Source organism: Rhea pennata, chromosome 2, assembly GCF_028389875.1.
Source record: "Rhea pennata isolate bPtePen1 chromosome 2, bPtePen1.pri, whole genome shotgun sequence".
Taxonomy (NCBI): domain Eukaryota; kingdom Metazoa; phylum Chordata; class Aves; order Rheiformes; family Rheidae; genus Rhea; species Rhea pennata.
The window spans coordinates 27,333,928-27,441,860 of NC_084664.1; the positions used below are offsets into that span (position 1 = coordinate 27,333,928).

The 107,933-nt window shown below is 37.1% G+C and overlaps 2 protein-coding genes across 8 annotated transcripts; one reads left to right on the plus strand and one right to left on the minus strand.

The window, feature by feature from the left end:
• The first annotated feature begins 14,001 nt into the window (after window positions 1-14,001).
• On the plus strand, window positions 14,002-52,691 carry CASD1 (CAS1 domain containing 1). 4 transcript variants are annotated; one of them, XR_009957573.1, is made up of 19 exons: window positions 14,002-14,230; window positions 27,898-27,994; window positions 28,719-28,839; window positions 30,473-30,517; window positions 32,840-32,902; window positions 34,251-34,295; window positions 36,460-36,583; window positions 38,292-38,506; window positions 39,510-39,935; window positions 40,340-40,429; window positions 41,041-41,160; window positions 42,750-42,906; window positions 44,548-44,627; window positions 45,443-45,544; window positions 47,081-47,221; window positions 47,748-47,825; window positions 49,092-49,184; window positions 49,790-49,928; window positions 50,252-50,333. XR_009957573.1 is itself a non-coding variant. In XM_062569136.1 (19 exons), the coding sequence occupies exons 1-18, from the start codon at window positions 14,098-14,100 to the stop codon at window positions 49,904-49,906; spliced, it is 2,139 nt and encodes a 712-aa protein (XP_062425120.1). In that variant the 5' UTR covers window positions 14,002-14,097; the 3' UTR covers window positions 49,907-49,928; window positions 50,252-50,333. The 4 variants fall into 4 exon arrangements, 3 of the variants coding, with proteins under 3 accessions (XP_062425120.1, XP_062425119.1, XP_062425121.1); XM_062569136.1 differs by having other exon boundaries at window positions 49,898-49,928; XM_062569135.1 differs by lacking the exon at window positions 49,790-49,928 and having other exon boundaries at window positions 50,252-52,691.
• A 695-nt stretch (window positions 52,692-53,386) lies between these two features.
• SGCE (sarcoglycan epsilon) lies at window positions 53,387-94,498 on the minus strand. 4 transcript variants are annotated; one of them, XM_062569141.1, is made up of 12 exons: window positions 94,352-94,498; window positions 84,757-84,861; window positions 80,295-80,417; window positions 77,594-77,751; window positions 74,801-74,873; window positions 71,339-71,537; window positions 69,461-69,623; window positions 65,891-66,102; window positions 65,149-65,175; window positions 64,241-64,429; window positions 59,442-59,485; window positions 53,387-56,242 (listed from the first exon to the last, which is right to left on the minus strand). In XM_062569141.1, exons 1-12 carry the CDS (start codon window positions 94,464-94,466, stop codon window positions 56,226-56,228), a joined length of 1,425 nt encoding a protein of 474 aa, XP_062425125.1. In that variant the 5' UTR covers window positions 94,467-94,498; the 3' UTR covers window positions 53,387-56,225. The 4 variants fall into 4 exon arrangements, with proteins under 4 accessions (XP_062425125.1, XP_062425122.1, XP_062425123.1 ...); XM_062569138.1 differs by lacking the exon at window positions 84,757-84,861; XM_062569139.1 differs by lacking the exon at window positions 80,295-80,417 and having other exon boundaries at window positions 94,352-94,490.
• Window positions 94,499-107,933: the final 13,435 nt, after the last annotated feature.

A 107,933-nucleotide genomic window follows, 5' to 3' on the forward strand; every position in this document is an offset into this window, starting at 1 on the left:
ATAATTCCTTCCTTGATTTCCAGATATATTCATAATCATGATTTATGGCCAAAACAGGGCTCGTCTCACTTAAAGGCCGCAGGGAAATGAGACTGCAATAAAGAACTTAAAGGCAGAAGGCACAAGTTTCTCTGTGTTACAAAAGGTGTGCCACTAATGCTCAGATTGCAATCAGCAGGACTGTGCATTTGAGGTTGCATGCAAAAGTCAGTGCAAGGAATCCCTAAATTCAGTTGTCCTGTCAGGAAGATCCCACTTTGTTAGGCCCTTATACTTCATTCAGTTCTATATGAGACACAAAACTATCTGCTCTTTCTAGCCTTTGAAAACAATCAAAAAAAGCACCATGAGAACCAAGGACTATCTGAGGCCTTTCAAGACACTTTCAAGTGCTTTTCTGAAAGCCTTAAAATGAATTGCTGTTCCAACCGTAGTGTTTCTGGAATGGGGAAGGAATTTGGGAGGCAGTGGGGGAACATACTAGGGAACATGAGAACAACAGCTAGTGGAGGTAAGAGGAGAAGTAAGACAGGCTTATCAAGGAACCCACAGAAGGAATCATGAAGACATCCAGAAGAAGGTTCCTGTAACCTGAAGAAAGTGCTACCCCAAAGGTTGGAGTGATATCTCCCAGCTGCTGGGAGTCCAAAGGGAGCTAGGAACAGTACAAGGAAGAATAAGCGCTAAAAACTTTCGAAAGAAAGTTTCTAAAGAAGATATTTCATTCTTGCTTGTAACGAGTTGATTAATGAAAAAAGGGCAAATACCAATACATTGCCTTATACGTGGTTGCTATGTGCCCACAGCTGTGATTGTATTAGTTAAACAGGAATTGGCATAATGAAATGCAACCCATTCTTTCTTAAATGAGAACAGTTTCATGTAAATACCTGCCTCTATTCATTGGCCATTGATGATTTTTTTAAAAAAATGTTACTATTTCAATTGGTTTCATATTTCAACATATTGGTGGTTGTTGTAAAAATGTTATTTTTATGTTTAAAATGCTTTTAAATGTTATGAGCTTTTTTGTTGACTCAGATTGTCTAGAAGCCATGAAGTCTGTACAAGAACGGAAAAGAGAGAAGGACTTTGTCCTTGTAATTTGCTAGAAAGCAGGCAAGGACTACTGCTAGGACTAAGAGCTGGACTGTTGCTGACTGCTGTTGAGGGAAGGAGTAAAAAAATTAGTTAAAAAGTTGGAGTTTTGAAAGGAAACTACAATGCTTTCTCTTTTGTCACCATCTCATTTCACCTTTACTCTCTGTGATCTATCACACAGCACTCCCTGCTAGGCAGAGAACACTTTCATTTTTCCAATCCTTTACTGATCATCACATTAAAACCTTATTCTATGATTTTGCACCTTAGTTACAAAAGTGGAGTCACTTGGAAATCAAATCAGGAAAGAATACAAATGACCCACCTCACAAACCACATTAGCATCTAGAAGATAGTTTGGTCTAAAGGTTTTGTATTCAGGAAATCTTATTGCACAATGAAGTATTTTATTTATTTTATGTACAATATTGAAGAAATTGTCTTTCCTCTTGAGGATCCTAGCTGAAAATAAGTAAGACAAACAGCTGACAGCTCAGGGAGCCTTTATAGTGTCCAAAATCAGATCTGTAAAAGGTTGAACAGACTTCTGAGCAAGTAAACTTAATCATCTTTAGAAGTTGCCTGTCTCCCAGTAAGGTTTATCTCCAGTGAATGTAACTGTTAGCAGGTATGCATCAGCAGCAACACAACTAGACACACCTCTGCTAGCATAAATTAGCCGAAACAACGGGGATCAAACAGGTGAAGCATGCTTTCAGAACAACGAAGAAACCTGGGAGGAAAGGAAAGCACCTTGTAGGAACTAACTGGCGGATAAAGGCTGCAACAATACCTGGTTGTACTGCATGTGAACGAACTGCAGGAGAGGCCAGGCAAGACTGGGAAAAGAGGCTACGGAGCTAGGGACATACAGAGTGCTCAGCTGCGATGTGACTGCATAAACGAAGATACCGAAGGATTCAGACCAATCTTTTTCCTTCCTTCTGTGTTGTGGGCTTGATCACCCACTCATGTGCTCTGTAAACATGTCCTGTTTATCAGCTCATCATACATCACAAAATGACCAGAGAGAATTCATGGCTCCTTTCTTTAGGTAATTGTATCTAAAGCAGAAGCCTGAAGTCTCCCATGCGAATAATCCTTATTGCATCTGTGACTGTTACTAAAAAGTCTTCAGAACTGTTTAAATCACCTCTGTGTGAATGAATGGGGCCTACTGCTTATTCCTCTGTCACCTGAATTTTGCTAGTTGTGGTGGACAACAGAACTTGTGACTTATTCGCACATTTATACGCACATATTTCCATAAGCTTTCTTAGCACAACCACATTTCCCACAGCCTGTGGTCCCAGTGTACAGATGAATCCTCTGGTTAGACTGGAATCAAAACAGCAGATACCAAGGAGGGCTGAATTCAGTGTCCCCTTCCCTTGCTCCCCCTGAACAGAACTCACTCGCTCGGGTCCAGTGCCAGGCCGGTGCATGTTGTTTCCCGTTTCAGCAGGCTCAGCAGGCTGGGGCTCTCTGAAGAATGTGCCTTTGCATGAACACAGCATAGAGAGGTGAAAAATAGAGGTGATGATGCAAGTTCAGCCAATGCAAAGGAAGAAGAAATTTCAAAACCTAAAAAAGGACAGTAGAAAGAAAGGTTGTCACTGTTCATTCATACAGGTTCTGTATTACATGAGCAAAATCTCCTCAACATGATTCCAGGTCTAAGTATACTCTCCAACTACTCATAAAATGACAGTTCTCATTAACTCATAGCATCAAAATGAAGAAGTACAATACCTTTGGATTGCAAGAATTTGAAATATAATTAAATAATTATTTCAGTGTTAACACCACTTTAGAAACACATGCAAATATGATGCTCTCGTTCAGCTTTCAAGCTACAGAAATTGTTTATTTGGGTGAAAAGAAACAAGTTTTTATCAAATGCAGATTTTTTAGATCATTAGTGAAACAGAAACAGTAGTTCTACACCATTTCCCCAAGCGTAGTGCACCACCTATTGACACAGACAGCAATTGACAGTCTATGAAGAATATTTCTGCAGCTTTTCCTTATTCAAAGAGCTGTCTTTCAAGTGACTGCTATCTAGATAAACATGTTCAAATCTTCAGAGCTGCCTCCAACCAAGAATGTCCCAAGTACTACTTCTGCAAAATATCAGCACCACAGCTCTTTCTAAAAAAGTTCTGGCTTATCAGAAGAACACTCATCCAAACCAGGAAAGCTGCAAACTGCAGCTGCACTCAGGGTTGAAAAGGCTCATGACAGTAATAACTTAATCTTCTAGTTGTCATCTACTACAGGTCACAATGTATCAAATGCTTGTTAACGTATTTCCTGTAACTCATCTCTCAGTTTCCTGCTATCACCTCTGTGGAAAGAATTCGCAAGATATTGCTGCTAAACAGCCTTCTGTTACTTTAGGTATGCAGTATATTTAGAGTAACCTGGAACAGGTAAGAGCAAAAGAATTCAAGATACATCTCTGTCCATCAGCTTAGAGCTATAAGAAAATGTTAAACTGTCACAGGCAAACCACTTTGGATTTGATTCTGCCAACTTTGAAATGTGAAATTCCCACTGACTCTCATGGCATTTCCAAAATGTGTTACCAAGGAATTGCAGAACTGGGTTCTTTGTTTTTATGCAGATCCACAATACTGCCATGAGGTTTATAAGGACCCAGGGGACAGAAAATCCAACATGAAGTCTCATAGGCTTCTCCTCCTTCCTCTCTGACTTTTTGACATATTGCTAGGTGCTCACCCAACTCCCATGGTCAGGCCCTTGGTCTCTGAGCATATCCGATGTTTTCAGGAGAGAATCTGTGTTGATCCTGATGATGTGATGATATAACATGTCTTTCTAGGCAATCCATTTACACTGGAATCATCATGGTTCATTATTCTGATTTATTCAACAAGAAGTTTCAAGCTTTTCCTCCTGTAGTCTGCCGTCACTCCTGAAAAGGCTAAATATTGCTTTTCAAGGCAAGGACAGTCTTGTTGTGTGGTGTAAATGGAGCCCAATCACCCATGCTGCTACTCACAAATCACTAAATTAGTCTCCAAAACCTCATGGTGGAACTTGAGCCCTGACAATTACGCTTTTGACAACCTATATGTAGGTTGTGAGGTTCATAATTAGGAAAAAGGTAGCAAATCAGTCTGAGTTAAAAATTAATTTAGATGCCTCTCATGGCTGGTGGATAACCTTCCTCCACAAATTGTCACAGCAAGTTAGCTAACCAGGTTATTTCAGAAATGCCAATATTCCAACCCTTCTATCACGATAACACATCTGCTGTAGCGTTCACTGGGTGTTTGATATGCACAACCTCTGCACCAAGCCCCTGCGGCACTGCGTTGCACGGTACGAGCTCAGAATGTGTTTCCTCTGCGCTGTGAAATCCGAGTAGGGGAGAACTGCGCCCTGACAAAGTTATGCAAAACCAAAAACTTTTATTTCTATCATGATGCATCCTTCTTTTCAAAGGAAAAGTACTTTTCACTTCTGAAAGCAAGAAAGAGATCTTTGATCCCAATTGCAGTCCTGTAAAAATACCAGTGTCAAGCACCAATACACGGTTTAACCATATTGTTAACATTCAGACTGTCCAGGGCAGCAGCATTTCCTCAGCCTACTCAAGGCCTTTTCAAAAAGCCTCTCTAAGATTACATTAATAAACATCATTTTTTATTAACAATTGACAGGAATAATAGTATGTCTGATATAAATAATGTAATAGCAATAACTAGATATTATAATTATCTTAAATAGTAATGCTATTAATAAATTAATCATTTGATTTAATATAGTTGAATGTAGTTATAGCATTATTGATTAATAGTTGTATTATCTTAAATAGTAATAATTAGATAATGTGATAGTTAAATAAAAAACAGATTTTTTTGTTGTTGTTTGTTTGTTTGTTTGTTTGTTTGTTTTTTTTGTCCAAGCAGTTCTACCATGGTCTTCACTGTTAAGGGAGTATTTGTCCTCTCTTCTTCCACATCTGCTTCTATCCTTAATACTAGTATAGCAAACTGTCTAACTCTGCCAGCAGTAACTCTACACTTGCATATTTTCAAGTAGATCCTTCTATTACTCCATTACCACACCCAGATCCTTACTGTATTCTACCCAGAAATACTGCCAGCTTCTCAGGCCTGGAAAAGTGCAGCCCTGTCAATGCTTAATAGCGTAACTGCTGAAATGATCTTCTCTTCTTATTGGTCTAAAGGGCAGGATTTTGTCCTCATGAAGTCCTCTCTCCAAGATGATTATAGGGCTCTAGGGGAAATCTTTTCCAACAGGGTTTGCCAATCCCTTTTGGCTAAGATACGTAGCATCTGGAGTTGCTTGTCTCTGCTTCTGATTCCCAGATTTTCCACATGATGCCACATACTCAGCAATAAAAGTTACCTGCACAGAGTGTTCTTTAATTCAGGTCGAATGCTTTCCGTGTTTACAATTGTCTCTGGCCGATAGTCTTTGTGACTTTTGTCTTAATTTTTATTTTTCAGCATTTAACAGAGAATAAGGCTAACACTAATTCCTCAGTTCAAAAGAACATTCACAGCTACTCTTGCTGCACCTGCCTCTAGACCATGTTTTGTTTACCACTGTCATTATGAAATTTTAATTCCTACAGAAGCTGTACATATGAAATGATCAGTTCCTCCTCATATTCAATGCTATTTTCCCAAGACTCTCTGATGAGATCACAGCACCTCTGCTCATTCTTCTGAAAAGGAGCTCAAATGGGGCAAACCGCATAGATACAGGGCATCTAGATACAGTAGACAAAGAGTAGAGTTACAGTATATGTCATCTTCCTCTCTCTAAGCCGCATTCATTTGCAAATAGATACAAGAGTTCCTTTGAACCTTTTCTGCTCTACATTTGGTTTGGGATGATAGGGTACAGACTTCAGATACTTTATTTCACATAGTTTCTCTGGCTTCTTAAACTATTGTTTTACTTAATAGTTTCCAATTAGTTCAACAGATTAAGAGTTAGGCTTAAGAATTCCTCCCCTGCTCTAAGACAGACTGGGTGACTTGTGTCTGCAGGTGATGACCACCTTCAGTTGGGTTGGCTCCTTTCCCCACACCTGCTCTCCCTGCCCAGCCTCTGCCAGTGTGAGCAAAACCAACCGCTCAGCTTCCTCCTCTGGAGCCGGGATGCTCTCAGCTCCTTCGGGTGTATGAGCTATTCCCTTCTCCTGGTGTTTTCTGAATAATCCTCTTAACTCTCCCCCCAGCCTCGCAGCTTAACTATTAACCATGCATTTTGACAAGCCCATTCAACAGTAAACAATACCTATGTTTCTAAGACACCTTGCTCATGCTTAAGTCAGTGTTTTCTCTGGCTCCATACACTATGATATTACCACCTCCATAGCCTTTACTGTTCTTTGTAGATCAGGATCTTGTAGATCACTTTTTGGTAATACATTTGTGTATCCATTCCACATGTGACTGGTCTGTTAATTACAACTAACTGAGATTCTTGCCCACCTTCTTTCCACATCCATATCAACATCCTTATTTTCTCTTTATCCTCTGCTCCAGAAGCACAGGTTTGCTAATCCTACAAAAATACTCCAGAGATTTCATATGCAAGAACTCCATGGCTATTTTCTGAGGGCTTTGTCTAAACATCTCCTTTACCTCTTTGACCCAAACATGATAGTGAATTGTTCAAAAACAACATGAAGAAACATAACATAAAGAAAAATTGCATTGTTTCATATTGATCTCTTAATCTGTTTCTTAGCATGGTTGCAAAGTTTAATAGGTATTTCAGTAAAACTCATAACTTTCTGCCTTCCAAAGCTTTGAGATTTCTAACAGGACATTTCCAGAACTAATTATGAAACATAGTGATTTAAGGTGATTACTTGGTGTAATCTGGATCTAGTGTGCTGAAAAACAACTGGAATTTCTTTTCAGTTTTGAAGTGGTCTTCAAAACTGTGAGGGCAGAGAGCAATCTTCTGAAAAGCAATAGGTGTTTTTAAGACTTGTGCCTTATTTGTAGAGTGGAAGCATTCTGTCAAAGTCAGTAGACAAAATCAAAGGTCTCCTCTGGTTTTATTATTTGCTCTTTTTCATCAAGATCAAGATCAGCATTTTTTGTTAGCTCTTGCCTGTGCCTCTTTACTAGCTAAATGCCTGTTTCCAGCTTTCAAGCTTACAATATTCTAGAGTTTTGTCTTCTGTTTTGACAACAGCATTTTGGTTGCTTCTTCCCTAACTTTTAGATCTTTCTGCTAAAACACCATAGAATAGCAGATGTCTCAAAAAGATTAAATTCTTGTATGTACCATGAAAATAGGCATATGGACAGCAGAGAGAGAGACCCTATCCATTTTCTCTATGACAGAAAGGCTGACAATCATAAAATCATACAGGAGAGAGCTGCTGAACTGTATAGGCTTCAGTGCATATGAATTCATTCTGTTTACACTTTAGGGAAAGTCATATTCCGTCAGTGAAGATTCTTAATACAAGTGTTTTTAAAGCATAAGCAAAACCATCAACTCAAGGAGTTAAATGCGTACACCCCTCATTAAAGCAGATATTGAAGTGTATAAGGCATAGGATATTGAAAGCCAGAAGCAAACAACAGCAGCTGTCCCAGATTCCATCTCACCAGCCTTTTACACAAAATTCATGCAAAAGGCATAGCTATTCAGCTCTCTGTTATTTCCTAAATGACAAACCTGTGCTAAGTCTGAAGTGCAGAGGAGCCCAATGTGTTGATACTTCGTGTGTGTGTATTCACGTTTCAACACCATAAAATTACAGAAATCCATTAGAGTTCACAGCAACCCAGTGGGACACCATATAAACAAAGTGACAGACCACTGTGAACCCTGAGGACCATCTGGCAATATTCTGCTTAAATTAACTGATTTCTATGCAATTTAATCTTTAAATAATGACTTATGGTAATATTTAATCTATTAATCCATTGCTGGTACTTGAGCAAATTAGTGTTTTAATGAGCCTGAGGTTAACATAGTGAAAAATTGTTCCAAAGCTACAATTATCTTCTTAATGAAAAAGGTTCACACTAGATCAGCTTATCTGGGAATAACATCACCTACAGAAGTTTTTTATTAAACATTGACTCCAGTATTATAGATGCCCTGCACTAAACCCTATCTGGTTTTCTATTACTAATTAAAAGCATTACATTCTGTTAGTGAGTGTGCTAGAGAGCTCTGTGGGGAAGAAAATGTAAATATAACATGAAGTTCCACCAATAAATTATAGAATCTTTCAAGTTGAGAAAAACTTTACAATAGGCTGTTTTATTGTACTAGATTATTTCAGATACCAGGTCAGCCATTCAGGGTTTAAAGGCAAAACACATTCAGAAGCACTCTGCAACTCCCACTAAGAAATTTGAAAGCAAAAAAGACAAAGTCATTCTTCTTAGGGGAAAATTAGATTGCCTGGCAAGGTCCCTGTATTAATAATGAGAAAAGACTTCTTCTCCAAAGGCCTGATCTCACACTACTAAATTCAATAGATATGGATATTATCCTGCCTGCCTCAGGCAAGTATGCCCAGTTCCACCAAATTTCAAACTCCTTTAAAGAAATTTAAAGAAAGTTATAGTTATTTCCTCATATTTCTTTATAGGAGTTTGAAATTTGGTGAAACAATCATAACTCTGAAATTACATCAAGTTCAATGAGAAATGATGTTCTGGGGATATATGTAAAAATTGGCTTCTTCCATTTTTAATATGTTTTACTCTGTTACAACAAAATTAGAAAAAAAAGTGTATAAACTTACAAAATATGTAATTTAAATAAAGTATATTTTTGCATTGGTATCCATATCATTCAACTACAATATTTCATTTAAAAATAAGACTTCTTACAATTTTTTTTCCTGTCCTAGCTTTTGTACCATAAACTAGTCAAACCCTCTCATCTTGCTGTTTATTTTTATATTTTAAGTACCATAGTTTGTTTATGGTTTGTTCCATAGTGAAATAGAAGTCAGTTTTACAATCATTGAGTTGAATAACTAGTATCAGCTGAGTCCAAGAAGAGGAAAAAGTGTTGAATGAGGACAGCTAAAAAGCTGCTCTGCAGAACTGGGGTATTCTCAAAGACCAGCTAAAGGAACTCTATATGACATCTCTCCAGCAGTATTAAATACTCTGATAAAGTATTTACTGATCAATATAAGCATATTTAATATTTTATTTTTCATTTAGGAGAGGTTCTGAAACAGGCAACACCACAAAAATAGTGCCAATCGTACTTCAGTGTAAACCTGTCAGTTGGCTTTGGGTTGTGAAATCAAGTAGGACACTCTTCCAGTTTCTCATAGGCAGTAGGAAATCACTTCATCCATCATGAATATTTATTGTCCTTAATTTTTCTTTAACCAAACGTCTTTTGTGACATTGAAGTTCACCTTTGTCTGGTCTCAAGCATCACAGTATTCATCAAATATTTTTCTTAGCTGTCCCAATGTCCCAGGCATGATTGCTGTCAATAATAACTGCTTTACTGCTTGTCTTCTAATAAAAAAGCTTTGCCTTCTTTTTCCACCTTTTTACTCATCTTCAACTCTTCAAATGTCACTTCTTCCTTCCAGAAAACCAGCTCTCCTCTTTATCTGAGCCTCTTGCAATATCCATTTGATCATTTTGTAGGTTCTGTCTGGTTTCGTGTCAGTCATACTCTCTCCCTTGCTGCGTTTTGCACTGCACTGATTGCTGACCTCATTACACATGAAAGGACTTCAAACAAAAATTGGACTGGTGTAGGTAGCACAAAATATAGAAATTAGACTGTATCTAGTCTGTCAGATACTGGATTTAGTCAGCTTAGAGACAGGATGAAAAGTTACATATATTTTCCTGTCACATCTGTGATAATGTAGTTTTATACCTGTGATTAGACAATAATCTCTAGGAAAGATGTACACTCAGGCATTGCTCCTCTGGGATGAAACCCATGTTTGTTCAGATATTTGAACCCAAAGACATAAGAAGCTTTTCATCTCCTTGTAATTTGTCATCTGAAACTTGGACAAGACTTATCCTTAACATTTGGACCATCTACCAGTTTTTCTTTAACATTTCCTTAACAAGTGTTCTTTAACATTTTTAAATGTAGAAACAATCAGTATTAAGATATTTTTCCTTCTGTTCATAAAAACAGAATTTACAAAAGTTTTATAAAAAACATTTTGCCTATATATTTCTTTCATGCAATCTTTCATCATATTATTTCAGTTCATTTGCTATATTCCATAATTAATATCTCCTGCAAAGTTCTTCCTGGAACACTCTTGCCTCTCAGCCTCATGTTAGGGTCATCAGTAAAAAAAAAATCAACTCTCACAGATAACTGCGCTTTTTATCAGACTACACCTATTTAAATTGTGTGGCAAAGGTGGCCATTGAAACACAGCGTCTACACTGTGGCTGCACACTAAGCATAAGCTGCCTAGGATGTTGACACAGGGTTTTTAAACTCAAGGCTAAGTATTTTTTAATGGACCAGTATCAGATGGTCCATAATGTACCACACAGAATGTTAATGAAGATTAGAGATAATGATTTTTACTAGCGCTCAGACTGATTGAAGTGGAAGTGACTCCACTTTCTTCCTTTGTATTTTAAAGTGAACATATTAATTATAGAAGGGCATTCATATTGCTGGCAACCAGAACAGAAATCTTCTAATTCTCCACAAACAAGACACTGTTTGGACAGCAGCTGCTTAGGCTTGCAAAGACTGCCACAGAAATACAAAGAATTCTGGATGTTAAATAGACATTTCTGGGAGCATAAGGAGGAAGTAGGAAGAAAAAGGATGAGGAAAGGAAAGACTGGGTCTGCAGCTGATTTAAATAAAGTGTATTTTTGCATTGGTATCCATATCATTCAACTACAATATTTCATTTAAAAATAAGACTTCTTACAATTTTTTTCCTGTCCTAGCTTTTGTACCATAAACTAGTCAAACCCTCTCATCTTGCTGTTTATTTTTATATTTTAAGTTGCGTAGTTTGTTTATGGTTTGTTCTATAGTGAAATAGAAGTCAGTTTTACAATCATTGAGTTGAATAACTAGCATCAGCTGAGTACAAGATGATGAAAAAGAATCATCTAGCTTGACAAGGAACTAACAGTCACTGCCATTTTCTCTGAACCAGGAGTCAAGAGATGGGAAAAACAGAAGAAAATACCACCCACGCACCAAGAAGCTTTTAAAATAGAAATTTTTTGACCCATTATGTTGATGGGTCAAACATATTCTCATATTCTTTGAGGATAGGAATCTAAGCAGCTGAAGAAAAAATGGATTTGCACTAGTGGCCACAAAGAGAACCAATCTGAGCTGAAGATTGCATAGGTGCACAGGGATGCACAGAAGTGCATCTTCTTAACTGTGGCTAACATAAGAGAAGGACATTTGCAATCTGCCCATTTCCCTTCCTCTTCTCCATCCCTCCATCACACATCTAATTTAGATCATTAAATTACAGACAACTGAAATGAGAACATAACTAAGCCTCATCGAACTGCGGATGTATTTATCTCTTATTGATAAAGTGAAATACAGTCTTTATGGATCTGATTTTAAAACCACTTAACTTAATAGCAGGTTGTTTTTCGTGCAGACTATTGAGGAATCATTTTTACAATTGTTATAAAATTAGAGATCCATAAAAACAGTAATTGACAGAACTTCCAAGATCTTACAAGTCTGATAGTATATCAGTTTCAGTAGTTGTCTGAGACAGTGTTCAGAAGTACGCTGTTTGTTTGAACAAATCCACAGAGAAAAATCTTCTTACTGCCTTTTATTCCCTCTTCATTAATCAAATATTTGCTGGCTACCATGCATGCACAAGCCTCACAGAAGCCTGATGCTTATGGGAAGATTGATTGCCATTATGAGACTGAAAACTCAGCAATTAATAATTTGATGTCGTCTTTTGGCAAGTACACAAAAGCTATTGAAGCAAAAGCTGCACTACTGAAAATGCTACTCTCCCCAGGAATATGTTGGAGATAGAGCTTTATTTTAGGAATTACAACATGAGCAGAGCAAGCTGACAATATTGGACAAATTAAATTATAATGTGATAATTGGATATTGTAGATCCTATTTACTATTCAGCACTTAGCCTGTAAGGTAACGAAGGGAACCTTCCAGTTAATACATAACAACCAGTATGTTCATAGAATTATATATGAAACCTACAGATTAGATGTAAATTGTAATTTTTCTTCCAGCTCTAATATTTATATTATACTGAAATACATACTTTTGATATATATACTTTTACAAAAATCATTCCACTTCTATAAGCATAAAAAAAATCTGAAGGAAAACTATCACATGGGAACTCCTTGTTATTCCTCTGAAAGCGTTTACATATCAGCTCTCATAACACAGTCACCTGCTTTTAGATACATTAACACCGTTACAGAAAAGCTACCTTTGTAGAAAGCAGAAATGAAAAGTCATTCCTGTGGGTGTTCATTCTTAGTTTTCTCATTCATTACCCAAAGCATGAAATAGTGGCAAACCTCCTTCTGCCTCTCCAAGTAATTGCTTTTCAGTTTGCTGAGCCTTCTCTTCCTGACTGCTGCCCTCGACAGCTTCTGACACTTGCATCACAACAAGTCGAAAGAACACGCTAAACTGCACCGTTTGCAATCCAAAAGCTACGGTGTGGCCGACTAGAAGAGCTAGCATACTTCTGGTATTGCTGAGATTATCAGCAGATAGGAAAAAGAAGTACTTCTTTAACAGAAAGCAGAAAAATTCCCCTGTACTTTTTTTCTGGAGAAAAAAAAAAAAAAAAAAAAAAAAAAAAAAAAAAAGAGAGACTAACCTCAAATTTGTATACTTGGACTTTTACATAGCATCTGTTTTCTCTGAGAAAATAAATCTAAGCATTTTAAAATAGAAAAGGTTTTTATTATTTTAAAAATGGACAGAAACTGACTGAATTGATAGAATGAATAGAAAAAATACAGATTGAACATCAGGAGACAGTAAAGACACTTACTGGGTGGATGGTAATGGCATATATCCTTTCCTTTGGTTGAAAGTGAAATACATGGAATATATTCTAACAGTACATGTCAAAAGAATACTTAGAAGTCAAACTTTGTATGCATGTTATGCTTCTTTAAAGCTTGAGCTTCTTGGGTTTTGTAAGATTTGAAAATAATGTTGCCTGCAGTCTAAACTTGCTGCCTTTGCTTCAAGTGTTTCATTTTTTTAAAATTATTTTTTCATATATGATCAATCATGAATGATTAGTTAGTTGTGAGTGTTCAGGATCTGCCACACACACCTTTCGTTTTTTGTCCCTTTTGTAACTTCCAAAAGAGGGTTGTTCGGATGGCAGGAAAATGGGAGGATGGTAAAATGAAAACTAGACTTTTCAGTTCAAACTCCGCATTTCTTCATGGTAAGTATTTAGATATTCAATTATGGGGGGGGGAGTTATCCTTTTTTTTTAGCAGTGCTGGCACAGGAAGGCTCGTACCGGCTCTCGGGGAAGACACAAGCATTTCACAGCCCCCCAAGCCGCTGCTTTACCCTGGGCCTGAGGCTCGACCACGGGCTCCTCGCTTCCCTCGGCGCACACGCGCGCTGCCACCCTGCGCAACCTCCGCGGCCCTCCCCCGAGCGCCCGCCCGCGCCCGGGCCCCGCAGCCGGCGGCGGCAGGGACGGCGGGGCCGCCGGCTCCGAGGCGCCGCGCCGCCCCCCGGCCCGCGCGGCGCGGCGCGGCAGGCGGGGGCGGGCGCCGGGGCCGCCCGCTGGCGGCGGCGGGCAAGCGGCGACGCCCGGAGCGGGGCGGCGTCTCCTCGCCGGCCGCGGCGGTGTCGGGCCCCGCTCCGCGGCGCTGGCGGCAGCGGCGGCAGCGGCTCCCCTCGCCGCCCGCGGGGACCCAGTGCTGCCCCGCCGCGCCCGCCCGCTCCATCGCACGCTGTTGTCATGGAGGAGCCAAGATGGCGGCGCAGGCCTACACCCTGGGCAAGCGGGAGATCAACCACTACTTCAGCGTGAGGAGCGCCAAGGCGCTGGCGCTGGCCGCCGTCCTGCTCCTCGCCGCCTGCCACGCCGCCTCCCGCCGCTACCGAGGTGAGGGGGCGGCCGCGGGCGGCCCGCGGGGGGCCGCGGCTGGCGGGAGCGGGAGGCGGAGCCGGAGCCGCGGCGGAGCGGGAGCCGCGGGCGGCGGCGGCCCGGGGGCCCGCGGAGCCGGGGGGGGGCCGCGGCCCGGGCCGCCCTGCGGAGCCCCCGCGGCCGCCCGCAGCCTCTCCTGGGCCAGGCGGAGCTCTGGGCTGCCCCTGGACCCGCGGTGGTGCGATTTATTTAATTAATCATTTATGTGCCTTTAGGGCAATCAGAATAGTAAGGCCTTTCCCGCGCGTGTGTACAGCAGTTGTGCAGCCTTGCTGTACGGGTGCAGGCGAAGCGGCACGGATAGAGAGCGACTTTGACCGACATATGTTTGCACGTGGGAAGGGTAATAACCTTTCCCTAATAATGATAATCATTAAAATCTTAATTAATGCAAGGTTTGGTTGGATACACTCCTTTTCTGTTTGAACTGTTGTCGCAAGCATAACAAAATGCTGTCTCTGTTGCGCCTTTGGTGTAGGAAATTAAACAGCTGCTTGCTTGTGTTATGTGTTTTTTGGTAGTTGGAGGCAAGCCTGTAACTGGTCTAAAAGCCTCGGCTGGAGCACTGGAGCGTGTGAGCAGGCTCCTCACCGATGCGCATCGGTTAAGGGGCCTCTGGGGGACTTTGCTGGTTCCAGTTCTTTGGGTATATGGGATGTTCAGGATCCAGAGCTCTGAATCTCGCGTGCTCTGTAAATAATAATGAAAACAGTGAAAAGGAAATCCCTTTTTATTTGTGATTTACTTTTATAAATGTAGTATATTTTTAGGGATAAACCAGAAAGTTTATCCAAAGATAGATCACTGGAGCTTTGTTTATCGTAGGACTACCAGTGTCATTCCGTACTAACGCTTCGCTGCCAACATTCAAGGCAGATCAGGCTGTAGCAGAAGATAAAAATGTACTCCCTGCAGTACTGTTCATTGTGGAAAGGCATAGGGAGCCTTTCTTCACAGATAGAGTTCCCTAGATTCATCCTCCAGCTGATGTGCCAGAAAAAGAAAAAACTAATAAAATGAGCAATACCAAGTTGCAAGACATGGAAGTATTTACTTAATTCTAAAGGGGTTCAAATATAAAGTGCTGAACTTACTGTCCTATGTGATAAGGTTTAAATCAAGTGGAAGGAGGGTAGCAAATGTGATACTTTCCCTTAAAGAGGGATTCCAGGACTGTGCTATGGAAATAGAGATTTCCTTGTCAAGCAAACTAGTCTGAAACTGGACTATGGATAAATATGATGTATGATGGCGGAGTTAATGTGGGTGTCAAGTCATTTATCACAAAACTTTAAGAGTTCTCTGAACTGGTTGGTATAGTTTGGATTTTCAAGAGCTTTCAACAAGGTCCATTGCACAAAGCTTTTACTTTCCTTAAACTGTTAGAGGATAAGAGAGCTGTTTTCTCATTGATAACTGCTTAAAAGTTTAGGAATAGAGTGTGAATGAATGCAGAGTTACCAGCTGAGTCTTCTAAGAACAAATAAAATTCAAAACACTCGTAAATGGTTTAGAAAAGGAGAGTGGGAAAGTGAGGTGAAAGCATTTATGGAAGATACACATTTTTTCAGGCTGCATGAAAGGAGATGTGTTTGAGAGATCATTCTGCAGCTTTTCAGTGATTTAAAAACAGCTGAAATTCAGCAAATAAAATGTTAGAATATTTTGGGATTTTTTTTTTTTAAATCACTGTGCTATTGCACAACCAAAGCTAACCTGTATCTTGAATATCTTCAGTGGTGCTGGTCACTCCCTCTTAGCAAGGGTATAACAGCAATGTGGAAAACTTACACAAAAGAACAACACAAATAATCAAAAGAATGAAGCAGCTTCCGTATAAGAAGTGATGAAATTAAGATTTTTTTTTTTTTTTTTTTTTTTTAGGCTGCAAAGAAAATGAGTAACCTAGTAATGGTCTCTAATATTATGAATTACATGAGGAAGATGAATGATTATGGTTGTCTCATAACACAAGAAGTACCAACAGCTAGACAAATTAGCAGGTAGTAGATTTAAAACAATCAGAATTAAGTATTTTTTTCACGCAAGTCAAAATTACAATTTTAACCCGTTGCCAAGATTTTATACCAAAAAGATCCAAAAAAGGGGTCCGCTAACCCCTTATACAAAGAGTGTGGATCAGGTGAAGAAGGCAAACACAAATGGCCTCATTAGAACCTCTGAATCCAGGCTGCTGGGCCATGACGGGGAAGGAATCACTCTGTACTTGTCTTAGTTTTTATACTACATCTTGCAGCATCTGTCATTAGTGGCTGTTGGGAAAAGGACAGTAGGCAAGGTAAAGTTTCACAGGAATATATATTCTGCCATAATAGGGTCCCCCCCAAAAAATTTTAACAGTGGGTTAGCCATCCATCTGGATGCTATCTCTCTTTCATAGGTGTCTAGGAATATGAAGGAAATGAAGGAGAACTGCATATGAATAAAAAGTATTGAAATTCATTTTGTGACTTTTTTTCCAAGAAGTTTTAACTTCAATACCTGAAGAAAGTGATATTCCAAAGTTTATATTAGTTGAAATAGCAACTACCTGATTAATGGAGAAAATTAGATTGAAATAAGACATTCATTGAAATTAGACATGTCATTCATAAAGTTAAAAGTTTCTGATGATCTTGGCCAGATATTGGTGTCATATAAGGCGTATAAAAAGTGACCAAGGCCACAGCTAGCTTTAGATAGAAATTATGCGTTAAGTCAAAATAGTTGTTATTCCACTGTCATCTATAATTTACAGAACAAAACTTACACCATAGATGCATGTTGACACTAGGAGTTTCTGTTGTTCAGTTGTCGCTGTTTTCAAGGGAAGAGTTTGTATGTGTGCATGGATGTTAAGGCTTCTAGTTTGTTGTACAGTGATTTTTGCCTCAACAATTCAAATGAGGAAGGTTGGTCAGAGATTCTTCTTTCTGTGGGACGAGCATGGAAGTGCTAAGAATTTCCAAGAGAATGTAGGGTTTTTTTTTTTAGTGTTTTTCAGGGGAGCTAAAGTGGTAAGGTGGTTAAAAAAGAACAGTAAAGTAGTTTAAAAAAAAAAGGCTAGAAGCACAAAAGGCACATAAAGACTGCTTTCATACAATTCCCTGCTTCTCATTAACCCTAAGTAGGAGTGAAAATACTAGTAATTAGATTTTGTTTGCTGTGTGTCTGTATTTTTAAGATTTTGTATGATTGGTAATTGGATAACTTTTTTGGTAGTTAGCCTAGTTTATCTCTTTCGATTTAGGAATCATGTTTTGTCGATTGCTGTCTATTTTTTTTTCTCATGGCAATCCTGAAAAATTCATGAGACGTTGATTAAAGTCAAGAATGTGTGTGCATTTTGTGAAGTTGTTTTAGGGTAAGGCTTTAGTTAATGCTCCATTTTTTTAAATCTGATTGACTTCAGTTAATTGTGGCTTCAGTCTTGCAAATATATGTTTTAGATTGCACTTCCCAGTAGAATTTGCCTGTATAAAAGTTATTTGTAGGAAAAAAATGCTGTGCTGGATTGTGATAGCCCAAAATCATGTTCAGTGGTGCAATGGAAGCTATCATATTTAAAGGCCATTTAAAACTTTTGCAAAAGTTTTAAAGTTAATTTGCATGCAGCTTCAAAGCGTTAATTTGACTGAATGTTTGTGTAATAGCCAGTGGAGTTAGATAGCACTGTGTATTTTGAGTTACTATTGTATTTCAAAGGTATAGTCTTGAACCTTGTTGGAAAGGTTCTCCTGCACCTAGGGGGAAATAACTCTATACACCTCTAAAGTCTAGGGATTGACATGCTGGAAGGCACCTCTGCAGAGAAGGACTTGGGAGTTTTGATGGACAGCAAGCTGACCATGAGCCAGCAATGTGCTTTTGTAGCCAAGAAAGCCAATGGTCTCCTGGGGTGTATTAGGAAGACTGTTGCCAGCAGGTTGAGGGAGGTGATCCTGTCCCTCTACTCAGCCCTTGGGAGGCCTCATCTCGAGTACTGTGTCCAGTTCTGGGCTCCCCAGTCCAAGAGAGACATGGAGCTACTGGAGAGAGTCCAGTGTAGGGCTACAAAGATGCTTAGGGGACTGAAGTATCTGCCCTACGAGGAATGGCTGCGAGAGCTGGGCCTCCTCAGCCTGGGGAAGAGAAGACTGAGGGGGGATCTTACCAATGTGTACAAGTACCTGAAGGGAGGGTGTCAAGGGGATGGGGCTGCACTCTTTTCAGTGGTGTCAAGCGACAGGACAAGAGGCAGTGGGCATAAATTGAACAACAGGAAGTTCCACCTGAATATGAGGAAAAATTTCTTCCCTGTGAGAGTGATGGAGCACTGGAACAGGTTGCCCAGAGAGGTTGTGGAGTCGTCTTCTCTGGAGATACTCAAACCGCATCTGGATGTGATCCTGTCTAACATGCTCTAGGTGATGATGCTTGAGCAAGGGGGTTGGACTAGATGATCTCCAGAGGTCCCTTCCAATCTCAACCATTCTGTGATTCTGTGAAATAACTCTTTGTTTAAAATTTTGCATTCTTAGAATAGTCACTGATTACCATGTTTATTTCAAATAATTGTGAACAGTTGGAATTCTGCCTCTTTGAAATAGAGGTATACTTTCTCACAGTAGACAATCTACTATGAAATGTAATGTGTTCAGGCACTAAATGAAGACGTTGAAATTCCACAAATTCAATAGAAAAAACATAATACTGAGGAATTATAAACTAAATGAGCATAATAAAATTCAGAGAAATCATACTCTTTGTATAATTATACCTTAGTATATATGAGTGCAACATAATAAAATGTAATTTTTTGGACAGATATTGTAAAGCATGGAGGAACTTCACAAAATGATCCGTTTTGTCTACAGAATGACATTTGAGTTTCTTTTCGCAGTCTTTTTTAAAGATGAAGTTCTTATTAATGGTTAAGAGGCATGTATAGTGTATTAAAAAGAAAGTGATTCTTTAGCTGCTGTTTTATTCAAGTAGTTCATCTCTTATGTAACACTGGCATTTCTGGATGCTCTCTTTTGCCTGTAATCTCTGATCTACCATCTCAGCTGCTGTTTCACTCTTTTTTCATTCTCCACCCTCATCTTCCCTTAACAACTTCTAGTTGTGTTTTTAAAGAAAGACATCAGACATTAGTAATGCTCCTAATGACTTTCAGAAACTTTCTGGCAGATGAAATAGTAAGATATTCAGTAAGATACTCAGTATTGGGAGTTAGGAAGGAGTTAGGAAAGAAAGTCTAATTCTGTGACCTAAAATATTATCTGTATATGTGCGTATGTTAAAATCATTTTTATACTGTGCATCATGTTTGGAATGTGATTTCAGTAAGCATACTGTAGGATGGAGGTTGATTTTTTTTTTTGTGGGTGATTTTGATGATGTGGCATATTGGCTGCGGTTATGATTTGTTGTCGCTCATTGCTTATACTTGAAAAATTGGCTCTTCTGAGTGCTCTGAAGTCTGCACGCTGACCTGTATTGCCAGCTCTTAGTATTTGCGCTCTACATTGCCTTCACTTGCTATATTACTAGAGAAATGTGTAGTAGTTTTTGCAACTGTAAAATAGAGGAGTGAAACAGCAGGGTGGATAATATAGCTTCAGTTTCTCCTGGAAATAGTCATAAATGTCTTGAAACAGTTTGTCTCTAAGATGATGCACTTTTAAATAAGACTATGAGGAAATAACTGTATGTTCATGTAGACTTTGTGTAGTGTATACACAGCTTTCTCATTCTTCTCTATTGAATGAGAAATGGGAATTGTAGAAGAGTAGAATATGTTCATGTAATTAGACTGTAATGTAATGTATAAATGCAAAGAGACCTACAGTGTATAATTTCTAGTATTGCTTAATTTTTGATGATCAAAATCCTTTTTGGCACAGTTTGAATGTTCATACTATATATAAATCTAATAGTTCATCTGTATAAGATCTTGGGAGACTTGGAGGAAGAGGCTTTTTGTACCTTAAGTATACAGCTACTCAGCTTATGTCTTGAACTCAAGATAAGAAACATTTTCTGCTATGAAGAATTAGTAAACTGAGATTCTTCAGTCTTGAAAAGAAATGACTGAGGAAGGATTTGTCAGTGGTCTTTAAATCATGATAGACCTGAGTGTGGGCTATCTCTTCCAGTACAAAAACTAGGGAATATCAAAACTGGGGGAAACCATATTTAAAACAAAGAAACGGAGGGGGTGATTCTTCAAGCAGCAGCTGTTGAGTATGGCATCCTCCTACGTAAGAATGCTGTGGATGCTAAAAATTCAAGAGCAGACTAGATGACTTTGTGGGAAAGATATCTGCTGAAGATTAGAAGATATTTAGAAACTGTGTCCAGCTCAGGAAGTCCCTGCACTGAACATAGTTGGAAGAATATTAGACAGGAATATCATATATGATTGCCCTCTTCTTACTCTTCCCAAACCATCGACTTATGGCCAGTGTTGAAGACAAGATATCAGGCTAATCTGACCATTGATCTGCCACAAATAGCCCTCTGTATTTTCTTATGTGTCTTCTTCAGCAAGAAGGAAGCATACATAATTAGTGGTGTTTTTATAACATATTTTTGATATGTCTCCTTCTAGTTTTCATCCTCTGTAAAATTGAGTTTTTGTAGTCATTTCTGTAATAAATCTAATTCATCTGTTCTCATAATCTAATTGCAAGCAACATGAGTTTGTTGATTTTGAAAATATTTATGAAAATTTCTTTTTGAACAACTTACAAATTATTTTGTTTGAAAGCCGAGGAAGGGAAAAATTACTTTATTTTAAATGATTAAGAAAAACTAAAAATTTGGTCATTTTGAACTTATGGTTTCTACTAAGAAGATGTCTGCCCAACAAATCTGGGATATGCCAACATAATCTATGTAAAAAGTATATGAAGGTTCAGCTTTGCAAGTCATCTGCTGTTTTCTGAGCTCCTTTTACAGGAGTTCTGGCAGCAGGATCAGCAGCTGTCTTGTAGGCAGTAGCAGTTGGAAGAGGAGAAGAAAGGCGTTGATAAACTGCTTCTGAAAAAATCCTGTCCTAGATGTGCCCAGAAAAGGCACTGTACTAATGAAGCAAGCATTGACTAGAAGGAAATATTGTATTGCTGACCTGCAGTGATCTGTACTGGTTGAAAAGTAGGAGAATGACAGAAACTACCTTTTTGGAAATTCCTGAGTTGAGCCTACACCTGCAGTGCCAGCATACTTTCATGGGAACTCGTGTAAACTAATTTCTAACTCCTGTTAGAAGCATGTGGCCTCCCATGGCAGGGAAATTATCACATCCTATAACTGCTGTGAAGTAATAAATCGGTTTGAAACATAGTGCATGTGCTTTGTGATTAGGAAGGAAATGTCAGTTCGGTTTGTGGTATCCCAAGCATTTGCTTGGGAGGTTATGGGTGAATTTGTCGCTGAACTACCCAGAAGAGACTAATGGAGTCCCATTGATGATAAAAAATGAGATCACTATGTATGTATTTTATATACATTTTAAGCATACATTTCTCTTCTGTGTTTCAAAATCTGCCTAACCAAGAGCTCCTACAACTGAGATGGAGGTCAAAGGATGATCATTTTATTAAATCCCAATTATTATAAGTGTGTGTCATGTGTGGGTGTTCGTGGAGAATGAGACCAAACTCAGAAATATGGCTCTGAGAAGTTTGTCCAGACTTCTTTAAAGCCTTCATATTATTCCAGCCTTTTTAGTAGTCATAGAATCACAGAATCAGCAAGGTTGGAAGGGACCTCTGGAGATCATCTGGAGATCAACCTCCCTGCTCTGCAGGGTCACCTAGAGCACGTTAGACAGGGTTGCATCCAGGCGGGCCTTGAAGATCTCCGGAGAAGGAGACTCCACAACCTCTCTGGGCAACCTGTGCCAGTGCTCCGTCACTCTAACAGGGAAGAAATTCACCCTCACGCTCAGGCGGAACTTCCTGTGCTTCAATTTCTGCCCATTGCCTCTTGTCCTGTCACATGGGACAACTGAAAAGAGTTTGTCCCCATCCCCTTGACACCCTCCCTTCAGGTACTTGTACACATGGATAAGATCCCCCCTCAGTCTTCTCTTCCCCAGGCTGAGGAGGCCCAGCTCTCACAGCTGTTCCTCGTAGGGCAGGTGCTCCAGCCCTCTGATCATCTTTGTAGCCCTACACTGGACTCTCTCCAGTAGCTCCATGTCTCTCTTGGACTGGGGAGCCCAGAACTGGACACAGCGCTCGAGATGAGGCCTCCCCAGGGATGAGTAGAGGGGCAGGATCACCTCCCTCCACCTGCTGGCAACAATCTTCCTAATGCACCCCAGGAGACCATTTGCTTTCTTGGCCACAAGGGCACATTGCTGGCTCATGGTCAATTTGTCATGCCCTTCTCTGCAGAGCTGCTCTCCAGCAGGTCAGCCCCCAGCTTGTACTGGTGCCTAAGGTTATTTCTCCCTAGGTGCAGGACCCTGCACTTGCCCTTGTTGAACCTCAGGAGGTTCCCCTCCACCCAGCTCTCCAGCCTGTCCAGATCTCTCCAGCCTGTCCAGGTCTCTCTGAATGGCAGCACAGCCCTCATGATTCAATAGTAGTGGTAATGAAATGAAGTTCAAGGAAAAGAAGAGAAGTCTGCTTCTAACAGTTGTGTTTTGAAATAAAAAAAAATGAAGAGCTTATGATCAAGTGTTATTATTTACAATGTTTTATAACTGTTGCTGAAATTGTAGGATAAATAAGCCAAGAAGTAACATTTGCAATACAGTCTTTTCTCCATGCCCTTTCCTGACTCTCATGAAAACAGGAAGGAGGAGTTTTGAGAGGGAAGGAAAGGACAGAGGATGTCTTTAGCTGCCAGTTCTTCCTTCCCCCATACTAATTTTATGTTCTGCTCCAAGAAGCAACATTCAAGTGCTGCGTTATTGGTAGTTCTATGTCTGAGATGTGCTTTTTTGTGTCCTAAATAACAGAGAATTAGTTTTGGGTGTCACCTATACTTTAAACATGTATTTTGTTTTATCCTTTTTGTAATATTTTTCCAACTTCATTGATGGGAGTCTTACCTTTTGTTTTTTTGAGGTGGATTGTGGAAAAGCAGGCAGATAAGTATCAGTTCACAAATTAGAGTATCAATAACTTTGCCAGTGTGTGGTGCAGATAATCTGCAAGATAATCTGGAAAGATCTATGGTCATACAGGTTTCTGAAGATCCTAGTCCTTTATTTATTGGAAGAATAGAGTTGTTCCTGTCATCCGTTTAGGCATTAAAGCAGGTTTACTCTGTCGTTTTGAGAGATTCATATCTCCTGGCTTTTCAAGTTTCTTGATGGACATTTGAATTATGAAAGCTACTATACTAAATAATTGTGGGATAATGGAAAATGATGTGGTTTATAGTCTTACTTTGAGGCAAAGATCTAATATGTCCATGTTTGTTTATTTTTTAACATATATTTTACTAAACATTTTCTTGAGGAAAGAGAGATTTTATACCTTATTTAATGTTTCATGCCTACTTTAGGAAATACTTGGTCCAGAAGTTTTTACTTATTTCAAATAATTTCATGGATATTTAAAGGGAGTTCACTTTTATTTGGGGGGAAATACGCATTTATGGGACACACTGAAACATTCAAATAATCATAGTTAGTTAAGGCCAATTTTTTTTAGTGTATATAATGAGTGTTCGAACTATCGCAGATCGAAGTGCTAACTTTTGAACTGTCAAGCTCACACTTTGTTATTGCTGAAGCAGTGAAATTTTAAATTTTATAGTTTAAACTTTGTGGTTAGAGTGTATTTTTAAAACATTTCAGCGCATAGTGTGAAGTATTTGCATAGGTCTTAAGTGGCCAAGTGTGACTGATGAGAACCTGCAATGATTTCTTTAGTCCGCCTAAATACACGTTGCCCCCAAAGGGGCTGTTGTGCTGAGGCATCTGCTCCTGACCTTTCCCTGGGCGGTGGAGACTCTGGGGCAGTGGCGGAATGATTCGGCCTGGTTACGTGGCCCGGCTCAGGCTGAGCCACTGCCCGTGCTGCCACGAGGGAGAAGGCACTCTCGGCAGCCACTTGCACTTAGATTGACTTAAAACAATTAAAACATTTTGGCCTTACTTGCAATTTTAGCGGAGGGAGGTGTTGAAGGAATCCTTCGGCAGTGTGTTTTTGAGCAAAATATTCCGTCTCCGTGATTGTCAAAAGCACTTGCTGTGCTCATTGACCAATGACTGTATTGATTTGTGCAGGACTGAGTGACACCTCTTAACATTAACTTCCCATGCTTTCCAATACCTCACTTCTGCGGGGTTGCTAGTACTGCTCCAAACGTGCATGCATACATATATTTTCTTTCCTTTGTGCTTCTAGGCATTAAATAATTTTTGTTTGTGAGGGATCACGTTGGTTAAGTTGCAAGGTAGTTGAAAACTAACAAGTGATTGTGCTTTCTGAGTTTTTTCCCCCAGATTTAAAATGTTTATAGAAAAATAATTTCAGTAATGATGCTGTCTTCACAGTTTCTTCCCAGTGTTGGGAAATTACAGATATAAGACATCATTTTCCAAATTTTTTATGCCTTATTTATAAAAAATAAAAAAATAAAGCAAAAAGAGAGAGAGAGAACATACGAGAATTAGTGCAGAATGGCACCTGGAAGGAGAAAAGCCCTTGTTTACACTAGATTAAAACATAGTTTGTGTTGTGTACTATTGAAGAGGAATGTTAAATAGGCATTATTTGTCTACAGAATTTATTTAAGTAGTAGTCTTCAGAGGATTCAACTAATTCCCATGCAGGTTAAGCTTAGTACAGACTTTCCATAAAGATAAGCTATTGTGGTTTCCTATCCTAGAAGTCTTAACGTTTTGCCAGTATTTTTGTATGATTTACTTATAAATATTATATATTATAAATATATAATATCATATATTTGATAATAAATGACTTAAAACATTCATAGTAATGCTTTGAAGTACAAATAAGTAATCATTGCTAAGGAGGACTGATGCTTTCAGTAAAAAATTAAATGTGTCCCCAGCATTGTTAAGCACTTCTGTACATGCTTAACTTTGAGCCTGAGAAATCCACTTTCTTTCTCCTCAAGATCTCTTCTGGTTTTTCAAGGTTGTTCTAGTTTGAAAATTATATGAATTTAAACGCAGATAATTCCTAGAGTTCAAAAAGTTTTCTTATCCCATTGTTTTTTATTTTTATGTCCTGTGGTCTTGTTTCTGTTTTTTATGACTGGACACTAATTTATATTAAATAAATAAATCAAACCTTTTTTTAAACACAAGACTTAAAGTGTGCATTTAATCTCCTCAGTGTCCAAAATGCATTTCAACTAATTCTTTCAGTAATTTCCAAATGTACACACTGCTAGTTGTTTGCAGATACTCTGTGGAACATGTTGCCTTTGAGAGCCTAATGAAGAGTGGGGTGCCACTCCGCTATGCAGCGGAGAAAGAAGATGGTAAATTAGACCTGTGGACTACCACTGAGTAAACCATTCCAGGTCACTGCTTTAATCTTGGTATTTACAGCTCACGAAATTTTTAGCTGAAATAAAATAAATTTTACTCTTATAAAATTAGTGCTCTATTTAAATGAAAAATACAATATATAGAAGACATTAAGAGGGCATGAGATTCTTATTTCTTTTATTTATTTATGTTTACCAAAATAGGTCTTTGTCCGTAAATTTTAGCTTTTAGCTTTTGTACAGTTTTCTGCTAAGCAGACTTTCTACGGAAACTGTTATCTAATATCATTGTATTTACAATGGCTTGTCTCCAGATTTGAATTATTTTGTATTAAAAATGTAAATGAAAGGAGCTAAGTAATTAACCAGTGCAAATATGATTCAAAGTATTTGTTTTCTCTCCAGTGGAGCTCTCTGGATATTACAACAGCTGCAAATATGAGCACTCAGATATTTTCTTCCTGTAAAGAAGAATGAGAAGTAAAGATCATGCAGCTTTGAATACCTGTTGAACAAAAATATCCTCAAATTAAAAAAAAAAAAAAAAGGAATTTAGAGGCATGGCCTCTTTAGCAGAGTACCTTTGCAATTAGTTTTTTTCCCACCTTTTTTTTCTTGCATTTTTTTCAAATAATTTGATTCCTTTTATCACAAAATAGTCATTTTTTTGCATTCTGTGCGGAAGTACTAATGCATCTGCAGAACTGCTTCCCTCAGAATTCCAACATTGCTTTATTTAAAAAAAAATAATAAAAAAAAACAACTCTTATGCTGTTTGTCAGGCTACCTTAGCTCTGACTATGGTCAACACTTAGGTTTTCATATCAGAATGTTGCATAAAAAGCCTTACCGGGGTATCTTTTTCTCCTCTATCCTCTTCGTTGGGTTTTGGACATGTAGAAGGCTTTGTTTAAGCTCATGGTGTGTGCTATCATGGTTCTGTCTCTTTTTTTTCCTAAAAATTTTACTGTAACATTGATCTTTTAGGATGTCAGCTTGGGTCTCATTCGATGTCAGCAGTGCCTTTTAAATTCCTGTTCCCTCAGACCTCACACTACCTCCATCACTCCCTGTTCACCTGAATTAATTGACAGTTCTACATAAAGCTTCAGATTTTGTCTTAATAGTTGGAATAGTCAGCAAGTGTCTCTTTCTTCTTATTTGTGGTTTACAGTAGCCCTGAAGAGTGGGTGGAAAAAGCCGCATTCTTTAGAATTAACACAGATTTCACTGAATTAAAGGGAAATTCGCCATTGAGTGTAATCAAGTTAAGACTTCGCAGAAAATACTAAGTAGGGGTTTTGTGGTACATTGTTTCTGCACAAGCCACCGTAGGTAATTGCCGTTTCGTTTACCACAGTTTTCCTGTTTGTCATGGTCTGAAATGCCAAGTATGACAGAAATGCTGGAGGGCAGTTCCTCTCGGGGCAAGCAGCTTTGCCTGCCTTGAGTTTATATCACAGTGGAATCTGGTGCGGAGTCTATTGAAAGCTGATAGCTGCTGATTTCATAGCTGAGGTTAATGAGCTTAAAATGACCTGAAAAATTACCACCTGCAAGGTGATCAATCGTATTTAACGTGCAACTTCTAGACTAGAAAAGGTAGCTGCAATTCAGAGTTCTTGTGTAAAACTATTTTTGTGTAGTAATGTAGCATTTAATTTCAGCTTCTCTAAGGTGGTATATATGCTTTAAAAAAAGGAGATATAATAGACCTTCTTGCAAACCTCATTTTAGGATTCATATCTATACAAGACACAGCGTATGCTAATTCTTTGTAGAAGATTATTATTTTTAAGAGTTAATTATTTTATACTAGTATACTCTTGAATAATAGATAGCACAGTGGATTGGCATGTTTTATTCTGCAGTCACAAATGCTATTCCAGCATCTTTCCAACAGCAGAAATTTGACCCTATCATTTTGTGGGTTAGAGGAATGTTTTGGAGAGATGTGGTATAAGCAACAGGACTATTCGCAGAAAACTTGTGCGAAGTGTTCTTACAGTAAGTTAAATCTGGTTACTATTGCTGGGATTCTTGTGTGTTTCAGATATTGGCAGGGTGTTTTTAAAATGCAGCAGAATGCTGTTTTAACTTTTTTCTTTTTTTTGTGGGGGGTACCTGAATTCTAATCTTAATGTAACACTTTAAAGGTGATGACACATGCGAGTATCTTATGTCCAGTGGAAGATTTCTTGGAGAAAAAGTATGGCAGCCCCACAGCTGTATGATGCACAAGTACAAAAATAGGTAAGGAAATTCTTAGTTTTGGATTTTCATTTGCCTGGAAAGACAAATGGTTGTTAGACTGCGGTTTTAGTTATTACAGTCTCGTGTTTTTCACATTATAGCTGATTCTCTAGAATTACTCCAAAATGTACCATTTATCAGAAGAAGGCTTTTTCATTGTAGTTAATATATTTGTCTACAATGCTCACCATAATTGAGTTTATTTGCTAAAGTACAAATAAATGCTAGTGGCAATAGTACTAATAATTGTTTTGGAGAACCACAAGATCATGCAAGAGACTGCAAAACTTTGTATGTCGCTTTCATATTGTTGAGGGAAAATACTGTAATTATTTTTAGAATCCCAAGTAGCTAAATATATAGTAAAAGTAATTATCTCCTGAAGAATTCTGTCAAACAACTATCAATAAAATTACTAGTCACCTTGTTTTTTAATTAACACTAGTAAGAGAACTTTATTTTTCAAAATTAGAGTGTGTATTACCATTTTGAAACTCCTTTGTTTCTAGCACCATGTAATGGGAAAGCCTGTCTAATCACATTAGCAGGAGAGTTCATTTTCATTTGTATGCAAATTATTTTTCATTTTTAATTAATTTGGCATGTTTTAAAATGGATTTACTGTTCCTTATATTTCTATATTGCTCTATAGATTTCTTCCAAGACTTTTCCATAAAATAGTACAAATTTCTCTGAAATACATGTTGTTGTTTTGTTTTTACAGTGAAGCAAAAAATTGCCTTATAGACAAACATATTGCATTTATAGGAGATTCTAGAATTCGACAGCTGTTTTATTCGTTTATAAAACTCATAAATCCTCAAGTCAAAGAAGAAGGAAATAAGGTAAGAGGGCTGTTTTTGTTGTTATTTTTGTTTATTTCCTCCCAATTTGCCTCTTAACTCTTCTCCAGACTTCAAAAAAGCAAGAAATTACACTGTTTGCAGGCTAGGAATCAGGAAGAAGAACGACAAAAAGGTGTTTTGGAGAAGAACAAGACTAGGCCAAGATAATTGTTTGGGTATTAATGAAATGATTGGCAGTCTGAGAAGTGGACAAGAAAGCTTTAGAGAAAGCTTGCAGCAGTCTGGGAATGAATTAATGAAGTTGAGTTGTCTCATAGCAGCTTGTCCTTCATATTTGGCTTCTTGATGAGAAGTGATTATTCACTCTGTGTTTTTAGCCAGTAGTAATTCATAGCTTATAATTTGTCATTTTATATGTCAGTTAAATTGCTGACCTAATCTGACCATAAAAATCCTTGGGGCATTGAGTGATTTCCAGGTCTAACTTGAGGCTGAAACTAAAAACAGCTTCCAGTTTTACCTGTCTGTTTTACAGCTGCTGAAAAGCAGTTTGAATTTCACAAAATGCAATAGGAACTACAGCTTGGTGGGTGGAAACAGTAAGAAAGTATTTAGGTATGTACTTTTTTTGAACAAAATGTTAATTTCTTTTGATGTATCATACTTAGGTTTTTCCTTTGTGGATTTATGTACATAGGCAAGGGAAAAGACACGTTTCACTTTCAACTTTAGATTAGATCTGTCAATTAGTACTTCTGTGGTTTAGAAGCACAAGCTGGCAGTATATCTAATAGGCAGTGTGCAGGCATGTTTCACTTGTCAAAAAAAGATGTTAGTTTGAGTTAACTGTTCTGATCTGTTGGTTAAAGTCACTACCCAAAAGTGGGAGCGAGTTAAGCATCTTTGAGGTGTTAGAGTGGTATAACTGATTTCAAGCTGAGAGGTATCTTTTGTAAAATATTTAAGAAATGAAGATCTCAATTTCTGTGAGAGAAATATACTTGTCCTTTTGGACCAGCATTGAAAGTAATATTGTATATAGTCATAATATATACATAAATTGTATATAGTCTTAATATAGTCAAAACTTACCTACCATTAAGATCTGTAGGTATCTTAACTACAGATACCTTAATCTGTAGTGAAGGGTATCTGACTACTTCTATTATAATTTCTTATAATCTTTTCATTCAACAAACTGAATGATACATTGCAGGCTTTATTTCTACCTGAACTGATTTTTTTTTTTTTTTTTTATTCTTTAATTACAACTGTTTCAACTGTTGTTTACAAAGAATGTAGGTATATGAAAAGAAATGCTAGGACAAGGAAGTGTACAAAAGGTAAGAAAAAAAGAAAAGGTCCCAGTTTTTCTCTTTTGGGGCAGAAAATGTGGGAAAATTTGTAATGATACCTTTGTAACAAAGTGAATAGAAAACATTTCAGACTTTGGATGTAATTCTACCAGAAAAAATACCATCTCTGAGAGTAGCATGTTTTATCAAGAAAATAACATCAACGTTTTGCATGGGTATACTGACAAGTCTGTACAAGAAAAATTCTTTCTAGCAAAGGTAAATCTTCTTGTAATGTCAAGTTGACATATGAATATAATTTTCTTTTCTTCTGAAAGGTTGTTTCTTGGTTTTTAATGTTTTGCATTTTTTGACAGCATGGAAACATTCCTTTTGAAGATAAATCTGCTTCAATTAAAGTGGTAAGCTTTTATCTGGCATTAAATTGCAAGCCATAATAATGGATATATAGTTGTATACAATGTAATCCAAATTGCAGTCAGAGCTGGAGTTTTTCACATTTCTGCAGGTGTTGTAGTGGTCAAAAGAAGTGTGAGAAGAATCAACATCCTTTAGAAATCTTCAGCAAAATATATCAAACTATATCTTAATGTGTTACATTTTGAACAGGATTCTTTGAGAGACTATTAGCTTTGAGTATTCTATGGTAGCTTTCAACTGGAGCTCTGGAAGTACTGGGTATAACTTCTTTTTTTCCTAAATCTTATAATTTGACCTTCCCAAGAATAACTTTCAATGGAAAGTTTACTCTTTTACAGCTCTAAGAATATATATCTGGGGTTATCTTACTCAGAGTGGTAATTGCTGTAATTGCCATTGAGCTCCCTGTATCACCCCAGCAGGTATTCCTTCCTTAGAAAGAATGTTTTGTTACTGCATAACAAAATAACCACAGTGTTGATACAATGTGGATATTTTTTAAAAAAGAAAACAAACAAAATGCGTGGGGAGCTCCATTCTGCTCTGCCCCAGCAATTGCAAAGGTGTCCTCAGTAGCTTTCTTTGCTTCCCGTACTGGCTGTCAGCAATGCTAGGACTCTGCTAGTTGTATATTTGTTTATCCCCTGAAGACAACTCATTCTCTGTTCATGAAAACCAGATAAGCAGTGTACTTGCTCAGCTGTCTGTGAGTGAGTTTTGAGTACCTGTTTGGGCACATAGAGAAGATTTAGGCTACTCAATAAAATTTAGGGTGTGATCCCATGGTAGTTTAAGCCTACTGAGCTTTTGTCTCACTCTTCTGCCCTGAACAGTATGTTCCTGTGTTGCACTGTAGTCCTGTAGCTATAGAGTGGACTGATTTAGGAGTTGATCCAGCTGAAAATTTATCTTGTCAGGTTCATTTTCAGTCAGATCTGATGGGATTCATCATGTGGACATCTGAGTGCTGAAAAGGAAAGGACATAATACAAGGCAGGAGGAAGAGGATGAAGAAGTCCAGATTTATATTGGCTTAGCCTGACTCAGCTCTGTATCTTTTTAAACTCTTTAATCCTGGATAGGTGTCTAACCAGCAAGATTTGAGATGGCAGATTTGGGCGTCTGGGAGATGTCAGGGTAATTAAGAATTATATTCCTACTTTCCTGCTCCAAGAACAAAACTCTGCTTCCTCGTATTTGATACCATATTACTGTCGATACTATTCGTGTGGTAGCTGAATATTCACATTCAGAAAGGCTCCAAACTAGTAATCTGAGAGTGGAAAATATTTGACTGACAAAGGAGAAGGTCACTGGGGACCAAGTTGCCAGTTCAATTTTGTCCTTTGTGTTCATAATACTGACCTTCTGTCCTCCAGACCATGCAGATGGCTGCTGGATCTCACACAGATTCCTATCAAGTAACAAATTAAGAGCGTGTCTCAAGTGAACTACTAAAATCTTTAGGTCTGTGTAGATGGAATATAGAGATGTTTCCTTTCTGCTAGTAGGGTTCCTGCATTCTGCTATGAAGTTTCCTTGCAATTATTTTTTCAAAGGGAATCCTTTCCATTTCACTTTGATGTGATCTTGTAATCCTTTTGGTACTTCAGTGTTTAAGGTAGTAGCTAGATGCTATGTAATCCTCTGGCTTTACCTGGGAGACATAATAGCACTGGCCAAAGTATAGATTATCTTTCTAGATGAAAGCTGTGGATTAATCACAACATCTGAAAAAAGGAGTCAGTAGGTAACGCATTAAATGTCCATGACACTATAAGATTTAAATGGCTAACTATTTATGAAGTGGTAGTGTTAAATGTTAGGATTTCTTATAGTTTGAAAATCCTAATCTCAAATTTACAGTCTCATTATTTTTCTGTAAAATTCTGGGAAAAGATCTGTTGGTAAAAGCTGTGGGAAATAGAACAAAAAGCAGGTTGGAATAAATAAGTTACAGATGCAAACTTGATTTTAGCCCTGATAGTATTGGAGAACAGAACATCACACTTGGCAGAAGCTAGAGTCACCTTCTCAGTGAAATCCTGGCTCCTGAACTACAAATTGAAATATCTTCTTTTTTTTTCAAGAGAACAAAGTTTTGTTTTATTTTTTAATTCCCCCCCCCCCCCCCCCCCCCCCGAGATGTCAGGCTTTTCATGCTAATTAAAAAGGAAATTTCTCTGGGCCATGCAGTTTTCCTTCACAGTTGAATTACTTAGTTAATTCAGTTTTCTGAATTTTTGTTATTAATCTATTGCTTATGTTAATGCTTACAAAGTATATCTGCATTTGTTTTACAGGATTTTCTGTGGTATCCAGAAGTTAATGGCTCTATGAGACAGCGTATCAAATCTTGGACTGAGGTTTGTTATGAAAATATATTTACTTTAGGAAAATACAGCAACTAACTGAAGAATGTTACCTCTTTCATTTTCATGTGCACCACTGTAACTGAACAAAGGATTGAACTCTTAGCAGTAACTGCAGCAAGTCATAAATATTCACTCAGTTATGTACCAGAGATCTAAAAAATGACAGAAAAATAAAGAAAGGGGAGTGTTTACTGGCATATTTTTTTCTGATATCTCCAGGTCTCTAAAGGGTGACTGTTTGGATGAAAAAAAAAAAACAAAAACAAAAACAAATCCTATTTCCTAGCGGGAGTTGACCCATCCTGTTAGGAGCTGAAAGGATTTTACTACGATTTGCCACACTTCTTGTTCTGTTTCAGTTATGGCTCTGCTTTTAGTTCAGGTGAAATTTTTATATTCCTATTGAGTGATCTAAGCTGAAGAACTTGAGCAATTTGGAAAATGTGTAGAGTGCTTTGATTTTTCAATAATACTCTGAAATCATATACTAGTTATTTCATACAACCATTTCACTTATAAATGGTCATGCTGCTCAGTATACATTTACTGATGAACTGTTTAAGTTACTGTATAATGAGTAAAATATTTACAGAATGGCAACTAATTTTCAATGAGGGTTTCTTCCTTTGCTGGCTTGTGAATGGTCTGGAATTATCTAGTAACAGCCTGTGGTGATCCTTTTGTTATCCTATTCTTCATTCCTGCAAGACTCCTTCTATCAAGATAGACAAATTTAACCTTCGGTTTTGATTTTCTGTGATTAATACAAATGTTTGAGAACTGTTAAATCCTTGCTGATTGAAGACAAAACTTACTATTGAAATTTTCTGTTTCCTTGTGCTCTTCTGTTTGTGTGCATGTTCTGTTCCTTATCTTAGACTTAACTTTTAAACTTCTCGGGCAATGACAGTCCATTGTCTTTGTTCTGTTTTCACAATGGCCTCACTTTGATCTTTAAAACAACTCATATAGAGATGTTTGAGAACGCGAGAGATGTGTAGAGAAAATGTACTTCAGTAGTGTAATTTAAAGTTGACTTGATCTTAGGAGGAGGTGTACTCTTTTAAAGAGAACTTATATTACCAAGTTGATAATGATTGTGAGTGCTTATTCCTGCTTTCTATCTCTGTGGATTCTATCATGTGAAAATTTCAGTGCTTCACAAGTTGATGTTCTTTGTAATGTATCTGTGATCTATTCATTTGTACCTGTTAACTGATGGACAAGTTGAGTCACAGTTAATTAAGATATGAGTCTTAATTAACCTACGCAGTATACTTAATAATGAGTGTAATTTGTGAATACTTTTAAACTAATTTCTTTCTACCTTATGACGTAGGCTGCCACGGCAAAACCTCATATAATTGTAGCAGGAGCGGCCACGGTAAGCTATACATTTGCTAGACATTTTTGTAAGCAAGGAAGTTCTAGCAGGATAACTTCTAGGCCGTCAACCTGATGACAAGATGAAGTTTTTGTCCCAATTTACAATAAAAAATGCTCTGAGTTTTTTTGTTTATTAAAAATAATTCTAAAATATCAAATGTACTTTACTATAGCTGTGTGGTGTACAATACTTACTCAATGTTTGATGCTTTGATTAGCTTGAAACACAGATAATTCTGTGTTTTGGATAATAAGATTCCCTGTGAAAACCAGATTATTCATAAAAAGCACTAAATAAAAGAACTTGCATATTAACTGAGATACATGTTTAATTAACTATGTTTTCAGTCACAAAATACTGCTTTTGAGGATGGCCCAATCTGGGAATGCTCTTCAGAGGCTCCCACACTTCTCTTAGATTTACATATCGGCAAAAAGTTTCACAGGAAAATCTAGAATAAGCTATTGCAAATCCTGAATCTTTTCCCACCGGAAGGTTCCAGCGCTGCTTTAGGCTTCAGCATCACAGAAAAAAAAAGACTGACAAAGACCTGAAGAGGTCCTCTAACCCATCAGTTTGGCACAAGGCAAGATCGTCATACTTGACAAGAGTTTATCTAACCAGTTCTTTAAAACTCCCAGTGATGATAATTCAACAGCCTCTTCCAACTAGTCTGTTCTGGTAGCCAGTTGGTACTGGGAGTGAGAGTTGATAATGACTGCTGCTCATTAACTTTCACATTTAGTAACCTCTACTTCCAGATTTTTTTGAAGTGAAATTTGAAAGGAATTAGCCATTATAATTTCTTATCAATTGGAGGGGGGTGCAGGGAAAGGGAAATATAGCATTTTAAACAAAATCTTTTGAAAGCAGTTTGGTTTAGAGACAAGTTAGGTGTTCTACCTATCTGGAAATTCCTGGATGGGCTAATATTTTACGTGAAGGTTAAATATTTTTCTGTGCACATCTCTGCATGCTTTTCCTGATGTAGTCAAAAATTCTCTGGAGAGTTCAGTTTCTGTACAGGTGAAACCTGCAAATGCTCTTCCTCTGTAGGATCCACATAAATGTATTGGGCTTTAAGAAGCTTAGTAAGCTGAGAATATCTCTGCTTACTTCCCGAATCTAGCATGTTTTATGAACATGAGTCATTATCTTATTTTATAGACAAGATGCAGATTGTGTTCTGGGACACAGAAACCCAGGTTGCAAAACTATGGGACTCTCTCAAATAATTTATTTATTTATCATCATATATATATATATAAAAGTAAAATGAATTATTTAGCAGATATTTTGTATGTGTATATATATGTATATATATATAAGCCACAGCATGTTGTCCCCTGTGGATAGCAGAAGAGATATGAACCAAAAACATGCATATGATGCTTAGCTTTGTTACACACAAATATATATGCATAAAACATAAAGAGTGACATCTACAGTTCACCAAAGATAAACACCTCTTATTTTAAGATCTTGCAGAAAAATAAAGTACTTGAAAAATCTGCTGCATCAGCTGTATTACCACTACTTTGGCTAAATCAGTATAGATATAATAATATTTAAAAATGCTACAAATATATTGCTTACAGAAATTATTTTTAAAAGCTGGGAGAGATTCTTGGATGGTTATAGGATTCTTGTAATCCTTTCATATAGAAGGTGAAATCAGAAATCTTAGGAGCCTTTTTTTTTTTTTAATAGATATCTGTAAAATGTTACTTCTCTAGAAATGCTAGAACTTGATACCACCTTCAAGTTTTGCTGGCATGCGTCTCTTGCTGAAGTCAGAATTTTGTTAGAGTGAAATCTACCGAATTTGGCCCTGTTTCTTATGTATTGTGACTGTTACTGCTACTTCAGTATCGTTTAAGTCAGGAGACTTGTGATTAAAACACCTTGCGTCATAATTCATGAAAATCAAATATACAGTAAGCTAAATAACATAGACTGTGTTTAATTGGCCTGTTTGAATTTATTTGGTTAAACAGTTACTTCTAGAATGAAATTTTTGAATGGTTTAGTAATGAACACTAAAAGAACAAGCTGGCATTATAAAAATAGTGAAAAATTGCTACTAAAAGAGAAACAGAATCGTTTAATGTAGGATCCTCAGACTTGCACGTTCTGAATCTTTTTTTATTTAATTTTCCAGTGGTCTATCAAGATTCACAATGGCAGCAATGAAGCCCTCACACAGTATAAAATCAATATCACTTCGATTGCACCTCTTTTGGAAAAATTAGCAAAAAGTAGTGATGTTTACTGGGTCTTACAAGGTAAAGTAATGAACAGTAGGTAATGACAATTTATACTGTCACTGTTGCATCAATATCTTGTGGGATATGGAAAATTTAGTCCATATTGCTTGCTTCCAGAGAAAAAGGATGTCGGTTGGATTCCTATTTGGCCCTTTTTGCAGCCTTATCTAGCTAGTACCTAGCTAGCTGTTACTAGTGATGGAGATTTTAAAGCCCTCTCTGCAAAGTCTTTTGCCTTCTGAACTCTTTTTATCTCAGTCTCAAGATGCCAGGACATTCTGTCTGTGCTGTGCTCTGTATGCGCCTCCTGAGGATCAAGAGCACAAGTGCATAAAACATCTGTATGACTGTTCAGTTCATTTTTCAGATGATATAAGTAATAGAGAGGTTCAGCAAGTGCATCCTGTGTGAGTGTCCAAAATGAATAAATACATTCTAAAGAATGCAGAGAATTTAATTCTCTAGAATGAAACTTGCTTCTGTACACTGAGCATTGATGAGTTAAGCTCAGGAGTCGCAGAACATGATTCAAAATCAGTCTGTGAGATTTTTGTTATGGCACCAAACTTGAATGCATTCTTTTGCTTTTCTTGAATGAAACTAAGACATGTCTCTGCCACCAAAAATGAGCTTACAGATAGAATGTGCTTTTATCTTCCACCGACTGTAACATTTTAGGTGGTTATCACCTCAGTTTGAAAGGCAGGCATATTTTGAGCCCTGGCAGGAACATACCCTGATATACCCTTACAGTCACATCTTAAGTTCTTTCAAAGATAGCTTTAGAGGTTTACCTGAACCATCAGATTTGTCTTTTTGCATTCCTTTCAAACTCACCTTTATTTAGAACAAAAGCAATTAGTTGTCAGGTATGTCCCAATGTGTTGTTGATAAAGATACAGACTGTTTAAGTCACCTGTGATGTCTTTATGCCCGTAATGGAACAAATAAAGGGAAAAACACATAGGAATAGACTAGACTAGACTAGACATACTTAGACTTTTATTGTCCAAAAGTAGGCATGAGGTAGCTGCAGTAAACCAACATAAAGCTCTTAAAAATGTTTAAAGAGAGTTTATGAAGCTTTTCATTGCAACCTGTTGATAACCAACTAGGCTTTTGACCTAGAACTCAGTACAGCTTTGTGTTATGCTTGAAATAATCTCTGAAGCCTATAAGCAATTAAATGGTGGTCTCTTCTTCTGAAAAACTGAGATTCTGCTGTTAGTTAGATTGGAATCACCAGGAACAAGTTGAATATGCTTATGGCTTAAAAAATGAGAAACTATGTTCTTCTGCAGTAACTGAGTTCTTTGAGATTTTTTTCCGTATGTATATTCTGCTACCCGTCTTCTATCCTCTTGGCTTGGAATCCTTGCAGTGGAGATTCCATTACTTAGAGGAGGCAGGAAGAGCTGTACGCTCCCGCACATATTCCCTCATCATGGAGCATAAAGTCTTGGGGAAACCACGCAAGCATTCGTATGTGTCCAGAACTTTCTAACCTCTAGAAATGCTTGCATAATTAGCAGAATGGCAGTAAAAACATTTCATCTTAAAAAACTCTAGTTACTGTAACAGTCAGTCATTGCTCATTGTGCTTGCTTTCTGTAGCATTAAATGATTGTAGCTACCAAAATGAATTTAAGACTGTGCAGTTTGAGCAAACAAATGTATTTATTAGGTTGAAGATTAATGTGCCCGTTCTTTGTGCTTTCATATTCAGATCCTGTTTATGAAGATATGCTGAGTGAAAGTCGGAAGATGATCACTAATGAGAAAATAGATGCTTATAATGAAGCAGCTGTTCGTATTCTGAACAGCAGCTCCCGAAATTCCAAAGCTAAGGTTAAAGTGTTCAGTGTATCGAAGTTGATAGCACAAGAAACTATCATGAAATCTTCAGATGGCCTGCATCTCCTTGAATCAAGCAGAGAAACAGTGAGTATTTTTAGCTCTGGTCAGCATTAAAAAGCAGTGATCACGAAACAAGATTTTAATGAATGTTCTGAAATGGCTGACAGCATAAATTTAATAAGGACCTGTACATTCTTCTGGAAATCTTGTTCAAAAGATCCCAGCAGGTGGAAGGGCTGTCAGCTGTACAAGATTTTTAAAAACATAATAGTTCCATATATTAATACATAGCTATTTTAAACTAGATTTTAATTCTATGAGTAAAAGAAAAATACACAATTTTTAGATCTTTTGAATCCTGAGTAGTCCAAGGTGCCAGTTTTGTGCCTTCATTTGCATGAATGAGTTAGGGTGATAAGGATTTGTAAAGCCAAACTTGTTCCTAAGTCTTTAATTTTTTGCCACGTTTGCATGTAATTCCATTTAGCGAGGAGTACGAAAAGGACGATAAAACAAACGATAGATACCTTTCTGGTTGCATGGCATGCCACTGCTGTTTTTCCTTATTTCATCTTTAACCTGCTGACACATATGCATGCATTCAACCTCTCTGAACTTTGTTAGAGTCTGCCAACACTGTGTCACTTTTAGTTTCACTTCTTGGGGGAGGGGGGTTAGTTCCTTTCAAATGTTGGATGAAATAAATATCATCTCAGCGCAGATTTGGGTCTCATTGTCCTATGTGATAATGAAAGCCAATAAAACACCCTTAGGCCCCTAAGCTTGCCAGTTATTTTTCATTTATAGTCTCTTTAGCTTCTTTTAGTCTCTTTAGCTCGTTTTATAAGGATTAGATCTTTTTGCTCATCTTGAGAATTACACAGCTTCCTGTTTGAGAGACGTGTTCTGATTCTGCTGCTACAGAAAGCAGCTACGTATATGTGGGTACTGTGAAGTTTTTAACTTGATAATGATACAGGAGAAATGCATGTGTTTTTTGTTATTGCATAATCTACTTTAAGAAAACTTCTGCTGAAGTTTTTATTTTATTTTAAAGTAATTGTCAAAATACCTGTTTCTTTGACAGAATGCAATGATTCTCATGAATGTCTACTGCAATAAGATTTTGAAGCCCATTGATGGCTCTTGCTGCCAACCTCAGCCTCCTCTCACGCTGATACAGAAGTTAGCTTTCTGTTTTTTTAGTTTATCCGTTATTGGATATTTAATTATCAATTTAATTCATCGGAATAATTATCGGAAGAACAAATCATGCCCTGACTTGGAAAATGGAGAGGAAAAGAAACCTGCCATCAGTACTCCTACTGTTTCTACTCTAGAGATGCTGTTACACTCCTTCTGCAAACTTGGTCTAATCATGACCTATTTTTATCTGTGCGACAGAGCAAATCTTTTCATGAAGGAAAATAAATTTTATACACATTCATCTTTCTTCATACCAATCATCTATATCTTGGTTTTGGGGGTATTTTATACTGAAAATACCAAAGAGGTAATGATCATCCTGACATCCTACTTAAAGTGTTTCCAGTTTGACTGTAAATTTCTAACTGCTAAATTTTGAAAGTTAAATTCTCAAACTGTGTATAACTCATCTGCAAAAAGTGGTCTCACTATAATATTAGCGTGCAATTAGATGTAAAGCTTTTCAAAATATATCGGTGAGTGTTTTTAGCTGTTGTCACACAGTCAAGTTTTAAGTGAGTATAGCTTGGTTATAAGAGGGCATAGACCACATTAACATCTAATACACCAGTGTCCATTACACAGAAGGCTTTTACAGTTTTGACCTATCCGCCCATAAAGAGATTTATTGTTTTGAACTTTTTCTCCTCATTTTATAGATGTTCGTTGTACTTGTTGGAATAGCAACACTCTTGTTTTGTTTTGCATTAGACTAAAGTGTTAAATAGAGAACAGACTGATGAATGGAAAGGCTGGATGCAGCTTGTTATTTTGATTTATCATATCTCTGGAGCAAGTACGGTAATTGATTTGAATTTCATATTTTTAAGTGGGGATGGAATTTGGGTACGTTAATTTGAAAGAAAAGTGAAGCTTTATTCATTTTTAAGACACAAAATGTGCAAATACTTACCCAGACTTTATTAGAATAAATAGCTAATATTATTGTTCCTTTTTTTTTAAAAATGGCATTTGCAGAGTTAGGTTTTTTTTCTCTCCCTTTAAGTGTGGATGTCATTGATAACATTTTATGCATTACTTACTAGTGAAAAGATATACCTCTATTTGCTTTTTATAGAAAATGGCAATTTATTTTTAATTGCTAGCAACACTTTTTATATTTAGAACTTGAAAGTGCTGAAGGGTCAGCTTTCACAGATCCCTTCTTAACTGTTTCTTAAATGGTTACAGAGTATGGAAATGTAGAATAAGAGATAGAACAGAAGAGATAGATTCAGATTTTAATATCTGAAAAGTCAACAAAAGAGCTTAGTAAAAAAAACAGGAAATGCAGCATAATGTTTCTTTTTGTAGCATAACCTGATTTAGTGCAATGTAGAAAAAGCAAAAAATAGGAAAACCCAAAGCATTTAAATGTCCATTTATAAAAGGCACCTAATTTTTCCCAACAGTTTTTGCCTGTGTACATGCACATTCGAGTTCTCGTTGCTGCATATCTGTTCCAAACAGGTTATGGACACTTCTCATATTTTTGGATAAAGGGGGACTTTGGTGTATACAGAGTGTGTCAGGTAAGAATACTTACTGTTTTTATAAAGAAATGTGTTCAGATACTAAAGTAGTCCAACTATCTAAATAGTATGGTATCAGATTATTTCATCAAGATTTGCAATTCCAAAATGTAGTCATTATTTCAATGTTAAGTTAGCCTGTGTAATCAGCAGTTTTATCTAATATAAAAATGTACATACGTAGACCTTAAAAAAATCATGATAATTATTTTCCAATGTGGAGCAATGGAGATTAACTAACGATCCAGGCAGTCAGGGCTGGCAGAAAAGAAGGATAGTCACCAGATTTATTTGGGTGAATCTTCTTAAGTTTCTTCTATAGTCAATGGTGAGTAAGAGGCTTATTCAGAAAGTGATCACATTCATATAGATGTGATGTTCTGAATCACCCTCTGGAAGAGTGTTTCTCCAGTAACTCTTGATGAGTTCCAAGAGGGGCAAGCTGGTTATGGTAGATGTCTAAAGGTAGATGGCTCTTAATCTGCTCTCCTCTGTTTTGGGGAAATACTGTGGTTTTCCCAGATTAGCCATTTGAGATGATTTCATTTTCTTTCACTTGGCTAGTCTCACCATATCAGTCCACGGTGTTCATATATTTCTGTGGGTTTTTTTAAAATTACTAATAGTTTATATTAGAGTTTTCTTTTTACGAGTATATGAATGTTTGGTGAATCCAAAGTGCTGTTGTGTACAGAATTTCTTATTTTGACCTCATTTGCAAATAAAATTATTCAGCAATCCCTAGCACGCTGGTTTTGTTGTTCCCAGCACTGCAAGGTTTTCTGTAGCTGGAACAAACACTGTCTTGTGTCTGGTTTATATTGAAATCATTTCCACTTGCTTACGTTCTGAAAACTTAAAAATTTGCATGCATTTTGGATCTTTTCCTCACCATTGGATCTGTTAAAGAAACTCTCTCCACATTGCTATTTGATCAAGTATCCAGCTCTTCTGTATGGAATTAGGTAGCTAATACATGAACAAGAGGCTTCACTGGATTAATTTGCCACCTTTTTCAAAACATAGCAAAATATCATTAAATATTGGACAGAGCCTACTTTTGTTAATGAAGAAAATGGATTTTTGCTGTGCTGTAGCAAAAAAAAAAAAAAAAAAAAAACCACTCCATTGCTATCAAATGTTATATTGGTTGAAGCCAGCACTGGTTGTATGAACATCGTTCTGTTACATAACCCAGGTCATCCTGCTTATTTAACATATGACTACAGCATAACTGCAACACTGGTAATGCTACCTGAGCTGTAACTGAGGTAGCCCACTTAGCAGTGGGTCCCCAGCCTGAGGCAAGCTCTGTTTTAGCCTGTGCTCACTGCTGTTGCTACCCTGGTAGGCCAGGGCAGGACTGGTCCCTTACCAGGTAACCAGCCTGCAGACTCATTGCATTACTGATACTCCCCAAGATCCATCTTCCAACTGAAATGTGATCAGCATGTGAAATATAAAATACTAACATATTTTCATACAGTACTAATGAAAAGTCTCTCAGCTCTCCCTCCCCATCTCTCTCAGGTCCCCCTCCTGGTTAGTATATCGTAAATGGGAATATAGAGTCTTCTCTTCTCTTCCAGGTTTTATTCCGTCTCAATTTCTTGGTTGTGGTACTGTGTATAGTGATGGACCGACCTTACCAGTTCTACTACTTTGTGCCATTAGTCACTGTTTGGTTTATGATCATTTATGTCACCTTAGCTATATGGCCTCAGATAGTCCAGAAGACATCAAATGGTAGGATTCTTTTTTTTTTTTTTTTTTTTTTTTCCATTCTACTATAGAACATTTGCCTGTTGCTATAGCTAATTAGCCATGTGGACTTTATTGTTAGTAGGTCTCAGTCTCTTTGTAACTTAATACAAATATGTTAAACAGCTGTTAAAAGAAATAGTTTGTTATATATGAATTATATGTCAGTTGAAAAATTGAACAGTTGGTAACTAGACCATATCTATCTCTGGTTAAACTGTCAGATTAGAAGATTAGAATTTTTTATTGGGGTTTTGGCTGTCAGAAATGTTTTTTTTTTCAGGAGTTGTAGAGTTATTGATTGCAAGCTAAAAACATAGGTTACAGTTTCTATAATAGTTGAGATTTTGCTGTAGCATATGGACAGGTAGGCACGAACAGGGATCCTCTAGACTTCTCCCAGTCTGCCTTGCCAACACCTTTACTACTTAGTAACTAGTTGGATCATACGCTCCCAAATCAGAGCTTGGGGTTATTATCTCAGTCTCTGTTATCTCAGATTAAGTGTACTGTCAGAAGTATTTTTTGTGAGGTGAGTATTGTAAACAAAAATTGAAGTGAAACCCCACTTTGTTTCCTGCATCACAGTTCACTGAAGGGCTGTCATCATGTGGTAAATACTTGATTATTTAATTTATCTAAATTAGAACTGGTAACCTTGTAAGTTTGGATCCTTCTTCCCTACTGATTTAGTAATATCCAAATTTTATATAATCTGCAGAGATGACAATGAAACACACCAGATTCATGCTAGGAATAGATACTGTAGAAATACAGTACGTGTGTGTGTGTGTGTGTGTATAAATCTATATACATATTCTATATATATTATGTATGATACATTAATAGAATATCCAGAAGGCAAATAATTCTGATATTTTTTTCCTACAAAGGCACTTCTGTTCCAGATACAGAGAAGTGACAGTTGTGTACCTCAGAGCCATAGTTTATTGTGAAACTAGAGAATCCATCAGTGATGACTTTCACTTGTTTATGTTCCTGTTTACAGCTGCCAGTTTATGTGGCAAGAGAGGGAGATGATTTCTCCACTGCAGTGCTGAGGCTTGGGTAGAGCTTAACATCAGTTAGCAGCTTTGAGGAGCAGTTCCTCTGGCTTGCCTTGCTTTGCAAGATACCTGTTCTTAATGAGCAGCAGTTGAACTTTGCAGTACAGCTCCTAGTATAAGCTGTACAGTTGAATAATATATACTTTAGTTATTACATATAACAAAATGTTAGTCTGAGGACACGGGGCTATGTTCAGCTAGAATAAGAACTGCATGTGCAGAATGTTTGGGGAAGCAGAGGCTTTAAAATAGTGTTTCCATTTGTACAGCTGAATTCTGTCTCTTACTGTATGCATATTGTCCCTGTTTTGTACATGAGGCCTAATTAATAGGTTTTTGATTACTGGGAATGTCTACTGTAATTGCTTGAGGTAAAATTTAAAGTGTAATATATAGATGGTGGTAAAATATTGCGGGTAATATTTGAATACTTATTTCTGACTGTAGGTATTACTAAGCATATCTGCACTACATAACTGGCAACTATTATTACATGAGTCATTGCTTTTGCTATTGAAAAACTGGTGACTGAATACTGATTAATTTGTGTCTTCCTCAGGGAACTGCTTCTGGCACTTTGGTTTACTGCTGAAACTGATTTGCTTACTCATATGTATATATTTTCTGTCATATTCTCAGGTTTGTGAATTTTGAATATTTGTATCATTAAAAATTAATAATATTACCTACATTTACTTTTTAATGCTGCTCATGACTTGAATATTTGCTACTGTGTCATAAATACAGAAAAAAAAGGAACCTTTCATATTGTCATACTTGAATAGGTATGGATGCTAGAAATAACCTTAATTCTGTATCTTACTCATTTCTTTCTAATACTAGACATTTTGATTTCAGCGTACTGTTGCAGACTTAATAAAAATGAAGGTCTGTGCTTAGGGGGTTTCTTGAATCTGCTTAACGTTACTCATTTTGAATCTGAGAGCATATGGGGGTATAGACATCTGCGTCCTTTGAGCCCTGGTGTTAAAGACTAATAATGTTAGCAAACGCCCAGGTCTCATTTGAATTCGTGACTTACAGTACATTGACAGAGAAATAAGAGCAGAGCTGTAAAGGCAGAAAAATGTAGTTTTCTGAAGAATATGCATTTGTTATTCCAACACGTGATTTGTTCTCTCCCTTTAAGCCTACAGCACAAAGCGAAAGGTGAGAATGCAAATACCTTCGTCAATGGGAAACAAAAAGGAAGATTTCTCTGATCTGGGAAAGTGGGCTTTGTAGGGGGGGAGGAGAAGGTTGCTTGGGTGGGTTTTATTTTTGTAGAGAAACCAGTTATTTTGGTAAGGTCACATAGCTCAGATGATTTGAACTGATGAAATAGAAACGTGGTAATACTAAAAGACTACTACTGAATTGGTTTAAATTCAGGAAATGCAGCTGAAATCAGTGTTAATACTTCTTCCCTGTTTTCTTTTTTTTTTTTTTTACAGGGTACATTTGAGAAGATATTTTCTTTTTGGCCGTTGTCCAAGTGTTTTGAACTGAATGGGAATGTCTATGAATGGTGGTTTAGGTGGAAGTTAGATCGCTATGTATGTAAAGTTCATATAAATTTATAATTTTTTAATATTATTATAAAAATATTATAAATTTATAATATTTTAAGCATATTTTTTCATATGGAGTTGGGTTTTGTTTTGCTTTCTCTGTCTCCAGAGAAGGTAGGAATTTGATGTTCCAGTGGATTGTTTATTACAAGACTTAAGCTGCATCTACCTTGTATTTACAAATGTCTGTCAAATCCTTGCTTAAAAGATAGATTATGACTTGCTGCTGGATCCGGCTTAGTTACTTTAAAAAATAAAGGTCTTTTTTTTTCAGTTGTATCTCAAACAGAAATTTTGGTGCCACCAAATTATTATGGTGACTTTCTTAATAAATTTTTTGAAAATCAAATCAAGGGTATATTTCTTTTAAGATAACCTCAGAAACACTTCTGTTAAAACCAAGGATGAAAAAATGTTTTGAACAGACTATTTTTACTTTTGTATACATATTTTAAAATGTTTTTACGGTAGGAAAGTGTTTTCTTCCCCCTTATTGTCATGTAAAATGTTGGGGGTAGGAGAGAGAGACACTTCTCTGTTTTTGCCTTTTTGGAAAGGTGAATGGAGGGTATAAGAGAAAAGCATCCACATGCTAACCTTAGCCTTAACCTGGGGGGGGAGGGCAGCACACTGCCCCCTCAGGTGTGTTTAGTAACTTAAACTTTTTTGCATAACCCAAACTGCATTGTTTAGAAACGTTTCAGATGTAGAGCTCTGTTGGTTATGAACAGCACATACTCTGTGATACTGCTAAAGAGGAAGTCCCAAAATAAATACAGAAAACAAGTACTGCGTGGGCCTGAAACCGCATCTTGTTGCTAGCTAATGAGAACTTGGCATAACATTATAAAACACTATTGAATAATTCTCTTTGTGAGAGAGGAAAGCACTTGTAGTGTTTCTTGAATGTTTTCACCTGCCAAGTTGGGAGAAGGCCAAAGAGACTCATGGTTTTTCCCCAGAGAAAGCCCCTTTCAGTGCTGACAGAGATTGCAAAGAGAATAGTAGGTACTTGAAAGCCTCTTGAAATTTCATTGTCATGTGTTTAATGCTCTGTGAAGCATTAGTTAGAGTACTCTATTCTTCATTTTGAAACTTAGTTGAAAATGCAGCTTGTAACAACTTAGTGTAGGAAGTCTATTTTTGTTTGTTAGAGTAAATCTGGGCAAGGAACTTCTGACCGGTAGGCTTTGATGGAATAGCTGTGCCTATGGTGCATATACACCAAGGACACCAAGGTTAATCAAGAAACATAATCGCAATATGTGATTTCAGTGCTAAAGGCAATAAAAAAGGCAGCAGTGTTGTAAATCCTTTCTCACTTCCAGACATGAAAGGCTTTGACAGACATTTGCAAATACAAGGTAGATGGAGCTTAGTCTTACAATAAACAACCCACTGGAACATCAAATTCAAAAATAGCTTCAGCTGTAGCATCTCTGTTAAGAAACGTAAGAGTTTGTACCCGAAGCACAGGTAAAAGACATGAAATAGTCATTGCATCCTTTTTGTCTTTTACAGGTGGTGTTTCATGGGATGCTGTTTGCTTTTATTTATCTCACATTGCAGAAACGTCAGGTGCTTTCAGAAGGAAAGGGAGAGCCTCTTTTCTCCAGCAGAATTTCAAATGTTTTGTTATTTATTTCACTTGTATGCTTTTTGGTAAGTACCTAGAATAATTAGTATAATCAGATTTGTAAATCTCTAAAGAGTCAGCTTATTTGCAGTTCTTGCTTAGAATGTACGTTGATTCAAAAAAATCAGCTTTTGCTCTGAGAATATTTCAGCTGTTTTGTGCACAGCCCTACCTAGTTACTCCCTAAAGTATTTTTTCCTTTCAGTCAAATCGAGATGAAAATACCATTACTTTTTCAGATCATTGCAAAGATTACAAAAAAGTCACATCTTAGAAACAATATGGTAGATAATGCAGCTCCTTACTCTTGATTGCTTGTCTGTGATGAATAAATTGTCAACAGTATTTTTGTATCTTAGGGTATAAATAATTATGGTATTCATCAGTTGCAAAGAAGAATTTGAGAGAGACACACAACTAAGACAGTGCTGTTCTATTCTTGTACCACGTTTCAGTGACTCTGCTTATGAAACATTTCAAAATAGCTTGTATGTTGTTTCATTTTGAGATCGTACTTATAATATTGCATAGACTGATTTTTGTATCTTTTAGACCTACTCTGTTTGGGCTAGTAGCTGTAAAAACAAAAATGACTGCAATGAACTGCATCCTTGTGTTTCTGTTGTGCAGGTAAGTACATTCCTTTTCCTTACAATTACAGCATCAAGACTGTTCTTATTTTTAATTGTTTTTTAAAAACAGTATTTTTGCCTTAACATAGAATTTTAACATAGAATAGCTTCATTTTCCTGTCTGGAAGTGAGAAAGGATTTACGACACTGCTGTCTTTTCTTTATTGCCTTTAGCACTGAAATCACATATTGTGGTTATGTTTCTTGATTAACCTTGCTGTCCTTGGTGTACATGGTATATGCACAGTAACCATTGTACTGATGTACGCAGATAACATTCCTATCTACGTAGGTGTCGTAGGTGTGTTACTTTATAGGGCAGGATATCAAGTGAGGGTCTGCTGAGGCTTTTAGCTGCACCAGTGGACTCTCCGGGGAGCTGGGTCTTCCTGGGCAGCACAAGCTGGGGCAGCAGCACCAAGATCTGCTGCAGAATGGGACCAAGCCGCAAAGAGCGTACAGGGCTTTGGGGCCAGGGGCTCCCTCTTTCCTCCACACACAGTAAATGCACATAGTGTGCAAAGAGAGCTGTAGACCCTCTGTCCCCTCTAGCACTGTTCTAAGTCCAAAACCAACTTTAGATTAATTGCTTAGCAGTGGAAAAAGAAGGGAGTTGTAGGGGAACATGAGCATTTGGGAGGCATTAGTGTAGTAAGAGAGCTGTGGGGCTCTGTTTGCTGGGGAGGCTTGAGGGGGCATGCTTTTGGAAGGCAACGAGGTGAGCAACAGGGGATGCCTGTGGTTGTGTTAGATTTTTGTCTTTCATAGATTAGGTTAAATTAGATTTTGTCTTTTATTGTGTATCCTTCCCCCTATTTACCCATGAATCCTTCCCCTTCTCCTGCTTTTTTGCAGGATGGCATGTGTTACTTAGTATTTTGATATTAATTTTGTCAGTCTTGCCATCCTCTCTTTGAAAACTGAGAATGGTCTTGCATTTGTGGCCACCTTTATTTTAGGCTGGCACGGTATAACATGTTCTGTGACTGTGCCTTGTAAGTGCATACTAATACGTATCAACATCATGATTCTGCAAAACCTCTATGTGACTTCCTATGCTGTGAGACAAGCAAGAGATTTGCAAGTGCAAGTCCTAATCTGTTAAGTATAAATTACTTGAGTATGACTATTTTACATATTTATTAGATTTTAAGGAAAATTTAACAAAATATTTTTGCCACGCACTTTTTAGACAGTGACAATGTGTAAACTTATTAGTGTGTTATCTGAGGGCTACTTTTCACCCAGTCACCTTTCTTCTTAGATTTTAGCTTTCATTCTCATCAGGAACATTCCTGGATACGTCCGCTCTGTATACAGCTCATTCTTTGCCTGGTTTGGCAAAATTTCTTTAGAGGTAAGTAGAACGAAGTGCAGTGAATTTCAGCTTGGGAATGTCTGGTGGTATTATGCAAATTGTAATATAATAAATAAATAGTATTATACATAATAGTGTTTAACTTTAGCATTGTAGCTTCTGTGTGCACTTAAAAACAGTAGCAGAAATAGTCTCACAACAGCGATCTTATTGCTTATGCTGGTTTGAGGGTGAGTTTAGGGTTGTGGGGGTAGGGATTTAATGCTGGGGTAAGCAATAAAGTGGCTGTAATTAGAGAATAAAATTTAAGTAAGTTCAAGAATTATCATGAATTATACTAACTAGCAGAAGAACACTTACAAATGTGTTTGCCATAGAAAGCTTTGCTTTGTTAATAAACAAATACAATTTTACCAGCAAAACAATTCTTAAAGCAGATGTTATATGGGTACTTTTTTGTTCCATTGACTGTATATTTTGAAAAAGTGGGAATTCTTAGCTTTCCATTTTATCTGCTATTTAGTAACATGAAATGGTTAATTTTACTGTATGACAAAAAATACTTTAAAAAGGAAGAAGAACTTATAGGAAGAACTCACTGTAATACCAAATATATGTACATGATTTCTAAATTTATTTTAAAGGATCATATTTTCACCACAGAGATTCCTGCTGAACTTTAAGGTGCCGAATAACCAGTTTCAGGGGCCTTTGCATTCATCAGCAGTGAAGGCATTACCTTTTATTTGCAGGCATGTTAAGAGGCCTGTCTGCAGAGACACGGTAACTGACCACAGGCGTGTTCCTCCTCTGTTCTGACATAGTGTGAACGATGCTTCCCCAGCCCCTGTTTGGTTCACGGGCTAGCTAACCTGTTTTGCTGTGTACTACAACAGACTAGTAGCACGGGCAAGGGCAATTGCTGTGCCGCATCTCGGGTGGCTCATAGCAAAGACATGTGGAATAAAATTTTGCAAAATACTTTACTTAATTATTAGTGTCTGACACGCACAGAAGCACATTGTGTCAGCTGATGCAGCAGTTAGAATTATATATGGGGGGGCTTATATAAAAGTGTTTTAAAAGCCTCTCTGTTTTCCTTTTAGCTTTTCATCTGCCAATACCACATTTGGCTGGCAGCAGACACGAAGGGGATTTTGGTGCTCATTCCTGGATATCCAATGCTTAACATTATGGTCAGCACTTTCATATTTGTGTGTGTGGCACATGAGATTTCTCAGATCACTAACGATCTAGCACAGATTGTTGTTCCTAAAGATAACCCAACTCTGCTGAAAAGGTTGCTATGCATAGCTGGATTTTTTTCTGGACTACTACTCTTCTCAGCCATTCAAGATCAGTCGAGGCATTAACTTAAAAACGTTCTTGAAAACTGTCTTCAGGTTTACTTTGTGTCTGCCTGAAAATACTCAAATGGAGGTACAAGAAGACATTTAAACAAAGTGTGTGGAAAATGTATATAGTGGAAATGTACATATTTTGTGTGGAAATAGCCGCCTTCTCTCAAAGAATCTGAGAAACAGGAATGCACTGTACAGAATTGCATGTGAAATTAAGTCTTTTCTACTGGATATAAATTTCTGTTTACATATCTGCTTAAATGTAACATGAAGAAGTGAAGTTAGATGGTTTAGCAATACCATATGGTATCATGGAATTAACTTTACCTTGGGACAACAGACTGAATGGTGGATATTTACTAGTATACTGCATATACATAACATACTGCAATCGCTCTCATCAAGGAACTGTTTTTATAAAAAGAGAGCAAAATTGTGATCCTTAGTCAATGGTTACCTTTGGCTGATGTGAAACAAGAAGTTACTTCTCTGGTAATCTAGGGTATTTTTCTAAAAAAAAAAAAAAATCATAATTTCTTGTTTTGGAATGAGTATTTTCGATGCAGCTAGTATGTGCTATATGAAGCTCTTTATACATTGAAACGAAAAGTCATCACCAGTTTAGTGATTTAAGATTATACCCAAGTTTACATAATGTTTTGTGGGTTTTTTAAGACATTTTCAGCAAATATGGTGAATTCTAAAATTAAATTATTGTTACAGATATACAGGCAATTTTATTTTGATTTTTCCTAGAATTGTTTGCTTTTTAGTAAGTTTTCCACTAATTCATTTAACTTTTACAGTTCTCTGTAGAATCCCAGTGAAAAAACAGATGAATAGTTTGCAGAGACTCAGTTGAATATTGAGACGTTCTGGAAAACTTCCATCGTTTCGCAGTCAGATGAAATACCATCATACCCACTTCTTCAGATCTTACAGGGAAGGAAGAGCAGGGGAACATTCATTTTTGAACCTGTCTCTGAGTTTGTAGGTGACTTTGAACTAGGTCTCACTAGGAAACTGGTACCATATTCTATCCTGTAATAATATTTTCATTTCAAAGGATAGAAGTCAATCTGTTGATATCATGCGGATGAGGATTGAGTGGTGTTCCTGTTACATGCAGCTAGTTCAGACTCTTAAAATTTGAATGAGACAAGCTGTTTGACTGAACCTGATTTCCCACGCTGTCTAGCAGTGCCCATCTTTCATTACCACAGATCGAACTCAACCCAGTTTTAACTCTTTCCTTTAGTATAAAAAGTAAAAATGAAAGAAATAGCACTTCCATGTGGAAGTGCCAGGTTGTAGTTTAAGTTTTACTGATTCAGTGGAGTTAGGATGATTCCTTCCTTGTTTGTGGTTTCGGTTTCAGTAATGCTCTAGGCTTCAGTTGCTTCTACTGATTACTTTTTAACAGTTGAAAAATGAATACAGTATTGTTTTCCAAGCATATGTGCAATTATATGTAATTTTAAACAAGATCTTAATTTATACTGTATATATTCCAACACATGCATGTTTTTGATGTTATCTCAGTTGAAAAAAGGAATTCAGACTTGCAGCCAAAAATGACTGCAAAATAATTTCTGTGAAAGAATGGCTTCAAATTTTGTAATAGAAAATAAAATACCTTAAGGAAGATGGGTCCGTTCAATCAGAAAAAGATATTCATTCAACTGTCCCAAGATTGATTTATTGAGCAATTTTGCTAAGTCAGCCAGCTATTTTGATAAGCTATTGGAAAGATAACTATTTGTTAATTTGTGTACATTATTTCCAATGTTTGGGAAGTTATCTTCATTTATCAGTACATTTGAATTACTGAAAGAAATGGTATAGATGAATGCTGTGGTTGTGGATAAAATGCATAACCTTCACCTATACCAGCATTAGAAGCAAGGAAGAACTGTGAGTTTAAGGGGTATTTTTTTGTTTTGTTTTTCACAAGCTAAGTATTGTAGATACAGTTTTATTTATCAGTTGTACAGATTTGGTTAAAAGATTTATTTTTAATGTTTGAATTAATGCACTTGTTTGCTGTATGTGGGATAAATGTATTTTCTTTTAAGGTTATGTGAAACTATGAAGTAATTTAAACATTAAATAAATGTGCTGTGGATGCTTATTTTTGTAATGGGAGGAGCATCAATTAAGTAAAGCTTTTTATTGTTTGACTCTAGCTGGGCTGCAGTTCACTGTTATGCCTGCCTTAAATTACAGATTAGTATTGCAGAGTTTCTCCAAAGTGATATTCTGGATACTGTTTCTTCAAATACTTACTTTCAAAGGGAAGATACTTACACATCACAAGTGATTTTGGGTGCAGTGCAGGGAGAAAGACTCTTCTGCAGCACTTCAGACTGCTCAGTTGCTATGACTATAACATTGGGGTTAAAATAGGCAGGAAACTCGGAGGTGAAGTTCTGCTTTTGCACAAGAATGAACTGTACTGTACTTCTCTTCAGCACGGCAACATCAGGAAACCCATTCTGCAGTCTTAATTCAGTTAAGGAATTTAGCTTTATATTTAGCTACTTAGTTAATAGAAAGGGACTCCTCAAGCAAAAGATTCAAAGCAGTATATTTCATTTAATCTCCGGGAGAGTTCCCCTTGTGATTATACTGGGGCTTTGGGGCTATTACATCTGCGCTGGGCACCTGACATAAGTGGTGTGAATACTACCCATCCTTTACAACATCCTTACAACATCTGTGTGGGCATCTTGCCCAGTGAAACAGAAACCTTGCATGATTGGCTCCAGTTCTTTGATTCTTAAACATTTACCATTCTTTGCAGCTGTCCATGATATTAACTACTATAACAAGAAGTTGTTCAGGCATCATTATATAATAAACAGGCAACAACATGACTACTTAATTTAACGTTTTCCTATTTATTAGATTTTTTACATTTCATATATTTACAAAGACATCCTTAACGCTTTCTATTTATTTTGGTTGCAACTGTCACTTAATCATTACAATATCGTTCATACTGTTGTACATGGTTAAAAAGAGGCTGTGAATTTACTGGTTTAACTATCATGAATTTTAAATATTACTAATATTAATCATTCTTTAACGATTAAGAGACTTTAGCCAGCTTTATAAATCTATGTTTCTGTGGTAGATATTTTAATAAGTAAAAATAAATCACTTCTTATTAAAACTTACCTAAAATAAATGAAGCTTTTAACCTTAAAATAGTTCAGGTGTGCTTAATACCCAAGTCTTCCACATCAGTAGATTCTTTTCAGAATATATGGAGCATTCACTCACTGGTACAAACTAATTATGTACATAACAGTTTAGGAAACTTCCTTAAATATATTGGCACTGTTGTATATTAATACAGATAGAGAAAGTAAGAATGGCTTGATTGAACTGATTGTCCTAAAATTATCAGAAATTATGATCCAAAACCAGTACTAGTCACAAAGTTTAGTCCTGTGTTGAATTCAAAATCGTCATTTAAAATCCATTCCATTCATTTCTGTGTCAGAGCAGTAGGAACTTATGCATTTAAAATTAGAGGTAAAACTCAAAGGCTGGTTGTACTCAAACTTTTCACAGCGTAGATGAAAAAGGTACCTGTTTAATATAAATCTCACGGGTGACTGCCTGGTTTGGAATTCATTTTGCACTGTCAGCCAGCCAGCCCGACTGCTGGGAAGAACGACCGTTCTCTTAGCAGGCTGGCTGTCTGTCGGGCGAAGTTTTCTCTTCCTCAGCACGTTTTGACTACGTGAGCGTGCAGCTGTGATGCAGGCCACTCCCAAAGGCCGTAGGAAGGGCCGCTCATTCCACCTAGTTCAGAAACTGGTCTATTTTTTTCAACCCAGTACAGGCTGAGCCTCTTGTAGTATAATCGGAACTGTCACTAGGCGTATGGCTAGGTGAGTTTGTTAATGATGTAGTGTGTGTTGTGGTTCGTGTTTAGGATGCCCTTAGCAACAGTGACCCTTCAGGCTGGACAATGTGTAAGTATAAAAAAAAAGTTGGTTTTGTCTTGTTTGAAATACAAATGGAGTGTGCTCATCCACAGTGAGCACTGTTTATATATTTTGCTGCACTTTTTATTGGGCCCGTTGCACAGAAGTATCTAAAAAGTCTCAGCACTTAACTGTGTGCCATGGCCTTGCATTCAGGTCCAATCCTGTAACTACGCCACTGTGGGCTTAAAAATGCATAGTCTTTTTGAAATAAAAAAATGTATTTTCCCCAAAAAGGGCCATAACTCTAAAATGCCAGTGACTACTTTGGTCTTTCTTTGAATAATGTGGAAAAAAAACTCATTTTACAGTTTCTTTTTTTGCCTCAGTCCTGAATTCCTAAGGGAGTCTCTGAGCAAAGACCTGGTCAGAAAGGAACTGCTTAGCTAAGGAAATGTAGCCAGCATATAGTAGCAAATTTTAAAGTAGATGCAGCTTTGTGCTTAAATGCCACTGGCCTGATGAACATACAGCTCCTGAAAAAGAGAATATTACAGAAAAAGCACAAGTGTCATTTAAAAATAGTATGAGCCTTTGGGGTAAAACCTCGAGAACTTAGTGTGAGATGTTACAGCAGAAGTCCTTTAAATCCTTCATTGTGCTGTAGTTGAATTGAGGATTTATGCAAGCATCAGAAAAACTAATTATTTTAAAATGTCACTTGAGATAAATCATCACCATCTATTAAAAAATAAGAAAACCTCAGCCTCAGTTCAAACCCCTTTTTATCAAGCTTATATTTTTAAGAATTTAGTATAGATGACTGTTTAAAGTAACAGTCTCCCAGCACAGTATGTATTTAATCAACTCCTTAATTTTGAGAAGCTAAAATGTAATCCTTGGTTTACAGGTTTACCTTCCTCTCTCATGAGCATTTTTTTGCTCAAAAAGAATAGTGTAGAAGTTGCAAAAATAAACTGCATTGTGGCATCAAAAAATACCATAAATAATTTTTAAAGCATATTTTCAAAGGGACTTAAGAGTTGCTCCATATTTGCTACAGCAAAATTTATTATTAAAGACACTCATTTCTGGTTCCAGTAGTTTATAATGGTTTCTGATAATTACATGAATGAATGGACAGATTTTAAATGTTTTATTGCTTACATCTTCTCAATTTTCTTAAATGTCTGGTAGAGGAACAGAAATCCAATTTTCACCATGAATAGTTCAGCTTTTTGCAAAAAAAATAACTTATTACACTTCTCTTATCTCTAGAAAACGAATGCCTAATAAATCTGGAATACGATTTCTAAGCCTCACTATTTTGCACAAAATTTCATGCTTACATACTACTACTTTTTGTGTGCAAATGTAAGGCAATTATGTCGTCCCATAGGACAGAGTCTAAAGTCCTTTGAACCTTTTGCTTATTTTGAAGTTTTGACTTCCCCATTAAAGGTCTCAGAAGAGATCACAAGATAGAAGAAAGTTTGATATTTATTAATACATATATTTGAAAGATTATTTTCTCAATGTAACAAATATAAAAAGTTATCCGTGTTTACAAATTCTCAAAAATGTCCAAAGTACAAAAAGATACAATACATGAGTTATATGTAAGTGATTGTACTGTCTGGCACTGAAATCACTTATTACTGTGGGCATGCACAATATACACCAGAAAGTCTCATGCATCAATCAATCAGAACAAATAAGGAAATAAAATAATTACTGCTTTCTCTGATTACAAGTTCATTGCTTCTGTCAGTTTTCTTTCCTCAGGAATACCATTTACCTGTAAATAGATGAGACTTTATATAATCCATCAGGGTCAAAAGATACTTCAACAGTATCAGTTGCTAACATAGTACCTAATTGGTATTTATTATTCCTTTTCAGTGACTACGTTAGAATTATCAGTAGAAACAGGCTGTGGCTTTCCAGCTTGTCAAAACCAATATAAACAAAAAAGGTAAAATTACCACCTACCCCAAGGGATGGCATATGGAAAAAGCTTTGCTTGTGCCCTTTGGGGAAAGGAGATGTCTTGGAAAAGATCATTTTCATAGTGAATTTATCTTTCTACTTGGGATCTGACAGACTACAGAGAATGGGAAACTGAAATTGGAAATGCTGTATACAGTATACATGCACTTTTTTTTTTCTTTAGTATTAGAGGAATACCGTGTAACTTTTTTCATCTAACAGGTCAAGCTAGTTAGCATGAATTTTGCCAATCTGCAGAGAAGTAGTTACAAAAAGCAAAACTTAAGTAATACACCTTTTCACATTATAATTCACTATCAACTTTTCAGCAGCATAATAAAAGCATTAGGTTTAAATTGTTATCTTTCACACAATTCCTTCCCAATTATGTTTTAACTTCTCAAAATAGTCAAGCTAATAAGTCTACTTGCTGCATTTTTAAATACGGTAACACAAATTCCTTTGTTCCTTACTGGGGATTCAAATAATCACTGAAGATGATATGGTTTATTAGCTTCTCTCTGGTCTTCAAATTAAGTAGTGAGTACTTCCTACTGAGCCTTTAAAAATTAAATATCTGCTTATTTTCTTAGTTTATTATTAGTGCTGGTTATCATTGGGAATTCTCCACAGGAAAGGAAAAAAAAACAATAATTTTATATTTTTATAGTTTATGATTTATAGTTTTTTCTGGCCTTGTGTCTTAATTGTGTAAACTTCTTTATTGAACAGACAAATTTGGTCGCTGTTTATGCTGATGCTACTTCAAATCTTAGGGTGCTTAGATTTATTTGAAATCTAACACACACCTTAAACTTCTGACAATACAAATTTAAATTTCCATTTAGAAGATAATTGCATCAGACACATGCCATCATGTCATGTCATCTGTACATCTGAGTTATGGAGGAAAGTGTCACTGTAAACTAAGAAAGCAGGAGGAAGTGCTATCCCAAATAAGTTGTTTTCCCATTTCTGAGAGCTTGTCAAGACACTGTCTGTGAGGGATGTGAAAGACCAGATGCATGTTGCAGCTCACCCATGCAAAATGAAAAGTAACTAGGCTGTGCCTGAAGTATAGTGAGTTTAGAGGAAAATAAATGTGCACGCATGCATATGCACTTGTCTGACAGGTAGCACTGTGCCAATTTCAGCATTGCGCTACAAAAAAATGTACATACAAGAACCAAGTATTATATTTCAATCCCTTAGAAATTATTAAAAGATTTAGCAGCAACAAATACCCAGGGTCAGCTATTCAAGACATCTAAAACATCAAGTTGCTACTTGTAGAAAATGAGTATTCACAGTTTATGCCAAGCATGCACCTTTTTATCTGATATTGAACCAAAATTTGTTGGTGCCAGATAAAAACTCATGAACAGAGCACAGATCTAGCCAGAGCAACTAACTGATAAAAGAATCATGTTAATACAGTTTGTTCTTGTTAATATACATGCTGATCTTTTAAGGCAAACCAAATATCTGAATATTTTATAGACTGAGAAGTAAGCTTTCAAGAAAAGGGGATTTTTTTTCGTGTATTTTTGAAGTCTACCTAGAACTGCTTCTGCTTAGAAAGAGTTAAGAGTGATTTTTTTTTTAAACAAAATATTTACTTCACAAAATACAGATCTTTAATTGTACACAGGGAAACTTTTAAGACATATTTCTACAAGAGTTCTTTAGAGCTACTTACAAGCAACAGACTCATGCTAGCTTGTATTTTGTTTCTTTGGTAAATAAGTATCCTCACTACCATCTTCAACATACATACTATAAAATCTACAGTACTACGAAATCACTCTCAGGTTATTTTGCATCTTTTCCACTGCAGAACAGACTGGAATTCTCAAAGCCAAGTATTCATAACAGAAGAGCTGAACTGTGTGACATTTACATTCTGCCTTACAAATGCCTACAGTAGTTGAGTGTTACAGAACTACTCTAAATTTCAGACCAGACCAGTGCTGAGGCTTTGGATGGAAACCTCGAGTGTCACCTGACATTTCCGATATATAATAAAGCACACAAATAGCAAACTTTTTAATCATACTGTGTAGAACTACCATCAGTTTAATACAAATGTGTCTTTAATTCCCAGATAACAAAAAAGGACGTGGGCAGAAGCACGTATTATATACTTGCCTCAAATCTTTGAAATGTTGTCATACGGAATTCTCCTTTAATCCCCGAAAGCAGTAATGAAGAAGAAGGATTTTAAATGAAAACAAGAGTTTCTTTTGTAATGCCTAAGTTAAAACAAACCTTCCTCTCAGAGCTGTAGTACAATACATGTATCTCCAGAGTTTTGCCTAAATACTCCTTTGAATACTCAGAAGTTATTCTTTGGCCTCTACATTTTCCTAGTATGATCCTTATCCTCTTCCCTACATGATTGCAGTTTTTTCTATGATCTGATATGCTAACTAAAGAGAATAAATCCCAGCCTTTACCGATACTTTGATGGGGATCATTCAGAAGCTCAATCACTATGTTATGATTTGTGAAAAAGATGCAAAAGTAACAAGACGCTGGAAACCAATGGTGTGGATATACTTGTTCTCCCCACAAATTGCTGAATATCAACTGTTTGTGTTTAGTACCAGCAAGAAAAAAAAGCTATTTCTTCAAGACCTTAGATGATATTGGTAGGAATGAGAAGATTTAATTTCCTAACAAGTTCTGTAGAACTCAAACAGTGTAACTGTCTTTGAGAATCTGGCTAAAATGTGGCATTGTAATAAAAAAAATGCTATGTTTCCAACTTTTAGCTCTACCAGATACCAGTGGTTCATACTGACTCTCACTGCAGCATTTTTACTACTTGTCCAATAAATCTCATCCCAAATTTCCACCAATTAATCTAAAAAAGCCATGGCAAAACAATGCTGTAATACTTCATTATATTTGAAAATGGTTTCCACTGCTCATAGATTGTATATATTTTGATTGGTGATTCCTGCCCACTGACCATTTTATTGGCAGAGCAATTTTTTAATACTGACCTGCAGTCTGCTGCTGTGGAATCTGAGTTTGATGTGGCAGGTTCCTACAAAAAAATGAAAATAAATAAATGAAAGAAGAAAGTATTTTTAATGCTTCCATGCAAAGTCTGAAGTATGTTACACATAAAAATTCAGTCATTCTACTCAAAATTGTATTGTTTTTGCTTATGAAGCAACAATCTATTTTCTTTAAGTAAACACTATTGACAAAAGGTTAGACAAGTCAACAAAACAAATAAAAATAGTGTTAATGGATAGCTCCCATCATTTTACTTGTCAGTCAGGTTCAAATATGTGAAAGGCCAGAAAAAGGCAACAAGAGTCATGTTGGCTTCAGACGTAATGCAAAACTCTGCTTCCATAAATGAAAAATAGAGAAAGGGTGACAATCTTTGAAACATTACTGACTGTGGAATGAATGAATATTCAACTAGTATCATACGTAAGACTAACTTTGGCTGTGACACCACTCACAGCCAAATTACCCTTTTTTGTGCCCTTCTTAAATGGCTAATTTAAGAGGTACTAAATACTAGAGTTGTTTTTACAGAAAGGAATAGGACGTTGTAATGCAGTTGAAGTGGCAAGAGTTGTGCGTGTAACTTCAAAGAGCTTTTGGCACAGGCTCTGGAACTTCTGTTATAAAAACACTTACAGCCTTGGCTTTCTTTGCAATTAATCAAGTGAATAGAGAGAGACATATGCACAAATTTTCTTAAGTGCCAGGGCCCAGGTATACAAAGGAAAGACTGAAAGTATCATCTGGAAGTCTAATCCTGACTCTGTCATTTCTTAAATAAGCTTTACGATGCAGTTGATATAAATACGTGCTCGCAATCAGAACCTGGAATTGTTTTTAAGTCAACACAAGCTGGTATTGTACTATTTGATTGTAATTCCTAGCGTTAAAATAAGTAAAAGATCCTATAAGGCCAAAATTGATTATGCTGACAGGTCCTTGTTTCTTTCAATGTAATTTTTGACTTTATTTTTAAAATTGCTATTTTGAATAGAGAAAAAACTGTCAAATACAGGGAAGAATACTTAAAAGTAATTATAAAATGGCTAATCTGTACAGATTTACTTTCTGGAGAAAGTTTTGGAGAGTTTTGCTTTAAGATAGCAGAGGAGAAAGCACTCAGCGCATAGCTACATTACGAAAGGAGTTAGGGCCACGGCAGTGCTGGCACCGGAGCAGCGGCAGGAGGGCCGCGCCGTGCCCCCTCGCGCAGGCCTGCCGGCGGCGGAGCGCGCTACGGCAGCGTGGGGCAGCACCGCGCCAGCCGGCCCGGCTCGCCCGCCAGCCGGCCCGGCTCGCCCGGACACCTTCCCCGAGGCACCGCTCTCGGACGTCTCGCTGTGGGTCAGCAGAAGCCAGCGAATGCTTAGCTGAGCGAGGAATACAGTCTGATTCCAGCAATTCACATTTGAGTGTACCAGATTCATATGACTGCTGGCTTTATGTAATACTAAGGCACAAAAGTTGTATCTGAATTGGTGGGTCTGCAAAATAGAGATAAAAATGATTTAAACTATTTATAAACTAAGACTTTTCTGATTAGCCAAACAGCAAGTAAGATGCTGCCTATCGGTAAGAATATAGCACAAGGTACACTGATTACAATAACTTCTCTGTTAACTTCTTAGTGTAAGAGAAATAATTTTTTATGATAGAGTATGGTCAAAGCCAGTATCTCTTCCTTTAAAAATAAACTTGGAGTCTGTTCTGATTTATTCATAGCATTTAAGAATATTAGCAGGAGATCCCTAAACTGTGACAAATGACTGTGTCATATAGTCATATCAATGTCCAGCTGGAGGCATAAATTACTACAGGTAAAGTTTATCAGCATCTGATCCACAGAGACTGCAGAAATAATATAGAAAATAATTTCAGCATGACACAAAAATATATCTTTCATTGCACCTTTTTCCTTACTAAGGACTTAAATCAATAATCTTGCCTCTTATCAAGTTCAGAATAATAAGCAGCAGTTATTATTCCTTTCTAAGTAATATGTGCAAGATCTGAAGATAACAAAGTGAACTGTTTCCTTGCTCTTGCTTTCTATCATCTACTCTTATTGAAAATTTCATATTACATAAATTTATTTCATTGGTAATAATACAGCATTCTTCACAGCAAACGCCAGGTTTCCAAATAGTCTCTATTAATTTAGTCCAACTCCCTAATCATATCTTTGTAAATGAAACAGGAGCCAATTAATAATGAGAAAGACAATCAACATAAGTAATTAAAAACAGTAGAACAAAAGCATTTCCTTCTTGAAATTGTATCAAATTTCTGGTTCTAAAGCACCAGCAGAGTGCAGCACAGAGATAACGCAGTTTTTAGGAAACTTCAGCAATTGTTACCTATCTTTCCATTGTTCCCTTGAAGTATATAGCATGATAGAGAGCAACAGTAAAACGAATAAAGTCTTTTCTATAAAAGCATTTCATACAATGTAAAAATACTGTTGCATAAAAGTGTAGGTGTGGACAAGACTTAGTTACTTCCATTTAAGCCACTGGTTTTGAGATGCCCCTGCTCAAAAGTATTTCTTAATATTTATGTATTGTATTTCAGCAGCAAAATATTATTTACCTAAGAATTATTATCTATTACTAACACCTACCAAGAATAATGGATTCCCTTTTCCTAATCTGCAGAATCTAGTTTTACAAATACATCATTATACTATGCCTACTAAAATATAGAATGCAATACTATTACTTTTTGTTGGTGGTGGTTTGAACATCTTCTCTGGTTATTAGTAATTTAATTATCAATTCTGATTGTCCTTTTCAAAATCTTCATTACCTTTCATGTTATTATATTTAAAAGACTGAAAAAAGGAGTTGGCCAATTCTGTTTTTGCTTATAGGCAGTTTGCTCCATTTTTCTGCCAAATGAACAACTTCCAAGAAATGGAGAATTAAAAAAAAAAAAATCATCAAAAAACCCCCACCAAATGTGAGTAGTTCAACTTATTAGCATTCTTCAAAAATAAATATATATATAAGAAGCATAACTATAAGATTGTCATTACTGTAAAACAAAATTTAGTATGAGAAAAAGATTAAACAATTGGTTTAAGTTTTTCATCAGAATGCTTTTGGGAAGCATTTGGGAAGAACTCCCTTTTTTAAAATTTGTGTCTCCTATTTGAAATATTTTTGAGAGCTATCAATTTTTCAATCTAGAGAATGCACCCCTCTGCTCCTTGGCACTAGGTGTGAGACACTTCTGTCAAAGTGAAAGCAATCCAGATCCTTCTGGACAGGTTTTAAAGAAGCTCTGTGCTTTCCCTGCACCAGAGCAGCAGGGAGCCAGTGTGTTCAGGCCTCCCCAGCTGCGCCGGAGAGACAGCTGGAGCGCAGGGGCTGAGCACCTTGGCTTTCCGATTCCTGCAGCCTGGTGGTGGTAGGAGAAGAGCGAGCTGTGGAGTGGACACTTGCTCTTTGGCAGGCCACCTAGAAAGTTCCTGTCAATTTACCTCCTGTTTGAAAATAAAAGCAAAGCCAGCAAATGCTCCAGATGCGCATGTAGCAAGGAGAAAAATACCAAAATACCCACAACGGAATGTTCCTGGAAATCTCATTAAAATCTGTGTTTTGTCTTTTTGTTCCTGTTACAATGATATTTTAACCAGAATAATACTCCTCTCATCAGAACGTAATTCTATTCACCAGTCAAGTTTAGAAGAAAACTAGATGAGGGTACAGAGTGATACAACTAGCAGCTAATATGAGGCTGCTTAATTGTATTGGCAGATTCTGAACAGGTAGTTAAATAGCAATCAGTATTGGTATGTTCCCTAACAGAGTCCTACTATCTGCTGCGGCACCTTGAAACGCCGTTTTTCCCTGCTGGTGTTTGCAGGGCTGCATTCAGTTATGTCACCTTCCAGAGACCTGCCACCCCTCCCCTCACTCATCAGCATGTTTCCTCTTCCCTTGTCACAGGGACTGGGAAAATGGAGTATTTCAAGGAGGGTGACCACGCACAAACAGAACACTTCTGGGAGGGACAGGGCTACAGAGTTTATGAAATGGGAATGGATGATAATGTCACTTCCCAGACCATTGGCTCAGATTTACTCAAATCCAGATAACACAACTAAACCTCTCTAGAAATTTGTCTTGTTTTTCCTATAGCCCTACCAGCTCCTTTGATTTAGGACCGATGAGTCAGAGTTATAGGAAAGTTTCTGACAAACAAACTCTAAGAAATAGTAATAAATATTTTTCTGGTTTCTGTTTTGGAGAGAAGCTAGCAACAATGGAAATGGCTGAGAGTTCTGCACATTTTCCTTGGTAAGCTGTATTTATCATCTGTGTAATGGAATATGTTCTTCTGTTCAATGTTAACATTTCAAATATAAACCCTGCATGACAGGTGCATAACTATGTACTTTGAAAGTCTGGATATTATGGGGTGAATGGTAGTTTTATACTAGAACGCCAAAGACATAAGTTAATTGAGGCAGGATTTCTAAAACCAAACATTTTAATCGCTGCTTCTGTCAAAGTACTATTTCTTCAAAATATGCAGGAATGTAATTGTCCCACAAAAAGTTCCTTGCCAAGTTTGGAGATTGAATTCCAGTCATTTAATTTTATAACAGAAGGCCTTTACTTCTGCTTGAAATGCAAACATCAAAGCAATCTTACACTACAGAATTACTACTGATACCGCCATGATAAACACATTCAGACAAAAATCATTAGAATCCATAGCTTAAATTGTGTAATGCAATGATTATAAGTATTTAAAAAAAAATCTAAATACTTACTGCTGTGTTTGCATCAGTGGCATGCTAGTATTATCATAGTTGTCTGTATGAAGGGGTGGTACAATCTCACCAGTAACTGGGTGAAAGACAGGAAGCGTTGAAAGAGGCCATGCTATCTCTCTATTTTTAGACATGTCACGAAGCTCTTTGGTTGATTTCTGTATAGCACTGTGGTGGACCAACTGGATGCTATGTCAAAAAGAAATGAAATAGTAAGTATATATTTTAAGTGCTCTGTCTAAATGGGTAGAAAATTACTATTTTTCTTTAAAATACAAAGATCAAATTTGTTGCATGCTACCTACTCAATAGCGCAGCAATTACAGTAAATCTCCCGATTAACACAGTTAATGTAATAAATAAAGGATTCATTTAATTTTGAAGGCAGTAACTATTTCATTAAGTTTTGCTATCTGGAAGAAAATGTTGCATAGGATCCAAGACTGTACAACTTAACTGCTAATATTCCATTTATTTGCTGCTGTTAAAATAAACATTTTGATAACTCCTACTTCTTGTGGTAGACTTACAAATACTAATAGAAGATTAGTTTTATAACACACTAATATTGCCACTGGATGCTTTCCAGGACACTCTTTCCTCAGTTCACTGCCTTTTAAGATACAGACTGGGAAGTCCCATAACGAAGAGAATAAATTGCATATTAATATGCTTATTCTAACAAAATTATTTTATGTTGAATTGATAGTTGTTAATTTCAAACCCTTTTTATTGTCATCTTCTATCCTTGCCAAGGCTCTGTTTTAAAAGCAGCTTTCACATTTATGAATTAAACCATGATTAAAGAGAATGAAAGAAGATTATGACACACATGTATGAAGCATGACAAGCTACTGAGCATGAAAATTAAATGAGAAAAGAAAAATAACAGGAAAGAAGACACTTACTCTGGTGTTTGCATGTTTCTCTTTTCCCTAAAAACAAAACAAAATTTATGAATTAAATAATAGCATTGATAGTTGGAACATTAAATCTATCTGATGATGAAAATAGTACATGATGTGGAAATGCTGACAATGTTACTGCTAAATGCAGCTTGGCAGCATTTGCAACCAGGTTTATGACAAGGCCTTGATGAACGCACATATAAAGATGTGATACTGATGATAGACACACACACGCACAGAAATGAAAATGCAAGTTAAAGAACAAGCTTTTGGCTAAATTAAATTCTGTGACAAAATGAAATTGTAGTTCATGTAAGAAATGGTAGAAATTACGTTACTTGCTGCTTTCTTTTTATATTAATCTCCTTTATAATATGTCTAAATTCAGTTCATATCCTCAACCACATTTATTTTATTAAAGTTAGCATCTTAGAAATTACTTAATATTCTCCTAAATCAATGATCCTTTATTATTATTTTATTTGTTTGGGGTAAGGGGTTTGGTGGGTATGTGGAGAATTTTAACCCTTTCAACTAGAACAATTACAGTCCCTACAGCCACTCTCTTGGAAATTATTATTGTGGTTAGATGAAAAATAGTTCATTATTTCAATTAGATGTCTTTTCACCTGGTTTAAGTTTCTTTATGAACTGAACAGAGTTCTTCTAACAAACAGTTTTCTATCCATGACAGTCTTAAAAAAAAAATTACAATTACTTATTAACGTAGTAAAGTACTCACACTCCTTCCCGTCGGCAGCACATGATATAGGCAAGTATTAGAAAAAGCACCAGTGCTATTGCCGATGGCACTGCCAACGTAATTAGGAAATCCGAGTAATAGTCTCTGCTTTTCAGTGTATCAGAAGGTGGTTTGTATTCTCCACCATCAGGTAATATCCCCTCTCCACGGATCACTTCCTGAAAGGTGGAAACCTGTTTTGTATTGTCAACCTGATACCCAGAAGGGGGAAAAAATACATAACAAATTAATAGGATGTAAAAATAGAAAGCATTTAACTAACCATGACATAGAGAAGAATCTGTATTATACAACATCTCACAAATTCTATAAAACTGTGTCCAATAATTATTCTTTTTTTAACAAATAAAACCTCATATTGCCTTGAAAATTTCTGATCATTATCATAGGTAGTATTATAACATTGTTCTGATTTTATGTTATTTGATGCCTACCAGCTATACTCTGTTTTTTACAGATTAATTTTACGGATATCTTGCACAGATAACATGAGAGTAAAAATTTGGCCCATTTTTACTACAATCTAATTATTTGATTTCTTTTTGAGGAATTCAACCATTTCTTACTGGTCTCCCTAAAAAACAATACTGCCCTCTCTTGTATGAAGTTGCTAGAGATGAAGAGCAGAGTACCTACAAAGTGTCCTGCAGCTCCTGTCCTATCAAGGCCTTGCACCTAGTGCTCAAAACAGCAAGAGGCATTAGCCAAGCTATTGTACCGACCAGCTCTGTTGCCTCCTGCCACCCACCCCATGCAGGAAGCACTGCACCACAAGACGTACTGTCCTTTAGTTGATCAGATCCAGAGTTCAAGGTTTTTGCACCTTCAAGTTCAACTGGACTCTAGAAGGCTGCATTCCTGGCCACGAGTATTTTTTAACATCTGTATCTTGTTCCCAGAAATACAACTTTCTTTTTGTTATTGATTTTCACATTGCATTTAACTAATTGACTACCTTTCTCACATGACCTTCAAATTTTACATCTTCATTTTCTTGGTATCTTCAGTTAGATAGTCCTGGTAGATTTGATCAATGTTATTTTTAGAACTCTCCCCAGATCATTAATGAAAATAAATTGTTTTTGTCTATGTGCTTGACCTTTTGCCTGAACTTTAATTGAGAAATCTTGCAACTGATGGTTATTTTTCCATAATTTACACTTTAATTCATGCACTGGTGCATTAGAACTTATGCAGTGGTTGAAAAGGTTTTTATGGAACACTAGCAAGAATACTTTGTTGAGCTTCAAATACCTATATTTTTAAGTACAAGGTGGTTTGACAAAAATCAATTTATATATTTTCCACTTACTAAGTGCTGATGTTTAGGTTAGGTACACCAAATTCCACTTAGCTACCTAGTGGAATCTCAAGCCTTAAGTATACGCACAAGAAAGATTTAGGCATCTACTAATGTGACTGACCAAAGCTCATACAGAGAGTGAGGATAAGCTATCCAACAATAGAACTGAGTACATTAAGTTGCGCCTCTTTCCAGGGTTTGGGACCCACAAACCTAAATCCACTCATTGATTTAGGTGTTAACTGCCAAAGTCACCTCATAAAAAGTGAGAGGAGGAGGATACGATGGTTGTATTTTCACTCACTGGTCTATGTTGTGATTATGGGAAACAGAGTTCTCTCCCTTCCAATCCACAGATCTTGCGACCTTGCCCCTAGTTTTGCCTTATGAAAAGCAGACTATGGTTAGGTGGAGGTAATCTTGGCTCCATTTTCCCTTTCAGCCACCAGCTTACAGCATGCAGCAATGATGCTGTTGGCAGCAGTAAACACCCCGAAGACTGTTTAAATTCAGTTATTACGGCAGGCTGCCAAAACAAGTGACAAGCTCAAGAAGGGAGATGATTGTGTTCTAGACTGCTAAACTGCAAGGAAAACTATACTTCTCTTAGATGGTCTTTTCCTGTTACACATCCCAAGGTGATCTCCACCCTTCTCAAAATAACATGACATTGCTGCTTCGTGATTAGTTTATGAGACACTCTTACTGTCAGATTTTTTTTTTTTTTTTTTTTTTTTTTGGAGAGGCACTTCTAACCAGTTGCTCCTGATTCTGCATGTGTACAGTTGATTATTCTTGCATTAGTGCACTATTCCTCCACTTCTCCTTCACAATGTGTTCTAAGGCTATTTCTCCAATTTCTTAACATTTTTCTGAATTACAATCTTGTCCTTCAAAGAACTTGTAGTTCCTTTCCGTTTCATGGGGCCTGCAAATTTAATTTAATAAACACATTCTGTCACCTAGCCTATTAATGAAAAATTCTGCTTTGATTATGGCTATCCAACCAATTTTGCACCATGTCCATGGTAGTTTCATCTAGACCATGTTTCTCAAGCTTACTTATGAGACATCATGAAAAGACTGTACCAAAATAGAAATGATATCTACTGCTCCTTCCCTACTCTTGTCTGGTAGAAGGAAATCCATGACTTGACAAAATTTGTTCTTGACAAATGCTGACTGCCACTCAGCCTTTTATTATTTTTCAGGTGTTTGTAAATATTTTTCTGTGCATTGTTTACAATTTCTTAACTCAATAAATGGTAAATAATCCAGATATTATTGCAAAAACAGGTATCATATTCTAGCTTTCAAAGAGCTTTCCTAATTCTTAATGTAAGAAAAGAAAGAATTGGAGGTTATCTAATGGACTGTGTACAAAAATATCAATTTTTATAGCCAACACTTTTTTTATGTTATGCAAAAACTTTTCATCATATCTCCCTTTCACTTTCGTCTTGGGTAATATCTGAACAATCATCTAAGAAGTTTATTTGATGTACCTTCACCATCTTTATATACAAAGTTATCTGCAATGGTCTCTTTCAGTACTGTATCAGTTCCTGATTTTCCTAGTCAAAACTAAACAAAAATAAACTCTAAAAGCTTCTTTGTGAATTATTCTCCTTCCACAGAAAATTCTTGTTTTCAGTTATCATTTTTTTCTTGTGTTTGACTGACTTGAGAAGAATATTCTATTTATTTTGATACTATTACTCAACAAAATTTTATTTTCTTTTTCTCTTCCTTTTTAACATGAAATACATTTTAGACAATTTTCAGAAAGACTTTTAACAAGATAGAAATACTATTTAACTACTCAGTTCTGTAGATTCAATTTTTGAAAAAATATGTATGTGTATGTACTTTTTAAAGAAAACAAGTACAATGAGCAGTATTAGCAGATTGAATTAACTAACTCTGCTTACCTAAATAATTCTCACATTACTTTTAGCTCTGTAAGCCCTAGAGTTCTTTAGCCATTTATATCAGTCATCACTAGTGAAAATGAATTTGGTGGTTTCACTGTTGGTCAGTTATAGTAGAATTCAGCCCACATAGCAAAATTCTTTCACAATCTTAAGTCTCTGCTAAATGGAGAACAATGTCTGATCAGTCACAGTGAAGTGGAATTTGGCAGAATTGTTTTGGGCAGGCTAGCAAAACTCTTACATAAATAATGTCTGGCACAAAATAATGCATTTCTGCAAGCATCATTTTCATACAATAATAAAATAACTCACCAAAGAGATTTTACACCAGTCAATATGGAATTGAGTACGAAATTTTTTATCGCAGGTTATTAAAGGTTCCATTTCTTGACTGCATCTCAGCTGATTTTGTGGGTTTTCAACTTCTCGCAAACATGAAGAGAAAGGAACATCTGCACCGACCATAACATACACGCTGCAGAAAGACAAGAGTAACAGACTGTCAGGATAACCTCTCACAAATGCCCAAGGGACAGTGACATACTCTTCCAAAGATTATTATTGTTCACAGTAACAGTCAGGTGTGTTTTAAAGACCAAAACTTTTTCTTCTTCTTGAGAGTATACCTCATCTAAACATAGGAATCCAATGGGTTTTTCTAGCTACTTATTAGAATTTATTCTAGCTGCATTACATAAAGTTTGCTTAACATTAGAGTTGCGAATTTCTAGAAAGTCATAGAAAGCGTAGGTTCGTCTTGGAAAAATCAGTATTACTTCCAAAAATCACATCAAAAGAACAGGATTTTATCCGTTTTGCTCAGCATAGTATTTTTAAAGTATCTCTTCCCAGATTTTCACAAAAAAATATGAACTAATATTTCTAAACCTAATACAAATATGAACAGTCCAGAGTTTCCAACCTCTCCTGAAAGATTCTATACTGTAGCTATGCACTGCCAACAAAGTCTGCAGAATATTAAAAGCTGAATGTAAACAAAATACTTAAATTCTCATTATCATAAATAAATAATAAATAAAATAAGGGATATTAAACTGATTGTATTATCCATTCATCATTTTTTATACTTAAATATGTACGATGCTGCTGCAAAATACACAGCCTGCTAAAACAGGTAATATTGTATCAATAGATGCTGAAATAGAAATTAGGTCCTGGTTGCCATTTGGTATATCAGGCATTATCTGACTAAAAGTTCGAACAAAATTCAGATATAAATCTGCTTAGCCACTTGAATTAGTATGTAAGTGGTACATCGTAGTATTCATTGGCAAAGTTGCTTTCTCTCTTGCACATAATGTGTTCAGAAATGCACATAATGAACACATAATGTGTTCAGAAATATCAGATGGACAAAAGGGCTTTGAAAGAATAATCTCTGCACAGCCCTCCACACACATCTTGGATTAGGAACTCCTAATACTTTCCTTAGCTATTATTTGACCTATAAATATCTAAAAATCACTAGACTCCTTTATTTTTCCTAGGCAAAAGCACTACCATAACCATATTTTGAAGAGACTGATTAGTTCCACAATGAAGTCTCGTATTTCAGAACAGAATTAGTGGTTACGAATCACAATTGGAAATAGGGGATTCCTGCAGTTTACATTCAGTAATATCAATTCCCCCAACATCTCAGCTTATCACTTTCAACTGTCCACAGTGGTCTTGAATCGCACAACTAAGGATCACATATTGTACTAAGAGTACAACTACAAATGACGCTGCCAGATGCTAAATCCTCTTAGAAATCTGAGTGACTTTGTAACTTACATTGTCACACTTTGTTTCAAAATCTTGAGTTTTGTGAATTGAGTACTGCTGAATACTCAAACGTATGTCAAACAAACACTCAGAGGTAACACTGGAAACACAAAATAAATGTATTTACCTACAAACTGTTTTGAAATTAACAGTATTTTTCAGTATGGGATTGTAAAGTAGTATAGGAACTGTAGCTTGTTGAAACGATATGTAACACAACAAACTCATGGTATAATAATAATCAGTGCACTTTCAGTATCTACTAACAACCTGAATTTCAAAATGTAAAACCATAATTGCAAAGTTTCTAGAAAGTCTGGAAAAGAATTAAGCATTTCAGTAAGACTTCATTTGAACTGACAGAAAGACAAAAATAAAAATGTTAGACTAACATGTCCTTACCCCTCTTTCATGTCATTAATAGGAAGTGGAACTCTCCCTCCCCTGTCTAGTGCCGAAGTAATGTTTATAGCATTCAAGCGCTCTGGCTGCCATACATTTTTCACCGCTCCAAGAAAGTCTCCAAGAACCTCACTTGCTAGCATTTCTTCTACATTCATATTCCTTATGAAGAACTCCGCTTGATATGGTAAAGGAAAATCTAGTTGCAAACAAGAAAGAGTATTGCCTTTAATGAAGGTCTCAAAACAAAGTATTTAAATTAACAATTAATTCAATACCACCTTAGGACTGATATCCCTTTCCAAAAACCTTTTTATTTGAATTAACTCACTTTGAACCTAATCTGATCATGTTTGTTTAATTAAACATTGTTAGTACCATTCGTTATTACCTAAGCTGAAAGCCATTGGCAATTTATGAAGCAACTGGCAGATGAGGAAGGGAACTGGAGAATGAGATTCTCAGCTGGTTTAATCTTCATTAAACAGATAAAATTACATTCATGCTTATCTTGGGTCAAAACTGTGACCTGTAGTGACAACAGATTCCAACTCGCAATGATCCAGACACTGATCTGAGAGACTGCAACGATGAAAATTCAAAACGTTGCAATTTCATGTTGAACCTGAAGATGACAACATACTCCCCTGAAAAGTTCACATTATCTTCCTAAATTAATTACTTACTTGATCATGTAAATCCAACATTCACAAATTGTCCCCATTGAAAAACAGAATAGTGCGCTCCATTTTGAGATATATCAATGTTCTGGTGTTCTTAAGCTGCCAGACCACTTTCAGATATGAACTATGAGTTATTAGCTATCTGAGAAACAACTTTCAAAATTAAGTGCAGTTGATAGGCTACTTGATCTAATACCCTACAGCGAGGCAGTGTAAGGATAGCTGTTTTGTGGCATGTTTACACAGGAATCGAGGTCGGGCGGTGATGTTTGTAGTCCTTCAGGAAGCTAGAAGTAAAGCTGCCGCAGCACAGACTTCACTGCATGAGGTTGTCAGCTGGTTTTCATAGCTCAGAGAGGCCCACGCGACTACATCACAGGTACTACTGTCGCCCACTCGGGCTAGCCAGCTAATTAGGATATGCTACCCCCTCGGCAGCACGCAATGTAACAGTTTGTTGCCAGCAAAAGACTGACTCCTTTCTCTCTCTGGCCCTGTACTAGCCCCACTATTTGTTTTACTCTTCACTGAGCTGATTTAACTCACTAAAATAGCAGAGAACTTTTCACTTTATTGTTGAGGTGGTTTTCGATGCTTTATTGAATAAACCTGGCTCACTGACAGGTATAATGAGCACCACAGCCAACAACAGAAAGAAATACAAAGGTATGAAATTATACCTATGCCATACCGTTACCTCAAACATAAAATAATGTACTCTCAATTAAGAGGAAATAGTATATATTTAGTTCCAGCTGTATACTGTAATGTTATAAAGAGAAGTAATTTTAAGGAAACAAACTATTCAGATTTATTTTTTAAAGGAAACCTCCATGGAAGTCATAACTTGTTTTCTAAATCTGCCCATGATGTGGAATGATGATTACAAACTTAGCTTCATAATGTAATTTAGCAAAACACGCATTGCCTCCCAGGCTTATCATGGGGAAGGAAAATTTTCTCTTTTGGTGATCTATCAGATACTGTCTTCTGTGCATTGTAGGAATATAGCAAAAAAATCACAGCTTAAACCTGAAGGCTCTGAGTACTTTATTTCTGTTTAATTAATAAAGACATGCTTCCAATATTATGCAATGCATAATACCACTACATTTTATGTAGTTGCCTGTATGTGTAAAATGAAGCATGCATTTACGTCCATTGCTAGACGGAGGCCAAAATATTCTCCCATCAAAAAACGGGCCATTAGCAAGATTTTTAAAAGAGAGTTATAAGTGCTTGTTGGTAACTATTTTTCCCCAGTGGGACATATGCCTTGCAGATAGAAGCACAACATTTAAGATTTATACAGTATGTTATATATATGATCGGGAGACAACCAGAAATTAGTGAAAAAAATATTTCTACCAAAAGAAATATCATTTTATGCAACCTTTTTGCCTCATAGTTTTATATATTTCAATAATTTTTAAAGGTTCATCTAAGTAAATCGAAATATTTTGTCTCTTCTTCATGACTCTTGAAAATTATTTTAAAAATCAGAAAATGAATATTTCAAATGTAATTTTGAAAAATACTGTTTCAAAAAAAAAAAACCCAGACTATTTTTTCCCAGACTTAACCTGGGGCTTTATCAGATCCGATGAATAGTTTCAGTTGAAAAAAATGTTGACACATTGTCCAGAAGCCACCATATCTGCTAATATTATATGAATATTGCAAAAGTAGAAAATTTGCTATCATAATACTAGAATACAAGGTTTTAACTGCAGCATTCCTGTGGAAAGACTGTAACAAGTAAAATAAATATCTAATAGAAAGTAAAAAACATCAGCCTTTTTTAAAGCATTTTGCTAGTAGCCTTCCTATCTTGTATGTATTGTTTGCATACCTACGGAATACCCAGCTGATGCACAGTTTAATTCTTATACTCCTTTCCAATCAATCTTGATTATTATTTATGTCTTCTGATTCAAATCCACTGTATCAAACAATGTCAGTAGCACCATACGTCAGCACCACTGTGGCTCAAGCTTTATGATAATATAAGAGAAATGTAGTATTTGGATAATTTAGTCAGAATTGTTCTTAGCTGTCAAAGAAGTAGTCATTACAAATGGGCTGATACACAGGGCAAGCTGAATCTTTAAGGTCAGTGCTGTCCTGAAGCATTTTATACTATGAAACTCATTCTCTCATTAAGACATTAAAAATGCATATTGGTGCCTTACGATACCATTCCGGAATACCAGCTCTGCTGACGATGACATATTTTGACAGCTCAATTAATTTCAACAGAGCAATATCCACTTATGCTGCTGGGGAATGTGGGCACTGTCTAAATTTTTACAAGTTTTTCACCCTCTACTTGAAAAATCTAATCTCAAATTCACCAACAGATGAAAAACAGTAGCACGTTGTTGCTGAAATCTTTGTCCTTCAATATCAACACTGGATACCCTTCTAAAATGCACTTATAATTATTCTTCGTATAAAGAATATCAAGTAAATCAATCAATATGAAGAAAGACAGAAAAATTCTTTTTGTAAGGTCCATTTGAAAACAGAAATTTTTTGAAAATTATTTCCAAAAAGACAAACATAGACATTTTTATGAATAAGAGATTATAATGCTATAGCTAAAAACAACAAATTGAATCCAAAAGAGGGAAAACTCTCTTACTTCCCCTTTGGGCCACTATACTTGGCTTGAATACTGGACTACTATTTCACAGTATTTTATATCTTAAAAGAACAGGAGAAAAAGATTTTTTTTTGCTTATACAGTTCAAATAAAACAAGTTCTTTCTGTACATACCTTCTGCTGACATTATATTAATGATCAAATTATGTCTTGCTGTCTCAAAAGTACGCCTGTTATATGCAGTGATCTAGAATGAAAAAGACATGATAGCAAAAGAATGCAAATATAAAAATCAAGTCTATGAAACATTAAAATAATGAAAATTAAATTGATAAATTAAAAATATTTTGACTTTTAGTGTTTTGCCTCCTTTTTTGAAATGTATCAATTCATTAATATAACATTTGAAAAATAAAACATATGTATTCGATACTACCTTCAAGTCAGGATACTGGATTTTTATCTACCAGTCTATACCCAAATATAGGTATGTACAGAATATCTGTAGTATGTTTTGATCCAGACACAAGTGTTCTGTGATACATGCATATCCTTTTTTCTTATCTTTGATTTAGAAACACCGTTAGCAGAGATGTATTTCTCCACTCCCCCTCCTGTCCTCCAGCCCCTCATTCCAAGGCTACAAGCTCTACATTCATTGATAGCTCCTGGGGAACTAAACTAGAGATATTTAAAGGAAAGATTATTGGGTTCCCAGAAATCATCATCTTTAGGACAGGGATTTAAATTTAGTTCTAGCCACAGTCAAGCCATACTCCACAAATGGATTCATAAGCTTTACTCTAACACAAGTAGTTTTAAACAAAAAAATGGAATCTGTAACTGTATGAGATAGATGTAGCATTCATGCCTCTTGTTTTGGGAAATTTATGCTACTGTTGGTGAAATTATGCAAGGATGCACATGTACAGAAGGCCTGGCATGATCACAACTGTCAAATACTGAGTGGTTACTGCATGACTATACTCAGAAGTTGTATTATGATTACATGCTCATTCATAAAAATATGCAATGAGGTTGGTTATCAGTACTGTAACTTATTTAATTCCTAAAAGGTGATAAATGTTTCACAAAATAAATAAAATTACACTACCTTTCTCCCTGAGTTTACAATTTAGTTCACTCACAGAAGACAGGCAAAGCAGCAGCTATAGTGACAGAACTATGTTGCTTCTCAGTAAATAGTGTTGTGAAGTATTGCAGGCATATTTAAGTGTAGGGAGAAAAGCTCACATGACACAACTACATGCCCTATGTCATGTAACAGTTTCATTAAAAAAGTAATAGAAAATCAGTTCCTGAGATTTTTCAAACCCTTGTTTCTGTTAACTTTTCAGAGAGCTGGTTCTAACAGTAACTTAAACATCAGTATTTAGAAAGCCTAATTCTCTTCGTTGTTCAAGATCTATACAGGAACATGCTAGTACCCATTTTGAGTTCAACATTAGGAGTCGCTAGTTTGGACCCTACACCTACACGGAGTAAGAGTGACAATGGTGGAGGCTGTCTCTGTATAGAATGAATTGTATTTACCTGCCTTCAAAGGAGCTTGTGCTCCTACCCAGCAGTAGAGTTACCCACTCTACTGCTAGGCTACCCATAATGTGAAGCCCTTCACATCATGAGCTCTCTTCAGCTAATTCACCGGTCCATGACATCAACACAGACATCAGGACAGAGTGAAAGTTAGATTCAGGCCAAGAATGTATGATCATTCCTTTCACACAGCACTTGGACGTGGATCTCATGCAATTTTTCTTCCTTTCATACTATGGAATTAATCAAAAACCACATCTCAGAGCAAGTTTGCAATAAATTAATTTGTACACTAGGCAAGATTTACTTCAAACATAGGCTTGGGCTCACTCTTAGAATGGAGGTCTAGGTCCAGGTCCTAGACTCTCGAACCATATGCCATTTAATAAAAGGCAATTTTAAATATTTCCTCTGCAAAAAGCTAAGCAGTCTGCAAGCACTTCTATACTTCATTAATTTTACAGAGGTAATTAGTCCTGCTGAAATAAAACAATGAATCATGTACATAAAACTATGCATGGGTGAAATTATCTAAAGGAAAACGTAATATTTAAAGATGTCATTCTTGAGGAAGACCAGCTATATCAAATACAATTTAAAGAAAGAAAAAAATTCATAAAGAGTTTAAGACAAAAACACTGCTGTTGAAGCAAAATGGTTTGAGCAAATTGATTACTAGACTTTCCTTAACACTGAACTAGAGAGTGTCTGATTCAGTCTTCTATGATATGCATGACAGGAAATATAGCCCTTATTCCCTTTCAATTGCTATTACTGAATAATTGGTGCTTTCAAACATTTGGATAGCTAATTGTCAAAAACAGTGTTTTCTGTCAGTATTAATATAAGAATAGAATATACAAAAGTGCTAATTAAAATAAAATCTATCAATAAACATGAGAAATACAACAGAGAGTATTTGACAAAAAGACATTTAAATAAAAGCAGTATTTAAAAAAAATGTTTATTTTCCAGCACAGTAATAAACCAGTCCATTTTTAGGGTAGAATTTTACAAAGTTCAGAATTCAGATACTCATCAAGTACAGTTGTTCACAAAGGCTTTTTTGCTCTATATTTTGAATAAGTTATTAATATATTCATCATTCACTGAAATGAAATGTCTCCTAGAAAGAGTAAAGGCAAGAATCTAAAGATATTGCATCTAGAAATATTAAGCTAAACTGGTTATTTTTATTTACTAGTTCAAGCCTTAAATAATAACATATGAAACATGATAACTTCGCTTCCTCTCAGAAGATGGTAGTTTAGAGAAAAAGGTAATGTCACAAATTCCTGCCTCAAAATCTTAGCATTGTAATCAATTTCTGAAAATAAGACACAATTCTTGTTGGCAATTCTAAGTCTTATATTCTAATAGAAATCTTTTTGAAATTTTGAAAGAAAATACCTCAATGATGGTTGGTTTGCCCACATTTTCTGTAGTTGGCGAACCATATAACACTCCGTCACTGTATGGTGTCCTTTGTATGTAGCGTAGCCACCCAGGTCTGTCAGGGTAACCCATTAAGTTGGTATTAAATGTTATAGGATCATTACTTATTTCACCTAGATAAGATAAATAATATTAGAATATTTACAAGAAAATGCTACACACTTTGATTTTGATGTTTCTGTTACATAATCTTATTCTGACTTCCAGTTTTGTCCTTTAAACATTTCCAAGGTATGTGTGTGTGGGGGGGGGGGAAGAATTGCTAATCATTACAATATGAGAAGCATGTGAAAACTTACTCAGCACTTGTAAATATTACAAAATTTGTACATGAAATATGTAACCAACTACAGAGGGGAATGTGCTTGTACTTCCTGGATTCCTGGCTAACTATTAGTACTTGCAATCATTAACAGCTGGGTCTGACTTTTAGAGCTCAGTTCCATCTAGAACTGAACCACCAAACCCCCTTACTGACAAAAGCACAAGAGCCTCGGTCCTTTAAAGGACTCCAAATAAAGGGGTTTGAGTGTGTTTTTGGTTTTTTTGCCATGGCTCTAGGGACCCAATCTACCCGAGAGGGCTAATAGTGAAGAATGTAATTATCAGCGCCTGAATGCTTCTGGTCTCATCAAGATACACTGATCTTCAGTACAGCCAGCTTGGTAGTAGCTCTGCTTTAGAGAATAACTAATTCAAAAAAGTATCAAACATTCCTGCAGAATGGATCCACTGATGGGTATAAATACAGTGGTCCAGATGCAACCTCTAAGAGCCCTAAAATCAAAAAAGCACGACAGTTCTTGTTCCTAGCAAAAAAGTCAAATTTGACTTCTGCTTATTTAGCTTTCATAGCCGAAGTCAGTTGCTCCTAAACACCAGGAGGCCATCGCTCTTGAAGAGTGAGCACCTTGCAGCTGAGGTCCCAGCCTCAGGCAGACATCCCTGCAGCATGCTCCTGGGACTGAGCTTTCAAACGGCAGCAGCAGCAATCCGAGGAGCAGCGACAAAGAAGGTGACTGGCAGGCTGGCGCAGAACGGACAAACTAAGCCAAGGAAGACAGAGATGTTGTCATCTTCTACAGAAAGGACCAGTTTCAAACAGCCCAAGAACTGCTGCAAAATAACTAGTTTTCAATTGTGCACTTTCACATCTGGCTATGGATAGAGGGGACAAGGACTGAAGAAACAGTGTCCCCACACTAAGCCAGCAACAAAGTGTAATGCAGCTTTTCTCAAAATTTTCTTAGGACAACACAGTAATCCATGGTTTTCATAAACTTCCCAACATCACAAATTAATTTGGGGAAAAAAAAAATCTGAAAACCACTAGAGACACTTTGCCTTTCAAAAGAAGCCATGACAATTACCTATCAGAGAACATTTTTCAAACAACAGGTTAAAAACAAAAGGACTATGCAAATATTGTAATTTTTAGTTTCACAGCCAATTTCAGATAAGATCACAATATGTCTATGGGTACAGCAATTGCAGTAGTATCTGGAATCAAAGTTTGAATCAGATTCATACTGCACCAGAATTACATGAATGTGGAGTCAGGCTGGGGCTGCAGTGATTTAAAAAGAAATCTGTAATTAGGAAAACTTTCTGGTTCCTTCCTTCTGTGAACCAAAACTGAGAACAAGGTGGGACAGACCTTGTCCTCAGTGTATTAATTGTAGCTCTGCCAGTCACTGTTACATAGTTACTGTTACATAGACCCAGGTACAAGGGTAAGTTAAAATACCCATTTTTCAAAGAGAGGTGCTCATGACAACACTTAACTGACACTAACAGAAGCTTATTTTTTCTTTAAATGAATTTTGAAAATGGTACTCTCAAATCAGTTTGAAAGCTTATAACAGCACTTTTTGATTATGCATGCACTATACATGTATTACAATTTTTCCCTAAAAGCTTTTCAGTGTTGACAGGTAGAGGGGGCAAATGTTCTCTCCTTCCTCCTTATCTTGTTTACACATAATTTAACTTTCCAGTGATCAACCCTTTTGGCTTTTACATTAGTTGCAAGTCAAAATACAATACTTAGGAAATCACAGCTCTTTCTCTGAAAATAGACTGCTTAACAGTTACTAAATATAGAAAGAAGACTGAATCCAAAGGAGCTGTTGTTTTCACTGAAAGAAAACATCATCATGTATTCTCGTATCTAATTTTCTATTTTGTCTCAAGTTTACTTATGCTTTCAAAGTGCTCCTTCATATATACTGATATATTCTTTGCCTGAAATTGAAATACTGCTCTAACAAGGGGCATTTTTAACAGAATATTACATAACAATTTTTTCTAACTTTACAGTTAAACTTTCACAATTTCAGATTTAATGAGAAAGTGAAGAAAAGGTACATTTTCTGATCTCAAACATACAGTATGCATTACTATGCATTCCCAAATTATAAGTAAATTCTTCAGAATACACAGAATTATATGTATCTTTTTAAAAATTATGATCACAAATCAGAAAATTTTAAATTGTAGAATCATCTGTTTTATCTGAAGACATTTTGATGCAAACTAAAACCTGCTCTTTGCACATTATATGCTGCACTGCGAAGTATGCTAAATATACTTGAATTTTTTAATGCATTTTTTTTCAATATTTTTATATAATATGGAAAGTCTTAGCATCCCATACCAGGCTTTGGGTAAGGAGGAAACTCCCCCTTAAAGTACTCTCTCTCCAAAACATGAACAAAAAGAACTCCAGCAGAAGGGTATACATTCCGATCAGAGTGCACCTTAGACAGAATCGTGTACACTGAAAAGCAGAAGGAAAGATAAGAGATAGAAAAAGGCAAAAATGAGACATGCTCTAGATAATACAGCATGCATTTCAATGGCAATGTTGGTATCTGGGAAAAGGAAAGCAACAAATATTAGATACCTGTTAATAAGTTTTTTTTAAAAAGGTTGCACGGATTTAAGAACAGAATGCAGAGCACATCCTTTCTTTGACTGTTAGGGTCCCTTCCAATATTTCAATAAACAAAACAGACAACTTTAGAATTTCAGAAATTGTACAAGCTAGCTATTTTTATTGCAATAAAAAAAATGAGCAAGTCAATTGTATTTTTATAGCTGGTTTATTTGCATTGTTACATATACAATGAAAATATAGTAACCGAATGATACTGTCAAACTTTCTTGATATTTAATAATAAAACTAAGGAACATGAGGAATACAGAAAAATCTTACTAATGGTACTGATTCCTCACTAAATGGAAATGGCAGACTTTTCACTACTAGCACAGAGGACAAAGCAATGCAATACATATTTTTATTTTGTATTTATGAAAACACCTTACAGAACTGTCAAGAGTATGCTGATTATACACTTTCAATTCCAAAAATAGCTAAGTATTTATACGAGTTCTTAAAGCTAGTTTTTTTTTTAGATCAGCGGGCTCACATACATCCTGCATCCATGAGGTTTAAAATTTAAGAGTACTCATTACTGAAGATGTTGTGGATGTGTTGAAACAGGATACACAAAAGGACATGAGTAATTATAGGGCAGTCAGGTGACACTAACCCCAAACCAAAAATTGAAGCCACTGATACAGGACTCCAAAATTAAAAACCTAAAGGAAAACTTAATTCAGAACAAGCAGCACATTTAAAAGCAATATGCTATTTTCATGCAATTACAAATGCAGTTGATAAGTATATACCTTATTTAGGTATAACACATTTTACATAATATTACATATACATTTTAACAAATTAGAATAACACAAAAACCATTTTGACACATTAAATGGATAAGAAACTGCTTCACAGAGAGATTTTAAATTGTAAGTATAAATGGAGACTACTGATCTGATAGGGGTGTCTTATGAAGTCTCACAGGACTGATTCTTGGTCATAATGCTATTCCATATTACTATTCAATTTTTTTTAATCAATGACTTGAAAGAATCAATAATTGCTGATAAAGTTTGTAAATGAATTGAAGATTAGACAAATGACAAATACAGCTAACTCACAGATGCAGAGATACAGAGCTATCTGCTTGCAAAGCCAAAACGCACTTTAAGAGCAGCCACGTCTCAAGACGGTCGAGGCCATACACCTCGGGCAACACCGACACGCGGAACAGGGTCTCAAAAAGAGCCTCAGAAAGAGCCTCTCGCGGCACTAGAACAGGTTCAGGGCAACAAACTCACTGCTCGTTGCAGGTAGAAATGCTAATTTCAACACTTGGATGGATAAGGAAGATACATTCGAAACGTGGATCAAGTATAGCATCCTGCTATAATTTCTTTTCAAACTTTTCATTATACCAGCGTTATTGTTTGAGATCTGCTTAAAAAGCCGGGCTAATTAGGCATTAACCCCAGACATTCCATCCCCCGTGCCACGCACTCGGGGTGGAATCTGTCCCACCTAATTTTAGATGCCTACAGAAACAACATCCACAACTGAATTAGTCAGGCTCCTTTTATAGTCAGTGGAGAGAAAGAGACGCTTCTAAGGGTTGATTAATTTGATTTCTCCTGTAAAATGAGATGAATCATGTCCTAGATTCCACTGGCTACACTGACCAGATCTCCACAGGCGGTACAGGCAGCCTAGCTGAGGCGCACACATCTGCACGTTCAGTTACAGAGATCCCACTGCCTCAGCCTGGTCTTCAAGGATTAATAGTCTCAAATTCTCAATATGCCCTCGATCAAATTCCACAGCAGGAAAACTTCCCCAAAACATCAGTGCCTCAGTGAAATAATATTTTTTAAGACACATACATGATTGATATTCTTCCATCAGAATTTATTTGAACTAAAAGGAAAATGAAGTTAGTTCTTACCTCTCATGCTAGACACCTAGCGCTATTTGTAATGGTAAAAATATCCTGTCATCAATCATATTAATGATCATTTGCTAATCTATGTAATGATCCGCTTATGAGAGCTGCTGTTTCCCTATTTTGAAAGTGCTTTTGATATGGTACTGAACAGTATGATAATTTTCTCTTTAAGAACAAATCAAAATGGATCTTGATATTTAAATACAATTTATTACAATTATTTGTGGTTAATAAACCGGTTAATTTTAATTATGTAGACTTAATTTAACTATAATAACTTACAGCTATGCAATTTATATAACTAAAATTATTAAGTTAATGACCCAAAAAAGTTTTGTATTTGCTTTTGTGAATGAGCTATAAATACAGCAAGAAACCAATTATTTTCTTTAAAAATACTTTCAAGAAAAGCTGAAAAAGTAATTTATAACATTAATAGGATTATTCAGAGAGCAGAAAATCTGAGAAAAATAGAGTGGCTGGGTGAAGATGCATCAAATAACTTTTATATATATATATGTATATATATATATATGTATATGTATATATATATATATATATATATATTCCTATTCCTGATGCTGTGATTCTACAATGAGGATCAAGTGAAAAAGTAATATATAATTTTCTCCATAAACATTATTTTTGAAGGAAAAAAGGATAATAGAATCAGCCACTACTGAAAGAAAAACTATTCTATAACCCACATATTTATCACGTCTTTTAGAGGAAAACTACTGGAAACTAATTGCATATGCCTAGTAATGAGACATATTCTGCAGGTGATGTAAGTATACTAATAAGGACTTCAGGCAGATATAAGGCAGTGATATAAGTTTAAGATATAAGTTTAAAAATGCCTCTCAGAAGAGGAGGGAGGGAAAACCCACAACCCTATTTTATTCTGTGACAATAAATACATTGTAATGACACGAATCTGGACATTAAGAATTGGAAAGTTCTCCTCCTTTGTCAGAGAAGCTTCTTTTTCCCCAATGGGGCTCCTTCAAAATTTGAAGGAAATGATGAGTCTTCAGCCCACTACAGCAATCACTGCTTTTCAAGAATGAAATTATAAATGAAATGCTATTTTCTTCAGGCTTTTAAAGCCCACAATAATTTTCATAAGATTGCCTGAGACTGGAGATGAATGTTTAATCATCTTAAGTGACCAAGGGATTAAATTGAATACACTTATCAACCTCTAGATATCAATCTAATAAGGAAGACTGCCAGTGCAAACTGTCTGGGCAATTTCCATGTGTAGATAAAATCTTGGGGACCTGTGAGAGGATTCTGCCCAACTAACCATAGGAAATTTCTTCATTAATGGTCATACGTAGGACCACAACAGAACCAAACTACAAAATGACAATATTGGCTATCTTGACAACACTGTTTTTCTTCCTTGTTTTTAGATCCCTTGGAGGATTCTCTACAGACCCCAAGAACTACTTGTGCAAAAAAGGTTAGAAATTCTGGAAAATTGGGAAAGAAATAGACAGACTGGGAACTGAAGGTTGGGAAACACACATCACTCCTCCTGAATCATGTTGAGAAACTGCCCTAGCTGCACCTCTTATAACCTTCACCACAAGCACAGCAAAGAAATCAGCTTGGATTTTTTTCAGTGTCTAGCCCAGAGACTGTAAACAGCCACATGTTAGGGCTCATTTATCAGATAAAGACAATCCCAGTCTCTAGAAACTTCAGAAGATTTCCTGTGTCGATTGGAACCTTGTATGCGGATGGTCTTCAGAAAAAATCCACTTGGAAATTTTCTCTGAGTATTTCAATGGGATCTTTCGCCATTAATTTTTATCAGAGGAAGCACAATCCCAGAAATAACTTGAGTTGGCAGCCCATGCTTACCACTTAGTATATAACAGCTACAATATTCTATCTGTACTTTCAGACATGACAATAAGAGTCTTTTGCATATGTACATAGAACAATTTTTTAAAATTGTTATAGACAAGTTATTGTATTAAGCAAACTGCAGAGGTATTTCCAAGCAACCAGCAGTGATAAGAAAATGAGCAATATTAGGTTGTACACACAGCCATTATTTCAAGCAAAGGTATAGCTGCAATAGAAAAAGTTGGGGAAAACTCAAAGACACACAGGTCTTGAATGTTTAAAGACTGAAAAAATGCAGTTTTTTGAAATTACTTACCTTTAAATATCACCTTATTCCTAAAACAAGGACATGACTGAAAAAGCAAGAGTAATATTAAAAGCAGATTTGACTGAACCAACATGGGATTTAAATTTACAACCTAAACTCACCATTCTTCTCAACAGCCTTTATTCTGCTGATAATATAACTGTTGGCTTGCTTAGTCTTCCAGTTAACTGTTCCATTTATGCCATCAGCAGAGCTTAACAAAAAAGCTTTTCAAAATAAAACAAATGCAAAAAAAAAAAAAATTAGTCAAATCAACAGACTTCCACAAATCCAGTGTCAGATGGAATCAGATGCCTTCTAAACAAGGGTTGGTTTTCAGGCTTTTTTCTCCAGAGTTCAGGAACCTCAGTTTAAAAAAATGATGGTATTTGATGTGAATATATAAACACATAATAATCTTTCTGATAGTTACCTTTTTGACACTTATTTTCCAATAAGCTAAGCTTACACTGAACATTCAAACATCTCCAAATGCTTCTGCTGATATATAATTACACTGGTAAGAAGCACGATGAAGAACATTCTCTGATGAACATATTTGCATGGGCAAAATCTCATATACAGGCAAGGACATACCTAAAGTTACTTTTACTAGCATAACTTATTTTGGCCAAAGTAAGGAACTTAATATTGCCAAGCGCATAATTCTGCTTGTATAAAAATGCAGATACATGAGGCTGAGCATCTTGCCTTACAGCTGTTCTTTTTTTTTTTTTTTTTTTTGAAAAAAAAAAAAAAAAAGTTAAACCATTGGTTGTTTTCATTCCATTTAACCAGATTCAGCTGGTTTGGGCTGTGTTCTACACAGCTGAAGGCACTGAACATTTTAAAAGTGGTGAGGAGCAAGTGAGTACAGAAGATTCTGAAAGTAGCTTTTATGCAAACAAAAAAAGGCTTATTTCCATCAGTAGCAGATCTGCCTGAGGAAGTTCCCCCTTCACCTCCCCCTTTTTGTTCTTTAATTCCCTTTCTTCTGTAAAGAAGGGCATACCAGCCACGTGTCAAATAAAAAAAAAAATGGGAGAAGTAATTGCAGTAAGTGGCTAAGAAGGGAGAGTGGGCATAATCATTAGCCTTCTTTAATAAAGTTTGGGAGTAAGGAGAATTCATGTCAAACCCAAGCTAAGAGATGTTATCTTACCTTCCTTGTAAAAGTAGCAACAAGTACAGCTACTAATAAACAGAACTTGCATTCCAGATGTTCCATTTTGCAGGAAGAAATGAAACTTGTTGGCAAATACACATTCAAAATATACAAGTATCATTTATGATGGAAGCTTAAGCATCTGCAGAAACTTCTGCTAGATTGTTTCCACTAGCCAGATCTACATTACCAGATATGGCATCCTCTGGACAGAGCTTAGAAAGCCCAAAAGATGTGGCTTCAGCAGTAGGTATTATATGTAAATACTCAATGAGTGCATACATATGAGACAATTGTTAATGATAGTTATGGTTGGTTTTGTGATTACTTCTGTTTGAAAAATTTAACAAAAACATCTAAATTTTAACTGCGGAAGAAATGTTAAAAAAAAAAAAATGAAATGAAATCACCACAGCAGTACAATAAGGTTTATGAAGTGTGAATTTCTGTTAAGTCTCTAAATTTTCAATATATGCAAAGGATCTGATTTAGCAAAAAGGTATTCTCATCCACTGTTTTGCATCTGTCTTGCATGATGGACACCTTTCTACCTGCTGAATTTACCTACACTGAAAGTCTTAATATAACAGCGTCCTGTAGAATATACAACTCAGTACTGCACACGATCTTTAGCGTAAGTTTTCAATAATTCTTGGAATACTAGGGAAATTACAAAGTTGTTCCAATATTTCAACATGATGAGCTACATAATTAGAGGCTTGTCAGTCACAAACCAATCCCAAGCAAAACAACGTAACAATTAATACAAGACTTCATTAAAGCAGAATTAAATTAAGAGCAATATTACACTTAGAACAAACAAGAGTTTAATGCCTCTTTTCAAATTTTTGACATTTTTGGTGAGACCACAACTTTGATAAAGATTGTAATACTGATAAGTCACATTTAGATACACAGTATGTCATCAAGCACCTTGAGAAACTGGATAGATACAAAATTGTTTTAGAATATTTAAATGGAATAAAAAAGTTAAAAGGACTTGTTCTAAGATGCATTTTTTAAATGTAAACCATCAGCAAATATCTTTGATTTGGATTCACAAGTCCTGCAAGTTTTAGCTGTGGAGTTTAAACAGGTTACTGCCCATCTCTCTACCCTATGTTGCAGGTCACATGGGAACTGAAAGGGCAACCAGTTTATCTGTTATACAGGTGCCAGAGCTTATAATGTGATGTTCTAATATAAATACGTATCATTATCTATTTGATTTTAAATGAGAGGCTGTGAAATCAAACAATTCAGGAACATAAGACCCATTCAATGGCTTTCACCACAGGAATGGCAGTCTGTGGTGTCAGACCACAGTAAGAGAATAGGGCTACTGAATAGTTAATGTTGTATCAGATTTCTAGCAGGTCTCACAAGGTTCAGCTCTTGGCCTTATGCAATCTGACTTTTTATTTTTTTATATATATATAGTGACCTGGAAATATAATATACACCAGTAACATCTGTAGGTAAAAACAAAGGCTGGGAGACTGATAAATAATGGAGACAACAAGTCACTAACACAGAACAGCCTGAGTTGGTTTGGTAAATTGAACATGATCAGTGATGTGCACTTCAATAGAGTAAAATGCAAATGCATATCCAGGAACAAAGAATACATGTCATGCTTGCATTACAGAGCACGTAATTCAGGGACACCAAACTTTGATAAAAGACTAGGGACATATGGCAGATAATAATCGGTTGAACAGAAGCTTTCAGTTGAATGCTGTGGTTAGAATGGCTAATATGTAAACAGGAACATCAAGAAGGAGCAGGGAGACTACTTTTATATTTGACACACATATGATCACTTTTCAAATGCTGTGTCTAGTTTTTACATAGAGCCTTTCAGAAGGATGTTGACAATGTGAAGAAAGCTCAGAGAAGATTCATGAATATGATTAAAGGATGACAAAAGAGGCCTTATACTAAAGAATGCTTGAGTTCAAGCTACTTATTTTATCAAAGAGAAAGTCAAGAGATAATTAGATCAGCCTTGTACTCACACTGAGAAAAAGAGTTAGTAAGTGTCAGGCTCTTACATTTGTTACACATTCTCAGTTGCTGGAGAACCCACCAGTGCTTACGAGAGCAGAAACAACTCACAGTTCTACGCCTGCAATTTAAGTGTGCATAGGAGAAGCCCCTCTACAGTGCCCTTTTTCTTCTTTGCACATGTTTTATGTGAATGTTTTAAATATTGACATTTAACAGCATTCAGAGATGATATCCATAACAAATTCTGTCCACCTCACAGTCCAAAAAGGACCTAACAATCAGGGACCAACCCTACCATTCCCTTATTGCACTTTAACATCCTAACACTATTCTGCAGCTTTTGTCACCCTCCTTCTTGCTTCTTTAAACTAGGACCATGCTCCAAAAAAAAAGTCCTCTCTTTCTACTACTGCAATCTGCCTCAGTTTTTCTTCATCCTGAGCCAGCAGTACAGATGCAAACACTGCACTGCTTTTTGACCTGCTGCCGAGACCTGTAACGCTGAAGGAACAGCCAGAAACTGACACCAACAAATTACTACAGAACACCAAGAGGCAACTGCCTGCATCAAGGTGCTTAGCCCACACCTCAGATAAGAGCTTGTATCCAAGCATTTATTGAGGACCCACTGATGTCTGCACAGAGATACTTGTCTTGTTGGTCACATATGCATCTTCCACTGGCAGAGGTAGTTGTACCACAACCTTCCCTCTTTCTTACTGTCAAATATGCAGTATCTAACTGTAAGTAACCAATCACTGTAGCAATTTACTATGAATTAAAGTGGATTCTTTGTCAATAGAAATTCATACTGCAATTGGGTATTTTCTAAAAGATAAGCATCTCTTCAACCACAGTTGTTACGTAAGAAATAAGAATTAATTTATGTTAGTTCTACATTGTGGATTACTCAGAAGGTCAGGCTAAATTATGACTATGGTCCCTCTGCACTCAATTTATTAATAACTATATAAAAGTTCAAGTCAAAACCAGAAACGTTTCTAAGTTCCATAACTATTCATCTTTGTTCAATGGGTAACAATTACCTATCTGTTTCTATGACATTCATTTATTATTATAACCTCTGGATATTTCTCCAAGATTATTCAAGAAAAGTAGCTGGAAGAGGAGTTTTGTTAGTCTTCTGAACTCACTGTGAAACTTAGCATTTGCATTCTGGAAAATGCTGTAAATTAAATCCTAAAGGAAATCAAAAGTCTCATGTTTTATAAACAGCAACATTCACTACCATAGCCACCACCATCCTCCCTCCTACTGCAGGGCTGATAAAGGAACCAAATTTGGTTGTTTTCTATGCCTTCATGGAAAAGCTAATGTTGCTAGTTCTTGCAATGCAGTCTGGTGCCCACAGCGTAACCAAAGGAATGGCCACATCACACTGAACCTGCTATTCCATGGTTACCTTTACCATCATCTCTTGATACGAATTTTAGAGTACCCCTGTAATTATTTTCAGAATTTTTGAGGTGGCAATGGATTTAAAAAACTAAAATTCAGACAGCTGTGCATTTCAAGACACTGAGATTTCTGTCTGATGACTGGTTTAGTTTTTCTAATATTTTCATCTCCATGGCTTGGACTACCACTAAAAAATAATCTACTAAAGAAACACTTTAGATGTTTGTATTGCAGTTATAACAACATTTAGAGACAGTCTCCACTACTTAGCTGGGAGGAAACTGCATTTCTCAGGTACAGAGGTTAAAAAAAAAAAAAAAAAAACTCCATTTACCTCAAATCTAGCTAATGTGACAATAATTAAACTTCTTGAAGAAACTGTTTGTACATGCTTAATTTTATTTCTAACTAAATAATATTACATTAAAATAGCCAGAGTCTTAAGAGTAAAATTTGGACATATAATTTATACAAATAACCTTTTCTGGCATTATATAATGAGTGCTATAGCCACACTACTAACAAAACAACATATACTTTCCACCTATGCAACAATTTCTCATTAATTCTAATGCAGCAATACTTACCAGTGAATCCTTCACTCAATTTCTTTGCATTCAAAACACTTATACACAGCAAAAACTAAGAATAGTAGATGAATCTGAAATTCAGATCACATTAACTGTATAATTAGTTTTTTATCCCAAATACCTGAAGTATTTTCTACTAACAATGACTAAAATAGCTTTAGTAGTATTTTCTATTTTACAGTATGTTAAATTTCAGAATTAAATAGATTACCAGCACTGAATTAAGTCTTCACTATTAATATAGCAATGTTATAGAATATTGCTTTTTCATTGATGATCGAAGCATAAGATTAAGGAACGTTCCTTCTTGAAAGAGTTATATTCTCAAAAACAGAAAAAGAAAATTAATTTAAAACTGATAATAGGAACTCTTCTCTCAATAGACATATATTGAAAAAAAAATGTATTATCACTTTTTGCTAGGTTTGTGAAAATATGATCTGTTGCTTAAATCAGCCAGCAAAGACCTCAGTTCATCAAAAGGAGAGCAAAATAATTCAACTTACATGATACTGTGACACATTATTATTATTTAAATGAAAAAGCATAAACTAGTCAATGTAATATTTAATAGATATTAAACATATTTAATATGTTTCAGTTACTGCTCTGACTTGCTGCAAGATTTCTGGTAAAATCACACTACCCACTTGTTAATCTGTTCATAAACAGCAAATAACTATATTTCCAGCATGTATGAAGTAATTTAAAATATTCCACATAAAATATTAATATTCTGAAGAACTGCCGAGAATTTCTGGATTTGAGAAGTCCTACATAAATTGCAAAATTATTTTTGCTGAACACAGGTGGAGCTTATGTACCTGTCAGAAGCAGCTGCTGTGTGTAAAAAGAGAAGATACAGACACTACTTAAGCTAGTCTCTGCTCTCAGTAACTAGGCAGTTGTTTAGTTCACTTATTTCCTTTAAAGCTGGATATCTTTCTTTGAACTTCAGGTAAGGCTATGTATTTTAACTTTATTTTATACTACAGAAAGGGTGTAGTTAAGGGTTTATTTTGTAAAAATTGGCTAAAAGAAAATTAAAGTCTATGCTGTGATAAAGACAAACTTGAAATCTGTTCCATCTAAACATACGAGTAACCTACATCTGATAAAACAAAAATTAAAAGTTTGTAATAAAACCACTCCTAAAATGGGTATGTAAAAGTCAACTTAAAAATCTAATACTAGGTGAAAAGTTCCCCCAAATTGGTCTAATATAAGCAAATATAATCAATACCAAAACTGCACAAACTGTAAAACTTCATTTTCTCTTGACAGCTACACTTATTGTAATGCTTCAGCAACACAATCATGTAAAAATGCTTCTTAGGCCAAAGCAGCACTTCTTGTGGGTTTTTTATTTGTTTGTTTTTTTTTTTTCCTTTTTCTCTAAAAAGCAGGTCAACTGATTAGGAGGGAAAATAGTTTCTGTCTTCCAAGTTCTTGGTGCTTCTTTCCTATGGTTCCTTCTTCTTCCTAGAAGTAACCTAGTAGTTTCCCCCCCCCCCTTCCTTTAGAGCTCTGCTAAAGAACAAGACCTTGTAGCTCAAACCATATAGAATATCCTTGCAGCTTCTGCTTGTCTATACAACAACATTGTCAATTTAACAATATCTATTCCAATGTCCAAAAGCTATACCAAGATATTTCTGGCTAGGTCCAAAATTCCTCTTTCTCAGTTTGATCAGGAAAGAATCTATCTTCTGAAGAATGGGTTTTACTTTTATGACTAAGACTCCTGAAGTATCATCATGACCAAATTTAAAAACACTAATGAGTCAAAACAACCTTTTCCTTATACACTAAAAGTTATGTCCAGAAGATAAATTCCTGCTATAAAGCTGACTTTTTTTGGTTCTCTGGTTTAAGGATCTCTAAGACTTTTCAATGTAAACTATACCACCTATAAAGAATGTGCTTCTGTAATGAAAAGCACACTAATGGGATGACTAGCTTTTCTCTTCTGTAATTATTTATTCAAGCAAGTACTTCCAACTCTGTCCTGACAATAGATCTTATTTACTGATCTTGGTCAGATTAGTGCAAAGATGTGATAAATGCATCTTGACAGAGTCAGATTCAGAGTCCTGTACAAAGAAAATGTTTCTTTGTCCTTATGGCTGCACCCACATTCACCACAGCAAGCCTGCTGAATTAAGTGAACCAGGGCTTTTTTTGGTTGGTTTGTTTTGGAGGGGGGAAGAGGGAATATATTCACCGAACTCCGTTATCTCTGTATGAGTGTTTTTGCCCACAAGTGAAGTTATGAAAAATGCCTAGGCTGTGGAAGGGCAGGACACTGTTTTCTGGCAGTTGTGCAGCTCTACGACAAAATGTGACTGTCATTACAGCTTTTGGAGTGAGAAGTCATGAGCTCCTCCTCTGCTCTGACTGCTTTATAGGGAATGGCTGGGTGAGGGGAATGAATTAGTTGCTCTTTCTCCCTATTTCTGGGACAAAACAGGGATTCCTGTGCCAATATGAGGCACTGCCAACTAACTTCATAACTGCAAAAATATGAGGCAACAACCACAAAATGGCCACAGCCATTCAAATAAGTCCTCCAAGATCACTTTTCTTTCGAAGAAGAATACGAAGGCAACTTACTGGTCTGCCAGATCTCAGCTTTGGAGTAACTAATATGGTAGAAACCTTACTAATATAAACTAATTGTTATTTTTTTGACTTTAGAAAAGCTTAACTTAAAATGTCACTTCTGACAACAATGTCAAGTCCTATCTTTCCGAGCACTTCAGTAGCACTGGAAGAGATGATAATCAGCTGGTGTTTGAGAGTCTGCCTTCAATTTCAATACTATATTGGCCCCTTAGGAAAGAATGTTGGACTTCTGAAATCACTCTTAAGCCTTTTAAGCTCTTAGTATCTTTAAATCCCTAAACTTATAGTTAATGTTCTGCTGGGGAGGAGGGTTGGCACTTCTGACAATTAACAGACTTCTTCAAAAAGACCTTAAGTATATATTTTATACATCTTAGGTGCAAAAAGTACAAGTCAAGGGTGTTTTTTCTGCAGATCAAGTGGAAATACTAATCCCAGTAAAGAACTCAGTTCAGATCAAGATACGATTTTCAATAGATATAAAGAAAACAAGTTTTCTTTGTCTCCTTCCTGAAGGAAAAAAGCGCAAGCGAGCTCCTCAAAGTCAGTCACTCAACTTCTATGAGCTGTCTGGTGGTATATTTCAGTTTAGACCAGGGGTCTACTACAGAATTATCTTAGACTGTTACATAGTCTTACACTTAATACTGTTTGTATTAACATACATAATACATAGTCAAACACTTAATACTGTTTGTGTTTGCCTCCTGTATCAGCCTCAAACCATGTATTCTTGCTGTTGGAATTTAGGAAATCCAGCTGAACCAAGCCGCAAAAGTCTGTGTTTGAGGTGGAAAAGTTGACACTGGTAAGTCTTTAACAGTTCTGCTTCCCTTACTGTGTAGTCTGGAAGGGACTTGAGGGTTAAGCTCACAACTCAGCTTCTGGAAGCCTCACTTTAGTTGAGCTTTTCTAGACCTAATCTTAGTTACCATTTAAAGCTAATCCTAAGACTGTCCTAGTTCTTTTTGTGTTGCTATGCCACATTTGGCCTTGAGGGAAGGAGATGGAAGAGGCAGGAAGAGTTTCCACATTAGGAAAACAGCATTTTTTTTTCTCTTTTAATCTAATGAACATTAAATCTTGTACTGAACAACTAATGATGGGGCATTGATTACATCTGTAGTATATTCTATGCTTCATGCTGCTTCTATAGTCACATCTTATGACAAATACGATACACACTTAAGAGTTATTCTTTGTGTATTATATGTACTAGTTGAAAAAGAGACCGAGCAGATTGTCAGCTCTTGGATGATAGACCACTGGTCCCTCAAACCAGATAATAACCTAAAGAAATAGATCATGTCAAAAGCAAGAAATCTTTGGGTCATGTGGCTGGGCTGCTGGTAAATGTGCTAGTGTTAAGTATTCAACCTGTGGGGACCTCGTGCCTGCAAAACCTCACTACCTCATGACAGCTATTATTTACACGTATCAGGCAGCAGAATCAAGACTTTCTCTGCAGTCTGAACTCTGCCACAGTCAGATTAAGTGCTCGAGCTGGTAAAAATACGTATTTCGAGGGGGGTGCGAAAGGAAGTGCTGCGCTCAGAGTGCACTAGGGCACGAGTAGGAGTCCTGTCAACCCTGAAGGAGGTGGCCGAAAGGAGCAGGCACGCTGCCCTGCGCCCCGCTCCGCGCCGGGCCTCACCCCCGGCGCCCGCCCGCCACGGCCGCGGGGCCCCCGCTCCGCCGGCAGCAGGCCGGCCGCCCTCCCGCCCCCTCGGGGCGCCCCCCGCCGCCCGCAGAGGCGGCCCGGCCCCGCACTGACTCGCCGCGCCGGGAGCGAGTGGAAAGGCGGCTGGGGGCGCGCAGCCGGCCGTGCCCGACGCGGGCCGGCAGCAGCGGGGATGCGGAGCCCGGGGGCGGGGGGGGGGGGAGGCGCGGAGTACCGCCGTGACCGACCTGTCAGCAGGAGGGTGGTGAGGGCGCCCCCGCTCTGCGGCCAGGGCCCCGCCGCGCAGCACCGCATCGCTCCCCGCTCCTCCGCCGGCTGCCGCCGCCACCACCGCCGCCGCATCCTCCGCCCTCCCGCGCCGCCGCCGCCGCCTCGCCCCGCGGCGGCCGCAGCATCCTCCCGCCCCGCCCCTGGCCGCGGTCTCCAGGCAGCGCCGGCCGTCCCGCGGGGCATGCCGGGAGGAGGGGCCGCCGCGCCCCGCGGCCGCCATGTTAGGGGCGGGCGGCGCGCTGCGGGGCTCCCGGGGGTGGGGCTGGCGCTGGCCTCCGCTCGGCCGCCGAGGGGCGGGGAGGCAGGCCGGGCCTCGGGCCCCGGCGGGTCGGGTCGGGTCACCGTCGTGCCCCATCGGCGGGGCGGGCGGGCGCCGCCTGCCGTGGGGCTCGCGGGGCGAGGTGCCGTCAAACGGAGGGGAGCGGCGGGGCGGGGGAACGGCGGCTGCAGAGCTTCGCTCCGTCCCCCGGGAGCCGCCCGGGACGCTAGCCACAGAGCTGGGCCGGGCCTCTCTCGGGCTCATCCCTGGGGCCGGATCGTGCCGGCCTGCCGCGCGCGGGTGTGGGGTGCTCCTGGAGAACATCACCCCTCAAATCCTTGTAATGTCAGCGCTGGGGGCCTCTTACCTATTTTTAAGTTTATATCGCTGTTCTACAGCTAATCCACAACCCTTTTACACTGCTCGGCACACGCACCTCCAGCTAGCAGAGCTGTGAGCAAGGCGATGGGGAGTGTGTCCTGGAAGACCAGCCCAGCCCCACAGATGCACGTGCGGAATTGTTTCCACTTTGCTGTCCGTGGGTTTGTAGCCTTGATGAAACACCTCTGTACACCACCTCTGAAGTCGGTCTGATCGCCCTGTGCAGGTGATCACCCTTGTAAACAATGATCATCCTTATTTTGCACTGGCTGCATATGAATTCTGGGCCAATTACCTATCACATGGCACTCAAAAACCAGTATGGCAGGCTCGAAATGTGTTTGCTTCTTCCCAGGATGGTAGGTCGCATGGAGTGGTATTGTCAAATACAGCTCTTTGCTATAGTTATGCCTTTTTTGTGTGGGTATGTAATACACAACTGCTGTGAAAATGACATTATGCAAATATTACAGTTACCAGCATTCTTCTCGGGGAGCTACACTCCTCAGTGTTCTGTACAGCATATACAAACATCATCCATGTACTAGAGCTAGGTCTAGAAAAAACATCTAGGATGGTATCTGGTTTTCTGTATTATTTTGTGGATTTAATTAATGCATTACTTAAACCACATACATTTTAGGGCAGTTATTGGGGGGGGGGAGGCTTTCTGACACAATTTTTTTTTATAGGTCAGCATAGGAACCCTACTAAAGAGGGGCTTGACTTGGACATAGAGTTTCTGTGAATTATGTGCCCAGAATTGCTTGGAATGTAGTGGGAGATCTTTTCTTTTACAATTAAAGCAGCAGTTCAATAAGCAGGTCTGTTTATACCTTTATTTTCTGCTCCTGGTGGGTGGTTTTGTTTGATATTTGCAGATTGCATTAAGTTTTTCAATATTTGTTGAACTGACCTTCCTTCCTCTGTTGTGCATTTGGAATTTTGATTCCATGAATTCCATAAGCATTCCCACACTTAAGAGCCAAATACATCTGCAATAATAATAATTATATGCTTTTGAGGCTTGGAAAGGAGAAATATAATCTGGCTTATTCAAAATGTGTTGACTCCACTGAACTTTTTAGAAGCAGGGAAAAGAAGACAACTATAGAAGATTTTGCCCTTTTTGGCTTTAGTCTTGTTACAGCTCTAAATTTCTATTAATCCTTCTTATGAGGGGAACTTTACATAATAAGAATCTCTTCAGAATCCAAGTTCTGCTTGATGTTAAGGTGCAAAATACCCTGGTGTTTTATTCATCCAGTTTATTGTCCGAGATACAGGATTTTTGGTTTTCTTTCCATTGAGACTTTAAAGAATATATTCACATTTTAATTTGATTACACAGATACTGAGGAGCAAGAATCGCATCTCTTTTCATAGAATCATAGAATCAGCAAGGTTGGAAGGGACCTCTGGAGATCATCTAGTCCAACCCCCCTGCTCAGCAGGGTCACCTAGAGAATGTTAGACAGGGTTGCATCCGGGCGAGCCTTGAAGATCTCTGGAGAAGGAGACTCCACTACCTCTCTGGGCAACCTGTTCCAGTGCTCTGTCACTCTCACAGGGAAGAAATTCCCCCTCACGCTCAGGCAGAACTTCCTGTGCTTCAATTTCTGCCCATTGCCTCTTGTCCTGTCACATGGGACAACTGAAAAGAGTTTGTCCCCGTCCCCTTGACACCCTCCCTTCAGGTACTTGTACACATTGATAAGATCCCCCCTCAGTCTTCTCTCCCCCAGGCTGAAGAGGTCCAGCTCTTGCAGCCGTTCCTCATAGTGCAGGTGCTTCAGCCCTCTGATCATCTTTGTAGCCTTACGCTGGACTCTCCAGTAGCTCCATGTCTCTCTTGTACTGGGGAACCCAGAACTGGACACACTACTCAAGATTTGGCCCCCCTAGGGCTGAGTAGAGGGGCAGGATCACCTCCCTTGACCTGCTGGCAACAGTCTTCCTAATGTACCCCAGGATACCATTGGCCTTTTTGGCCACAAGGGCACATTGCTGGCTCGTGGTTTGCATCTGTCTGCAAGCATTCTTCTGTTTCACGGCACTTTATAACTTCGAGTAGGCCTACTTCCACTGTCATGATACATGTGATTTTGGATTCTTTCCCATATGGAAGTGTATTGAGCCTATACAGGTGCAGCTGTACCCCAGCCATCTCAAATAGCTAGCTCATCCTGCAACAGTAATGTTTCTGCTAACAAGTGAGAAAACTAGTGGCTTTCCAGCAATAATTATAATGCTAGTAAAAGGTCTGATTTTTGTAAACACCTGTATTGTCATCAGTGTAGTAATTACCATTTGCCTTCCAAGTAATAGCGTATTGAGATGCTGTTCCTATAGAGGCCGTAAATCTGCCAACATCGAGTATTTTTAGTGTAGTAGCAGTAGCTTCGTGTTCAGCACTCTGACACCCGCATGGAAAGAAGACTACTTCTATCTAAAATGTGTTTACGAGACCTGCTTCCTAACAAGGAAAAATTACGTGTCATTGAAACGTGGGGAAGTACAACAAGGGCTTGCCTTGTCCTTCCGCTTCCTTCACAGCAGCCCTTGTGTGTGTGTGTGTATCTAGCACTTTCTTGCGAGTCCTATTCTGAGGCTGGAGGTTTTAAAAGGACATCATTAACCTAGGTCTGGAAGAATTCCTATGATTTACCTGAGAAAATTCAGGGTAATGCTATGCTCTTTTAAGAATTTCATCCGTATTCAGTTTCATAAAATGAAAGGATATGGACAAAACTTGTTTAAATCATTCACTGGAGACTGGTTAGAAACACTCCTTCTGTAAGTGTTTCTTTTTTCTTGTACCATAACTTAACAGACTTTAACAGAACTGAATGGAAAGGAACGCAGTGCTGAGACACAGAAGATGTTTTTACAGAAGCTGGCCTGTGTTCCACGCATAGAGCATTTGCTTTGGAGCACACTACCTTTCATTACGTTCCTAGGATTCTTTCTTCTTTCCTACTTTATCTCTCTAGCATTGACTGGAAGCCTCTTGGCATATTAATGTGATGGTTGATGACTGCAATAAACTTCTGTACTAGTTTTTACACAGTGTTTAAGTACAGTTTTTATGTGTGGCAGCACTACAAGAGGCTATATACAGAAAATAGTTAATTTCTTTTAAAAACAAGTTTTGTGTTTAAAGAGTTCCGATAGCATGTGAAGTGCACCCAGCAGATGCTTATGAAAACAAGGGCAACTGGTCAAAATCAGCTTCCAGAGTTGGAAAGAAATAGACTTTTACAGAGTTCTGTTTTTAGCTGATCTGGCCCATGTATTTTATGTTTTCCTGGAATTTTAATGGTAAGAGGAACACCAAAGATTGAATTATGTAATGTAATAATTTTCTCTAGAATTTAGCATCTATCTTGGAAAATATCATGCGTTCAGGGAAAGAAGGTTGTATATATCCAAATATAGAAGTGATAAGAATAAAAAAAAAGTTGGAAAATTTGAAAATGCACGGTAAGCAAAAAAACAGCCCACAGGTGACTTAAATTTGCTGAAACAGCACTTCTATAGCCAGTTGCCCTGTGTCTCAGTTACTCTGGCTGTTACCAAGGTTGTAGTTTTACCTGGCTGAATAGTTCTTGTGGGGTTTTTTAGACATTTTCCCCACCTGTCCCACTATGCAATATTGGGTCCTGTCAAATTATAGAAGAAACTTTTTCTCTGTTTTGAATGTACGAAGTAGCTTGTTTGCCCACCCTTTCCTTTTGGATTCCCATAGGGCTGCAGTGAATGTGGACCAATATTGAAATGTTCTTTTATGAGAGATTACCATTTCAAACATACTTGCTACAGGGTGCTCGCTGGTGGCTCGCACCTTCGTTTTGGGCAAAAGAATGGACTGTCATTTCTGACACACAATTCTGCCTGTGACCCAAGCATTTAGGGAGCATATTGGTTCAAAGAATTAATCTTTCCATCTGTATTCTAGAAAGATATCATAAAAATAGCTAGGCAGACTATGGTAAGTTTGCATTTTCTGACCTCATTCAGTTTTGGGAAAAGCTGCACCTTATAGAATGTCACAAAAAATGAATACGTGTTTTGCTTTGTGATGGAAATAAATAGTACCAAACCATTGACCTGATTTTCCTGAAACATCTGTCTGTGGTGCTCAGATTAGTAGGTTACTGAGTCCAGTGTAACTATAAATATGTTTCTTGCTCTTTTCTGTGAGCTTTGCCACTCCTAAATCTCCAGCTTTTCAATTTAGCTCCATTTCATATAATTCCTGCAGAGAAAAGTTAGCCTGATGACTAAATTAGTTAAAAATTCTGAACTAATCTTACTACTTCATTGTTCCTCAATTTTTAAGTCATCTACAAAGCGTTCCTTGTTTCAGCCTTTGTTGTAATTCACATCAAGGCAAACCTCCCCCACCTGGGAAGGTGAGAGTGGGAGTCTGTTCAAAAGCTTATGCAAAATACAATTATCAGAGTAAATGGCTGAAAAATGAGAACTTCTGAGTTCTGCTACCATGTGGCTGCCTAGAGCTAGGCAGCATGCAGATAATTTAACTAATAAAGGTCATCTGTACTTCTGAGGTTCTGCTTGTGGAAATAAGAGAATATTCATATTTTGATTTTTTTTTTAACGGATCATAGGACCTGCAGTGCAGCTGTACGGTAGTATAACCCCTGGGTGTGTAGACCTAGCTCAAAAGGAGCTGTTAGAGAAAACAGTGGTCTAGATGGACACTTGAGCAAATGCTGTGGTAAATCCTTATCTCTGGCAACAGGATTTATCTGTTTTTTCTGCTTCCAGTTCCCCTGCTTTGACTAAAGAATCGGTTGAAAAGATTTTAAACGGAAGGGGCTAACATAACGCTAGAACCAGAATTTATAGCAAACAGATTGTAACTCAGCTTCTGTAAAATGTGACGTAGATTTGATGTTGCACATTCTTTTTAGGGGCCTCAAGAAGACTGTACTACAGATCACATATGTCTGTATACTTAAATCATTTATTCTGTTTGGTGCAGTAAATCAGTTCTGTTTTGAAGAAGAATTTTCCATGTCAAGGTAGAGTCTACGAAAAGTTTTAGGGGAAGGGGAGTCCCTAGCAGGTCTTGCAGATGCCTGTTGGCCAGAGTATATGATATACAGATCCAGCTGGATTATGAATTCTCAGTCCAAAGAAGTAGAAACGTGGGCCAACACAGAATAAGATATAGTTCCTTGTGTAGGGATAGCAGAACACCCAAAGCTTGAGGCAACATCTTTGAGAAAGACAAACTAATCCTACATCCTAGATGATAAATAAAGGAGGATGTTGGATTTGTACCTGGAGTCAGTTCTTGCCCAGAATGTGGGAGCTGCAGAAGTACCTCAAAGGAGCAGAGCAAAAGCCAGTGACAGATGTGAAAGTATTATGTGTGGATTTTAAAAAATGGTTTGATGAAAAATGGAATGTTTGCAGCCTGAGGGCATGAAATTTGAAAGTGATGATAGGAAGAAGGGCCGAGGCTTTGACAGAGTGAAGAACAAGTTTTCTCTTTCTGTTCCAGAATAAGCTTAGCTTGGAAGAACTGATATACTTGTATATTTTCTTATAAATAACTATCATACGCTTCCCAGTGTGTGTCTATCTGAGGTATTACCTTATGTTGATAGAGCTGGATCAAAAGCGGCTGCTAAAGGGAAGCAGTTAAAAAAGACTAGACAAATACCACATGCCACAGAACGCAATAATCAGGTTTGCAGCAGTGACAACACGGAAGCTGGGAGGGCGGAAGGCAGCTGTGGATTGAGTTGGCCCTATGTGGCTCTATGTAAACTGAGATCCAAAGGCATGCCTTTCCTAAACACATCTGCACTAGCTTTGAGCAGTGTGAGTAGAATACTCTAAGTAGTTGTGTAGGAAGTTAATCCTGTGTGTAGTTGTGTATAGAAGTTAATCCTATATCACTGTTGTGTTGTCTGACTGGCAAAGTAAATAGCTTGCAGTTGCCAAACCTATTGGGCCTCTGAAGGCCCCAAGTTAATGAGGGGAAAAATATAACATAAGGAGTTGTTTGAATGTAGAGTTTCATCTGTAGAAGTGGAGGACCAGTCAGGTGAAAGCAAGTGATCAGAGAAGCTAAAAATGAATTTGGGAAGGAACAGCACAGCCAGGGGCCTTGTCCTTCACCACTCCTACTGACGTCAGTAGGAATTGAAAACTCAACATCTTGGAAAACTGTATCGTTTGAAATTTGGATGCCCGAAGAATTAGTGCATTAGTTTTTTCAGGGCATTCATGTTTCAAGATTTTCACTTATCAGATCTTGGACAAGTTATCTGCGCTTCCTGAGTAAGGTTCTCATGGCTGATGATGGTAAGTCATGTGAATACTCAATTACTTAAGATAGAGGAAGGATATAACTGTTGCAGTGCGCTGCAAATGGTGCTTTTGTGTGTTGAATGAGGGCATGACTAAAGTGAGTCGGGCATGCTGGCAACTTTCAGCCTGTTATTAGAGAAGGAAACAGGGAAATGGTGATCTGGAAATCAGAAGTCTCATGGTCTTGCACTTACTTAGAAGGGTTTTGTGCAGGACTGGAAAATTTGGCAAAGCCTTTTTTAATAGCCAGATTTCTAGATGCGGTCCTTTACATAGGCGTTGCTGGTGTGTTCTGCTTCGTATCTGAAGGACTCAAAATACATCTCTTCAGTTTCTTCTGCAAAAGGAGAAGGAAGGTGTTTTCTAATTCTCTTCTAGGCTTTCTGAAGTAACTATCACACAGAAATAACCTAGAGCTTCCTGGCAGCCTACTGCTTTTTGCCTTCATGCATATGCAAAGGTTTTGGATCATATAGGCCTGTATTTTACTATATTATCTTTCTGTTGTTGTGGTGGTTTGTTTTCTTTGTTTTTGTTTTTTTAATGCAAATGATGCAAGGATTTACAATATGCTGCCTTATCAGGTTAATAAAATTTGAGCACTAAACATCTTTAGTACGTGACAGTTACAGGTCTTGTCATATAAGTCATATGTATTATCATATAATATTGCCAAATAAGATCAATTTGGATTTCTCCAAATTGGATAAATCCAATCTCCAACTGTATTTCTCAGGTTTTTATAAGCATCCTTTAAAGCATTTTGATATTATTTTGCATTAGACCCTAGATACCTTTTGATTTGAAGTAACTTGCAAGAAATTGATCTTAAGCACAGCATTATTACAGATTTTTAAGTAAAGTAGTCATCTGTGTTGTCATTACCATGGTTCTGCTGTCTAGCAAATCTGGATTTTAGATGAGATTGAGTTTCATTGTTCAGAAATGTTGTTTCTGCACAACAAAAAAACCCTGAACTGTGCCATTTTCCTCTGCATGCACATACAGAATAGGTTCTAAATCAAACACAGACCATGATATAAAGCTTCTTAACTTAGTATTATTGGCACTTTTCTTTGACATTCTGAATATTTTATGTTTTCAGCTTGAGAGTAAGACCTCCATTTTCTGGAGCAAGTATGAATTGTTTTGAAGATGTGTTTTAAATCTTTGTTTTGCACGTTCATATCTTGCTCTCTGCCGTCTAATTAGGTTTTTTACCTTTAAATCTTTCAATTTCTTCTCTTCATACCTTTCAAACCTTTAAGACTCAACCTTAATTTGTGCATAAAATTTTAAATCAAAAAGAGTCAAAGTAGTATTTCATTTTGTAAATATGAGCTCCTTCTTAACCTATTCCTTCCTTTTTAACTGTGCAAGACAGTATAATATATATATAAAATATATTATAGTTCTTTAAGTATACTGTTTTCTATGAGTTTCTGCAGAAATGCTTTTACTTTTTTATATAACAGAACAATATTCAAACCTCTTTGTTTCTCTGTGTGCAATCTTCCATGCTGTTTCTTGCCAATACCCTGCTTTCATTTGAAAGGAACCTCTTTGCTTTGTCAGATTGTTTTTCTGATTTGTGATATGGTAATGCTGCCCAATGGAGGGAAATCAACATAGTGCTATAAAATTGAAACCGTTCTGGCTACATTCTACAATGTGATGAATTCTAATGGCTTTTCTGAGTTTAAATTTTGCTTCTGTATCATTGGTTGAGGTCACAGCCTAGTGCTGGCAACACAGTGTGAATCTGCCTGATAAACACCTGAATGTGGGCTCTGGGCTGGACTGTGCTGGCCAACCTCCATATGCGTTATGAGTCAGCACTACAGATCTGCACATACCTAATGGTGTTTGAGCCTTGACTTGAGTTACTAGATCATAGTCAGAACTTGATTCAGGGTGTTTCTCTCTCTGTGCTGCAGAAGCCCTCTCAGGTGACTGCCAATAGCATATCTGCCTCTGGTTTGCAAAAATCCAAAGGCAAAGAGAGATGCAGAAGCTGCTTTATTCTGATGCACAGTGTTTCCCAGGCTGCACTTTAGTGCCCCAGTCTGCCTTTTCAATCCATGGATGACTGTTGCCTCTAGGCTGCTTTTAGAAGCTTATCCGCCTTCTCTTAGAGGTAGCCAAACCGTCTGCTATCAATGCTTCATAGCCTAGATTGGAGCTCTCAGGTTTGTCATTTTTTAGTGCTGCCCCCTTGAGAAGGGAAAGAGACCTTTTGTCGGTGCTATGCCAGCTTTGACCTTCTAATCAGTGCCAGCAGCAAGTAGGCAATTGCTAAAAGATTATGGCAGGCAATACAACAGGCTGATCCTATTCAGTGTATATGTACATGGTTCTTGGCAAGGTGTGTGGTGCAGATAAATGGGATGCTGTTTAGACTAGAAGAGCTGTGTCAGGGATGTTACAGCTGCCCTTCTTACAAGTGAAGACTGTGATGCACGGAAGATGCCCATAGATATGCAGTAAGAACTGTCAGGGGGTTCATGCTTCATGTTTTTTTTAAAGGGCAGTAGCTTACTGCGAACTGTTTTTCCTCAACCTTATGGAAGTTTGCCCAGTTGCAGTAAGAATTCCCTTAAAGTTTCCTGGAAATATCTGACTTGATAAATCGCCAAATAGTAGAGCATCTCTTCTGTTTTTCTCCAGTCACTACTGATGTATATCAAACGGTAGTATCTATCCATCTCTGCTATGTGACAGGAAGCTGTTTATTTCCAGACACCAAGAAAAGCTAAATGTTTCCCTAAAAGTCATTTATGACCCCATACATTGAATAGGCCTTCTAAATAGATAATTAAGGAAAATGAATATTGCATATATCTGTTCTTCTGGTTAAATTGTACCCTCTAATACTGTAGAAACAGAAGGGAGGGACTCTTGATGTGAGATAGAAGTTTATTGCTATCTAGCATAAGAATGAGGATTACAGTTATGTGAGAATACTGGGCAGAAATAGTGTATGTTAGGTGGAAGCAGATGGGAATGCGTACACAGGAAAGGAAAAAATGGTGGGGGGGAATTGACTGTGTTACAAAATTTAACTTTTAGGCCTCTGTACAAGAGCAACACTTCCATAAATGTATTTTATTCCATTAATGAAGCCCAGGGCAGTCTTGTTTCTGTAGGAGCACTGTTTCAAGAGCGTGTAGTTTGGGATGGGAGGAGGGCGTCTTACACCTAGAATGACAGCCAGAGGGGGTAGTGCACAAGTTTAGAGGGTTAGCCATCCTCTCTCTGATACATCCCCTTTCTGTATATGATTGTGAATACACATGGTCATACAACAGGAAACATAGTTATTTAGGCCTATATAGCCTTTATTATTTGGGAAAAGTGAAGGTTGCAAGGCAAAAAATAAGACTGTAAGAAGAAAGGAGACCTGTAAAGCTTGGTCAAGGATAGAAAGCTGAGATTTTAGTTAGAATTTGAGGAAAACAGTGAAAGAATTTGGGACTGAGGAGCAAATGAGGAGTGTAATTGCAGTTCAATTCTGGATGGGCAGAGGAATTGAGCAAAGTAAGGGGGAGTGTCATGCACCTTGTATATGTTGTTACTCTATCAAATGTAAACGGCTGTCAGTGCTTTCTTTTAAATAAAGGAATGTGTTATTTCTCTGCTATCACTACTGTTTTATAGGGTGGAGTTGGAGAGGAGGGCAGACAAGTATCTGTGGAAAATAAAATGAGAGCACTAGCCTGTAATTACTTCCATGTTTAGCCAAGTATCAGAAGCCAAGATAAAAAGCAGCTGTGTCTTATTTACCATACTGAAGGTGACAGTTCTGCTTATCTTTTTGGTAAAAGGTTTTATCCAGTAAACAGATAACTTTGCCAATAAAATAATGAGCTGTACACAACTTACCGAATGTTCTGGACTGCAAGGAAAGCAGTGATTGGAAAACCATTCTTTTTCCATCGCATCTTCCAAGTTAGTAAATGGAATTGTAAAAATAAGGTTGCGAAGAGTGTGGATAATTTGAAGCAGATAAGTCATTTCTGCAGAACCCAGGAGTTTGCTACCTGTTGTTGTAACTATGTATGTTAAAAACTGTGCAAAAGAGTCTGTAGTACAGGAAGATGGAAGAGAGGTACCTAATGATGTGACTTACACATCATTTCCCGTTAGTGTAAGGTATCAGACACAGAGTAGAATTGAAGTATTTTAAACTTCAGACCAGTTCCAGCCCCAGTAAGTGACTTTGTACATTAAATGTTTCTTTTCCATAGTGCAGATGAACACCCCTGCCCTCCATGTTTTTTAATGTTGTTGGATCCTAGTCAGCTATCTCAGCCACAGGAGTTTTGGAACAGCGTCGTTTACACAATATTTTTGCATATTTGTTGGGAAATGGCTTAATTCATAACTACACGCTTGTTTAGGAAACAAGAAGATGAAGTTTTGTTTTGCTGAGTAGTTACTTAATTTTATGAAAGCTAGACCACTTCAAATTGTCTGTCTGAAGAACAACTCCAAATCTTTTCCCTATAAAAGTAGAGTTCCATTTTAAGCATGCACTTTCCCTGGAATTTTAAAATTATTGTGACCTGGCAACTTAGCAAGTCAAGTCAACTGGTTCAATTAGAGATTTGGTGATTATCTTTTTTGGAGGGAGGGAAGGAAGTTAATGTGTATTCTTTGGAAGGAAAGGAAAGGCAGGGAGTTATTTTGCTTTTACAAGGAAGAAATGTCCTGTATTATACAAACTAAAGACATATATGTTCTCAGCAAAGCATCAGAACAAAGACAAAATCTCAGCATGAAAGAGCTTACTGTGTAGGAGGACTTTTGTGTAGCAGATCAGCTGCATTAAGCTAGAAATTACAGTATTTAATTTTCTGAAGTTCTAATGTGAGCAAGTCATACAGATGGGGTAGAAAGCTGTGTGCTGGAGTGTTTGTTGCTTGGCTCTAGAGTACTCAAACAAAAAACAAGAAAAACCAAAAAAACACTTGAGCAAAGAAAATTCCTAGAACTATGTCTGTAAAATAATGATATGCATGGTATGGTAGCAGCATGTTTTGGGAAGGAGACAGTGGATGTTTCCTGCAAAGGGGTGGGAAGTGACTTTACATCATAGGAAGCAGAACCCTTGCCAGAGCGCAGTCAGACTGGAAGTGCCAATAAAACTGAATATGGGACTGGAAAAAAAAATCAGAAATATCAGAAAGAATAGGATAAGCAGAACTGGAAATAATATTTAGTTGTCAGGATGGAGGAAGCTAGTGAGGTGATTCAAAGCTTGTGAGAGGGATTCTTTTTGTGGAAATAGTTTGTAGCTGCTGTGGGAGTATCAGATTGCAATTAGAAAAAACAACAAAGAGGAGGTAGCAATAACTTAGGAACTTTAGAGGAAATAGGATCAGACCTCAGACAAAGGTTTCAGCCATAGGGAAAGAGAGAAAGAATTAGTCATTTTTCAAGGACATATTGCAAAGGAGCAATCAACAGGACTTGGCAAAATATTCAATATGGTGGGAGGCAAGGAAAGGGTTGATGTCCTGTCCTGACAAACAGGAGGATGGTGGAGCTGTAAAAGCACAGAAAGGTGCTTTTGGATAGGGACAACTGCTGTGAGGTTATAAACGAGTCAGGTGGCAAGTATAGTTGAACAAATCTAAATATTCCCATTAGAATTGCCAGACGGAAGATCTTGATAAGTAAGTAGGTATGGTGTAGCAAAGTATGGCTCTTCATTGATGTTTCTAGGCTTTTCTGTCCTGTATACATCTTAAAGCTAGGCACAAAGATCCTTTAGTAATCATACAACAAAGGCACTTGGCATGTATAGGCCAAGTGCACAGTTCCTGTACAAAGTATGACAAATTTGCATAAATGTGACAAGACAGACCCTAGCTTTTAGTAAGAGCTCACTTAAATTCCTGTTCAGTTAATGAACAGCTGAATTTAAGTGTTGGTAGTGTGACAGTCACAGTATGACTGAGCTTTATCTTAATACTTCAAGTACTGGGACAGGAATATGCACAGACGACAATGTATTGTCTTTCTAAAAGATTCCACTGATTCACAAACCTTTAAAATTACTAAAGAAGCAAAAATGACTGCACAACTATTTTTTTAAATGAGAATATTTAGTATTTTTGCCAGAGATGGAAAACTTTGTAGCATCAGCTCATTTTGAATAAGGAACTCTTGAACTCTTTCTTGAACCAGTCTAGCAAAACTTTGGCATTATGAGTTAATTTTGGCAAGAAGAGGAGCGTAAATTATATTCCAGAATGAAATTCTTTAGAATAATCTTGATGAGTGTGCTGCCAGTGAAATTTATCCTTGATTTGAGAATATCACTAAATAGTGAAAATACATTTATCTTTGAAAACTTTTTTTTTTAATTCCCACTTCCCTTCACATTTATTTATAAGGAATTGTATTCTTTTGCAACTATTTGCATGTTAGGATCACAGGAGAGAGTAAGATCACTATTAGATGTGAGGTAAAGCTGTCAAAATAGAACCTAAATCCTGCTTGCCCCCTTTTCCCCTCCTTCTCCACTCATCCAAAAAATAGAGAAG

Coding starts and splice junctions, on each gene's coding strand:
- SGCE (XM_062569141.1), bottom strand. CDS start 94,466: ATGCGGCGGCGGTGGTGGCGGCGGCAGCCGGCGGAGGAGCGGGGAGCG. Junction 66,103..69,460: donor ACTGGTGTAAAATCTCTTTG/GTGAGTTATTTT, acceptor TCTGGGTATCAG/GTTGACAATACAAAACAGGT. Junction 64,430..65,148: donor AGAAACATGCAAACACCAGA/GTAAGTGTCTTC, acceptor TTTTTGACATAG/CATCCAGTTGGTCCACCACA.
- CASD1 (XM_062569135.1), top strand. CDS start 14,098: ATGGCGGCGCAGGCCTACACCCTGGGCAAGCGGGAGATCAACCACTAC. Junction 36,584..38,291: donor TGTTTACTGGGTCTTACAAG/GTAAAGTAATGA, acceptor TTTCATATTCAG/ATCCTGTTTATGAAGATATG. Junction 42,907..44,547: donor AGTCCAGAAGACATCAAATG/GTAGGATTCTTT, acceptor TGTCTTCCTCAG/GGAACTGCTTCTGGCACTTT.